The sequence below is a fragment of the Scyliorhinus torazame genome, chromosome 3, assembly GCF_047496885.1.
Source record: "Scyliorhinus torazame isolate Kashiwa2021f chromosome 3, sScyTor2.1, whole genome shotgun sequence".
In the NCBI taxonomy this organism is placed as follows: Eukaryota; Metazoa; Chordata; class Chondrichthyes; order Carcharhiniformes; family Scyliorhinidae; genus Scyliorhinus; species Scyliorhinus torazame.
Genome location: NC_092709.1, coordinates 14,091,417 through 14,235,595, shown reverse-complemented (window position 1 = coordinate 14,235,595; position 144,179 = coordinate 14,091,417).

Below are 144,179 nucleotides of genomic sequence, written 5' to 3'. Positions count from 1 at the left end.
GCTCTTCCGAATCCCCCACTCCTGACTCCAGCGCATCTCAAGGACAACGGGAAGAACAGGGTGGCATGGCGATGCCAGTGAAACCGATAAATTAGAGGACGTCTGCCCAGGGTATCAAAGGCCACAGGGCATGAAAAGCAGCAGGCTGCCTCCACCTCTGATGTACATCCTGGGGACACACCTAGACAGAGCAGTAGCCCACGTAAGGTCAAGAAGATTGAGGATCACTGAGTGAGCACTGGGGGGGGGGGGGGGGGGGGCGGGTCACAATCTGTAGCTGGGGGAAATGGAAATGTCCAAAGTTCACTATTAAAACATGTCACACCTGACACATGTGAAGCCTCTGTCACGTTAATCTTCACATCTGGCCTGCCTGCACCCCCGCCCCCTGTTGCCCTCCGCTCCCCCCACACCCCGCTTCCCGGGCACAGTGGTCCAGGATCAAACACCCCCGATGCAGACCCCCGTTCAGAGGATGGGTGTGAGCGCGCTGTCAGCAGACAGGAGTCAGACTTTGGCATAAACTGAGGAGCACCAGAGCTTTGCTCACAGTGAATGGTCATCACTCTCCTGCCTTGTATATTGCCCATTGACAGTGCCAACACAGTGATATTACACAGACCTGGGAGGGTGGAACAGGGTGATGGGGGGAGGATGGGGATGACTGCGGGCGGGGGGGGGGGGGGGGGGGGTGGAATGGGGAGAAACAAGTGGAATGGGGAGGAGGGGGGAGGTTGATGGGCAAAACCTCACCCAATGAGACGCAGACGAGGCTGAGGGCCTCCCTGGTCCTCCAGGCGTGCCGGGCCCTTGCCGCCTGTGGCTCCTCCCCAAGCTCGACTACTATCCCCTTCTGGTCCGGTGCCACCTTGTCCTCCTCCAGCATGTCGCCCTGCTGCGGTGCCAGGGTGTGGAGGGCACAGCAGACCACCACAAAGTGGGAGGCTTTCTGCGGGGGGGGGGGGAATGCAGGGCACCATCAGAGCGGTCCAGGCATCAGAACCGCATTTTGAGCAGTCCGTTGTAATGCTCAATGACAGCACGGGTGGCAGCATGAGCCTCGTTATATTGGGTATCTGCCTCGGTCTCCGGCCTCTGCACTGGCGTCATCAGCCAGGACCTCAGTCGGTACCCCTTAACCTCCAAGAGCCAACTCCAACTCCAAGAGTTGCTCTCACAACTAACAAGGCTAATTTCAATAGCCTTAAACTGTGAAGCTAGAGGCTGCTCACAGTCAAAGGGAGTTAAAGAGACCTTCAACATATAAGCAAGAACAGGGCTCTGTCTTGGAAACCTTTGGTAGGATAGACAGGCAGCAGCCATAGTTGCCCCTGTTCTGACTGTCCACAATATTTATTGATGGCTTGAAGGCCTCCCGGATGAAAAGCCCCTCACCCTTCCCCCACCCCCGCCCCCGCCCGGTCCCAGGGGCGACCTAGACCTGGAACGCTTCAGCTCCCCGATCAAGCCCAACCCCTCTGAGGGGTCTCGCCCCCTTCCCCCGAGTACTTGGGCAGCAGTTCTGGTGTCCGTGAGGCTGCATGCCGGAAAATGGAAATGGCTACTCTCCTCCTCAGCAGCCATTGCGTAAGCTCCACGTTATAAAAACGAGTACTGAACTATGCCCGTGTGATTTCTGGATGGGGAGCTGGTTAATTCCCGGGAGGCCGATACATTCGACTTCAATCTCCCTAATAAGATGGAAATTAATGCAAATTAAGGTTAATGACAAACTCATGCATATTTGAGCGTGATCCGGAACTCGCCATCGGAAGCGGGCCGGTGAGATAGCAAACTGATTTACGCCCGGCGCAAAGCTCAATTTTGGCCTTTCCCGCTATTTAATCAGCTCGCCCAGATCCGCGCGGGGTGCAATGCGGTGGTGAAATCACACCCTACGATTCTTAGATTTTTATTTGGTAAAGGTATCAAGTGACAAGGAACAAAGGCGAGTGAATGAACTTCAGGTACTGGAAACATTAGCTCCGTTCTCTCTCCACAGATGCTGCCAGACCTGCTGACACTGTCCAGCATTTTCTCTTGTTGTACAACTGTCTATTTTACCACGTACAAAAATAGTTCATTGGCTGGGAAGCACTTGGGGACATTCCGAGGATGTGAAAGACTTTGTATGAACGCAAGTCTTTCATGTTTTAGTGTTTTGAATGAACCAACAGCCGCTGAGTAAAATTAAGACTTTGGGTTAGTGTTGATGGCATAGAATGGGTTTCAAAGGAAAATACCTGGGCTGTAGCTTCAGTTGTATCTTCCTTTTGTCCCAAGATTGTGTTATTAAATGGATTCTCCTTCAATAATCTTTTACTTTTTTTCTGATTTTTGTTGGGGTCTATAAAAAATGTTAGCATTTATATGTTAGCATCTAGCCTTCCATGACCTCAAGCCATCATAAAGCACCCAAGCCAAATGTAGATGTTATAATGTGGGAGCCCTGGCAGCAAATTCATAGGCAGCAAGATACCACAAACAGCAATTAGATACTGCCAAGATAGAGGGTTTCAGTCGTATTGGTTGAGGGATAACTACTGGTCAAGACAGTTGGGACAATTTTACTCCTTTCTTTCTAAAGTCATGAACACAGCCCAGTCCATCACGCGAAACCGCCTCCCATCCATTGACTCTGTCTACACCTCCTGCTGCCTTGGGAAAGCGAGCGGCATAATCAAAGACCCCTCCCACCCTGGTTATTCACTCTTCCAACCTCTTCTATCGGGCAGAAGATACAAAAATCTGAGAATACGCACTAACAGATTCAAAAACAGCTTGTTCCCCGTTGTTACCAGACTCCTGAAGGACCCTCTTCTGGACTGAACTGATGTCTTCACACATCTTCTCTACTGAGTAGTACTACACTCTGTATGCTTCACCCGATGCCTGTGTCTATGTATTTATATTGTGTATTTATCGTATGTCCTACGTTTTATCATGAATGGAATGATCTGTCTGGATTGAACACAGAACAATACTTTTCACTGTGCCTCAGTACACAAGACAATAAATTAAATCCAAATCCAAATAAATAGTGCCATGGGATGCTTTACACCCACCTGAGAGGGCCGAAGGGTCCTCCGTTTAATGACACATTCCAAAAGGCAGCGTACCTCTGAAAGGGCAGCATGCCCTCTTATGTCCATTTAAGAAACACTAATCACCCTGTCAACCATATTTACCTTTACTTGACTGACAAAAATTACATTTCACTCAAAGGCAGGTTGGGGAAACAAATGTCTGCAAAAGAAAATGTAGAGGCACATGTGATGAATGTAAAAATTGTTATATATTGTATATCGCATTCGTTGCAGTAATATTATTAAAGAACCTTGGTTTAAAATACATACAGGCAGTATGTCTTCAAAAGCTGTAATTAAGGAGTCATAAAAGGTGAGGTTGTGACTGATTCCAACCACTTACATGGTTACAGATAAAGAGCTAATGGGATAGTGTTATGATTGCTGGAGATTCCCTGGAGAGTAAATAATTTATGAGGGGTTGTACTTTGTCCTAGCTAAGCAGGTCATTTGACATCTTCGTGGGGAGTGTAGATGTAATTAATGGGAAGAACCAGGTCTGTCTGTGGTTTTGCAGCCTGTTATAGGATTTTAAGTTGAACAGCAGTTTTGCCAAATGTTGCTAGGTTGAGCAGAGGTGTACTGAATCTGCTCTTGGAAGGGACTCTCTCCAAAGGGCTGGACCAGTGAGCAAGTAAATCTGTTTTGTTAACTTTATTTATAAGTGGCATTTGAACTGGTTGCTTAATTGGAGTTAATAGCAGATAGTAAGTTTCGGTTTTTTCCTTGTGTTTAAGAACTGCTTAACTGATCATTGTAAAGCTATTTTCTTTGTTGTTAATGTGGTTAATTCTGTAGTTAAATCAAAGTTTATTTTATCATAAAAGATACCTATTGGTTAGAATCATCACTCCTGGGGTGAAGTAACCGTTCCTCCCAGTTTTACACGGTAGCACAATGGCTAGCACTTTGCTTCACAGCGCCAGGGACCCAAGTTCGATTCTCGGCTTGGGTCACTGTCTGTGCGGAGTCTGCACGTTCTCCCCGTGGCTGCGTGGGTTTCCTCCGGGTGCTTCCGTTTCCTCCCTTAAGTCCCGAAAGACATGCTTGTTAGGTGAATTGGACATTCTAAATTCTCCATCATTGTACCCGAACAGAAGTGTGGTGACTAGGGGATTTTCACAGTAACTTCATTGCGGTGTTAATGTAAGCCTACTTGTGACACTAATGAAGATTATTATTATTATTACAAATTCAAAAATATTGTTTGGGGTTCTCGTCTGGTTGGGGTCTGGTATCCTAACACAGGAAATGGAGACATTGAGCAAGTGATGGCTGGTGCAACATCAACATTGCACATTGTGATTTAAAGAGAAATTTGAACTGCCAGCAGGAAATGGATTCACGGGCAGCACGGTGGCACAGTGGTTAGCATTGCTGCCTCACGTGACGAGGTCCCAGGTTCGATCCTGGCTCTGGGTCACTGTCTGTGTGGAGTTTGCACATTCTCCCATTGTCTGCATGGGTTTCACCCCCACAACCCAAAGATGTGCATGGTAGGTGGATTGGCCACGCTAAATTGCCCCTTAATTGGAGAAATGAATTGGGTAGTCTAAATTTTTGAAAAAAGGAAATGGATTCATATATCTGCAGGTAAGGGATGTTTTGCGAAGGCAGGTTTCAACCTTTCCGCTTCTACCGCCATGGGGGGATACAGGACAGCGTAGTTTCCAGGACGGGGGTGGGAGAGGGTAAGGTTGCAGATATTTATAAATAACTCATGGAGTTGGAGGGAACGCAGACAGAGGAGCTAAAGCGCAAATGGGAAGAGGAGCGAGCGGAGGGGAGATTGAGGCTGGGCTTTGGGCGAATGTGTTAAGCAGAGTCCTCATCATGTGCCAGGCTCAGCCTAATTCAGTTTAAGGTCGTTCACCGGGTGCACATGATGGTGGGCCGGATGAGCAAGTTTTTTGGGATAGAGGACACGTGTGCGAGATGTGCGGGTGGGCCAGCCAACCATGTTTAGGGCATGTCCGAAGCTTAGGGGATTTTGGCAGGGTTTCACAGAAGTCATGTCCACGGTGTTAAAAACAAGGATGGCACCGAGTCCTGAGGTGGCGATTTTCGGAGTGTCGGAAGATCCGAGAGCCCAGGGGTGAGAGAGGCTGACGTCTTGGTCTTTGCCTCCTTGGTAGCCCGGAGACGGATATTGCTAGCGTGGAGGGACTGGGAGCCCCCGAATTCAGAGATCTGGCTTAGTGACGTGGCTTGGTTTCTCAGACTTGAGAAAATAAAGTTCGCCCTAACGGGGTCAATAATGGGGTTCATCCGGAGGTGGCAGCCATTTGTCGATTTCTTTGGAGAAAACTAACTGTCAGTAAAGGTGTGGGGGGGGGGAGGGGGGAGTTAGGTTATTGTTTAGAGGAGGTGGGACTTGTGAGGGAGGGAGGCGGTCTTTGCACTATGTTTACATTTGTATTTGTACTGCTTACCGTTATTATTACAAAGTTATAAATACCTTAATAAAAATGTTTTTCAAAAAAAACATTGCAGATTGTGTCAACAGGGTGGCATGGTGGTTAACATTGCTGCCTCACAGCGACAGGAACCCGACTACAATTCCAGCTTTGGGTGACTGTCTATGTGGAGTTTGCATGTTCTCCCCGTATCGGCATGGGTTTCCTTTGGGTGCTCCGGTTTCCTCCCAGAGGAAACCCATGCAGATACGGGGAGAACATGCAGTCTGGGCAGATGTCAGTCTTCAACCAATTTGAATCACTCCATGTGATACCTGTCATGATGTGCAGACATGCACATAATGAGATACAGGACATAACCAATCAGCAGCCAGAACACTTGGGGGTGGTTTCCCACCATAAAAGGCACGAGGCACTCACACTCGGCCTCTTTCCACTAGGGACATCTACAGAGTGAGTCCAGAGTATATATCACGTAACGCATACAGCACCTGGCTAAGAGCTAGTCTGGTTCAGTCAGACAGGGAGATCGCACTTAGGTTAGCAGAGAGTCGAACTCACAGAAAACTGTGCTAACTGTGTGACAGGTTCAATCAATCAAATTGAACTAACTTCAAGGCCTGGAGTCTATTTCAGTCATAGCTGCATTCAGTTGCAGCCCGTGTTATTATCATAGAATTTACAGTGCAGAAGGAGGCCATTCGGCCCATCAAGTCTGCACCGGCTCTTGGAAAGAGCACCTTACCCAAGGTCAACATCTCCACCCCATCCCCATAAACCAGTAACCCTACCCAACACTAAGGGCAATTTTGGACACTAAGGGCAATTTAGCATGGCCAATCCACCTGACCTGCACACCTTTGGACTGTGGGAGGAAACCGGAGCACCCGGAGGAAACCCTCGCACACACGGGGAGGATGTGCAGACTCCGCACAGACAGTGACCCAAGCCGGAATCGAACCTGGGACCCTGGAGCTGTGAAGCAATTGTGCTATCCACAATGCTACCGTGCTGTTATCTCAGTGTGCTTAACACGACAATATCAAGCAAAGATTGAAGGATTGCAAGATGCAAAGGCTATGAGCCCTGACAACATTACGGTAATAGGACTAAAGACTTGTGTTTCAGAACTAGCCATGCCCCTAGCTAAGCTGTTCCAGTACAGCGCCAACACTGGCATCTACCTGTCAAGGTGGAACATTGCCCATGTATGTCCACAAAAAGCAGGACAAATCCAGCCCAGCCAATTACCACCCCTTCAGTCTGCTCCTGAGTATCAGCAAAGTGATGAGGAGTGTCATTGACAGTTCTGACAAGTGACACTTACCCAGCAATAACCTGCTCACTGATGTTCTGTTTGGATTCCGTCAGGGCCTCTCCGTTCCTGGCCCCATTACAGCCTTGGAGCAAACATGGACACAAGAGCTGAACTCAAGAGGTGAGGTGAGTGACATCAAGGCAGTATTTGACCGAGTGTCAATGGGCCCAAGCAAAACTGAAGTCAATTGGAATTAAGATGGGAACTCTCCATTGATGGGAGTCATACCAAGCACAATGGAAGATGGTTGGGGCTATTGGAGGTCAATCATCTCAGTCCTGGGATATCACTGCAGGAATTCCTCAGAGTAGTGTCCTAGGATCAACCATCTTCAGCTGTTTCCATCAACGACCTTCCCTCCATTGTAAGAAGTCTTACAACACCAGGTTAAAGTCCAACAGATTTGTTTTGAATCACTAGCTTCTGAGCGCGGCTCCTTCCTCAGGCGATCAATGACCCATCATCAATGACCTCCCTCAATCATCAATGACCTCCCTCCATCATCAATGATCTTCCCTCCATCATCAATGATCTTCCTTCCATCATAAGGTCAGAAGTGGGGATGTGCATTGACGATTGCACAATATTCAGCACCATTCACACCTCCTCAGATGCTGAAGCAGTGTATATGCAGCATGACCTGGACAATATCCAGACTTAGGTTGATAAGTGGCAAGTAACATTCGTGCCTCAGAAGTGCCAGGCAATGACCATCTCCAACAAAAGAGAACCTGACCATCTCTCCTTGACATTCAATCGCATTACCATCACTGAAGCAACCGCTATCCAACATTCTAGGAGTTAGCATTTATGCCAAATTGAGTGGGGAAGATTATCTTTAACGGTACGACAAGCCATCCTCCCTAGGGGGCAGCAGCACAACATACCTGGAAGAAATTGGGCACCCAGGACAAGCGGCAAGTATGAAATGAGTTGAGGCGGAGTCAGCCATTTTATTTCTGAGATTTTGTTTTTGTCTGCCTTCTAGTATGAGGTAGATTCAAGCTGCTAGGTTAGAAATAATGAAGCATTCATAGATATTGCACCTAGGCCTCTAGGCTTCTTTTTGGTAAAGTGCTTGGGGGATTACAGTTATGTACAGTATTATCAGACCTTGATAAAGGTTTAGTCAATTGAACCCTGCCTACTGTTCTTGGTAGACTGAACAACTCATTCGGCAGCTAATTACTCCGTCTCTTGATTAGCTTCATCATCTTTTTGTTAGCATTTCTTCTAACCGATCGTCCAATGTTTGGGCCTTTTTCACATGGCAAAATCAAGTTTCGGAGACTTTAATTTAGATAGCATTCCACCATAATCTGTCCAAACAACGAATGGGTATAAGATCCTGAAGGTGCATTCTACTATGATTCTGCTGAACAAGTAGAATACACTTTACCTTTCCTCAAGCTTTGTCTATTGATGACATAATAATAATAATCTTTATTAGTGATGCGACCATCAATTCACTCGAAGACACGTGGAGAAGTAAACCGTGGTTTTAATCAGCTTAGAACTGAGCCTGCCTGTGACTGGTACAACACTGAAGGCGGCCCCACAGGTCGGCGGCTCTTATACTTCCTGTAAAGGGGGTGGAGCCATGGGCGGAGCCCATACATGCCCCAACATATCCCCTGTGGGTGAAGCCACACAATGGCCCATAGATAGAGCCCACAAGGTCAATAACGTAACACAGTGCACTGGCGAATTATCAGTAATTATACATTCACCCCCTGTTTAAAAATGAAGTCCGGCGGGGGTGACGGGCTCATAGATTCAGTCGGTCCGGTGCCCGGATCGTAAGTTGCGACTGCCAAAGCACTGGTGTTGCAGCCGCTTCGGGTGGCTGTGGAAGTGGGTCCGGAGCAGGCACAGGCGTGGACTCCGGGAGCGGCTCTTCCGGAGCTTCATTCCTGTGGACCGGTGCGGTGAGTGGGAGGGAGCGCGGAGCCAATAATGGGTGGGGGCGCTGAACATGGGAGGTTGGACGGACATAGTGTGGGGGATGCAGTAGTGGGAGTGGTGTTGGAGCCTGTGGGCGCCAGATCCTGGAGGGAGACGGTATCTTGCCGGCCATCGGGGTGTTTGACGTACGCATAGTGTGGATTGGAGTGCAGGAGCTGGACCCTCTCTACCAGGGGGTCGGTCTTATGGCTCTGAACATGTTTTCGGAGGAGGACTGGACCTGGTGTCATCAGCCAGGGCGGAAGCGAGGCCCCTGAGGTAGCTCCCCTAGGGAAAACAAACAAACGGTCATGAGGAGTCTGGTTTGTGGCCGTGCAAAGGAGGGACCTAATAGAGTGGAGTGCATCGGGGAGGACCTCCTGTCAGTGAGAAACTGGGAGATTCCTGGACCGCAGGGTCAGTAGGACGGTCTTCCAGACCATTGTGTTCTCCCTCTCCACCTGCCCGTTTCCCCTGGGGCTATAACTGGTATTCCTGCTTGAGGCGATGCCCTTACTGAGCTGGTACTGACACAGTTCGTCGCTCAACAACGACGAGCCCCTGTCGCTATGGACATAACTGGGGAAACCAAACAGGGTGAAGACACTATGTAGGGCTTTAATGACAGTGGGGGTGGTCATATCAGAGCAGGGGATGGCAAACGGGAAGTGGGAGAACTCATCTATGATGTTAAGGAAGTACGTGTTGTGGTTATTGGAGGGGAGGGGCCCTTTGAAATCGATACTGAGGCGTTCAAAGGGCCGGGATGCCTTTACTTATCCGGTCGATAGAAGTGCAGTTTACACTCCGCACAGATTTGGCAGTCTCTGGTTATAGCTCTGACCTCCTCGGTGGAGTAGGGCAGGTTGCGGGCCTTGATGTAATGGGCGAGCCGGGTGACCCCTGGATGGCAGAGATCATCGTGGATAGCCTGTAGTCGGTCATCTTGTGCGCTGGCGCATGTGCCGCGGGACAGGGCATCTGGGGGCTTGTTGAGCTTCCCAGGACGATATACTATATCGCCTGACGAGGGTAAACCTCCTACCAGCGAGGTAGTGCCTCCAGTGCCGCACGGCTTCCACGATGGCTTGGACTTCTTTTTTGACCGAGGAGTGTCGAATTTCAGGGGTGGTGAGGGTGCGTGAAAAAAGCGCTACCAGTCTGCCTGCTTGGTTGAGGGTGGCAGCGAGAGCGACCTCTGAGGCGTCGCTCTCCACCTGGAAGGGGACGGACCCGTCCACCACACGCATCGCAGCTTTGGCGATGTCCGCCTTGATGTAGTTGAAGGCCTGGCGGGCCTCTGCTGCCAGTGGAAAGAGGATGGCCTTAAATAGTGGGTGGGCTTTGTCCGCATACTGGGGGACCCACTGGGCGTAGTAGGAGAAGAATCCAAGGCACCTCTTCAGGGCCTTGCGAAAGTGAGGGAGAGGGAGCTGTAGGAGGGGGCGCATACGGTCAGGGTCGGACCCTAGGACCCCGTTTTCCACGACGTAGCCGAGGATGGCTAGCCTGGTTGTGCGGAAAACGCATTTCTCCTTGCTGTAGGTGAGGTTGAGTTTTTGGGCGGTTTGGAGAAATCGGTGGAGGTTGGCGTCGTGGTCCTGCTGATCATGGCCGCAGATGGTGACATTGTCCAAGTACGGAAACGTGGCCCGCCGCCCGTACTGGTCCACCATTCGGTCCATCGCTCATTGGAACACCGAAACCCCGTTCGTGACGCCAAAGGGGACCTAGAGGAAATGGAAAAGGCGGCCGTCTGCCTCAAACGCCGTGTAGTGGCGGTCCTCTGCGTGGATTGGGAGCTGGTGGTATGCAGACTTCAGATCTACCGGAGAGAACATGCGGTAGTGCGCGATCTGATTTACCATGTCTGCAATCCGGGGAAGGGGGTACGCATCGAGTTGCGTAAACCGGTTAATGGTCTGGCTGTAATCAACCACCACCCGGAACTTTTCCCCGGTCTTGACGACCACCACCTGAGCTCTCCAGGGGCTATTGCTGGCCTCGATGACCCCCTCCCGCAAGAGACGCTGGACCTCGGACCAATGAACGTCCTGTCCTGCATGCTATACCGCCTGCTTCTGATGGCGACTGGCTTGCAATCGGCGGTGAGGTTTGCAAAGGGGGGGGGTGGATTTTTAAGGTTGCGAGGCTGCATATGGTGAGCGGGGGCAGGGGCCCCCCGAACTTGAGAGTTAGGCTCCTGAGGTTGCACTGGAAGTCGAGTCCCAAAGGGAGAGGAGCGCAGAGGTCTGGGAGCACATATAGTTGAAAATTAGCGTACTCAGCGCCCTGTATCGCTAGGGTTGCAGTAGTGCACCCTTGGATTTGCACGAGTGCGACCCAGAGGCGAGGGAGATGGTTTGTTGCATCGGGAATATTAGGAGCGAGCAGCGTCTGACCATGTCCGGGTGAATGAAGCTCTCTATGCTCCCGGAGTCGAAAAGGCAAGGTGTCTCGTACCCGTTAACCCGGACGGCCTTCATGGAGCTCCGGAGGTGCTTAGGTCGCGACTGGTCCAGGGTAACCGCGCTGAGGTGTAGGTAGCTGGCGGCGTGATCGGAGGTGCTGGGGCGGCCCCGCGATGGCTGCGTCGAGCGAGTAGCAGATGGCGGCCAAGATGGCGGCCCCCATTGGTCGAGCGTGGCGGGCGGTGAGGAAGATGGCATCCAAGATGGCGTCCCGCATGGATCGCATGTGGCCGGCCGCGTGGGGGAGGATGGCCAAGATGGCGGCCCCCATGAGTCGCACATGTTATGCGGAGGCGACAGACATGCTGCCACCTTGCGGGGTCTGCGGGCCTGTGAGTCTGTGGATCTAGTCTGTGAGTTCGAGCTCTTAGACCTGGCCAGGCAGACCTTGGCGAAGTGTCCTTTTCGCCCGCAGCTGCTGCAGTTCGCGTTGCGGGCTGGGCAGTGCTGCCGGGGGTGTTGGGGCTGGCCACAAAAGTAGCTGGGTAGCCCCCATGATGGGCGGGTGGCCACACGGCACAGGCCTGGGGTAGTCTCGGGTCAGGGGCCCACGAGGGGGTCGCGTGATCGGCCGGGAACGCAGTAAGGCTCTGAAAAGCGGCCTCCAGAGAGGTAGCCAGTTTTACCGTGTCGTCCACGTCCTGGGCCCCTTTTTCGAGCAGGCGCTGTCTCACATAGTTCGATCGGACCCCCGCCACGTAAACGTCTCGGACGGCGAGCTCCATGTGCTGAGTGGCTGTAACGGCCTGGTAGTTACCGTTGCGCGCAAGGGCTTTGAGGTCGTGTAGATAGTCATCTAGCGACTCCCCGGGGCGCTGGCGGCGAGTGGTGAAGACGTGTCGCGCGTAGACCTCGTTCACAGGCCGCACATAGAGGCGTTCGAGTAGTGCGAGGGCCTCTGTATAGGAAGCGGCTTCGTCGAGCTAGACAGAAATGCGATGGCTCACCCGTGCGTGGAGGAGGCTCAGCTCCTGTTCGTCAGAGACGGATGGCGTAGACGACGCGAGATAGGCCTTGAAGCATCGAAGCCAATGTGAAAAAATTTCTTGCGCCTCTGCAGCCTGTGGATCGAGTTCCAGTCTGTCAGGTTTGAGGGCTGATTCCATAGTAGTATTTTAAGCTGATTAAATTGATGCGACCATCAATTCACTCGAAGACACGTGGAGAAGTAAACCATGGTTTTAATCAGCTTAGAACTGAGCCTGCCTGTGACCGGTACAAGACTGAAGGCGGCCCCGCAGGTCGGCAGCTCTTATACTTCCTGTAAAGGGGGTGGAGCCATGGGTGGAGCCCGTACATGCCCCAACATATCCCCTGTGGGTGAAGCCACACAATGGCCCATAGATAGAGCCCACAGGGTTAATAACATAACACAGTGCACTGGTGAATTATCAGTAATTATACATTCACCACAATTAGTGTCATAAGTCGGCTTATATTACCATTGCAATGAAGTAAGAGGACAGATGTAGGGCATATACTTGATCAGCCAAATATCAGATAACACTGATTAGCTGTAGCAGGAGATGACAATCAGGAGTATGGCCAGGGTAAAGGGCATTGATACTCTCTGTGGTCAGAGACTGCACATGGCTCCATTGTTATTGAATGAAGCATTGTTGAAGATTGAAGAACATACGAGCTTAGGTGTGCAGTTAATGATGTTTTTTTCTTGTGGAAATGCTGATGCCCATTCCAAAATGGGCAGCACGGTAGCCTTGTGGATAGCACAATTGCTTCACAGCTCCAGGGTCCCAGGTTCGATTCCGGCTTGGGTCACTGTCTGTGCGGAGTCTGCACATCCTCCCCGTGTGTGCGTGGGTTTCCTCCGGGTGCCCCGGTTTCCTCCCACAGTCCAAAGATGTGCAGGTTAGGTGGATTGGCCATGATAAATTGCCCTTAGTTTCCAAAAAAATTGCCCTTAGTGTTGGGTGGGGTTATGGGGATAGGGTGGCGGTGTTGACCGTGGGTAGGGTGCTCTTTCCAAGAGCCGGTGCAGACTCGATGGGCCGAATGGCCTCCTTCTGCACTGTAAATTCTATGATAATCTATGATGAAAAACAGACAGTTAGCAACTGTGATGAATAACCAATATTTCCACTTAGATGGAAGGGGGATTTGATCTGGAGAGAGCCAATATCACCATTTCCAGGAGAGTGATTTTGCCCCTACCGTTTCACTATATGCCCAATGCAGTGGTGCCGAGTGTTAAATGAAACACCTTAAAGCACTAAGACCCCAGGGTCCAACAACAAGCAACACAGAATTGTTGCGGCCCATCGTGTCTGCATTGGCTCTCTGAATGAGCATAATAATAATAAAAATCTTTTTTAGTGTCACAAGTAGGCTTACATTAACGCTGCAATGAAGTTACTGTGAAAATCCCCTCGTCGCCACACTACTGTTCGGGTACACGGAGAGAGAATTTAAAACGTCCAATTCACCTAACAAGCACGTATTTCAGAACCTGTGGGAGGAAACCGGAGCACCCAGAGGAAACACATGCAGACACAGGGAGAAAGTGCAGACTCCGCACAGACAGTGACCCAAGCCAGGAATCCAAATGTCCACATTTGCTACCAAATGACTTAGCGCCCTTCTGAAATGAAATGAAAATGAAAATCACTTATTGTCACAAGTAGGCTTCAAATGAAGTTACTGTGAAAAGCCCCTAGTTGCCACATTCCGGCGCCTCTTCGGGGAGGCTGGTACAGGAATTGAACCGTGCTGCTGGCCTGCCTTGGTCTGCTTCGATCCTTTATGGGTCGGAACAGTTTCTCCCTGTCTACTCTGTCCAGCCCCCTCAGGATTTTGAACATCTCTATCAAATCTCCTCTGTGCCTTCTCCTCTCCAAGGAGAACAGTCCCAACATCACCAATCTATCCTTACACTTTCGTTCAACAATTAACAATTTGCGGTCAACCATTTGTGCTTTGTCAGATGGCTAAGCTATCGTCTGTGGGCTAACTGGTTTGTACGCCCTGGGAACTTAAGGAACAAAATGAATACATTTGGAGTTCTGACATCTTCGGGTTTTATTACCAGATTGTAAACAGTTGTGACAGGTGATTGCAGGATTTCTAGAACAAACCAAGCATTTTTCTACTGGTTAAGTCAGAGGAATCTTAACCATTCTCGAGGAGACTGTAAAAGTTCCAACTATGGATGGTTGGTAACCATGCTTCCTGGAAAGTTGGTTTCTCTTCACTTCTGAATCCAGAACTGGCCTTTGGAATCTCTTAACATTTCGGCTGGAAGTGGATCGTGATTTTACTGTTCCAGTTTTCTGTGCTCTGTGGACTTTGGCTCAGGACTTCTCACTGAAATTCTGGGTTCTCGAGGAGCTCCTGCAGCAGAGTGGACATTTAATTCAAGTTGCTTTGCTTAATTGTATAGGCAGACAAAAAGATACCGAACAGATTGATAACCTCCTCACTGTGTCTCTAAATTAATTTGTTTTCAACTCTGTCCAGTATTCCAATTTAACTTGGCATTAAGTGGGTTCAAAACATGAGCAGTGTGGAAGGCCACAGGCCCTCCTTATGATTTTTTAAATTCGGTCATGGGACATGAGTGTCGCAGGCTGTGCCAACATTTATTGTCCATCCCTAATTGCCCTTGAGGGACATAGATAGATTTACATAGAATTTACAGTGCAGAAGGAGGCCATTCAGCCCATCGGGTTTGCACCGGCCCTCGGAAAGAGCACTCTACTTAAACCCACACCTCCATCATTTTAGACATTAAGGCAATTTGGAATGGCTAATCCACCTAACCTGCACATCTTTGGACTGTGGGAGGAAAGCGGAGCACCCGGAGGAAAGCCACGCAGACATGGGGAGAACGTGCAGACTCTGCACAGATAGTGACCCAAGCCGGAAATCGAACCTGGGACCCTGGTGTGGTGAAGCAACAGTGCTAACCACTGTGCTGCCCACAGTTGAGAGTCAACCGCATTGCTGTGGGTCTGGAGTCACATATAGGGTGGCAGATTTCCTTCCCTAAAGGGACATTAGTGAGCGATTGTTTGCGACAACCTACAATGGTTTTAATTCCAGATTTTTATTCAATTCAAATTTGAACCTGGGACCCCAGAGCAGTACTCTGGGTCTCTGGATTACTAGTACCGTGACATACCGCTACGCCACCGCAATTTTGTAATTTCTATTTTGCTTTTCCGGAGACTAATTTTGGAAAAGATCTTCCAATTTATGCTTGTCTACTCATCTAGTTCCTTATCTTCTTTACAGATGTTAACTAGCTCAAGATAATCTACTGCCAACTCTATAGAAGTTGGTAAATAATGTCATCAAATAGGACAGGAACCATCACCAATGATGCTCAATGGCACCCTGCACAGTTTGTCCCAGGCCACATATAAGTCCTGTTCATTGACAGCCATGTGTATCCTGGTGAAACAAACATTTATGTAACTCCTCAGACATTTACAATGTTTTACTGGGAAAAGAAGAAATTGGGCCAAATCCAAGCTAAATTATTAAATGTTTACATTTGGCTCAGTTCAATCCAGATACAATTGCAACATTAACTAACGAGCCCAATAAGGCATGACAGCTGGGATACCCATAGAAACACAAGGAGACAATTTAGCCCCTCAAGCCTATTTCACCAATTATTGCAAACAAAGCAAATTTCATATGAAAAAAACTTTTTCACACAACGAGTGGTTCGGGTCAGGAATGCGCTGCCTGGAACTGTGGTGGAGGCAAGTTCAATCAAGGCATTCAAGGCGCATTATATAATTACTTGAGTAGAAACAATGTGCAGGATTACGGGGAAAAGGCAGGGGAATGTGCACTAAGTCACGATGTTCCTTTGGAGAGCTGGTGCAGACATGACGGGCTTCCTCTGTGCTGTAACAGTTCTCGATTCTGTAGAGCAATCCAGTCAATCCTATTTACCTGCTTTATCCCAAAGCCCTGAGAGTTTATTTCCCTCAAATGACCATCCAATTTCCTTTTGAAACTATTGATTGTCTGCTTCCACTACCAGTGTAGGCAGTGAACTCCAGGTTATTACCATTCGCTGTATCTCTTGCTCGAGGCAAGAGATTTAGCCCCCCTGCATCTCTTGCCTCAAGCCATAAATCTATGTCCGCTAGTCCTTGTACAGTCAGCTAATGTCCCATGATTAACACAAAGTCAGTTTCCCCTGCTCTACTAGATACTTTACTATACGTGCACAAGAGAGCATTTCAGTGTTCTGACATCCATCAAGCTACTCCCAAAAACTAACACCCATCAATGGCCCACTCCATCAAATACTGCTCTAATTCTTCTTTACGTTTTCCCATGTTATCTGCCTGCAACACCCTCAATATGTGCCAAGTTTCCCTAAGTATTAACAAGGTTGCATTGTTAAGCCTTTTAAACTTTATCTCAAAAACCATGGGAACATATTATGTCTGTGTATAAGAAATATAAACTAATAGGAGTTCAGATACCTCCCCAACATTGCCCTTTTGTTGTAATTCTAATACGTGCTGAAATTGTAACTCTGCACCAATAATTATGTAATTAATGTCAGGACAGACCAGGTAAACCTATGAAGCAATCGGCAGATCCTACTCATCAATGACTACAAGGTCACGTGCTGAGTTGTTTATGAATGCTTTATGCCTGATGCATTTGACAGCTCTGAAATACAATGCTGCGCAACTATGACGATTTTCTGGTTTTCAAAAGATCTTTTTCTTATCATTTTGAAGTTGAAAGTAACTGATTTGCTATTAGTTTGGTGTAATTACTGGCAGACATTTCTTTAAACAATCGCGTCTAAAGGGAATTTGTTTTTTAAATGTTTTATTGGCGTTTTCAATTTTACAGAGTGATATTTTTAACGGATGATGTGTTTGGTATTTACACGTTGTACAGTTTCTTATTTAGATACATATTTCCAAACATACATTCTCCCCGTCCCCCCCTTACCCCCTCTCTGCCCCTCATTGGTAGCCCCCTCTTCTGCCGAGTGTCCTAGTGCTGAGCTCCTCTCCTCTTTTCTGCGGCTTTTGTTGTTGACCTTGTAGGTTGGGGGTGGGGGGGTTCGGGGGTTGGGGGGGGGGGGGGGGCTAACTGCCCCCACCCCCCTTTTCCCTCATGTTTCTCTCTGTGGGTCCCTTGGGTTCCCTCCTCATCTCCTCCCCTTCCCCATTTGTACCTCCTTGTAGTGTGCATTCTTAATAATAATAATCACTTATTAATGAAGTTACTGTGAAAAGCCCCAAGTCGCCACATTCCAGCGGCTGTTCGGGGAGGCCGGTACAAGAATTGAACCCACGCTGCTAACCTTGTTCTGCATTAAAAGACAGTTGTTTTTGCCCACTGTGCTAAACCAGCCCCTTGTCTGCTCTCCTCCTCTTTCCCCAGTTGCTGTTGGCCTCGAACAGGTCTTGGAACAGGCCGGTGAATTTACCCCACGTTTGTGGAAGCCATTTTCCGACCCTCGGATGGTGGACTTAATTTTCTCCAGGTTGAGAAATCCCGCCAGGTCTGCCAGCCAGCCTGCAGCTGTGGGTGGTGCTGCTGATCGCCAGCCGAGCAGGATTCTCCGCAGTGCGATTAAGGAAGCAACATCAAAGGAGGCATCGGCCCCCTTCTCCATACGTAGCTCTGGCAGTTCCGATACCCCGAAGACTGCCACTCTCGGGCAAGGGTCCACGCTCACCCCCACAACCTTGGACATCACCTCAAAGAAGGCTGTCCCGAACTCTACAAGTCTGGGGCAAGCCCAGAACGCGTGGGAGCGGTTGGCCGGGCCCCTCTGGCACCGTTCACATTTATCCTCCACCTCCGGAAAGAACCTGTTCATTCGGGTTCTCTGTGCACCACTTTAAACCACATGAGGCTGAGTCTTGCGCAGGAGGAGGTGGAGTTGGCCCTGCTCAGTGCTTCGCTCCAGAATCCCCAACCCACTTCCGTCCCTAGTTCGTCCTCCCATTTTCGCCTGGCTTCGTCCAGTGGTAGTCTTGCTCGATCCAGTAACTGTCCATAGATGTTCCCACATATCCACCCCCCTTACTGTCCGCGTTTATCAGTTCCTCTCATAGTGTGTCTCTCAGGGCCTTGGGTATCTTGCCGTCTCCTTGCGGAGAAAGTGTTTGATTTGGAGGTGTCTGAGTTTCTGTCCTGTCGGTAATTCCAGACCTTCCGTCAGTTCGCCCCAGGTCGCTAGTCTATCCCCTATGTAGAAGTCCCTGACTGTTGGTGTCCCGCTGTCCTGTCTCCATTTTTAAATGTGGTGTCAAAAGCATGACTGGTGGGTATTTGTGGTTTTCGCAGATGGGGGATATCTCGATCAGACTGAAATGCTGTCTCATCTGGTTCCATGTCTTTAGTGTGGCTACCACCACTAGGCAGGATATGTATTTTGTCGGGGGGGACACAGGAAGACTTCTCCATTCTCACCCAATCCATATTCAGTTCACGTACCCATCCCCTCACTCTCTCTGCCGTAGTTGCCCAGTGACAGCATTGTAGATTCGGCAGAGCCAGACCGCCCATAACTTTCCTCCTTTGCAGTGTTGATTTAAGGATCCTGGGTTCTTACTCTCCCACACAAGCGCCATGATCATTTTGTCTATGTTATGGAAGAAGGCCTTGGGGATGAAGACCGGTATGGATCTGAACAGGAAGAGGAACCTCGGCAGTACGTTCATTTTGATCATCTGCCCTCTCCCAGGGAGAGCGGCAGCTTGTCCCATCTCTATAGGTCCTGTTATCTTCCTCCGTCAGACTGGTCAGATTCCACTTGTGTCCAGTCAGAGGCTATCTGGATCCCCAGGTAGCGGAATTTGTTTTGGGCTAGTTCGAATGGAAGTCCCTCCAGCTCTGTCCCTCCCCCATTCGGGTTCACTGGGAATGCCTTGGTCTTGCCCTGGTTGAATTTGTAGCCCGACAAGGCTCCAAACTCTTCCAGGAGCTGCATGATTGCTTTCAGGCCGTTCTGTGGGTCTGAGACGTAAGGGAGCAGGTCATCCGCATAGAGTGAGACCCTGTGCTCTCTGCCTCCTCTTTGGGTGCCCTTCCAGCTTTTTGTGTCTCGCAGAGCGATTGCCAGGGGTTCGATTGCCAGGGCGAACAGGAGCAGGGTCGTGGGCATCCCTGCCCTGTGTGTCTGCGCAGCTGGAAGTATTCAGAGCTGGTGGTATTGGTCCAAACGCTCGCCTTGGGGGCGTTGTACAGGAGATTCATCTACGAGATGAACTCCACCCCTAGCCCAAACCACTCCAGTACCTCAAAGAGGTACTTCCACTTGTCTCTGTCGAAGGCCTTTTCTGTATCCACGGAAATGATCAACTCTGTTGTTCATTCCCCGTGGTAGAGGAGGGGGGAGGGGAGTGGGGGGGTGGGTCATTATTACATTCAGCAGCCGCCTGATGTTCGCAGTTAGCTGCCTACCCTTGACAAAGCCTCTGCGACTACCTCTGATATGCAGTTCTCCAGTCTTTTGGCCAGGACTTTCGCGAGTATATTTGCATCTCCATTAAGCAGCGATATCGGTCTGCATGATTTGCATTCCATCGGGTCTTTGTCTTTGTTGGGTATCACCGGTATCGTGGCCTGTGTTAGCGCAGGAGGCAGGGTGCCCCTCGCTAGTGAGTCTGCAAACATATCCCTTAGGTGTGGGGCCAGGGCTGGCGCAAATTTTTGATAGACGTCCACCGGGAACCCGTTGGGTCCCGGCACCTTCCACGCCTGTATGGAGCTGTCTATGATCTCTCCCAGGCCTATTGGTGCTTCTAGTTCCCCCCCCCGTCTATCGTCCCCCACAACTGGCATGTCCAGCTCATCGAGGGACCATTTCTTCCCCGCACCTTTGTCGGGGACAATTGAAGGGCAGCACGGCAGCATGGTGGTTAGCACAATTGCTTCACAGCTCCAGGGTCCCAAATTCGATTCCCGGCTTGGGTCACTGTCTGTGCGGAGTCTGCACGTTCTCCCCGTGTGTGCGTGGGTTTCCTCCGGGTGCTCCGGTTTCCTCCCACAGTCCAAAGATGCGCAGGTTAGGTGGATCGGCTGTGCTAAATTGCCCTTAGTGTCTAAAATTGCCCTTAGTGTTGGGTGGGGTTACTGGGTTATGGGGATAGGGCGGAGGTGTGGGCTTGGGTAGGGTGCTCTTTCCAAGAGCTGGTGCAGACTTGATGGGCCGAATAGCCTCCTTCTGCATTGTAAATTCTATGATTCTATGACTCGGAGGTGTGAATGGAATTTTTGATGAGCTAGTGGAATGTCAGCTGAAATAATTGGGCCAAATCTTTTCCATGGCTAAAGCAATTGTGGTAAAATCATCACCATTTTGCTTTGTGACCATTTTTCACGTATTGAGGTCAGATTCAGTTCACATGGTAGCAATACTGAAATTGGACATCATGTGAATTTTTGATCTTGACCGAGTTCACTCTGCCCACCATCAATGCCCACCATAACTCTGGGTGGTGAAGTCGGCTGCTGTAGAAATCAAGAAACTTGGGACTGTTTTAACTCCTGGGATAACAATATACTTTTTCTGGCCTCCGTTAAAATAAGGTTTGTTTCTTAACATTCATGCAGAGGGAAGAAATCAACTCGTTTTTGCAAATGTCCTAACCACCTGCGCAGGAGAGGCAGCCAAAATCAAAGACAGGGGGAATCTGGATTTTCCAGGGTGGTAACTCGTGAATTTTAACAATCTGATTTGCACCACCCAGGTAGAGATAAAATCGGATGTCCCGAAGCGTGGTACATTGGCGAGACCATGCGACAACGGATGAATGGACATCGCGCGACAATCGCCAGGCAGGAATCTTCCCTTCCAGTCGGGGAACACTTCAGCAGTCAAGGGCATTCAGCCTCTGATCTCCGGGTAAGCGTTCTCCAAAGCGGCCTTCAGGACGTGCGGCAATGCAAAATTGGCGAGCAGAAACTTATAGCCAAGTTCCGCACACATGAGTACGGCCTCAACCGGGATCTGGGATTCATGTCGCATTACATTCATCCCCCACCATCTGGCCTGGGCTTGCGAAATCCTACCAACTGTCCTGGCTTGAGACAATTCACACCTCTTTAACCTGCTCCATCTGGACCTGTAACGGCTTAATTACCTGCAAAGACTCGTATTCAAAGTATCGTATTGCATCTTTGACTTTGTCTATATAAATGTTTCTAGAATCCACCTCTTCATTCAACCTGGAGAAAATTGTGTCGTTTGGCTGGGTTACGTCTGGGTGGGTGGGTGGGTGGGGGGGTGGGGGGGGGGGGGAGGGGGGCTAGTGGGGAGCGACTCGGTGATGGGCCATGGATTCAGAATCGGGGTGGCCAGTCAGGGACTGCCATTGCTGCAGTATGTGTTTTGAAAACAGCCATTGCGCCCTCTGCTGACTCCTCATTGTATCCTGTGACTGTTCAGGGAGCCGTCGGTCATTTGGGAGCCCACCCAGGCTTCCCCCCTCTGGAAACGCCAGACCCCAGCTGAACTATCGCCAGGATGGGTGTGGCCAAGCTCACCAGTGGCACACCAGCTGCTGCCACTCCTCAGTGCACATATCAGAAGCACAGCTCCACTGCAGGGGAAGCAGGGGAATAGCAGAGCGCAATTCGAACAAAGGGCATATGCACCATGGTCTTTGGCACCCTCCCTTGCACACTGCCCCTCTCAGGGCAGAAGCCTCACCAATCAGACTATCAGCAGGCCCACTCCGCAGGACGACCAGCTGTCTCCAAGCCCTGCCTGCCCACCGTGCCCCTGGACTGGTTGCCACAAACTGTGTGTCACACCCAGGACCCACATCACACTGCAACTATGCTCCCAACAGGTGCCCAGCCCCACCTCGTCCGAAGGCCGTGGTAGCACTCAAGCCACCAAACTTGGAGGCGGTCGGTGCCCCCACCCCACAACCTGGTGCCATCCTGCTGCGGAGTAACACATGGCGCACCCAAGGAGGACACCCACTGGCGCCCTGTCCTGCGTCTCAGTCACCACCCGCACAGAGTGCCCCAGGCCTTGGACATCCTGGCCCATGGCCGTGATCCTCGCACCAAGGCTTCCACCGCCGACGTCCCCCCGTTCTGTCTTAAACAGATTGTCGGCACCATCTCCTGCTCACCACCTCTGCCACCTCTGCTCAGGCCCAGTTAGCATCAGCAGGCCGGAGCCTCCTGCTCACCCCGGGGAAGAGGGTGTCACGCCTCCCCTCCACCACATCCAGCCTGGTCTCCAGCTCCGTGTTGGCTAGCCTCGGGGCAGCTCTGCGTGGAGCCAACTTCCTGGCTGGTGTGTGGGGAGTGCAGTGCTTATATGCAGCTCCAGTTTGTCAAGCTGTCCAGTGCCAATCCCAACAGCAGCGAATCCGACATCAGCGTCAGTCGGAATTGCACTAGTTTTACATGGGCAGAGTGCTGGTCCATTAGCATGTCCTGAATTGCTCCGGAACTGGCACCCCCAACAGGTCCGGGGAGCACACTACCAATTAAGTACCAGCCTCAACACTTTGGGCAGGATTCTCCCTTTCCCAAAGCCGATTTGGTAATCGGCAATCGGCCGGAGAATCCATTTTTACGACTGAATCGGGGCCGGCGTCTGTTTTACGCAGGTTGCGCATGCTCCGCCCCCTCCAAAACGGCATCATCGCCGCCCACACCACACGCCGTTGGGGCGGCCTCAGGACATCACCTGAAGGCCCTCCCCTGATGCTCTGCCCCCGATGGGCCAAGTTCCCGATTGTGCAGTTGGCGTGTGGTCTCAGCGGTCAGAAACCCAGCACCGTCACAGTTGGGTTTGGAGCCATGCTGTTGGCCGGGGGGTGCTTCGACAAGAGCTGGAGGGGGTGGTGGGGGTTTGCCAGGGAGAGTCCTTGGGGCATTATTTGGCTGATCGGGTCCGCACACAGACGGCGCCATGTTGTACGGCGCGACCGCTGCAGGTCATTGCCGTGTGCATGCGCTGCCATGGACCCGGCAATTCTCCGGTCGTTTATTTTGTGCTGGCCGGGTGTTTTAGGTGGCATGGCTGCTAGCCCCTCACCGGTCGGAGGATCGGTGCTGGGGCGGCGCCGCTTTTTCCCCACTTAAAACACCACGGATCCTCCGGACAAAGCCTCAAAATCGGAGAATCCAGCACTTAGTCTCTCAAAGAGAATTTCACCCATTGTGTTTAAATTTAAATGATCAGGTCATGGGATTTGAGTGGGATTAGGGTGATGTAATTAATGGGAGGAGCTTGGGGCTGAAGCAGTCAGGTTTTTAGTCAGTCAGTTTAGATTTGGCTGTGAATAGAACAGCAGCTTTTGGAAAAACCTGTCAAGTTAAACAGTAGTTTGACACGCACAAGAATCTACAGGCTGTTTCCCGAAGGATCTCTCTCTCTCAAGACACCTCTATACAACAAGTCTTTGTGTATTTAAATAAAAGCAAATTACTGCAGATGCTGGAATCCAAAACCAAAAGCTCTGACAAAGGGTCATCTGGACTCGAAACGTTAGCTTTTTTCTCTCCTTACAGATGCTGCCAGACCTGCTGAGAATTTCCAGCATTTTCTCTTTTGGTTTCTTGTATTTAAAAATAGGTTTATTCAATACATTAATTCCTTGTTGGATCACAAGACTACTTTTCTTTTCCATAACTCAGCACTCTATTTTTTCTTCATGGTAAAGAGCCTAAATTGCTTCATAATAATTGTTACGAGGCCATGCCCCTTTACGATTGGAAATATGACTTTACAACTTTCAGCTGACTGGAATTTTTGCAATTTGAACTGAGACACAGCAAACTGCTTAAAATGCAATGCTACACTCCAAAATGGAGATGAGAAACAAAAACTGGTAACTGTCTAAGGAAGAGACGTTAAAAATGCAATGTATTGGATATTGAAACAATGGCTGTCACAGAACAAACATATAAAACCTCTTGGAATTACACAATGGGTGAAGTATTTCAATGTAAGGCTGCCAGCCAATAGAGAGAGATTGCAAGTGGGACAGGTGATGTCCAGAAAGCCTTCCGCTACTCCCTCTCTCCCCCTCTATCTTCTGAAATGAGAGTGTCACCCGGTTCAGAAGCCAGTTCTACAAGGAACCTACCAATCAACTGAGATCGCATGATAATTGTAACATCTTCTAAATCCAAGAATCGGCTAAACTAAATTGGCTGCAATGTTTAAAATCTGTGCCTCAAGGGTAAACAAAGGGCACTTAACTGTATATTATTTTACCTCTTTTTTTTGGACTCTAACTCCCCTTATTTCTGAAAGCTGTGTGCTTGTGTGTGTGTGTGTGGGGCGGAGGCCTTAATCACTGTATGAGGGCCGAATGCTTGACATCGCACTTTATTATATTTTCCAGGTAATGGTGAATAAATTTCTAGAAAACCGTGTTTGATTGACCCCTTATTGCTCACAGCTGAAATAGTTTGACATATTCTGGTTTGGAAAAAGGCCCATCCTCGTAAAAAGAAACTTGAACCTTTGCTGTAACCAATCAAGGAGGTTGAATAGAGAGCAGCCAGTTCACCCTTCTCACCTGCTCAGAACAATAATAATAATTCTTGCACAGTTACTGCCTTTTTTACATCAAAACGATTCCGAACACTTTCCAAGAAGCTCAGTGATTAACTTAAGCAGCTACACTGCAGCTCACAGACAACCAGTTAAAATATTATTGGTACAAAAGCAAAAACTTTCAAATTAGAAAGTAATTGAGCTGAAATGGGCAGCACGATAGGACAGTGGTTAGCACTATGGCTTCACAGCGCCAGGGTCCCAGGTTCGATTCCCGGCTTGGGTCACTGTCGGTGTGGAGCCTGCAAGTTCTCCCCGTGTGTGCATGGGTTTCCTCCGGGTGCTCCGGTTTCCTCCCACAGTCCAAAGCTCTGCAAGTTAGGTAGATTGGCCATGCTAAATTGCCCTTAGGTTAGATGGGGTTGCAGGGTTGCGGGGATAGGGTGGAGGGTGGGGTTAAGTAGGGTGCTCTTCCCAAGAGCCGGTGCAGACTCAATGGGCCGAAGGGCCTCCTTCTGCACCGTAAATTCTATGAAATCTATGAAATGTTAATGCTATTTCTCTTTCCACATCGGCTGCCTGACCTGCAGCGTATTTTCAGCATCTGTTTTTGATACTGTTACCCAAGGAAGGAATTGATGTTGAAGATTAAGGAGAACATCCTAGTTGGCTTCAACTAATGCTCCTGACTCAGAAGAGTTTGTGTCACCCTGCATGAAGGCAGCTGTTTCAGCCAATGGCAACCATGGCGGAAGGTAGCTCCTTCTTTAACATGTGCAGTGGTATCAAGTTTTAAAACTTTTTCAGAAAACATTTCCAGATGTAGTACTATAATTGTGCTGCTGCTAATGAGTTTTATAAATCTTCTGTCGATTTATATCGGTTTATGTTTGAAAATAGGCAGCACGGTAGCACAGTGGTTAGCACAGTTGCTTCACAGCTCCAGGGTCCCAGGTTCGATTCCTGGCTTGGGTCATTGTCTGTGCGGAGTCTGCGCGTTCTCCCCGTGCCTGCGTGGGTTTCCTCCGGGTGCTCCGGTTTCCTCCCACAGTCCAAAGATGTGCAGGTTAGGTGGATTGGCCATGCTAAATTGCCCTTAGTGTCCAAAAAGGTTAAGTGGGGTTAGTGGGTTACAGGGATAGGGTGGAAGTGTGGGCTTGGGTACGGTGCCCTTTCCAAGGGCTGGTGCGGACTCGATGGGCCGAATGATCTCCTTCAGCACTGTAAATTCTATGATTCTATGAAAATAATAACAACCCATGACTTTTCTTCCAAATCGCTTTCAATCTCTTGATTTGTGAGATGGTGGTGTTGGCATATCTGAAATGCAAGCTTTTTTTTAGGGGGGGGGGCGGTGGGGAGAGTGTCTGCCTAGATTTCATGAGCCCTGTCGTGGGGCTCAAAACTATACTTTGTGACATACAGTTGAGAGAACTACTGCAGATTCGGACATGTGAACAAGGTTGCACGGTGGTTAGCACTGCTGCTTCACAACGCCGGGTTCAATTCTGGGTCTTGAGAGACTGTCTGTGTGGAGTTTGTACTTTCTCCTCGTGTCTGCGTGGGTTTCCTCCCAGTTCTCCGGTTTCCTCCCACAGTCCAAAGGTGTGCAGGTTAGATGGATTGGTCATGCTAAATTGCCCCTTAGTGTCCAAAGATGTGTAGGTTAGGTGGGGTTATGGAGATAGGGCGGGGAATGGGCCTAGGTAGTGTGCTCTTTCAGAGGGTCGGTGCAGACTCAATGGGCCGAATGGCCTCTTTCTGCCCTGTAGGGATTCTAATGTCAATGCCAGCAATGGTTTGCTCATTTATTCCCCTGAAGTGAAAACTGGGAGTAATCATTTCTATTACATTTAGTTATTTTCACAATTTTATTTTTCATGTACGACATTGGTCAATGTTTTCTGTGCAAGCAAAATACACTATTCAAATGGTGAAGCAAAGTCGTTAGAAATTCAGTAATTGACTGCAAGCAGTGTTGATGATTTAAAAAAGCCAAGATGCAAGCAGCACTGCTGGTATTGAATCTGAAGATATGGTTAGAATTATTTTACGAACTTGTCATTTATTGGGATTCGGAGTGTGTGTACGGTGGGGGGAGTGGGAGGGTGGGGGGGGGGGGGGGACACTAAACATGTTCAGGTGTCTGAGACCAAAGCTGAACATTAGAGTTTATCTATGTGACTTTATGTTAATTCTAGGGCAGGCCGATGGTTTTCATCTCTCGTTTCCTAGCTAATTACCTTATCAGTTCCAAGCCGATTGGGAGAATAAAAACAGAACTATTGCCAGAGTTCCAGGACATTCAGGTAGACATCTTGGAAACACAGATAGAACTGATAATGAGCCATTTCAGAGGCCACTAAAAGCTGGTTAAAGACTAACAAGGCCCATTAGAGCTTCTTTCATGCATATGATGTAAAATATACACTCTGAGATCTCCTGGATTGTCTTGCCCTGATAGCAGCAGGCATTGTGTCTAAAAGCCTTTTGGTTGGTTACTTCTCTTCAGTGTTTACGCTCTGCTGCCTAGTACAAGTCTCAAGTACGGTGGGTAGACAGAGGGAGCTTTGTGACAGGACCCATATGACCCATGGAAAGCACAATGTGTGACTCTTTGGTTTGACAAGAAAAGGGACAACAAGAGAAGAGCAGCCTACATCAGGCTCTGGTTTCAGGTTTAACATCAGCATCCTCTGTTAATGCTTTAGCTCTGATGGTGCTCATGTACAAAGTAACTCTGGCTCCTCAGCTGTAATGCATATGGGATGCCGTGCTCAATAGTTTCTAATTAATTGATTTAGGTGAATAACCACTCTTGTGTATTTGATTTTACGCTTGAGAATAATTGCGCAAAAAATCGAGAGTAAGAAAATGTCAAACCTTAAGAGATAGTTTGAAGCCTTCATTTGAACCTCTTGACAGATACTGTGGCATTAACAGGAAACATAAAAGACATGCATAATTTTCTCTTAAACCAAAGTACGTCACAAGTAAAACTTCTATGAGTAAGCTGTACGACAGTTACATAGGACACGGGTTCATAGCCAAACCAAGGTGCTCTGAGGGATTAATTCTGGGGGTCAGCTGATAAGGTTGGGTGGTCCAGCTAGCAGAGCAATGAATCACCCCAACCATTCTTGATGAATTCCTGTGGTTCCGATCGAAAGCAAACTGGACGACTAACCAACCTGTTCACCCAAACTTCCTGAGAATGACAGATCACCCAAGAAGATGAGAATATGTCATTTGAAGCACAAACAGACCGGCCATGATCGTGCTGAATGGTAGAGCAGGCCCCTGGGGTTGAAGGGCCTACTCCTGCTCCTATTTTGTGTGTTCATATGTAAAGCAAGGTGGGAAAAGGGGGGAATAAATTCAACTGGTCTCAGAAAAGCATTACAATTCCTAAAAAATAGCTTTGTTCATTTAATTGCGGTTCAAAATTTGGAAAATCGCAGACTAACTTTGCACAATTTCCAAATGTTGGAAATGGTAATTCAGCAAAACAAAAAGTGAATTTGCATTGTGATATAGTGGAGAAATATTTAATGGTTTACTTGGGGCGGCACAGTTGCTTCACAGCTCCAGGGTCCGAGGTTCGATTCCCGGCTTGGGTCACTGTCTGTGCGGAGTCTGCACGTTCTCCCTGTGTCTGCGTGGGTTTCCTCCGGGTGCTCCGGCTTCCTCCCATAAGTCCCGAAAGACGTGCTTGTTGTGTGAATTGCAATTCTGAATTCTTCTTCAGTGTACCCGAACACGTGCCAGAGTGTGGCGACTCGGTGCTTTTCACAGGAACTTCATTTCAGTGTTAATGTAAGCCTACTTGTGACACTAATAAAGATTATTATTATATTCTAGTCCACCAAAATAAATTCAATGTTAAGGTAGAAATAATAATAATTGCTTATTGTCACAAGTAGGCTTCAATGAAGTTACTGTGAAAAGCCCCTAGTTGCCACATTCCGGCACCTGTTTGGGGAGGCCAGTACGGGAATTGAACCCGCGCTGCTGGCCTTGTTCTGCATTACAAGCCAGCTGTACAAAGCCAGCCCATCACTGTTCTCTTAGTGTTAAAACTCTGCTGACTTGCTCCAACTAAACCTCTAGACTGACTAGAACACGAGTTTCCAGAGTGACGAGAACTTCCATCCATTAAAGATGTCGGTCTGCTGGATGGCAGGGGTAAGTCATGAGCTGCTCTCACTCAGGGTCTCTGCGGCTGACCTTGCCGGGTGCCCAGGGTGAGGTGAAGGTGGCCTGCTTGGCAGTGGCAAGCCCCCTTCCACTGAGAGCACATCTCAGAAATGTGCAGATGCCGGAAGGTCCAACTGGAGGAGCTGCCTGTTGGGAATGGAAGGTGTCGGTGTTGTGGGTCCCCTGAGCCACTGGCAACCAAGACTTTCAGCAAGGTAGTTCATTCATTCATTCAGCGGCTGCTTCAACACTTGTGCCCTGCCTGCGCTCCCAGGGATAACTCCCGCCCTTCCACCTCTTCTGTAGCTGCATCATCGTGTTCTCACCTCACCGCTCGGTCTACAGAAGGGGTGGTGGGTGGTGGGGGAGGAACTCTTCTCCCTCTACCCTTCAATCTGTGATTCAGCCTCAAGCTCAACATGGGCCATATTACGCCAATCAGTGGCCTGGTATGTGTGATTGCAGCTTCCTCTGCTGCCTGACCAGGGTTGAGTTATTCTAACATTTGGAATTTCTGCTCCTGGCCCCACGATAATGCCACTAATTTTAAGGGCACGCTTTTAAAAAGACAAATAGAAACCCTGATGAAGGTCAGCGTCTGGATACTCAAGAGTCTCAACCTTTTGGTAGGTTGCTTCTCTTCCGCAACACTTCACTGAAATTGCAAGGGGAAGGCTGTCGATTTTACCTCCTTTACTAAGCAGTTGCTTTTCCTTTATTGTTCAGTGGACTAACGAGGTAGTTGCTGACTACTTGTCTGCAGCCAGCAACTTTCCAAACACCTTTAACATCCCCTTGTGAGTGTACCACTAAACTGCTCTGAGTCTTCAATTTACCAGGAGAGCCTGCAAGGGACTGGAAACCTGATAAAGCAGCAGAGGACTAGTTAATGCATCACAGCCTCTGTCAAACTTAATCTAAAACTCAGCCATATTTTCCTTCACCAGGAGAGAAATTGCAGCAAAGCACCAAGCCGCAAGTTCAAAACACATTCCCGTATTAAAGGGAGCGACAGCATTCTTACCTCAAATATATTATACTGAGAAACTGACATCATTTACTAGAAATCAAAAGCTCTCCAGCAAGGAGTTCCATCCCTGAAGAGCAGCTCAGCATCTGTCTGGATTGCTTAAAGGGGCAATGCCGCAGACTGTGCCAATTATCCCTCTTGTTGTCCAGAATAATTTCTCTGCCTTTAATACCTGAATTAAACAATAGTGGAGCAAGACAAAAGTTTCTGGGGCATAAGCACCCAAGCAGCCTACTAAGGCAAAGGGACCACAATGGATTTATCCACGTGGAGAGAACCCCTGGCAGCATACATTCAGAACCACTCTCAGCTTGAAGGTTGAGCCTTGCTTCACTGCCAGCCTATCTACATTGGATGAAAGCAGATTATAGGCACCACAGAGCATTTGCTGTTTATTTATGGCTAGAATAGTAATGAATTGTGTCTTTGTGAATGTAAAGTATTTGCTTTGCAGTGGAGTGCAGTGCTGCCTTCATTTGTAACATGAATCTTCAGATGGAAATAGCAGGTTCATAGAAGTACAGAACAGCACAGGAGGCCACTTGGCCTATTGTACCTGTGCTAGCTCTTTCAGTGAGCCACCCAATTGAGTCCACACCCCTGCTTATTCGCCAGAGCCCTTCAAATTCTTCCTTCTCATGAGTATATCCAATTACACTTTTTGACCTTCATTGAATTGTTTTGTTTGCTTCTAGTTAGGCTGCAAACGTTTCAAATGTTTCAAATCCATGCATTGATTATTGCAAACTGTACGCTTTGTAATCTGAGGTTGTGTTTGCAGCCTTATGGTGGAATTCATTTTAAAAATGAATTTTGACATGGGCTTTCGTATTTACATCAAAATGGCTAAATCAATAATGGAGCACTGAAAGAAATGATATTAGGATTTAAACAAGGGTCGTTTGTTTTCTGATCCGAATTATTGGCTGTGAGATTGTCTGTTAAGACTTTGCAGTGTCCTTTCAAGCTGTTTATTTGACTTTCCAAAATACATCTTTCCTCAAGTAACTGACATATCTGTCATTTCCTTCACCAATGTAGCTCCATGGTTGCCAACACCTTCTTAGGGCTTGGTACCTGGAGGAGGAAGTCCCCTGATTACTCACTGTCTTGTAGGTGGAAGCAGTTTTTCCTTATTTACTTAGGGGCAGCACGGTAGCACAAGTGGATAGCACTGCGACTTCACAGCGCCAGGGTCCCAGGTTCGATTCCCCGCTGGGTCACTGTCTGTGCGGAGTCTGCACGTTCTCCCCGTGTGTGCGTGAGTTTCCTCCGGGTGCTCCGGTTTCCTCCCACAGTCCAAAGACATACAGGTTATGTGGATTGGCCGTGATAAATTGCCCTTAGTGACCAAAATGGTTAGGAGGGGTTATTGGGTTACAGGGATAGGGTGGATGTGAGGGCTTAAGTGGGTCGGTGCAGACTCGATGGGCCAAATGGCCTCCTTCTGCACTGTATGTTCATGTTCTATGTTTCTATGTACTCTATTAAAACCCCGCATGAACTTGAATGTCTGGTAAATGTGGATGGCAAGTTATTAGCCAAGATCCTGGCCTGGAGAATTGAGGATTGTATGCCAGGGGTGATAGGGGAGGACCAGACGGGGTTTGTGAAGGGGAGGCATCTGGCGGCTAATATTAAGAGGTTATTAAATGTGATAATGATGCCCCCCGAGGGAAGGGAGGTGGAGGTGATGGTCGCCGGGTCGCAGAAAAGGCCTTTGATCGGGTGGAGTGGGGGTATCTGTGGGGGGTTTTGGGATGGTTTGGGTTTGGGCAGGGTTTTGTGGATTGGGTTTGGTTGCTGTATCAGGCATCGGTGGCGAGTGTGCGGACAAACTGGGTGAGCTCAGATTATTTTAGGCTGTACCGGGGGAATGAGGAGGGACGTCCACTTTCTCCACTGCTCTTTGCCCTGGCTGGAGAGCTGCTGGAGATGGTGCTGAGAGTGTCGAGGGACTGGCAGGGGATAGTACGGGGCGGGGGGTTAGAACTCAGGGTCTCGTTTTACACGGACAACTTGTTGCTGTATATTTCGGACCCGTTGGAAGGTATTGGGGGGATTATGGGTACCTTCGAGGAATTTGGCCGATTTTCGGAGTATAAATTGAACATGTGTAAGAGTGAGGTCTCCCTGATCCAGGCGAGGGGCAGGAGAAGAGATTGGGGGAGATGCCATTCAAGGTGGTGGGGGGGGGAGGGAGTTTTCGGTATTTGGGCATTCAGGTGGCATGGGGTGGGAGCATGGGAGCAGCTGCATAAGTTAACTCTGGCTCGGTAGTGGAGCAGATGACGGGAGGTGGAATGCGATCCTGTTGTCATTGGCGGGGAGGGTTCAGACGGTAAAGATGACGGTCCTCCTGAGGTTCTTATTCATATTTCGGAGCCTCCCAATCTTCATTCCCAAGGCGTTTTTTAGGAAAGTGAACGCGGTGATTTCAGGATTTGTGTGGGCGGGTAAAGCCCCGCGGGTGAAGAATGTGCTGCTGGAGCGGGGTCTGTGGTGGGGGGGGGGGGGGCGCTGAGGAGGCAAGAAAGACCTGGAGCAAGGCCTGAGGCCTAGGGGCTCCTGATTGTGGGTGCCCTCCAACGGTGATAGGTGACGAGCAGGGACAAATATGGGAGAGAATGCTGCGGGAACCAGGGAAATCGGTGTGCACCGGGTGAAGCTGGGTGAGATGGGGGGGAAATGGCACAAGCTGGGGGAAGTTTTGCACTGAGTGCTGAATTTGGTGCATTTCAGTGCTATAGTGAGAGTTTGGTGACTGAAAGAGTATAAGGGTTCATTTTTATCTAAAGTCTAGTCTTTCTTTTATTTAGTTAATTAACTTAAAAGTTGCTGTTTGGTTTAGAAGAAGGTGAATTTTCAATCAGCTTTAAACAAAGGTTCTACTTGTAGGTACTTGCAGCTGGAGCTTGTTAATTAGTTAATTGGATTAGGCCAGTTTTCAGAGGCTAGATTCACAGTATAAAAGTGATCCACTACAGTGCAGACTTTGTTTGAACTGAGTGCTGAATTTGGTGCATTTGAGTGCTATAGTGAGAGTTTGGTGACTGAGGGAGTGCTGAATTTGGTGCATTTGAGTGCTATAGTGAGAGTTTGGTGACTGAGGGAGTTAGGTGAGGAGGGAGTAAGGTGCTCCTTTCATTTCGTTTCCTACATTTCTGCAAAGAGCGAGAAGGGAGCCAGGATTTACAGAGAGTGCAGCTGACTGGGAGCAGAGTCGGAGGGCGGAGGTCCAGTTGGACATCCAGTTATTGAAACATATAAAATTATGAAGGGAATAGATAGGATAGATGCGGGCAGGTTGTTTCCACTGGTCGGGGAAAGCAGAACTAGGGGGCATAGCCTCAAAATAAGGGGAAGTAGATTTAAGGCCGAGTTTAGGAGGAACTTCTTCACCCAAAGGGTTGTGAATCTCTGGAATTCCTTGCCCAGTGAAGCAGTTGAGGCGCCTTCTTTAAACGTTTTTAAGAAAAAGATAGATACCTTTCTAAAGAATAAAGGGATTCGGGGATATGATGTACGGGCCGGAGAGTGGAGCTGAGTCCACAAAGATCAGCCATGGCCTCATTAAATGGTGGAGCAGGCTCGAGGGGCCAGATGGCCTACTCCTGTTCCTAGTTCTTATGTTCTTATGGTCCACAGGGCAGTTATATTCTGTAAGGTAAGAGGGGATGGAGGCTAGGCCAGTTGCATGATGTGGGTGGTGAGGGATACCTCCGGTGGCCCCGCTGACTATACCTGCTCGAAGTGCACCCAACTCCAGCTCCTCAGAGACCGTGTTAGGGAACTGGAGCTGGAGCTGGATGAACTTTGGATCATCAGGGAAGCAGAGGGTGTGATAGAGAGGAGTTACAGGGAGGTAACCACACCCAAGGTATAGGACAAGAGTAGCTGGGTTACAGTCAGGGGAAAGAAAACAAACAGGCAGACAGTGCAGGGATCCCTCGTAGCCGTTCCCCTTCAAAACAAGTATACCCTTTTGGATGCTGTTGGGGGGGATGACCTACCGGGGGAAGGCCCTAGCAGCCAGGTCTCTGGCACTGAGTCTGGCTCTGGGGCTCAGAAGGGAAGGGGGGAGAATAGAAAAGCAATAGTAGTAGGAGATTCAATGGTTAGGGGAATGGATAGGAGATTCTGTGGTCCCGAGCGTGACTCCCGGAAGGTATGTTGCCTCCCGGGTGCCAGGGCCAGGTATGTCTCGGATCGTGTCTTCAGGATCCTTAAGGGGGAGGGGGAGCAACCAGAAGTCGTGGTGCACATTGGTATCAGCGACATAGGTAGGAAAAGGGGTGTGGAGGTCATAAACAAGTTTAGGGAGTTAGGCTGTGTAGCACCATCAATATGACGCGAGGCAGGTTGAGGTAATGTCAATTGAAGGCTTTATTAAGCAGAACTTTATCCCCAGCAGCGTGGTTACAGAATACAATTGCTGAGGGAAATGGAGGGAAAAACTGGGTTCTTATACCAGCATTTCTGGGTGGAGTCCAGTAGGTGGCAGATCCTATCAGGACCTGGCATCCCTCCACCAATAGCCTGTCGACACGTGGTGTACCGTATTACCCCTAATACATACCACTACAGGCTGGAAGTTAAAAGCCAGGACAGACAGAGTTGTCATCTCTGGTTTGTTGCCGGTGTCACGTGATAGCGAGGCTAGGAATAGGGAGAGAGTGCAGTTGAACACGTGGCTGCAGGAATGGTGTAGGAGGGAGCGCTTCAGGTATTTGGATAATTGGAGCGCATTCTGGGGAAGGTGGGACCTGTACAAGCAGGACGGGTTGCATCTGAACCAGAGGGGCACCAATATCCTGGGAGGGAGGCTTTCTAGTACTCTTCGGGAGGGTTTAAACTAATTTGGCAGGGGAGTGGGAACCGGATTTGTTATCCAGCAACTAAGGTAGCCGATATTCAGGACGCCAAAGCGTGTAATGAGGCAGTGGGGAAGGGAACACTGACAAAGGAGAGTACTTGCAGGCACGGAGATGGGTTGAAGTGTATATACTTCAGTGCAAGAAGCATCAGGAATAAGGTGGGTGATCTTAAGGCATGGATCGGTACTTGGGACTACGATGTGGTGGCCATCACGGAAACTTGGATAGAAGAGGGGCAGAAATGGTTGTTGGAGGTCCCTGGTTATAGATGTTTCAATAAGATTAGGGAGGGTGGTAAAAGAGGTGGGGGGGGGGTGGCATTGTTAATTAGAGATAGTATAACAGCTGCAGAAAGGCAGTTCGAGGAGTATCTGCCTACTGAGGTAATATGGGTTGAAATCAGAACTAGGAAAGGAGCAGTCACCTTGTTAGGAGTTTTCTATAGGCCCCCAATAGTAGCAGAGATGTGGAGGAACAGATTGGGAAACAGATTTTGGAAAGGTGCAGAAGTCACAGGGTAGTAGTCATGGGTGACTTCAACTTCCCAAACATTGAGTGGAAACTCTTTAGATCAAATAGTTTGGATGGGGTGGTGTTTGTGCAGTGTGTCCAGGAAGCTTTTCTAACACAGTATGTAGATTGTCCGACCAGAGGGGAGGCAATATTGGATTTGGTACTTGGTAATGAACCAGGGCAAGTGATAGATTTGTTAGTGGGGGAGCATTTTGGAGATAGTGACCACAATTCTGTGACTTTCACTTTAGTATTGGAGAGGGATAGGTGCGTGCAACAGGGCAAGGTTTACAATTGGGGGAAGGGTAAATACGATGTTGTCAGACAAGAATTGAAGAGCATAAGTTGGGAACATAGGCTGTCAGGGAAGGACACAAGTGAAATGTGGAACTTGTTCAAGGAACAGGTACTACGTGTCCTTGATATGTATGTCCCTGTCAGGCAGGGAAGAGCTGGTCGAGTGAGGGAACCATGGTTGACAAGACAGGTTGAATGTCTTGTTAAGAGGAAAAAGGAGACTTATGTAAGGCTGAGGAAACAAGGTTCAGACAGGGCGCTGGAGGGATACAAGATAGCCAGGAGGGAACTGAAGAAAGGGATTAGGAGAGCTAAGAGAGGGCATGAACAATCTTTGGCGGGTGGGATCAAGGAAAACACCAAGGCCTTTTACACATATGTGAGAAATATGAGAATGACTAGAGCGAGGGTAGGTCCGATCAAGGACAGTAGCGGGAGATTGTGTATTGAGTCTGAAGAGATAGGAGAGGTCTTGAACGAGTACTTTTCTTCTGTATTTTTACTGAGAGGGGCCATATTGTTGGAGAGGACAGTGTGAAACAGACTGGTAAGCCCGAGGAAATACTTGTTAGGAAGGAAGATGTGTTGGGCATTTTGAAAAACTTGAGGATAGACAAATCCCCCGGGCCTGACGGGATATATCCAAGGATTCTATGGGAAGCAAGAGGTGAAATTGCAGAGCCGTTGGCAATGATCTTTTCGTCCTCACTGTCAACAGGGGTGGTACCAGGGTATTGGAGAGTGGCGAATGTCGTGCCCCTGTTCAAAAAAGGGACTAGGGATAACCCTGGGAATTACAGGCCAGTTAGTCTTACTTCGGTGATAGGTAAAGTAATGGAAAGGGTACTGAGGGATAGGATTTCTGAGCATCTGGAAAGACACTGCTTGATTAGGAATAGTCAGCACAGATTTGTGAGGGGTAGGTCTTGCCTTACAAGTCTTATTGAATTCTTTGAGGAGGTGACCAAGCATGTGGATGAAGGCAAAGCAGTGGATGTAGTGTACATGGATTTTAGTAAGGCATTTGATAAGGTTCCCCATGGTAGGCTTATGCAGAAAGTAAGGAGGCATGGGAAAGTGGGAAATTTGGCCAGTTAGATAACAAACTGGCTAACCGATAGAAGTCAGAGAGTGCTGGTGGATGGCAAATATTCAGCCTGAATCCCAGTTACCAGTGGCGTACCACAGGGATCAGTTCTGGGTCCTCTGCTGTTTGTGATTTTCATTAATGACTTGGATGAGAGAGTTGAACGGTGGGTCAGTAAATTTGCAGACAATATGAAGATTGGTGGAGTTGTGGATAGTGAGGAGGGCTGTTGTCAGCTGCAAAGATACATAGATAGGATGCAGAGCTGGGCTGAGAAGTGGCAGATGGAGTTTAACCCTGAAAAGTGTGAGGTTGTCCATTTTGGAAGGACCAATATGAATGCGGAATACAGGGTTAACGGTAGAGTTCTTGCCAATGTGGAGGAGCAGAGAGATCTTGGGGCCTATGTTCATACATCTTTAAAAGTTGCCACTCAAGTGGATAGAGCTGTGAAGAAGGCCTATGGTGTGCTAGCGTTCATTAGCAGAGGGATTGAATTTAAGAGCCGTGAGGTGATGATGCAGCTGTACAAAACTTTGGTAAGGCCACATTTGGAGTACTGTGTATAGTTCTGGTCGCCTCATTTTAGGAAGGATGTGGAAGCTTTGGAAAGGTGCAAAGTAGATTTACCAGGATGTTGCCTGGAATGGAGAGTAGGTCTTACGAGGAAAGGTTGAGGGTGCTAGGCCTTTTCTCATTAGAACGGAGAAGGATGAGGGGTGACTTGATAGCGGTTTATAAGATGATCAGGGGAATAGATAGAGTCGACAGTCAGAGACTTTTTTCCCGGGTGGAACAAACCATTACAAGGGGACATAAATTTAAGGTGAATGGTGGAAGATTTTGGGGGGATGTCAGAGGTAGGGTCTTTACCCAGAGAGTAGTGGGGGCATGGAATGCACTGCCTGTGGAAGTAGTTGAGTCGGAAACATTAGGGACCTTCAAACAGCTATTGGATAGGTACATGGATTACGGTAGAATGATATAGTGTAGATTAATTTGTTCTTAAAGGCAGCACGGTAGCATTGTGGATAGCACAATTGCTTCACAGCTCCAGGGTCCTAGGTTCGATTCCGGCTTGGGTCACTGTCTGTGCGGAGTCTGCACGTCCTCCCCGTGTGTGCGTGAGTTTCCTCCGGTGTAGCGCACAAAGACTCCATGAGACGAATAGAGTGAAGTCGATGAGGCTTTATTAAGCGTGTCTGTTCCCCAGCAGCTCGACAGTAAACTGGCCTGCGGGGGAAGACACCGGCTTCTTATACTTCGCCTTCAGGGCGGAGCTTGAGGTCAACGGCCAACCAGGACCCGAGATCTGTCAGCCAATGACATTAGGGCTTCCAGTCCCACATGACCCCCAATACATCCTACCACATTCACCCCTTGTCAAAAATGAACCCGGCGGGGTGATGCTTCGTATGGTGGTAAGGGTTTACAGGGCTGGTCCTGGGAGGATAGAACATTCACATGGTAGTACAGTATTGGACAGTTTCGTCCTGTTGCAACTATTTACAGAGGGTATAGGAAAAAAACAAAATGTTCTTTGAACAGTCCATCTTTGTTTTACATCGACGCCACGAGTCGGTCGGGCGGTCTGGTCGTCCGTGTCGATCGCCTCGGCCCCGGCGGTGGTGGTGGTGCTTGTACCAGTGTTGTCGCCTCCAGGAGCCGTACGGTTTCAGCTGTCGGTGCAAAGGGGAGGGGGACTGATCCTCCTGGGAAGGGGGCGGTCGCGGGGTGCGGCGGTGGCAGGAAGGGGGGCGGTTGGGTTGATGGTGCCGGGGGGGTGTGCGTGGTGCCGGCGGGCGCCAGATCCCGCAGGGAGACCGTGTCCTGTCGGCCGTCGGGGTACTCCACGTAGGCGTACTGGGGGTTTGCGTGGAGGAGGTGAACCCTTTCGACCATCGGGTCCGCCTTATGTGCCCGCACATGCTTTCGGAGCAGGATGGGTCCTGGGGCCGCCAGCCAGGTCGGCAGCGACGTTCCAGAGGAGGACCTCCTAGGGAAGACAAGGAGACGCTCGTGGGGCGTTTGATTAGTGCTTGTACATAATAACGACCGGATGGAATTGAGAGCGTCCGGGAGGACCTCCTGCCACCGTGAAACTGGGAGATCCCTGGACCGTAGGGCCAGTAGGACGGCCTTCCAGACCGTGCCGTTTTCCCTTTCTACTTGCCCGTTCCCCCGGGGGTTGTAGCTGGTCGTCCTGCTTGAGGCTATGCCCTTGCTGAGCAGGAACTGGCGCAGCTCGTCACTCATGAAAGAGGACCCCCTGTCGCTGTGGACGTATGCGGGGTAACCGAACAGTGTGAAGATGCTGTTCAGGGCTTTAATGACTGTGGCCGCGGTCATGTCGGAGCAGGGAATGGCAAAAGGGAAGCGGGAGTATTCGTCCACTACATTAAGAAAATATGCGTTGCGGTCGGTGGAGGGGAGGGGCCCTTTGAAATCGAGACTGAGGCGTTCAAAGGGGCGGGAAGCCTTAATCAGGTGCGCTCCATCTGGCCTGAAAAAATGCGGCTTGCATTCCGCGCAGATGTGGCAGTCCCTTGTGACTGTACGGACCTCTTCTAAAGAGTATGGGAGATTGCGGGACTTGATGAAGTGGTAAAACCGAGTGACCCCCGGGTGGCAGAGGTCCTCGTGGAGGGTTTGGAGGCGGTCAATTTGTGCGTTGGCACATGTGCCGCGGGATAGGGCATCGGACGGCTCGTTCAGCTTTCCGGGCCGGTACAAGATCTCATAGTTGAAGGTGGAGAGCTCGATCCTCCACCTTAAGATCTTGTCATTTTTAATTTTGCCCCGCTGTGCATTATCGAACATGAAAGCTACCGACCGTTGGTCAGTGAGGAGAGTGAATCTCCTGCCGGCCAGGTAATGCCTCCAATGTCGCACAGCTTCCACTATGGCTTGGGCTTCCTTTTCCACTGAGGAGTGGCGGATTTCTGAGGCGTGGAGGGTTCGGGAGAAAAAGGCCACGGGTCTGCCCGCTTGGTTAAGGGTGGCCGCTAGAGCTACGTCGGAGGCGTCGCTCTCGACCTGGAAGGGGAGGGACTCGTCGATGGCGCGCATCGTGGCCTTTGCGATGTCCGCTTTGATGCGGCTGAAGGCCTGGCAAGCCTCTGTCGACAGAGGGAAGGTCGTGGTCTGTATTAGGGGGCGGGCCTTGTCTGCGTACTGGGGGACCCACTGGGCGTAGTACGAAAAGAACCCCAGGCAGCGTTTCAGGGCTTTTGGGCAGTGCGGGAGGGGAAATTCCACGAGTGCGCGCATACGTTCGGGGTCGGAGTCTATTATCCCATTGCGTACTATGTAGCCCAGAATGGCTAGCCGGTCGGTGCTAAAAACGCACTTGTCCTTGTTGTACGTGAGGTTCAAGGCTTTGGCGGTCTGGAGGAATTTTTGGAGGTTGGCGTCGTGGTCCTGCTGATCGTGGCCGCAGATGGTTACATTGTCGAGATACGGGAACGTGGCCCGTAACCCATGTTGATCAACCATCCGGTCCATCTCCCGTTGGAAGACCGAGACCCCGTTTGTGACGCCAAAAGGGACCCGTAGGAAATGGTATAATCGCCCGTCTGCCTCGAAGGCTGTGTACTTGCGGTCACTTGGGCGGATGGGGAGCTGATGGTAGGCGGACTTGAGGTCCACGGTGGAGAAGACTTTATACTGGGCAATCCGATTGACCATGTCGGATATGCGGGGGAGAGGGTACGCGTCTAGTTGTGTGTACCTGTTGATGGTCTGGCTATAGTCAATGACCATCCTTTGTTTCTCCCCTGTTTTCACTACTACCACCTGCGCTCTCCAGGGACTATTGCTGGCCTGGATTATGCCCTCCTTTAGTAGCCGCTGGACTTCGGAGCGAATGAAGGTCCGGTCCTGGGCGCTGTACCGTCTGCTCCTAGTGGCGACGGGTTTGCAATCCGGGGTGAGGTTCGCAAACAAGGACGGGGGTTGCACCTTGAGGGTAGCGAGGCCGCAGATAGTGAGTGGGGGTATGGAGCCGCCGAATTTAAACGTAAGGCTCTGTAGATTACATTGGAAATCTAATCCCAGCAAGGTGGGGGCACAGAGTTGGGGAAGGACGTTAAGTTTGTAGTTTTTGAATCCCCTTTCTGCACCGTTAGGGTAACTATGCAGAATCCCTGGATCTGTACGGAGTGGGATCCTGCAGCTAGGCAAATCTTTTGTGCGCTGGGATAGGTGGTCAAGGAACAGCGTCTTACCGTGTCTGGGTATATAAAGCTTTCCGTGCTCCCGGAGTCGACTAGGCATGGCGTCTCGTGGCCGTTAATTAGGACCGTTGTCGTCGTCGTCTGGAGTGTCCGGGGCCGAGCCTGATCGAGCGTAACCGAAGCGAGCCGTGGTTGTAGTAGTGGGGTGGGGTCCGTTGTTGCCGTCCAAGATGGCGTCGGGGATGGACAAAATGGCCGCCCCCATACATCGCACGTGGCTGGGGGGTCACAAGATGGCGGCGGGGGTGGACAAAATGAACGCCCCCATGCGTCGTACATGTCGGGGGCGGTCCAAGATGGCGGCGCCCCTCCTCCCCTCGTGGTGGTCGGGACCCAAAATGGCGGCGTCTGCGGGTCGCACAACGGCTCCCCTCGTGGTGGTCGGGACCCTAAATGGCGGTGTCTGCGGGTCGCACATGGTGTGCTGGGGGGTCTGGGGAGCGCTAGGACCGCGAGCGCTAGGACCGCGCGGAGCTCCCTCACCGCGAGCGCTAGGACCGCGCGGAGCTCCCTCACCGCGAGCGCTAGGACCGCGAGCACTAGGACCGCACGGAGCTCCCTCACCGGGGACAGCGGTGGTCGGGGTCCAAGTCGGCGGCGCCGGCGGGACAGGCGTGGGGCTGCGAGCGCAAGGAGCGCGAGGAGCTCCCTCACCGGGGACAGCGGTGGTCGGGGTCCAAGTAGGTGGCGCCGGCGGGTCAGGCATGGGGCGCGGGACGGGGGTGAGGGTGGCGTTAGGGACGCGAAAAACCCCCTCCTCTCCGTGGGGAGTGTTGGCCGGGACCCAAAGCGGTAGCGCCGGCGGCGGGTCGTACATGGGCTGCGGGGAGGGGGGTTGGGGAGCGTAGGCGGCGTGCAGGGCTCCCAGTTCTCCCGGGACCGCGGTGGTCGGGACCCAGAGCGGCTGCGCCTGCGGGTTGCACATGGCGGGCTGGGGGGGTTGGGACGCATAGACTGCTTGTAGGGCTCCCTGTGGCCCCGGGACGGTGGCGACCTCGCGGGATCGGCACACCACCGCATAATGGCCCTTTTTCCCGCAGCTTTTGCAGATGGCTGCGCGGGCCGGACAGCGTTGTCGGGGGTGCTTCGCCTGGCCGCAGAAATAACAGCGGGCGCCCCCGGTGCGACTCGGCGTTTGGACTGCGCAAGCCTGTGGGGTGTCCGGGGGGGGGGGGGGGTAGGGGGTTTGCTGCGACGGGTACGTACAGGGCCCAATGGCCTGCCGCGCGGTCGGGGCCGTAGGCGCGGGTATTACGCGCGGCCACGTCTAGGGAGGCTGCTAGGGCCCGTGCCTCTGAGAGTCCTAGCGACTCTTTTTCTAGAAGTCTTTGGCGGATTTGGGAGGATTGCATACCTGCCACAAAAGCGTCGCGCATTAACATGTCCGTGTGTTCGTTTGCATTCACCGACGGGCAGCTGCAGGCTCGTCCCAAAATCAGCAGCGCGGCGTAGAACTCGTCCATCGATTCTCCGGGAGCTTGCCATCTTGTCGCGAGCTGGTAGCGAGCGTAGATTTGGTTAACTGGGCGAACGTAGAGACTTCTCAGTGCTGTGAACGCCGTCTGGAAATCGTCGGTGTCTTCAATGAGGGTGAAAATCTCCATGCTCACCCTCGAGTGCAGGACCTGCATTTTTTGTTTGTCTGAGACTCGGCCTGTGGTCGTCCTGATGTAGGCCTCGAAGCAAGTCTGCCAGTGTTTGAAGGCTGCTGCCGCATTCACTGCGTGGGGGCTGATCCTCAGGCATTCTGGAATGATCCTGAGCTCCATAGTCCTTTTTAGGCACGCTTAATAAATTGTAGCGCACAAAGACTCCATGAGACGAATAGAGTGAAGTCGATGAGGCTTTATTAAGCGTGTCTGTTCCCCAGCAGCTCGACAGTAAACTGGCCTGCGGGGGAAGACACCGGCTTCTTATACTTCGCCTTCAGGGCGGAGCTTGAGGTCAACGGCCAACCAGGACCCGGGATCTGTCAGCCAATGACATTAGGGCTTCCAGTCCCACATGACCCCCAATACATACTACCACATCCGGGTGCTCTGGTTTCCTCCCACAGTCCAAAGCTGTGCAGGTTAGGTGGATTGGCCGTGATAAATTGCCCTTAGTGTCCAAAATTTCCCTTAGTGTTGGGTGGGGTTGCTGGGTTGTGGGGATAGAATGGAGGTGTTGACCTTGGGTAGGGTGCTCTTTCCAGGGGCTGGTGCAGACTCGATAGGCCGAATGGCCTCCTTCTGCACTGTAAATTCTATGATAATCTATGATTAATCTAGGACAAAGGTTCGGCGCAACATTGTGGGCCGAAGGGCCTGTTCTGTGCTGTATTTTTCTATGTTCTATGTTCTAAATGAGGGGCGAGCAGTAATGTGGGGAAGTAATGTGGCTGGAGTCCAGGGGTGAGAAAGGAGGGGAAATGGCAAGAACAGGAGGAAAATTATAAGAGACCTGGGAAAACATGGAGACAATGGCAGCACTTAGGTGGGAGCTGTGGGGAAACTGGAATACAGACAGGGGAAAGCAGGCAGGGAGAGCTGGGATGGAATGGCCAGGGGAAAGTGGGGAGAGTGCCAGGGTGGGTGGGGGGAGGGAGGGAGGGAGGGGGGCAGCAGCGTAGTCCCCCTCCCCCCAATCTCTCCAGCTACACATATTCACAGCTGCCGGTCTTCGCTGCTCCCGCGATCACAGCCTGTTTCGCTCCCATACCTGCTGCTGATAGGCCCACAGCAAGCAGCAAACATGGGAGAGAAACAGGCTGAGATTGGAGGCGCAGTCCCTTGCAGGAATCTTCACTTTCACTGACTGGTTTTACTGGCATTTTGATCAGCGGTTCCGGGGACCACATAGAGGGACTTTGCGGGGCCAATTTCTGCGGCTCACAGGCCGCCAGTTGGTTTAATCATCGGAAAGACGACAACTCTGACAATACGGCACTCCCTCAGTACTGCTCTGAAATGTCACCCATGATCATGTTAATGCATCACACCAAACATTTTGTCTGTCATGTGTCAATGAACCTCATTTCAAATGGATGCGGGATGTGGGGAACAGCACCCTGGATACATGTTTCAACACGTTCTAATTCAACATGCTTCAACACGTGGGGCGGCACGGTGGCGCAGTGATTAGCACTGCTGCCTCGCTGCACCAGTGACCCAGGTTCAATTCCGGCCTCAGGTGACCGTCTGTGTGGAATTTGCACTTTCTCCCCGTATCTGCGTGGATTTCCTCCGGGTGCTCCGGTTTCCTCCCACAGTCCAAAGGTTGCAGGTTAGGCAGATTGGCCGTGATAAATTACCCTTAGTGACCAAAAGGTTAGGTGGGCTTGCTGGGTTACGGGGATAGGGTGGAGGCGTGGACTTAAGTAGTGGGCTCTTTCCAGGGGCCGGGCCGGTGTAGACTCGAGGGGCCGAATGGCCTCCTTCTTCACCGTAAATTCTATGATCTATGATCTAATTCACAATCCTCTTGGTGAGTTTAAGTGTGTAAGCCAAATTTAACTTCATGACAACATCAAACCATAGAATTTAACCGTACAAAAGTAGGTAATTCAACTTATCATGTCCGTGCTGGCCTCTTTGACAGAGTTATCAATTAAGCTCACTCCCCTGCCCTTTCCCCATAGCCCTGCAAATTGTATCCTTTGAAGTAACATCCAAATCCCTCCTGAAAGACATTAGTGACTCTGTTTCCACCACGTTTTCAAGCAATGGTTTCTAACAACTCGCTCAGTAAAACAATATCTCCCCGTCTTCCCTCTGGCATTTTTTTGGTCAGTTTTCTTAAACCCGTGTTTCCTAGTTCCAAACGTGGGAACAATTCCTTATTCTATCAAAACCCTTCATGTTCTCGGACATTTCTCTTAAATCTCCCCCTAACTTGCTCTGCTCTAACGAGGACAATCCAAGCTTCTCACGTCTCACCACGTGACCAAAATCCCTCACCTGTGGTGACATTCGAGTAAATTTTCAAGGCTGTGACATCCTTTGTAAAGTAGGCTGCTCAAAGCTGGGCACAATATCCTAGTTGAGCTCTGTCCAGGAATTTACAAACTGGTAACTGCCCATCAAATTTACCTCCTTGACCAAATAGTCATAAATCCCAAATGTGCAAAAAAAGAAATCAGCAACATTTTCTCTGTTGTACCTGTCTAAAAAGAAAATCATTGGCGGAATTCTCCCCCCCCCGCCCCACGCCGGGTGGGAGAATCGCCGGGGTGCCGCGCGAGTCCCGCCACGCCGCCCTGACATCCGTACGCGATTCTCCCACCCCCCAAAACCAGCGCCGCGAGAATCACAGCTGGCCGCTCGGAGAATCGCCCCTCGCCGTTTGCAAAAGGCGAGCGGCGATTCTCAGGCCCACATGGGCCGAGCGGCCACCCCAGCACGACAGGTTCACGCTGGCACCAGCCACACCTGGTCGCTGCCGGCGGGAACTGCGCAGGAATGCTGGGGGGGCGGCCTGGGGGACGGGGGGGGGGGAAAGAGGGGTTCCTGCACCGGGGGGCGCCTCCGATGGGGTCTGGCCCGCGATCGGTACCCATCGATCGGCGGGCCGGCCTCTCTAAAGGTGGACCTCCTTTCCTCTGTCGCCACTTAAAATGGCCAACTCCCGATCAAAATGGCGAACGGCAAAGGCTGATGGGAAAGTCAGCCAACAAGACACAAACGAGCAGCTGCAGGTTGGCTGTGTATATACCTCTGGAAAGGCCAGACAAGATCGATACCAGCAACCATCAGCATGACAAAACACCAGCCATCTGCATACTAATGAGCAATCCCCGGGAACAATAAGCAACATTTAGACACACAAAGCAAAACCAGACTCTTCGGCGCCAGCAGAAGCCGACAAAAAGGGAGGTGAACGACCACCTCAAGACCGCCCATCGATCAGGGAACCGCTCCAGCATTGGAGAAAGTCGAACCAAGCGATTGGGACAAAGTCCAATCACTTGGGACCAGGTACAGGGTCCGCCCCGAAAGGCGGGAAGCCCCTGGGGACTATAAGAATTGAGCCCAAAGTTCAAGCCGCTCTCTTCCACCGCTCTTCTGCTCTTCTCCACCGCTTCTCCAGCTCTTCACTCTTCAGCAGCTGGTCAGAACTGTAAGTCTTACTTCAACGCTCGCTACGAGATAGGCGCTCCTCGCTACCAATCTGTACCAACTCCGAATCCCGCAGGCTCAGAACCCGAACAAAAGGCCATTTGTTTCCCTGACCTGGTGGGCCAGTTCCAAGTTAAGTACAGGCCTGTTAGTTGTAGAAGTAGCTTAGACGTAGAATTTGTGGATGAGTAGTGATTACTGTGTATAATAAATGTGCTTTGATTTAAATCTTACTATCGGTGTATTGGATTATTGATCATTACTCGGACTTGAACCACGTGGCGGTATCAGAAAGGTACCTGGCGACTCAAGAGCAAAGGTGATAAAACAGAGCAATTAAACTAAGGCAAAGTTAGCAACATTATTTGGCGACATCCTGACGGGACCCAATCTAGAAGTGGAAAACCACTCCGGGAGAACCCAGAATTTGAATTAGAGATCCAATTGGAAAAAGAAAACCACAAGTGTTCAAGCAGTTCTGATCAATACTCATAATTCGGAAGTGTGTGTATGCATACGTAACTAACAGGGCAATAAGGTAAAACTGGTAGATTTTTTGTTGCGACAAAACTGTCGGAAGTTTGCATATCGGAAAGTAGCGAAAGCTGTACCCGTATTTGCAGCACCGCCTTAATACCCCCGTCCCAAATTTGAAGAGCAGCATTTGGATTAATACCCCTGTCCCGAATTTGAAGAGCAGCATTCGGATAGGAAAGATGGCAATGCAGGTAATGCAGTGCCTAATGAACCCAGAGGAATTTGCGGTCGCAGCGACCAGCAGCAGTAGAGTGGGACAATGTCCCATTTGGGAGGAAGAGATCAGGAAATATCTCAAAGAGAAAGGATGGCCCCTTTGGAATGAATTCTGTGACAACGAGGAATCAGGTCCCGGGAGTATAGGACATACTTGGTGGGGGAACCTGAACGAGATCCACAAAAAGAGCTTCGGGAAAGCTCGCAAGCCGATGGCAATCGTGTCCTGCTTGGCACAATTGCGAGGCACAGAGGAGGTCGTTAGGACGCTCCGGAAAGAGGTTGAGGGCATACATCGAATGAGTACGGTCGATGTAAGCGAGGTAGAAAAGGAGAATTTGGGATTGAGAAGGAAGTTGGCAGCAAAAGATGTAGAGGTGGAGGATGCCAAAAGGGCTCACCAATAGTGCCTGGCGCACTTAAGCAGCTTCCAGTCTCAATATGAAAAGGCCTATCAGGACACGCAACGTGCAGTCCTGGTACGTGAAGAAACAGAAAAGCAGGTAGAAACATTACAGAGACAGTGTAGCGATCTAAAAGCAGCATTAAGAGCACTCCATGCTGCCACCACAGAACAAAGACAAAGCACGCTAGATCACGCAAAGTGCCGGAAGCAGATTGCAGAGCTGCAATCGCTGCTTTCTGTTCAGAAAGGTTTCCAGGAAACTTTTGGAGAAAAATTCGATCAGGAAGAAGGCCCTGATTGGGAAGAATTGAACGAAACAGCACTGAGATATGTTCAGGGAACATGTGCGCAGGGAAAGCCACAAAAGAGAAAAGCGCCCCAACCCCCCACACAGCAGATAGTTCAAGCTCCACCACCGCACAGCCACAACGGACTATGTGGAATTTCTATACTCCACCCCCTTAACAGTGACCCAATTACGAGACGCGTGCGATAAGATCACACCGCTCCTCCCCACTTCACACCCCCACCATTTCTTTGCCACAGTGAAGCATCAGGCGACCATGTACGGCCTGGATGAGTGAGAGCATGTAAAGCTCACAGTTTTAAGTTTAGACCCTTCAGTAGCAGCAGCCCTTCCCGACCCACAGAATGTAGGAGAAGGCACCCTTGCAGAAATGCATACCGTGATCCTGGGTGCGATCGGGTATAACCGGGGTGACCCCGTAGATGGCCTCAACAAATCCAAGCACCCCACAGCGTTTGCTGGACGCCTGTGGATCCACTTTGCAGCAGTCTTTGGAGACTTAGACCGTGCCCATTTGTCCCCAGACAACATGGCCAAATGGACCCGCACCCTTATCTCCCATGCCACAGAAACAGGACAGAAAGCCTGCGCGAGTTATGATCCCTCAGAGGAGGCACATAACGAGAAGTGGGTAGTGAAAAGATTGTCCCGCGCTTGGGAGCAATCTATACAAAGTAAACCCGCAGTTAAGAATACTGAGGAAAAGTAGGCCGGCGCAGATATGCAGGCAGTAAAGACAACACACCAGAACCCTGCATGGGTGAATGAGGGAAAGAACAGCCCCCCACCCAAGTCACAGGAGTGTTACAACTGCGGATAGTTGGGACACTTCGCAAGAGAGTGCAATGCCCCTAAAAAGCCACAGAGAGCCCAGCAGACGGGCACTCTGAGTAAGAAAAAGACAGAGCCCATTCATAGCGTTAGCGCCCGTTCAGATCAGACGGACTTGACCGGAATGGACTGATGGTGTACAGGCTCCCCGAGTTGGGTCTGCGACACCCTTTGGGATAGATCCGGACGACCGGTTGTTGCAGCAAAAATTCGGGGACAGCCCATCGAATTTCTCTGGGACACAGGAGGGTCCCGCACCACAATAAATTCCTCCACCATGTTTCAAAATGACACGTGGCCCACTACAGCCACTATCACCCTCAGCGGCTTTGCAGGCCACTCACAGCAGGGACACATCACAGCCCCTGTACCCATTCAAATCGGTACCATCACCACCAAGCACCCCGTAGTTTTAGTTGACCTGCCCACACAGCAGAACACATTCTGGGAATCGATTTCATGAATTCCCATAATCTTTCATTCGATCCAGTCAACCAGTGTGTCTGGAAGATGGCAAAATCCGCAAGAGCCCCCGCAACGCTCAACATAGGAGAGTAAGCGAACAAGATTAGCGCAGTAGGCGAATTTTGGTTCAACCCGACCACGCTTAGTACGGACAAGCAGGTTAGGGCAGTTCTGCATAAGAACAGGGCAGCATTCGCAACCCACAAGCACGACTGTGGACGGATGACTGGCTCCGTACAAATAACAGGACCTGACCCTCGACCCCAAAAACAGTACGGATTTCCCCAAGAGGCAGAGGGAGAAATCTCAACGGTAATAGAAAGCTTATTAGAGCAGGGCGTACTTAGATCAGTAGCCTCCACTAATAATGCCCCGATTTGGCCAGTGAGAAAGCCCGATGGATCATGGCGACTGACCATCGATTACCGGGAACTCAACAAAATCACCCCCGCAGCAGCCCCCACCGTAGCAACAAGTCCCGAGACCATGCTCAAGCAGGGACTCAATTCCCGATTCTTTACGGTTTTGGATGTCAGTAATGGATTCTGGTCCATTCCATTGGCAAAGGCGTGCCAGTACAAATTTGCCTTCACCTTTAAAGCACAGCAGTACACGTGGACATGCCTGTCACAAGGCTTCCACAACTCCCCCTCCATTTTCCACCGATAGCTGGCAAATGGTTTAGCCAAATTCTCTCGCCCCGAATGTCTGGTTCAGTACGTAGACGACCTACTATTGCAGACAGACACCAAGGAAGAGCACATTGAGCTTCTGTCCGAACTCCTGGAACTCTTACACTCAATCGGTTGTAAAGTCAACCCCAAAAAGGCCCAGATTTTGGAAGAAAAGGTGACATATTTGGGAACAATTATCACACATGGTAAACGCGAGATCGAGCATAAAAGGATTGACTCGATTGCTAAATTGCCCCTTCCCCAGAACGTTTTAGCCCTCTGGTCGTTTTTAGGACTGGTTGGCTACTGCCATAACCACATTGACGGTTTCGCCAGCAAGGCAGCACCCCTCTCAGACCTCCTAAAGAAAGGAGCCCCCTGGGAATGGCTTCCGCAGCATACGGATGCGGTGGACGCTTTAAAACAGGCACTCATAGCAGCCCCCGCACTACAAGTTCCAGACCCGCTTTCCCCTTACGCCATAGAGGTAGCGACCACAGACCGCACCCTCTCAGCCGTGCTCCTCCAGGAACGGCGCGACCAGTTAAGGCCCGTAGCTTACGCCTCCAGAATTTTAGATGCTGTGGAGCAGGGATTTTCAGCCTGTGCGAGTCACCTGCTCGCAGTATTTTGGGCAGCGCAGTATTTTTCATATAGTACCGGACTGAACCCCATCACAATACTCACCGAACACACACCCACCCAACTTTTACTGGACGGACGACTCAGGGACGGTACAGTAAGCCAGATTAGAGCAGTGAGATGGGCCCTTCTCTTGCAGGGACGGGACATCACTGTTAAAAGGACAAAGACGCACACCTATTTAGCCGACAACTTACAGTACCCCGGAACCCCCCATGAATGCGAAATTATTTCTCCACACCACAACACAGGCCCCTTTATCGCTAAAACAACCCCCAGACAGATAGGTAGTTCAACCCAGAGACCCCAACACACAGACACGTGTGAGCCCATAAAGATCTATGTGGATGGATCTTCCACAGTCTTGGATGGGAAGCGCATAACAGGTTGCGGTATATATGTCGAGGACGCGCAGGGACGCGCCCTTGAGGAAATATCGTTAAAACTTCCAGGCCACTTAGGCGCGCAAGCAGCAGAGCTCGCGGCGGTCGCATATATAGTGGACCACCCAGATTCCTTCCCCAGCCCAGCAGACATATACACGGACAGCCTCTATGTCTGCAACAGCCTCACGGAATTTCTGCCCCTGTGGAAAGCAAGAGGATTTGTTTCCGCAGATGGAAAACCCCTCCCCTCAGCCCCATTGCTCCGTCATATTTTACAGAGAGCCCAGAACAGGACTTTTGGGATAATCAAAGTCCGCAGTCACCATCGGTCCTCCCCCCCTGGAAATGTGAAAGCCGACGCACTGGCTAAAGCAGGTTCCAGGCATGGATACCTTTGGACACCCCCCGAAAGCGCACCAGTGAGTGCAGTTCAGGTCTCACAGACAAAGATCGAGGATCTAGTGGAGGCCCAGAAGCAGGACAGCAATCTCAGGGAGATTGTAAAAGGAAAATATCCAGCACCCTATGAGAGGTGCAAAAATGCTCTGACCACACATGACGGTGTGGTGTTAAAAGACACCCTTTATGTGGTTCCTGAACAGGACAGGAGTCAATTGATTTGCTTGTTCCATGACGGTCATGGACATCAGGGAATCGATCCCACTACAGCCCATCTCAAGCAGCTTTGTTGGTGGCCGAATTTAAAGGAAGATGTAAACTACTACATCGAGAATTGTCTTATCCGCACCCAGAATAATCCGGACAGATATGCCAAAAAGGCTCAACTCAGCCACACCCGACCCGTTAATGGCCCCTGGACTAACCTCCAGATTGGTTTTATAGGACCATTGCCCCCTTGCAGGAATGGCTATAAATATGTACTTGTTCTAATTGACACATTTACGAAATGGGTGGAAGCGTTCCCAGCCCGCACAAACACTGCAAAAACCACAGCCAAGATTTTGACCCACCACATGGGGACTCCCCCGCAGCATTGAATCAGACCAAGGTTCCCATTTTACGGGACGTGTCATGCAGAACATCCTCACGATATTTGGCATCACCCAAAAATTCCACATAGCATACCACCCACAGTCGAGTGGTATCGTGGAGCGCATGAATCGGACCCTAAAATCCACCCTCAGAAAGATGGTCCAGCAAAACAACACCACTTGGGACTCAGTCCTCCCTTTTGCGCTGATGTTTTTGCGTAACACAATTTCTACTTCCACAGGTTACACCCCACACACCCTCATGACAGGACGCTCCATGAAAGGCACAGAATATTTATTAGGCATAGACTTGACCAGCCCCGAAGTGACGGCCCTCACACACGAGAAAGCAGTGGAGCAATTAGTTGAAAATGTTAAAATGGCTCAGCTAGCAGCCGCAGTAAAATTGGGCTCCAGAAAGAAACAGAGCAAGGCTTGTTTCGACAAGACAGTGCATGCGACTGAGTACAGTATAGGACAGCAAGTTATGCTCTCTGTATATAACCCCAGCACATTCCTGTCACCAAAATACTCGGGACCGTACTCCATTACGGATAAAGTAAGCCCTTCCGTATATAAAATAAAGTACCCCAACGGTAAGACTGCGTGGTTCCATATAAACCAGCTGAAGGCATATGGAACACAGTTGAACCACGCACACCACGTTATGCTCAACGCAGCCCACCACACCCCTCCCACAGCCAACGTAGCCCTACCATCCCCCAACACGTCCAGCCCAGCCACGGACTCGACCTCGACTCCACCCCCAAAATGTACACTCCGCCCCGGAACGCCCACAGACTGCAGCAACAGAGACAGCAACTGTGATTCGGATGACAGCCACAGCACGCCTCCCTACTACCCCCATGCAACAGGACCCACACCCAGTGATTCCGACTACGATCCAAGTGATCCCTTCATGATCACTTTCCTGAACAAACCCCACCACCGACCACCGAACCACACTGATGACCCCGATTCTGTCCCCACACAACGAGACACCAACTATTGGCACCGAGATAACTCGTTCCGACTCGTCCACAACGACAAGAGCAACCCCACCTCACACCATGCAGCCCTTTCAGCCCTGATACACTCAAGAGTTTGGCACCCGGGAGAAGATGACGACCTTGGGTCTGACTCCCAAACCGAGAACCCCTGTTCGCAACCGAGAACTGAGGTGTCCAGATGATGTTTTAAAAGGAACCACTTGGGAGAAGTGGTGTCCTTTCTGATGGAACCTGCAGAATGTTTAATGTTGTTTGTAAGTTTGTTACATGTTGTTTGTCAGACAGGAAAAAATGTTCACGGCCCCACGCCTTTTCGGCCGAAACCTCTGAGGACTTGCCCTACAGAGACTCACTATTGCCAGACACTAGTTCAGCGAAACTAGCTTGTCTGCAGAGACTGGTTAAGGAACCAGACGCCCGTTCATAACTGCCCTTCTGGTTCGAAGGAAGAACCACTACGGCAGCCCCACCACGATGACTACATTTCTTGCCCGTTCTTGTCGGTTGCTCAGGCAGTGGAGAAACGGCTTGGGACCCGCCCTACCTGGGAACCCCCTCACCCCCTCTGGTCAACTACGCTCGGGTAGGGGAGACACGGCATTAGTAGCCGTCCTACCCGGGGACTCCATCCAACTCTTACCCGTCGCGGCCCATACGCACCTCATTTTGGCACTTTTCATTCAAAAAGTTTTGTTTTGTTTCAGGTAACCCTTAGGTTGCCAACCATATGCTATTTACATCCTGAAACATTTGGATGGTAAATTGCGCAGTCTGCGAGACGGCTCGCACCGTCATTATTGGGAAGTGTGTCCTGTCCTAAAAATCCGATTTTTGAAAAAAAGTGAGGGAGTCGCACGTAGTGACCAATTATAAAGGGAGTAATTGGCACTAAAGGACACACACTATCGTACGAGATATTAAACAAAGATAGTTACAGACACTATGCTTGTTTCCACAGAACTCCAGATGCTCCAGGACTGGAGAAGAGAAGAATAGAAAAGAAAAGAGAAGAGCCATGAGGACTTCCTTCACATGGATCAGCATCATCTTTATGGACATTTGGTTGCGCGTGACCGCGAACCCCATGACTTCAAGCCCCCCAGCCGTTAATGTTTCACTTCCCCGCAGTACCCAGAGCCCAGTCACCAGTGACACCACATCATCTTGGTGTGCCAGGCTCATAACCTGGTACTCCCTGTCCTATGTAATAGAAACCTGACTGGTATTGCCGATACTCTGCTGCATAGTGCAGACTATGCGTCTACGGAAATGGAGAAGGAGAGCCTACCGCGCTCGAACCCCATATATAGGATCAGATCCCCTATGTTCGGATACGACCAGACCCCCGACCCCCGCGATCTATAATAAAGAGCATTCACTTGCGTTTTATTGTAAATAAAGAAATGTAAAGAACTGTTCATGAGCAAATTGTAAGATCCCGAGCTTGACTGCCAAGCCAGAAAGACTGATGTATAAACTGCTATGATTTTGTTTGTATGTTTGAGGAAGTTAGAATAATGAAATGTTTAAGTGAGTGTAGTGTATTAAGAATAGTTAGAGGTTCCCAGTTTATTATTTTGTAATGTACGTCCCTGTTTGACATAGCGCCCTTAGAATTGTCAGCTAAAGTTTTTTTGCATAGCTATGGTCAGTGCAGAGGCCATGAAGGAAGTGCCCCCCCCCCCCCCGAGGTCAGGGAATGGAAAGCAACATAGTTATGTGATCCTTCACGCTTCGTGTTAGGATCACAAGGAGGGAATATAGCCACTTAAAATGGCAAACTCCCGATTCAAAATAGTGAACGGCAAAGGCTGATGGGAAAGTCAGCCAACAAGACACAAACAAGCAGCTGCAGGTTTGCTGTGTATTTACCTCTGGAAAGGCCAGACAATATCGATACCAGCAACCATTAGCATAACAAAACACCAGCCATCTGCATACTAATGAGCAATCCCCGGGAACAATAAGCAACATTTAGACACATAAATCAAAACCAGACTCTTTGGCGCCAGCAGAAGCTTACACAAAGGGAGGTGAACGACCACCTCAAGGCCGCCCATCGATCAGGGAACCGCTCCAGCATGGAAAAAATCGAACCAAGCGATTGGGACAAAGTCCAATCACTTGGGACCAGGTACAGGGTCCGCCCTGAAAGGCGGGAAGCCCCTGGGGGCTATAAGAATTGAGCCCCAAGTTCAAGTTGCTCTCTTCCACCGCTCTTCTGCTCTTCTCCACCGCTTCTCCAGCTCCTCACTCTTCAGCAGCTGGTCAGAACTGTAAGTCTTACTTCAACGCTCGCTACGAGACAGGCGTTCCTAGCTACCAATCTGTACCAACTCCGAATCCTGCAGGCTCAGAACCCGAATGAAAGGCCATTTGTTTCCCTGACCTGGTGGGCCAGTTCCAAGTTAAGTATAGGCCTGTTAATTGTAGAAGTAGCTTAGACGTAGAATTTATGCATGAGTAGTGATTACTGTGTATAATAAATGTGCTTTGATTTAAATCTTACTAATCGGTGTATTGGATTATTGATCATTACTCGGACTTGAACCACGTGGCGGTATCATAAAGGTACCTGGCGACTCAAGAGCAAAGGTGATAAAACAGAACAATTAAACTAAGGCAAAGTTAGCAACACCTCTGCCGCCAGCGCAAGATCTATCCGCCATCTTCTTACGGGGCGGCGTCGGGGAGGACGGCAACCGTGCATGCGTCGCCAAGGCCCAGCGCGCGTAAAATACGCGACGCCGGTCCTAGCCCCCTGGGGACGGGAGAATAGGGGGCTGGGAGCGGTCTCCGACGCCGGAGTGAAACACTCCGGTTTTCACTCCGCCGTCGGGACTTTGTCTCCATTTCGGAGAGTCGCGCCCCATGTTCATTAGGCATCATTTAAAATATACATTAAAAAGAATAAAGTTGAAAAACAGTTGCAACATAAAATCTTATCATGCCAGTTTCTTATTAAATGTCAGTGTCACCAACATGTTTAAATATTGAACCCAGAATGATTTTGAACATTACACATTTCTGTTAAATATGAACGTTTCAACGTTTTTGTTCAAACAAAAGATTGCAGCTCGCACTGTATGGGATCATCTGTATTTGCAAAACTTTTCTAAACAGCTCTTAGTTGTCATAATTTCCATTTCAATCATTACAGTCAGACCTCTTGAGGGGGAGAAGTAATTAATGTACCTTAACACTTACCAAAGGAATAACCGCTGCACAAAATGAATGAAAAAGGACGATTATTTGTTCAGCCTCTGTAAAATGAAGCACACTGTTGGATGTTTAAATATTCGGAAGCTCTGTATTGCCAATAGATTTTGTTATAAGCAGTATGGTATAGTGCACCCAATATCTGATTCATGCAAAACTTCACAGTTAACTGCTTATTTTGTAGAATATCCTCATAGATCTGACGTGATCTTTATCCACAAAATGTTCTTGCACTTTGGAGAATGCATTTTGCCATCCTGAAAAGCCTGAATATGTCTGGTAGCAAGAGAAAAAGTAGCTGTCACTTCTCTATAGTCATAATAACAGGAACCCTCCCTTTGTCAGACAAAGCACTTTGTATTTCTCTTTTCTAATATGTATGTGCATTTCCTAACAAAATGCAGATTTTTTTGTCTGTCTTTACCTGTCTGTTAGTCGAAGACTGTCTGTCTGACAACCAGAATAAATGGCGACTCTCCCACTCGCCTGCTGAGCAGAGAGCACTCCCCCAACCTGTCCCATGCTGCGAAGGTCCATGTCAGACAGCAGCCTCTGTCATGTACCTCTTTATTTTGCTGTTTGCATTTGAGAGCTGTCACCACCCCCTGGCAGGGCTGCTTCAGTGCAGACAAGGACCATACCAGCCCTGGCAGCAGGGGAGCCCGGAGGAATCCATTGACATTTTTGGATGCTTTTGACTCTGCACTAGGGGAGAACCAGCAGCGTCTGAATGGGCAGAGACACTGTAGACATGTTCTCAGGCAGAGAACGACTGGGTTATAAGTATTTAAAATCTATTAAGCAATGTTTCATGACTGAAAAAGCTTGCTTGTTCGTTACATTTAATAGAAATTGATTCCTAGAAATGGAATCTTCTTTGTGGATTTTTGGATGCCTTGTAAGATCTTTTAGAGTTATCGACTTTTACAGAATGAGAACAGGCCCTTCGGCCCAACTTGTCCATGCTGCCCAGTGTATAACCACTAAGCTAGTCCCAATTGCCCGCATTTGGCCCATATCCCTCTATACACATCTTTCCCATATAACTGTCTAAATGTTTTTTAAAAGACAAAATTGTACCCGCCTCTACTACTGCCTCTGGCAACTCATTCCAGACACTCACCAGCCTCTGTGTAAAAAAATTCATATTAATAATGTGGTTAGCACCAGGGTCCCAGGTTCGATTCCCGACTTGGGTCACTGTCTATACGGAGTCTGCACGTTCTCTCCGTCTCTGCGTGGGTTTTCTCCGGCTGCTCCGGTTTCCTCCCACAAGTCCCAAAAGATGTGCTGTTAGGTAATTTGGACATTCTGAATTCTCCCTCAGTGTACCCGAACAGGCGCCGGAATGTGGCGACTAGGGGTTTTTCACAGGAACTTCATTGCAATGTTAATGTAGGCCTACTTGTGACAGTAAAAGTAAGTTTGTAATCCTTTAGGATTTACAAGTTCTTTGTATGTTTTCTTGTGTTTGGAAAACAAATTGGTGAATCAGGGAAACTAGATTGACTTTGATGATATGTTTTTTTGAGTCATAGGTCCAGTACTGTGTGGCAGCATCACCTCAAGAAAAACAGAGAGAGAGAGAGTCAGCTTGTTAACACACACATACCCTTCTCTGAAACTTTAATAACACTATCAATGAGAAAAGGACAGCAAATCCATCCATGTGACATGTGTAGAACATGCGGAATGTCCAAACGATGGCCCGTTTTACATAATCAATGTCAACAAGCAAGCCCCTGACACCCCACCAGTGCCAGAGTGAGGTCGTCCATAGCAGCACATGAGCATTCCAGGAGGGCCTGATAACCTACAGAGAGCCTGATAACTTTTGACGCCTGATAGCTGCTGCTAAAGAAAGTGACAAACATGATTCGAAATGCAGACGTTGTGGTCCCAGGTTCGATTCCCGGCTTGGGTCACTGTCTGTGCGGAGTCTGCACCTTCTTCCCGTGTCTGCGTGGGTTTCCTCCGGGTGCTCCGGTTTCCTCCCACAAGTCCCGAAAGACATGCTTGTTAAGTGAATTGGACATTCTGAATTCTCCTTCAGTGTACCCGAACAGGCACTGGAGTGTGGTGACTAGGCGATTTTCACAGTAACGTTGTTGTAGTGTTAATGTACGCCTACTTGTGACACTAATAAAGATAATAATATATATATATATGGCAGGGCAGACCAGTTGACACATTACGCTAAGAGACGGTGCAGAGCAAAAGAGCTGAGCAATCACAGACAAAGGGCAGGATCAAATACTGTGGAGTACAGCATGCAGAGGAAAAGAAGGGTTGGTCCAGTGTGGAGAAAGCAGTGTTTTCACTGCAAGAAGCTGAATCCTTTTTACCCACAGGTGCTTGGCGAGAAAAATGCAAAAGAACGCCGATATATAAGGCCACTGGAGAGAGTTTAGCAGATGAATCTGTTGAAGAAACGTACACGATACAATAGGTTGGTTCCAGCAAGTCTATAGGCGACCAATGGTTTCTGACTCTTGTCATGATGTCCAGAAAGGGAGAGTATCAAGCGATCAATAAGTGTCAGATGGAAAGAGGTGCCTCATGTGGTGGTTCAATGTGGCAATCCAAAAATGAAGCCCTCAAAAGTAAGGTTGAGGCTATTTGATGGCACAATACTCAGACCGAGAGGAGAAATGGGTCTGGCAGCCCAATGTAATGGTAAAACAGAAGATCTTGAGTTCCAGGTCATGGATAGGACACAAGGGCCACTCGTTTCAGCTGAAGTAAGTCTAAAGCTTGGACTGATATCCCCAAACGTGCCAAGTGATTCTCAACATGTCACAGCACACAAAACCATTGACAGTAAAACAGATCCCAGAGGGGTGCAAAGATGGGATTACAGGGTTGGGATGGCTACTGGGAGAATATAATCTAGAACATTAGTTAGGCCTCAAACAGTGTTCAATTCTGGCCGCCGCACTACCAGAAGGATGTGGAGGTTTTGGAGAGGGTACAGAAAAGATTTATCAAGATGTTGTCTGGCATGGAGGGCATTAGCTATGAGGACAGGTTGGAGAAACTTGATCTGTTCTCATTGGATCGACGGAGGTTGAGGGGCGACCTGATAGAAGTCTACAAGATTATGAGGGGCATGGACAGAATGGATAGTCAGAATTTTTTTCCCAGGGTGGAAGAGGCAATTACAAGGGGGCATAGGTTTAGGTGTGAAGGGCAAGGTTTACGGAGATGTACGAGGCAAGTTTTCTTTTGACACAGAGGGTAGTGGGACCCTGGAACTCGCTGCCGGGGGAGAGAGTGGAAGCAGATACGACAGTGACTTTAAGGAGCGTCTTGACAAATACATGAATCGGATGGGAATAGAGGGATATGGTCCCCGGAAGGGTAGGGGTTTTTAGTTCAGGCAGCATGGTCGGTGCAGGCTTGGAGGGCTGAAGGGCCTGTTCCTGTGCTGTAATTTTCTTTCTTCTTTGTGAAGCAGAGGAGAGTGTAAGACCAATTCAGCCCCTGCCAAGACAAGGTCCAGCTGCCCTCAAGTCAAGACTAAAAGACAACATAGGAGAGCTGGAAAGAATGGAGCCATCAAAAAAGCGACAACACCAACAGGCTGAATTACCAGCAGGGTAGCAGTGAAACAACGTGGAAAGCTGCGAGTACGCTTAGACCCAAAGGGTCGAAATAAAGTGCTGAAGAGGTCTTACTACCGCGTGCCAACCATTGAAGAAGGGTTTCCACAACTTGCCAGGGTAAAGATATTCACTACCTAAGATGGGAAGGATGGTTACTGGCAAGTGAGGCTGGATGAACCCAGCACCTTGCTTTAAAAAAAATATTTTTTCACATTTTCTCCCAAATTTACACCCAACAATAAACAATCAGTAATGAATGTAATGTCAATATCAATAACAACGATCCCATCCTCCCACCAAACCCCCAAACATTAGTCCGCATGTTAGCATAAACAATTAACAAAAAAGAAACAGGAATCATCCATGTCACCATTAACACATACAGTCCCCCTCCCCCCAACCCTCCCAACCTCCCCCTCCCCCCAAATGTTCAATGTAACCCAATTCTCGAAAGTGCACAATGAATAGTGCCAATGAATTGTAGAACCCCTCCATCCTTCCCCTATTTCAAATTTGACCTTCTCAAGAGTCAAGAATTCCAGCAGGTCCCCCCGCCACGCCAGGGCACAGGGTCGAGAGGTTTATCTCCACCCCAACAGGAGCCACCTTCGGGCGATCAACGAGGCGAAGGCTACAACATCTGCCCCCGCACGCGTTTCTAGCCCCGGCTGGTCTGACACCCCGAATATGACCTCCCGAGGGCCCGGGTCCAGTTTCACGTGCACCACTTTAGAGATTACCCCAAAAACCTCCTTCCAGTAATCCTCCAGCTTTGGACAGGACCAAAACATATGAACGTGATTTGCGCCCCCCCTTCTAGCAACGTTCACACACATCCTCTACCCCTCAAAGAGCCGGCACATCCTCACCCTTGTTAGGTGTGCTCTATATACCACCTTCAGCTGTAACAGCCCCAACCTCACGCACGAGGTGGAGGTGTTCACCCTCCGCAGCATCTCACACCAGAACCCCGCCTCCATATCCTCTCCCAACTCTTCCTCCCACTTTGCCTTGATCCCTTCCAGCGGTGCCTAATTCCTTTCTCCTCCCACCTCCGAAAATTTCCATCCCACTTCCCTGGCTCAAATCTATGGGGCGCGATTCTCCGATGCCGCGCCGGTTGTGAGATTCGCCGATCGTGCCATTTTTCCCCGCAACGCCGGTCCGACGCCCTCCCGCGATTCACCCAAGCGACGAGATTGGCCCCGTCGAGTTCTGCGCGGCGCAGGCCGGAGAATTGCCCAAGACACCCAAAATGGTGATTCTCCGCTACCCCCGCTATTCTCCAGCCCGGATGGGCCGAAATCCCGACGGCGTGACCCCAGTTCACGCCGTTGCCCTTCACACCTGGTAAATAAAGTCGTCAGCCAGTCGTGCTGGCTGAGGCTGAGCAGTGAGGAGGTGAGCGGACTGTTCCGGAGCTCCTGCAGACCGGGTCGGCTTCCCCGAGAACGCTGCGGCCAACGGGGGGTGGGGGGGGGGTGGGGGGGGGGGGTGAGGGAGGGAGTGGAGGTGGGAGGGGGGTGAGGGAGGGAGTGGAGGTGGGAGGGGGGTGAGGGAGGGAGTGGAGGTGGGAGGGGGGTGAGGGAGGGAGTGGAGGTGGGAGGGGGGTGAGGGAGGGAGTGGAGGTGGGAGGGGGATGAGGGAGAGTGTGGAGGTGGGAGGGGGTGAGGGAGGGAATGAAGGTGGGAGGGGGGTGAGGGAGGGAGTGGAGGTGGGAGGGGGGTGAGGGAGGGAGTGGAGGTGGGAGGGGGATGAGGGAGAGTGTGGAGGTGGGAGGGGGTGAGGGAGGGAATGAAGGTGGGATGGGGGTGAGGGGGAATGTGGAGGTGGGAGGGGGGTGAGGGAGGGAGTGGAGGTGGGGGGGAGGGAGTGTGTGGAGGTGGGGGGAGGGAGAGTGTGGAGGTGGGAGGGGGGATGAGGGAGAGTGTGGAGGTGGGAGGGGGTGAGGGAGGGAGTGAAGGTGTGAGGGGGGAGGGAGTGTGTGGAGGTGGGGGGGAGGGAGAGAGTGGAGGTGGGAGGGGGGCGATTGAGGGAGTGGAGGTGGGAGGGGGTTGAGGGAGGGAGTGGAGGTGGGAGGGGGGTGAGGGAGAATTTGGAGGGTGTCGTCCATCCGCGGATGTGGGGGGGGAGTGAGGAAGGGAGTGGAGGTGGGAGGGGGTGAGGGAGAGCGTGGAGGTGGGAGGGGATGAGGGAGGGAGTGGAGGTGGGAGGGGGGTGAGGGAGAGTGTGGAGGTGGGAGGGGGTGAGGGAGGGAGTGAAGGTGGGATGGGGGTGAGGGGGAATGTGGAGGTGGGAGGGGGGTGAGGGAGGGAGTGGAGGTGGGGGGGAGGGAGTGTGTGGAGGTGGGGGGAGGGAGAGTGTGAAGGTGGGAGGGGGGATGAGGGAGAGTGTGGAGGTGGGAGGGGGTGAGGGAGGGAGTGAAGGTGTGAGGGGGGAGGGAGTGTGTGGAGGTGGGGGGGAGGGAGAGAGTGGAGGTGGGAGGGGGGGTGATTGAGGGAGTGTGTGGAGGTGGGGGGGAGGGAGAGAGTGGAGGTGGGGGGGGGGTGATTGAGGGAGTGGAGGTGGGAGGGGGTTGAGGGAGGGAGTGGAGGTGGGAGGGGGGTGAGGGAGAATTTGGAGGGTGTCGTCCATCCGCGGATGCCACATGTCAGCCTCCCTGATGTGGCTGGACGGTGACGAGGACACGGCCGCAGGTTGTCGTGTGGCTGATGGGCACAGGCGACTGGCACGCTGGTGAGGAGGACGGTGTGAACTGACCGTTGGAAGCAGACAGTGACCAGGTGTTAGGCTGGCTGCGTATCTGCAGCTCGACCAGGCCACCGGGGCACACAGGTATCCCATGCAGCCCGGCTGGCGAGGTGTGGAAGTACCTCCGTGTAACATGTCGTTTCTCTGCCCCCCACCACCCTCCTGCAGGTCACCATGTATGCCAACCAGACAGCGATGTTCACTGCCGTGGTTGGAGCCGCAGCTCTGGAGTTTGCCATCCGGCAGCGTAGAGTCGGACGGCCCACAGTGGCTGCAGATGCAGCGGTTGCTGCTGCAGCAGAGGGGATGGCCGCGGAGTGACCCGTCGTCGCTGCGCAGGCCGCAGGTGCTCAAGCCCGGAATGTCCAGGGGGATGCCGAGGGGAACATTGACCCCCGATCGCGAGGAATGCACAGGAGGCGGGCACTGATATTGAAGTGCTTGGGGGGGGAGGAGGAGGAGGAGGAGGAGCCACTGATGGTGGTGCCAGGGTGCCACAGGCGTCCAGCAAGGCCGAGGGTGTACCGTGACAGAATGTCGTTCGAGGCCCTAACGGACATCACATGCAGGAGGAGACTACGGTTCAGCAGGGAGATGGTTGCACATATATGCCACCTCGTGGCGCACCTCGCACCACTTGGAACGGGTGGAGGACACGCTATACCAGTCTCTGTCAAGGTGACGGTGGTCCTAAACATTTACGCTACCGGTTCATTCCAGGCGCCGAGCGGGGACCTATCCGGGATCTCACAGGCATCGGTCCACAGGTGCATCAGGGCCGTGACCGACGCCTTGTACGCCATCGCGGACAGGTACATTAAATTCCCCGAGGAAGGGAGTGAGGGAGGAATCACGGGCCGTGGATTCGCCAAGGTGGCCGGGATAACGATGGTCCAGGGTGTCCTCGATGGTGTGCACGTCCCCATGCGCCCACCTGCAGACAACATGGACGTGTTCATGAACAGAAAGTGCGCATACTCCATGAACATTCAGGTGGTGTGCGACCCCCACATGACGATCATGCATGTGTCTGCAAGGTATCCCGGGAGTGTGCATGATGCCTACATTCTGGCACAGTTGTTCATCCCCGCAATGTTCGATGGATGCCCCCCCCCGGCTGAGGGGCTGGTTGCTGGGCGACAGGGGCTATCCGTTGAGGTCATGGCTGATGACGCCAATACGGAGGCCCCACACCAACGCGGGGAGCCTATACAACGAGGCCCATGCAGCAACCAGGGGTGTGGTGGAGCGGTGCTTCGGGCTGCTGAAGATGCGCTTCAGATGCCTAGACCGCTCCGGAGGGGCCCTGGAGTACCGGCCCGACAGGGACAGTCGCATAGTTGTGGTCTGCTGTGGGCTGCACAACATTGCCATGCAGAGGGGAGATGCCCTGGTGGAGGAGTCGGAGGGAGGACCCGACGACACCGGAGCTAACGCAAACGAAGGGGAGAAGGAAGAGGAGGAGGAGGATGGCGTGCATCAGGGTGGGGGAGGAGCGCAGGACACAGACACTGCCCAGGTGCTGGTTACGTCCAGGAGGCTGCACGACGGCACCGCCGCGGACAGCGGGCACGCGACGCGTTGGTGGCCGCACGGTTGACGCACCGTGGGGGAGGGATTCGCTGAATACTGCCACTTGCACCGTCACTCCTGTACACGGGCACCACACAGCGCCCCCCCCCCCCGCACCCCCGCACCGCGTACAGGGCACCAATTCCACATCACCTTACCACTGCGGCACTACGGGATTGCACAACAGTGATGATTGTGTAAGTGGGTGTGATCAGTGCCGTGTTGAATGATGACAGCCCGCTCTGCGATGAGCTGTGAGCTCAGATTCGCCAGCCAAGGTCTGACTCATGGCTATAGCTGAACCATCCACTCCGGTGGTCACAGCGTTCGTCACGGACATTTCATCACGTGCCCGTGTGGGGTAGCTGGCGTCGGAGTGCCGAGGACTACGGTGTCCGATTTTGGGAGGCAGGGGGGAAAGGGACAGCACATCCGGCACCGACGTTGAACCGCTCGTAAACCCCAGCGCCACTCGGTCACCCTCACCAGCCCCCTGGCACCGGACAGAGCACAGAGTCTTACAAGTTAAGTGCAACAGTGAGTTTATTTGTGACATTCACATACAGATGCCCTACCCCCTACAACTAAACTGTGCCCTGCACCCGTGCCAACTTATTATGTGCCTAACTTCTTTGCCTTACGGGTCCCACCACTACGTCTAGGTGTCTCCCCAGATGGTACAGCAGGAGTGGGGGCGGACTGCTGAGAATCACGCCCTGCGACATGGCTCCCCGTCGGCACCCGTTTCCTGTGGCAGCCCGGCTTCGATGGGCCAGGCTGCTCGGCGGGTGTGCTGGATGGCGTGGTGCCACCCTGTCCTGCCCGCTGCCCACCAGATGCGCCAGGGACGGAACGGGGGGAGGCCGAGTGTACCGGGACGTCCCTTGCTGGAGGTACCGGGACGGGCCCCAGAACCTCCTCCTCCCTCGGGGAGCCCGGTGCCCCCCGGGCCTCACTGTGGGGCGGAGGTGCGATCAGAGACATGCCCCGTCGCACCACCGACACCTGGCGCTGCCAATCCTGGAGGCCTGCAGCGGTATTGACCACGGTCCGAATGTTCGCCGAGACGGAGGCCAGGGAGTGCGACATTCCTGCCAGGGACTGTGCTATCTCAACCTGTGAGTGCGCTACGCCATCCATCACGTGTGCCAGGCGGTCTATGCTCTCCCCGACTTACTGCTGGGACTGTGCCATCGCCTGCTGGGACCAGGCCATGGCATGGTGAGACTCGGCCAGGGCCCGGAGCGCGGCAGCAATGTCGTGTTGGCTCTGGCGCATGGCTGCCTGTGAGAGGGCAGCCCTCTCCTGGGCCATGGATGACGCGTGCATGTTAAGCCCAACGCCTTGCAGATCCTGACCAATGGCCAAAACCTCTTCACCCATTGCCTCCACCGCGGACGCCACACGTACGGTGTCGGCCTGGGTGGCTGCGATGAGCGGCACCACTCCCTGCTCCTGGACGCGAATGGACTCCTCCAACTGCATGTGCAGCTCCTGGAAGATGGCCCTCATCCCGTTATTCAGTCCCTCGGTGTCCACATGCATCGGTTGTCCGAGTGGGTCAAGTACATCCAGGAACCCGGGAACCATCTGGGCGGCAGCTGTTTGCTGGGCCTGGGCTGCCCTCCGACCGTCCAACCCCTCGGCTGCTCCAAACACCACCTGCTGTACCTGCTCGGCTGTGTGGTGCGCACCAGACCGTGACCCGGGAGCCTCATCACTTATCTGCCCAACCGAGGTGAGTGTCTCTGCGATGGTGGATGGTGTGGGAGACAGCAGTGCCGCTAGCTCGAGGTCATCGTCCGTTAGGAAGTCTGGTGTGTACTGGTCCCCCTCATGGCCCGGCGCAAGGTGCATGCGGCCCATGTCATGTTGCCCTCCACGTGATTCCGTGGACTGTGCGGCCGTTCTCTGTGCGTCATCGTCACTGTCCGTCCTGTGCCCCGCAGTATTGTTTCTGTCCGTAGTATGTGCGTCCCCGTCCAGCGTCCCAGACTGAGAGGATGGCCCTCCTGTCCGACCGACTGCCACCCTCTGGCGTGCGTCCCTGGGTGCACTTGAGTTTGGAGATGGTCGGCTGTGTCTTGGCCGAGACGACCCTGGACGTTCGGCGGCTGGCCCTGGGGAACACAACGATACGGGGTTCGTTAGACACGCTGGGCCGGGTGTATGGTGGTGGTGGGGGCAGTGTGTGAGGGGGGGAGGGGATTGAGGGTGCAGTGGCATGAGTGTGAGGGGGAAGGGACCGAGGGTGTAGTGGCCAGTGTTTGAGGGGGGAGGGGATTGAAGGTGCAGTGGCATGAGTGTGAGGGGGGAGGGGATCGAGAGTGCAGTGGCATGAGTGTGAGGGGGGCAATGACGGGTTGGGGGGGGGGTGAGGACTTGCAGGGTTGTCTCACTTGCTTCTGCGCCTCCGACCTGGCACGTCGCGACCTCCCGGGTGGCGGATCCCCCAGCGAGGTCCAGGGCCCTCTGCTCGTGAACATTTAGGGGGTGCAGCACAGGAGAACCCCCTCCGGTTCTCATACGCTCACGTTGGTTGTGAGCTGTCTTGTACTGGGGGGAGGCGGTTGGATAAAGCATCACAATTAGGCGGGTATCATCAGGGCGTGCAGATACTGGCTATATTAATGCTGGGTGGGGAGACAGTTGGAGCCACGCCATGGCATCTATCCAGGGGGGGTCCCGGTGCTCATGTGGATCGAGTACAATGTTGTGCACCCTGAACCCCCCCCCACCCACCCACCCCCCCACCCCACTTCCCCCTCCCTCGTGCCCGGGGGTGGGGTTGGTTGTGACCGGGGGCACCCTCATGGCACTTACCCTGGCAGCCCGAGTGAGGTCGTGCAGCTTCTTCCGACACTGCTCCCCGGACCGGGGGGGGGTGCCCCACAGCACCCACAGCGGTGCCAACTTCACGCCAACCGCGCCTCATCATGCTGGACGGCTGGCGCTGCCCACGTCTTGGGCAGAGGGTTGCCCTTCGGTTTTCAACCTCATCGTGGAGGGTGTCCAGGTCCGTGTCCCGGAACCTCGGTGCGGCTCATCGGGGCTCAGCCATCTCTCCTCCTTCTCCTCCCCCTGGGTCCTTCCGTGCACGGATCGCGCCATTTATGGCATCATCCGGGCGTCGCGCGCTTACGACGCTGCTTTCGCGCCACGCCCCCCCCCCCCCCCCCGAGTTCCTCGCAGCCCCGATCCTAGCCCATTTTCAGGCCCTGAATCGATCGCGATCGGGGCCGTTTCGCGCCGTCGTGAAACTCGACGGCGTTCATGACGGCGTGGGCACTTAGTCGCGGGAGCGGAGAATCCCGCCCCCGGTTCCCCCGAATCGGCATTTCCCTTGACCCTGTCCCCAACCCGAAGTCTTGACGAAACTGACTCCAAATTGTCAATGAAGCTATTACTACCAGACACCTCGAGTATTTCCCCAGGGCCGTCGGGAGCGGCGCTGTCGCAAGCACCTTCAATCCCGACCCTCTACACAAACTCTCCTCCATTCTGACCCACTGGGAGTCAACCCCTCTGACCCAGCTCCGCACCTTCTCCACATTCACCACCCAGTAATGATACATCAGGTTCGGAAGACCCAAACCCCTTGCCTGCCTTCCTCTCTGTAGTAGCACCTTTCTAACTCTGGCCACCTTCCCTCCCCATATGAACAAGGGAACCAGCACCTTTCTAATGATGTTCTGCATTCCATTTGGGAGATAGAGATGGCTGTGCATGCCATTTGGCATTTCCATGGCTCCAGAAGAGTATCAACACATAACACCGCCCTCTCCCCAACCATCCTGTTTCCCACCTCCCCCACCCCCTCTCTCCAAGGGTCTGTGTAACATAACTCTGGAGTGATGGGCCTGTGTTGGCACCGTTAACAGGCAGGAGAGTGATGATCACTCGCTGTGAGGAAAGCTCTGGCACTCCTTGGGATCTGATGAAGTCTGACTCCAGTCCTTCTGCTGACAGCACACTCACACCCATCCTCTGAACTGGGTCCGCACGGGGATCTTGGACCACTGTGTTCGGGGGGGCGAGGTGCGGGGGGGAGTGGAAAGGAACAGGGCGTGGGGGTGCAGGCATGCCCATTGTGAAGCTTGACGTGACAGAGGCTTGACATGTATCAAGTGGAACATGTTTTAACAGCAAATTTCCTTTCCCACGAGCTACACATCGTGACCTCACCAGTGCCACTCAGTGCTCCTCACTCTTGGTCTTTCATGGTCTACTGCTACGTCTGGATGTGTCCCCAGGATGCACATCTGAGGCAGAGGCAACCTACTGTTTTCCACGCTCTGTGGCCTTAGATGCCCTTGGCACAGGTCCTCTGGAAGGCCTGGAGCCGGAGGGCCCCGGCCAGATTACCGTGTCACAGGTGCCGCTATGTCACTCTGTTCTGCCCGCTACCCTTGAGATGCACATGTGTCAGGAGAGGCTTTGTGTGCCTCCTTCTACCCAATGGTGCCCATAGGGTCTTGGGAGACTCCATGGAATGGATGGGCAGCTGGGTGAGCTCCAGAGGTCTGGTACTGCGAGTCCAGGAGGCTCCCCATTGTCTGTACCATGGTGTCGATGCCCTCAGCGATGGTGCTCAGTGACTGCGCCACGCTCTGCAGTGCCTTGGCAATGTTCACCTGCATTTGGGACACGTCCCTCAGTGACTGGGACGTGATGTCGAGGCCCTCAGCCATGGTTGTGACAGACTGAGCAATGCCTTGGACACCACCAATCGAGACGCAGGCATCGTGCTCCAGCTATACCCCTGCGGTTGCCACAGTAACAGTGTTGGCCTCGGTGCCACACATTGCCGGCCTCATCTCCTTTGGGACTCCTTGGCACTGCCAGGGAGTGCCGGGGGCAGAGCTCCATTGGGGGGATTCCCCTAACCATGGCGGTGTTCCCCATGTCCATGGGGGATGAGGGCGGGGGGGGAATGTGGGGCCGATTGGGGGGAAGGGCTGCTGTGTGCATTGTGAGGGGGGGGGGGGGTCCTGTGTTTATTTTAAAATCGGTGCTGAATTATCTGGCGAGAAAAGCCAGCTGTGCAGCCAGTGAGCCGCACTCCAGTTTTTTCGCCTCAGCTAGCGCCCTGTGCAAAAATAAGAAAATTCCGCCCAATGTGTGCAATGCACGTGCAAAGACCGACTAGTAGACCAAACACTTGTTCATGCATGAGAACAGTGGGAAACAGGATCATGCATATAAAATGTGCCTTTTGTTCATTTCGAAAATGAGACCGTGTGTATCTTTAGTTCAATATGAAAGGGAGGAAGTTTGGGATTTGAAATGTAACCAGTCTGATCGACCTCAGGCATTGCACCGTCATGTGACCATGCCATGAGTTTGCCTCTGGAGGCAGCCATTTTAGGATCTGTCGAAAAAAGCCTCTCATAGGAACACACACTGAAGAAGATTGATACTTAAAACAATTATGTAGGTGTGCATTATTTGTATGCGTTGTATCAACTTATCAGAAATTGATAAAGCATGCTCGGCAGAAGATGTGATTCCTTAGCTTCTTCCTAATTTAAATCTGTCCAATCTCACACAGTTTTATGCTGTGATTTGTTAAGAACATGTGTAAGAAATAGTAAGAGTACAGCCTTAATTTAATAACAAATACGTCAAGGATGGCCACAGGCACATTGTGGATATAACATAGTGGCTTATTGCTCCCTTACCTCTCAGGTTGTGCCTTTGGGACGCATTAAAGGCACAAAAGAATGAAATCTTACGAGGTGCTATTGGATACCCTGTACTCGGGTCTGCACGGTGGCGCAGTGGTTAGCACTGCTGCCTACGGCACTGAGGACCCGGGTTCGATCCTGGCCCCAGGTCACCGTCCGTGTGGAGTTTGCACATTCTCCCCGTGTCTGCGTGGGTCTCACCCCCACAACCCAAAGATGTGCAGGGTAGGTGGATTGGCCACTACATTGCCCCTGTGGTAATGGGGTACTCTAAATTTATTTTTAAAAATAGATACCCTGTACCCGCTTCTTTTTGGAGCAGGAACCTCTATCTGCATTAAACCTCGAACAAAACTGAAGGAAGCACACTTCTGCCCGCAGATTTAGTGCTGCAAGCACCTGTGGGAAGCCTTTGAAATAGAGGGTATAGAAAATCAGCTCACATTGGCAAAGAATTTGGATATGGCCTTCACATCCTATTATCACAATTTGCACCATCCTTTGCGTCAATATTTACTCTTCCGAGTTTCAATGTCAACACTTTCAAAGAGTATAAGTACCCATCACATATAGTAGTGTTGGTGTGAGTACCAGTTCCTCATGTAATGATGCACTCTCACAGATGTCTTTAGAAACAATAAAGGTATTTATTAAGAATAAAAATTGTGCAGAAGCCGGCACCCCCCCCCCCCCCCCCCACCTCCCTGCCCTGAAGCAGCCCCCTGGCTGCCCCTGTCCCTACATATATTTTAGGTGTCTTTAAGCCCAAAAGAGGGCTCCAAAACCCCTCAGTCCCAATTGGTCCCCCAAGCCAGGTAACTCTCTTCAGCTTTGTTGCCTTTAAAGAGACAATCACTGGATCCTTCCCCCTTTAACTCCCTTATACAATCTTCAATAACTAAATTGCTCAGTCATAAATTCTAACTAAACATTATACAAATGAGTTGGACAATTACAAATCGAGTCTTTGAGAGGGTTTTCTGTTTCTTGTAGCGCGGTGTAATTCTGCAGTCTGAGGTGGCTCCACAGGATTGATATTAACAGGAACTCCAATAATGGATACCCCTTCTGGCACAATCTGTTCATTTCTATTTGCTTCCACGGAGGAATCAGTTATGTCTATAACAAGTCGATCAGGTACTTCGGTGCTTCCAGGTTCAAAAGTATTTCTTGATGGCAACACTGACTGCTGGAGGATCTCTCTGCTCCTCAACTGATCCACACGTTTACAAACCATCTGTCCCTCCATTCCCACTGGGTAAGTGAGGAGTCCGGTCTCAGAGACAATCATTCCAGGGATCTAACTTGATCTACTACCAAGGTTTCATATTATGACACCATGTCATATTATGTATTTAATATGTTTTTTTTTTATTGTTGCAGTGGCGATGGCTCATTGATGAGATCTTGAGGCTTGTGCAATAAACATCAACACTTTTACTGGTGGGCTTTAACTATTTACAGCTCCAAATATGGTGTTGCATCAAACTCCTCCATGCAGGCTCGCTGCTTACCGAGCTTGTCCTAGACGGTTCTCTAACCATGTGACTACACTCAGCCCTCTGTGGGCGATGCCATTCTCCAGTCCCACGCCAACTCTTGCTCTGCTGAAAGTCTTATGTTATTTATTTATTTTATTTATTTATTTTTTTCTTTAAATTTTTTAGAGTACCCGATTAATTTTTTCCAATTAAGGGGCAATTTAGCGTGGCCAATCCACCTATCCTGCACATCTTTGGGTTGTGGGGGTGAAACCCACGCAAACACGGGGAGAATGTGCAAACTCCACACAAACAGTGACCCAGAGCCGGGATTGAACCTGGGACCTCGACGCTGTGAGGCAGTAGTGCTATCCACCGTGTCACCGTGCTGCCCGGCACCTTATGTTATAATGCATGCAGACACATATCATCACAATACAACACAGGCTTATGGCATGACAGTTCTTTCACAGTCTGTCACGTGTGAAGAAATGGCCGTGGTACTCTGTTTGGGTCTGGTGTAGCACAGTGGGCTAAACAGCTGGCCTGTAATGCAGAACAAGGCCAGCAGCGCGGGTTCAATTCCCGTACCGGCCTCCCCGAACAGACGCCGGAATGTGAGTTGGGCATTCTGAATTCTCCCACTGTACTCGAACAGGCAATTAGGGGCTTTTCACAATAACTTCATTGCAGTGTTAATGTAAGCCTACTTGTGACAATAATAACGATTATTATTAATCTCAGTTTTTTTCTCTGTCTGAATTGCTAATTCTGCCAATAATTTCAATGTTTTTACCTCTTCAGTTAGTTTCTCATTGCCCTTCTTTAAGCTCTTATTCTCCTGATTTATTTCATCGCTGGACTTATTCTTATTTTCAGACTCGAAACATTAGCTCTGTGTTCTCTCCACAAATGCCGTCAGACTTGCTGAGATTGTCCAGTAGTATCTGCTTTTGCGTCAGATTCCAGCATCCACAGTAATTTGCCTTTATCTTGTTTAACTAGTTGCATTTTCTTGGAGTTCAGCTTATCCTTCATTTCCTCATTAATTTGTCCTTTTTCTTCGCCTCATTTTGAACATTTTTGCAACTTTTTTTTCACGATTGCTGTCAGACATTTAATCTTGTTTTAATGTCTTCTCTGGAGCTTTAATTATTTTTGCTCAATCCTCTTGATGTTCAATAGTCCCTAGTTTCTTATAAGTCTTTAATTTCTGCATTGCTTCTGAGGGGAATCCATCATGTTTTTATTGGACATAAACATTTCACAATTGGAACCTTCATTTCTACCTGCCTTAACTTCAGCCAAAACTTTTTGGCTTCACTTTTCGTCAGGTCTGTCTCCAAAGAAGTGTTGACTTGTTTTGATTATGCAATTCTCTTGTTGTCCTTCTCGTGGGGTCTTACGTTGCCCTCCTTCTGGGGTCTTTCATTGCACTCATTCTGGGGTATTTAATTGCCCTTATGGGTCTTACTGTGCTCTCCTCTGTGGGTCTTTCAGTGCCCTCCCTCTGGGATCCTTCTGCGCCTTTCTTCTGGGATCTTTCATTACCCTCTTTCTGGGGTCTTTCATTCCCCTCCTTCTGTGGTCTTCTTCCACCCACTTTTTGGGGTCTTCTGTTTCCTCCTCTGACGTCTTGTGTTGCCTCTTCCTTGAGGTCTTTGTTGCCTCCATTGAGGTTTTGCAATCACAAGAATATTATTGTCATGGGAAACAACAATTTCTACTGTATGAGAAAAGATGCTGATTGGTTCGCAAATGGACTCTGATTGGTAGAGGTGTTGCCATGGAGAATACATCATTTGATGGAGACTTAGTTAATTGCTGAGCATTGTTTTAAACTTAAACTAGGTAGGTTGACTCTGTTCATCGAGGAATTGTCCTGAGAAATTATCTAGCAAATGGCTGTCACTGGGGCTGGTTTAGCACAGTGGGCTAAGACAGCTGGCTTGTAATGCAGAACAAGACCAGCAGCGTGGGTTCAATTCCTGTTCCAGCCTCCCCGAACAGGCACCGGAATGTGGCGACTAGGGGCATTTCACAGTAACTTCATTGAAGCCTACTTGTGACAATAAGCGTTTATTATTATTATTACTTATTTTGTTTAGTTGAAACAGGTGCAATGTGTGTACATGTTCTTTCTGTCTGCAAAGAATAGATCCACTGCAGCGTAATGGGCTAAAAGTGTTCCTTTCCTATCACGTATGAGGGTTTGGATAGTCTCAACCCCATTCATCATGGGAATGAACAGTTTTTCACATCAGTCTCTGTTAGTCAACTGTTATTTACTATAAATACACGTAAGTGATCAGGACTTTGAAATTGAGTGAACAATATCAAAACATGCCAATCACACCAAATGGAGGTATGGTGAGTGATTGCATATTGTGACAAGAATTGTGCAAGACAGAAGGAGGATGTATGTACACTAGCAAGGTGGGCAGATGGATGGTAGATGATCTTTATAGAGAAATGTGAAGTGGGACATTTTGAATAGAGAAAGAAATCACATCTCAAATGGTAAGATTTTAAATTGAATAGAAGAGCAGAGAGATCTTGATGTACATTAAAGTTGGCAACACAAGCTGTAATGGTTAGAAAAGGGAAAATGAAATTCTTGGTTTTGCGTCTGGAAGTACAGAATACAACTGCAAAGAAATAATATTGAACGCAATTAAAGTCCTCAGTTAATCTGCAACTAGAACACAGTATGAGGTTTTCGACATAAAATATGGGAAGAATCGAAACTCATGGAAAGATGCAGTGTGGATTTATTAGGATGTCACCAGACCTGAGATTGAAGTTTATACAGAAAGTCTTGAAAGGTTAGGGCATTTAAAAATATAGAGTTCAGAACATAAAGGGTAACCTGAGGTCTTTGAAACAATGAAGAGTTATGAGAAGGTGAATAATCATAGATTATTTTTAATGGTCACTGAAATGTTCTAAATGAACTGAAAGGTCATTTAAATATTCAGAGTGTCTATATTTAACCATTAATTCCAAAAATATTACACAGGAGTACAGAGGATCAGAGGGAACGTAGTGTGTATGCCCATAGATCCCTGAACACAGCAGGACAGATAAGGTGGTTAAGAAGACATATAGGATACTTGCCTTTATTAGCAGAGGCATAGAATATAAGAGCAGGGAGGTTATGATAGAGCTGTATAAAAGCTGGTGTACTGTGTGCAGTTCTGGTCGCCACAATATAGGAAGGAAGTGATTACACTGGAGAGGATGCAGAAGAGATTCACCAGGATGTTGCCTGGGCTGGAGCGTTTCAGCTATCAAGAGAGACTGGGTGGGCTGGGGTTGTTTTCTTTGGAGCAGAGATGGCTGAGGAGGGACCTGATTGAGATGTATCAAATTATGAGGGGCATAGATCGAGTGGATAGCAAGGAACAATTTGCCATTAATAGAGGTGCCAATCACCAGGACGCATTGGTTTAAGGTAAGAGGCAGGAGGTTCAGAGGGGCTGCGAGGTAAAACGTTTTCACCCAGACGGTTGTTGGAATCTGGAACTCGCTGCCTGAAAGCTTGGGAGAGGCGGGAACCCTCACAACATTTAAGAAGTATTTAGGTGAGCGCTTGAAATGCCATAAGCATACAAGGCTTCAGGCCAAGTGCTGGGAAATGTGATTGGAATTAATAGTTAGTTGACTTCCAGCATAGACACAATGGACTGAAAGGACTCTTTCCGCACTCACGTGGGCAGCACAGTAGCACAAGTGGATAGCACTGTGGCTTCACAGCGCCAGGGTCCCAGGTTCGATTCCCCACTGGGTCACTGTCTGTGCGGAGTCTGCATGTTCTCCCCGTGTCGGCGTGGCTTTCCTCTGGGTGCTCCGGTTTCCTTCCACAGTCCAAAGACGTGCAGGTTAGGTGGATTGGCCATGATAAATTGCCCTTAGTGACCAAAAAGGTTAGGAGGGGTTATTGGGTTACGGGGATAGAGTGGAAGTGAGGGCTTAAGTGGGTCGGTGCAGACGCGATGGGCCGAATGGCCTCCTTCTGCACTGTATGTTCTATGTTCTAACTGCAATTTTTCTAAACATTCTATGACTCTTTAATACTACTAATTTACTGAGAATTAATTTCAATCCTGCCTGCTGCAATGATTCTCTGTAAGCATTATCAAAAGGTGTGAAGAATTGAAGCATAGATTGCTAATCTGAACGATTTCTGCACTGACAAACAGTTCTTGTTTTGTGACAGAGCTATCGTGCAATCCTGATTGTCATCCTGCCATGCCGAGCTTTTGAGAACACTCCTCTGATAAGTAATATACAATTCCTCATATGCTATATTAAATATATTGCAAAAGGCTGTCCTGCGGTTTTAAGAAGTGAGGACATTTCAGACACTTCAGCCTTGATTAACTTACTTGGAGTGCAGTAAAGTCAAACTGAATTTTCAAATAAATGAAACAAAAGCAATTAAGAGCACTGAGAAGTTCTCCACCTATACTGTCAGCTTTGATAAGATCTTTGAGTTACGCTGGAACAGAAACTGTCAACTGTACTTTATGTTCTTACACCAATAATTCTATTTTCTTGTTCACTGCCAGTCCAGACTTAAGGCTCCAAAACAAAATGAAAATAACACAACACTTAATTTCAGGTGAACAATAAATGCGCCCTCGCAGAATGAAAAAAGCCTAACGCACTTATGCCACATTGCATACAGTGATAACAAAATAAATGGGACAGGCGAATGCAATTCAGAGCTGCAGCAACCTGTGCTGCTGGAGTGCCTCTTTTATGTGGCATTTTTAATACTATTATCATTTCAGCTCCGAGAATTCCCACAATATATTAGGCCTGGTATGACAATAAGCATACACAGCGAGGAGCATGTCTCTTTTGACACACATTCCCTTCCCACACTCGTTTTGCCCCGGGAAACAACTGGACTGCAGTTTAATTAAACACTGCTGCCCTGAATTAGTCCAGGTCTGGGCCCACCAACCGTGAGTGGCTTCGAGGTGCCTCCAAGCCATCCTTCCCGATGACAACGGAGTCTGAAGGAAGCAAGGGAGTAAAAGATTTGCATCGCCAGTGAGTCAGCCACCGTCCTAGCCAAACTGTGCAGTAAAAGAAAAGTCTAAGTTAAGGACAACAATCCATGGAGCAAAATGCAGACCGATAGTCCTGCGGAACTATCACATTCTTTTGTGCCAATAACAAATTAATTGCAGAAGGGAGGTTTTGCACTGCAATAAAAATGTATTTTTTAAGTTGCAGTTATACAGAACATTTCCCAGGTGCAGGGAGGGGCTGGGGTTCATAGGGTATTTATTAATAGTAATGTAATGTTCATGTTTCTTTTTAAGCAATCCAAAAATAAAGCATACGCAAATATGTTGTGTTTATAATTATGAAGCCTTAAATTGATGACTGATATCTGTTGCTAATTATCACAAATTTAGGCAGACAAAAAGTAAGCCGAATGCTACACCGAACAGCATCATACCAATCACCATCACTTAATGTGCTCCGTTATGAACTGGGCATCAAACTTACCTGAGGTATGCTCGACAACCAAGAGTCATTTGATTTTTCAGACAGTGGCAGACGCCTCTCTCCTAACTGGCTGAGATGTGTATCAGTGAAAGCTTGACGAAACCCGCCAGTTAAAATCACTGGGGCAGTCAAGAAACTGTTGTGTTCTATGGCTCTCCTGATCAAGAAGACACGCATAGACCATGGGTGTTTGACTATAACAATTATTTATTCTTAACACGTGGGCAGCTGACCAACAAACCTATGTACAGGCAAATATGTAATAATAATAACCTTTATTGTCACAAGTAGGCTTACATTAACACTGCAATGAAGTTACTGTGAAAATTCCCTAGTCACCACATTCCGGCACCTATTCAGGTACACAGAGGGAAAATTCAGAATGTGTAATTCACCCAACAAGCACGTCTTTCAGGACTTGTGGGAGGAAACCGGAGCACCCGGAGGAAACCCATGCAGACACGGGGAGAACGTGCAGACTCCGCACAGACAGTGACCCAAGCCAAGAATCGAACCTGGGACCCTGGCGCTGTGAAGCAACAGTGCTAACCACTGTGCTACCGTGCCATCCGTATATCTAAGTTGCTGTAAAGCTACGGTGAGGTGCAACTGTCCTGTTGTCCGTCCTGCTACCAAGTGCCTGCGTCTCGTCCGTCATCCGGTATATATAACTGGCTCCATGTGTGTCTGGTTCCACCTCCTGGCAGGAGGTCATAACTGTCACTACATATATTGATGATCAGCTATATACATTGGTACTGTTACATACATTGGCACAATTATACAGTTATATACAGATATGCATATGTGATTATCACCACAGAAACTTATGTTTTCCAACCGCAAGTCAGCTAGCAGTTCAAATTCCCTCTCCCAACTTTGGTTTCCTCTATTACAACAATGACTGAACTTCATTGCTGCAAAGTGCTTTGGAATGTCCAGTGGTGCTGACCGGCTTTTGCGTTCCTCTTGGGCTGCAATCCCTGTGTCCTCCTGTGTAACTACAAAAACATAACAACTTTAATTTCATGAATTGGCACACAGTGTGAGGTACCAAAAGGATCATTATGACATTCGTGTGGCAATCTCCCTGACAACATTTGTGTATCCTTGGTGAATTGGAATGCCAATTAACTAATGATAGCAGTTAATTAAGATAATAATATCTTTGCCTGTGTCTGCTCAGCAGGATTTAAAAGATCACATGGCACTATTTGATAAAGGGTAGGAGAATTTTGATCTACTGGATTACATATATTTTCAACTATCATCATCAAAACTGATTACCCATTGATTTTATCTTACTGCTTGTGTGGAAATTGGCTGATGCATTTTGCCCCTGTTAATACAGTAGCCAAACGTCACTGGCTGTGACGTCCTTGGGGACATACTGAGGTGGAAAGTGCTATTTTATTTCAATGCTATTTTTTTTCATGGCTCATCGTAATCATTCGAACTCCACAGCCAACTGAGGAATAATGAGCCAACAAAAGAAAAAGAGCAACTGATATCTCAATGTCACAGTGGTTGGAGGGGGGGGTGGGAGATCTCCAAACATATTGTTGCCCATCACACCCTGCGCAATATGGCACCACTTCATGATGTTACTGTTGATCCATCTGATGGTGGATGTAGATGGGCAAGTCGAACACTCACATATTAAAGGAATGAGAATTAGGCAGATCTTTTTAAAAAAATTTAGAGTACCCAATTCATTTTTTTTCAATTAAGGGGCACTTCAGCATGGCCAATCCCCCTACCCTGCATATCTTTGGGTTGTGGGGGCGAAACCCACGTAAACACAGGGAAAATGTGCAAACTCCACACGGACAGTGACCCAGAGCCGGGATCGAACCTGCGACCTCGGCGCCACCGTGCTGCCCCTGAATTCGACAGATCCTGGCATGGATGCTAACCATAAAATTGCCTGCTGCAAGTTCTCTTTGTGGCAACACAAAGACAGCAACGTCATGACAACAAAAGTGAAAGTAGGCGTTGTTCCATGACAAGAGTAATGTGAGGCTGATTTCGATTTATATTTGATGTACCTCTATAACGAAAGAATCAAAAATTTAATTCTCCAATTCGTACAAATAAACTTACCAATTCCATGACCCCCAAAACATTGAGTGATTTCTGTAGTGATCTGTACATCTGTACATACATCTGCACATACACCAGGGACTACAGACAGATGTAACAGCCACAGCATCACTAGAGGGCAGCATCAGAGACGGGTATAAAGGGTCCAGCCCAAGGGAGGATCCGCCTCTTTCAGAAGCACAGGGCTAGTGAGCAGCAGCAGACAGAGACAGCTCAGCAAAGGCAGTTTACCTTAGCTTCACTGGTCATACCTCTTGACTGTATTATATCTAGTTAAGCTCTGGAAACAGAACCAACCACTGAATAAAGTAGTAGTGTTAACTGGAAGTCTACAATCTTTATTCAGACTTAGAGAATAACATATGATACCAGGAGTGATTTCAGAAAGCTAGCTAGACACCAGCAAGAGAAGAAAAACTTAAACCGGATATTTGACTGTGGGAGACTTTGCAGCAAATGGATCCTTGACGACTAACTGATTCGATGGAACTTGTTGGAACTCCATGGCAGCTGGAAACAACCGGTAATTTAAGTTATAACTGGAAAATGTTTGAACATCTGTTCCAAATATTTATCACAGCTAATGATTTAAGCACAGCCTCTGACGCAATGAAAATAGCCCTACTACTCTCAACAGGATGGCATGAAGCCAGAGAAATCTATAATTGCTTTAATTACTTAGAAGGTGAGGACAACACCAAAATAGACATTTACTCAAAAAATTTGCCGAACGCTGTAACAGTCAGTCCGGTGAGATGCTGGAAAGATTTAACTCTTGTCAGAGAAACGGAGGGCCCATCACTGATTTTATTACAAATCTCAAGTTAATACCACAAGGCTAATTAATTTCTGGACTATCGATAAAAATTTGAGGGAAGAACTTTCACAAAATAAGTATCTAACTCTAGAAATCGCTATACAAAAATGCCTTGCTTATGAACAAAAACAAAATCAGTACTTTGAGTCTCTACAAACACAGAATCATCATTTAGAAAACAAAATCGGTAAAAATGGCGCGAACACTCACCACGAGGCAGAGGTGGGTTGAATCGGAGAAAGACGGAGGTTCTGTGTGGCAGCCATCTTGGGAAAGGAGCCGCCCATGCTCAGTTGTGAAAAGAGAGCACAGTACAGGAAACTCAGTGTGCGCATGGGCAATCGAGTCCTACGCATGACGTCACGCGCGTCATGACGTCAGAGAACCAGGACCACACCCACTTAAAAGGGAAATGCACGAAAATGAACAAAAATAAATTTAAAGCTGCAAAACCCAATTTCCTTGCCTCAAAAGACAGAACAATGCCCGAACTTACACCAAGCAGTTGAAAATAACTTCCGCAACACCCTAGAACAAGCAGTTAGCACTGCCCTAGAAGATGATATGGTCCTTGTAGACTACGACTCAGACGAAGATTTCATCTTGGGAGATGGCTACCCCAGTACCAAATCCGAACCACAACTAGAGGTGTTGTACCGTGAAGACCCCGACAATGAGTTCTTCGAAATGGGGAATCTTCAGCCCAGCATATATGACATCCCGACTCGTGAGTGCAGGATTATGCTGCAGCCTGACGCCAAGAAACCGAGAGTGGTCCACGCACCACGAAGGGTCCCAGCCTCCACACAAGAAGATGATTTGTTCATTGAACATGAAGAGAACGATCATAACTCCGAAACAAAAAGCGATAATTTGTCTATCGAACAATACACACAATATTGCTCAGACGTGGCTGAGTTATTCGGTGAACAATACACACAATACTGCTCAGGCATGGCTGAGTTATTCGGAGATCCTGCTCTCAGCATCAGCAACGCGGCTGAAAAGCTCAATACGACTCTTCTCATGGTAGATGAATCCAATACCATGGTGCCATGGCAGATTGTCGGTACATTGGATGACAGCAATACCCAAGACGAAGATGACGCCACACAGAGAGCGCAGAATGACTCAGTTGAGAGAGCACAGATCGACTCTACAGCGAGAACACTGCACGACTCCACAGAGAGCGCGATGACAGACTCCACAGAGAGAGCGATGAAGGACTCCACAGAGAGAGCGATGAAGGACTTCTCAATGAGAGCGGCGCCAGCCCCCACAAAGAGAGTGACGCAAGCCTCCACAGACAGCTCGGTGACAGACTCAAAAATGGAAGCAAGCAAATACTCCATAGTGAACGCCATGCATGTACAAGACCATGAAGATCTATCAAGCTTATTTGAGCCATCAGGAGAAGACACTGAATGTCTACCCACTGTATGTGAGACAAGTGATGAAGAAATCACAATTCCCATACAGGATGTGCAGGATCACAGCAAGACTGACATATCTTATCTCGTCTGCACAGAAGCACACAATAATCAGAGGACGGCCACCCATGAGTCCAGAGAGACCACCTCAATAGAAATCTTGAAGATTTTGACTCCAGAAAAGGAGCACAAAGAGATCACAGATGATTCAAATGAACCTGAAATGACTCCAAAAGAGGAGCACCGAGAAATCAGTGATGATTCAAGTGAACCAGAAATGACTCTAGAAGAGGAGTACCAAGTAAGCAAAGAAGAGGAATCGAATCCAGCACAAATGACTGATGTCACCAACATTAATGCAACATCAGATCATTCTCACAATTTTCAAGAAGATACGCTCAATGTAGCAGAGACCACAAAGGACACTGACACCAATAACTGACAATGACTCAAATCATCCACATGGCACACTCATTGAGCGCAACAAGAACAACAAAAACCACAAGAAGCACAGCAGAAACAAGAACAACAACAGCAACAACAAAAACAACATGCAGCGCAACAAGAACAACAAAAGCAACAAGAAGCATCCCAGAAACAACAAGCACGACAAGAAAAAGAACACGAATAAAAGCGGAAACAACAAAAACAGAATCAACAAACGCGACAAAAAGAACAACAGGAACGACAACAAAAAGAACGCCAACGAAAACAACCAAGACAAAAACGACAGAAACAACAACAATGAAACAACGACCTGTACAACATGGTACAACTCTGCACGTGAAGGACAATGCCACCGCACACTGCAAAACAATGACAAGACTACAAACATGCCATGGCATGATAAAGAATCTCACAAATTCACATCTGCTCCAGAACAAACAAGCAAAACAGCTTTCACGAACGATGACATACAGAATCAATACCACAAACACAGGAAAAAGTCGAGGTCAGACAACGGTGCGACACAGAATCGCTACCCCCAATCAAACAGGGGACAAAGGTGTCCACATCATTAAACGATTCATCAGCAAAGCAGCAGAGTCACGTTCCAACATCAACCTAGCTCTGTTATCGTACCGAGCAACCCCACTGAACTCAGGACTGTCGCCAGCGCAAATGCTCTTTGGCAGAGACATCCGGACAACCCTACCGGCAAAGCAATTCCGAGACCCCGGCAACGCACCGGTTCTCGACGACATGCGGGCGCTATGCTCCAAACAAAAACTATACTACGATCAACATGCGATCCCACTCAAGCCACTGACAATAGGTGACACCATGAGAATCAGGGATCCAGAAGGCGGATGGTCTGAGACAGCCACAGTGATCAGGCAGGAGGCGTCGCGGTCCTACATTGTCAAATCGGCTGCGGGAATACATTTTCACCGTAACCTATTAGAGATATTAGGTCTATTAGAGATTCGACCTACAACGCCAGTATTTCCCACACTGGACTTTGTCATAATATACACCAGTATATCATGGTGCAGACACATACACTGATGGACACACAGCAAGATCAATCAACACACACAACACTGCAGCCAATCACCAGTTAGAGCACACTCACTATAAAGACAGGGGGCATCAGACTTCCCGCTCATTCGGGATGCAGCCTCCTAGAAGGACAGAGTTTACAGCTTACAGCACAGATCTTCACCATGCGCTGAGTGCATAGACTGGTTAGGACAGGCATAGGTCTTTAGTTTGATGTCACATCATGTTAACCCACAGTGAAAGTATGTTCAACAGTTTCTAACTTAATAAAATAGTGTTGCACTATTTTAAGTGTTGGTGGCCTGTATGTGTTCCACGGATCCAGAGCACCCAACACATCAGACTTGACCGAGTCCATTTGTCCACAGGACATTCCTCGCCACACAACACCAGTCAGTACTCTTGATGACATCAAACCATCATCCCTACTACCACCGTTAAGACGCTCCAGCAGAAGCCATAAGGCACCCGACCGATAGATTTGTAACAACACTTCAACACGCACAAGACGAATATGGACATTTCTCACGATGGACTCACAACACAGTTAATTGTTTCTGTATTACTTTTATCATTTTCTCAGTGTGCAGATTTGCATATTCTCACCACTTGTTCTGTCCAGTTTTCTTGAGGCCAGTCTAGAAAACATGTCCAATAAAAGGGGGGGGGGGGAATGTAGTGATCTGTACATCTGTACATATATCTGCACATACATCAGGGACTACAGACAGATGTAGCAGCCACAGCATCACTTGAGGGCAGAATCAGAGACGGGTATAAAGGGTCCGGCCCAAGGGAGGATCCGCTTCTTTCAGAAGCACAGGGCTAGTGAGCAGCAGCACACAGAGACAGCTCAGCATCGGCAGTTTACCTGAGCTTCCCTGGTCATACCTCTTGACTGTATTATATCTACTTAAGCTCTGGAAACAGAACAAACCCATTGAATAAAGTATTTGTGTTAACTGGAAGTCTACAATCTTTATTCAGACTTAGAGAATAACATAATTTCAAAGTTTCCTTGTCACTTATAGCTATATCCTATTTGATTCTGGTTCTAATAACTTCCATAATGCACAGAAGATGCCACTTCTTCACCTATGAAGGAATAGTAATCGTGGCAATAATTTATATAAACAAAAAAGGACTATGGTCATTTTAGGCATCCTCAGCTGTTGTAAAATTAGTTACAAATTGTGGTTATCATGGCATCAACTTCACCTTCTTTGCAACAGTTCCACTGAGTGAAATAAGCCAATGCAAGTCAAGGATTTGCAGGGGGGGGGTGGGGGGCACCTGGACCACTCCTGCTCCTATATGTTACAATACCCAAAATGTGCTTGACACTGCAATGCGTTTGTGGTGGTCAGCTTTGTACTAAGCATCACTTGGTGTAGCTGAGGAACTGCGTTTTGTGCAGAGGAAGGCAGTGGACTGAGCAAGTGTGTTTCCTGGCCTTTATTTTCTCTAGCCCCCTTTTCTGAGCCAGGTGAGGTTTTTGTTTCTGCTTGCCTCTTCCAATGCCCTTCCGGACAGTCAGCGTCCAGAGGTTAAAGCCATCAGCAATTGTCTGCCAGATGTCAGTGTTAATGTCTGCCATCTTCGTATTTGCTTGCAGGTGCCTCGTAGCGGAGGTATGGATGCTCTGGAGGTTATGAATCACTAATCTATTCATTGTTCTGAAGGTTTGGGGTATACAGCCATCATCCATCCAATGAACATGGCCGACCCACGCAGATGTCTTTGGCTTAGCAACCTTGTATGCTGATAGAGTTAGCATGCTCCAGGACCTCTGAGTCAGTGATCTTGCCCTGCCAGGAGATGCTGAGGATATGTCTAAGACAGCGAAGGTGGAAATGGTTCATCCTTTCCCACTGCCCAGCATATGTTGTGCAGGTCTCACCATTGTAGAAGAGTGCGCTGAGGATGCAGACTTGGTACACCCGCAGCTTGGTGTTATCAGTTCTCAGCTGTTGTTCCACACTTTCTTACTCAGCTTGGATATGGCAGCTGCAGCTTTTCCAACGCATGTGTTGATTTCAACATTAAATGACAGATTGCTGGTGATTGTGGAGCCTCGATATGTGAAACTATCGACAACCTCAGGCGCCACATTGTTAACGCTAATAGATGGCAGTTTGGCAAAATCCTAGACAAGCGTCCAAAACCTTTCCAGCCAGGGAAATATTTTGACCACTTAAGAGTACTGAGGGGACCCCTCATAAAAATTCTTATACCGTTGATAAGTTAAACTACTAAAAATTGATTGTTTTGTGCAAGCATACCAAAACAAACTGATAAAAGTATTTTCTTTTATGCATACATTTATCATAATTAAAAAGTTCTCTTATTCAACAAATACTTAAGTCTTATCTTTTTGGTATTTTTAATGGGAGCAGTGATGTTGTCTCTTTAGCTCACAAACTTGTTTAATATTAGGAGTACTGCTAGAGAACTGGATTCTCATGTCAAACATGCATCTACACACACAGGCTCACATCCAAATGAAGCACACAAACACTCACTCTCTTTCTCACACACACTTACACACTCGTATTCCCATTTTCTCTCTCATTTGCACTCTCTCACTCACTCAGACACCCACCTCTCTCACTCAGACACCCACCTCTCTCACTCAGACACCCACCTCTCTCTCTCTCTCTCACTCCGACACACACACCAGCTCTCGCTCTCTCTCTCCCTCTCTGACACACACACACCGGCTCTCTCTCTCTCTCTGTCACAAAGAACAAAAGAACAAAGACATGTACAGCACAGGAACAGGCCCTTCGGCCCTCCCAGCCTGCGCCGACCATGCTGCCCGTCTAAACTAAAATCCTCTACAGCTCCGGGGTCTGTATCCCTCTATTCCCATCCTATTCATGTATTTGTCAAGAAAAGAACATGACACGTACGCATACACATCAGCTTCTCTCTCTCACACACACATGCACCTGCCTCTCCCTCTTTCACACACACACACACCTGCCTCTCTCTCACACACAGGCTTCTCTCTCTCGCTCAGTCATATACCCACACTCCCATCTTGCCCTCACTCACCCAGCCACACCCACCTCTCTCTCTCTCCCATGCACACTCCCACCACCCTCTCGTCAACACTCTCACCTCCCTCTCTATCTCTCCCACCCAATCTTCTACCTTTCTCCCTTTCTCTCTCTCCCACTCACACTCCCATACTCTGTCTCTCGTTCCAGACTCCCTGTCCTACACCCTCTGGCCTCCACTCCCTGGTGCCCACTTCCCACTCCTTGGTCCAGCCTCCGAGTCGGCCTCGCCACCACCCTCACTCCACTGTCCGGTCACTTTCACTCTCGCCCAGACTTTGCCGCTGACTGACTTTGCCTCTATTTCCAGCTCGTCCAATCAGAGGCCTGCTTCTCAGTGCATCGGTTGCCGAAAGGCTTACTAGTAGCAAACGCAGAGTGAAAATCGGCTTCAATTGGCCAAGCTGGAAGGACAGCTTTCTCAAATTTAAAATGGCCGGACCCAGCACGGACCCCCCCAGATGAGTCCCTCAGAGTTCCAGGGTTCTGCAGAACCCAATTTGGAAAAACTGTTCTAGATTATGACATTCATCTTCTTGATGCTAATGGTCAAACAAAACTCTTTATAACCTGTTATAACCTACCTGCTTACCACTGGCTGTGGACTAATGGCAATCCCACAATCCTTTGGGAGTATGAGCTTCCCCAATGAGGGGGGCGGAGAAATCATTAGCAGATTCCCTGCATAAATAAAGCTGGCCAGTTTGGAAACGGCTAGAGGAGAGTGAGCAGCAAGGGAGTTGCAGCAGCAGCAGCAGCAGCAGCAGCAGCAGCAGCAGCAGCAGCAGCAGCAGCAGCAGCAGCAGCAGCAGCAGCAGCAGCAGCAGCAGCAGCAGCAGCAGCAGCAGCAGCAGCAGCAGCAGCAGCAGCAGCAGCATATATATGTTATTTTTTTCTGGGTGTTATTTCTTTCTATCCTTCAACTCGTGCTGGATTCTTCATGGCGACGAGGGTTAAAGTGAATAGCTGTCTACACTGCTGAAGCCACCTCCCTGGATTTTTGTTGGATACAGGTTGGAATTTGTTTTCTATTACACCATGTCTCTGTATGGACACTTGGATATTTTTGATGCTGTGCTGAGAAGCTGGAACCAGTACGCACAATGGATGCATTACTATTTCCGGGCAAACAACATCACCGAAAACAAGCGCCAGGTGATCATATTGCTCACCGCCTGCAGCCCGCAAACATTTGGGGTGATTAGGAGCCTTACGTACCCAGCAGTGCCGGGCACCAAAATGTTTGAACTTGTGAACTTAGTGGGTCAACATTTAACCCAACCCCCAACCCAACCCCATCCATGATAGTCCAGCGTTACCGGTTTAATACCACTGAGAGGACCCCAGGAGAATCCCTTGCTGAGTTTCTATCCAGGCTATGCAAGATTGCGGAGTACTGTGACTATGGTGAGACCTTGTCAGAAATGTTACGCGACCATTTGGTTTGCGGTATTAACAATGCGGCCACCCAGAAATAATTGTTAGCTGAGTCAACGTTGACTTTTCAACAGGCCATTCAAATAGTATTGTCCCGAGAGAGCGCAGAATGGGCAGTGCAGGAGCTACAAGGAATGGAGGTGCATGCCTTGGGGCACAACCCCTTCCATCCGAAAGCGTCCCCCCGCACTCCTGCGGTACCTTGGTCGAGGCGACGTCCGGATCAACGCCAGTGGCCGTCGGACATTCCTCCCGAAGGGAGCCTTCTCCAGAACCAACGGATGAGGAGCCATGTCCGTGTCAGACCTGTAGGCGCCGACCCTGTCGCGGGCGCCGGTCCTGGGGGCACCAGAGGCACCGTCGTTCTGACCGAAACTGGGGCCAGCCCAGGGGCCATACCTTCCATTTGGATGAACCTGCGGCGACTACTCCCGAGGACGTGGAGACAGAGGACGACTGCCTGCAGCTGCATTGTGTGGCAGTTCCCCGTGTGGCCCCCATTAAGGTGACAATACAGGTCAATGGTCACCCGCTTGAGATGGAGTTGGACACTGGCACAGCGGTCTCCGTGATCGCCCAGAGGACATTCGACCGCATCAAGCAGGGTATACAGACCCTTACATTAACCGACTCACAGGCCAGGTTGGCCACCTATACGGGGCAACCATTGGACATTGCAGGAACTACAATGACCTCTGTTCTTTATGGACGCCAGGAGGGGCGTTTCCCACTTATCGGCGTGCGCGGCCACAGGCCCAATCTGTTGAGACTTTGCACCCGCCTTAGCATGGTTTTCCCGGACATTGGCGCAAAAGTATGCCGCACACAAGAACGGCAGGGACATGGTTTATCTCGGCATCGGCCGATTCGGCACTTTGCGCCCGGTGACCCAGTGTTTGTTCGGAAATTTGCTGGTGGTTCCCAGTGGGTCCCTGGCGTAATCTTTTGCCAAACGGGCCTTATATCTTACCAGGTGCAAGCCCAGGGTCGTCTCCAGAGCAAGCATGTAGACCACATTCGGTCCAGAAGACTATCCCTTCCAAAGATTCCCTGCCCCCGGAGCCCATTTCTACAGCTACAGAGACCAGACACCGTGGGTGGAGAGTATTCCTCTCAATCTTCCTCTGGTGCCGCATTCAAAGCTGGCGCAGGTCGTTGCAGAACCGCGTGGAGATAGGGATGCCGAAATGACGGACACAGCGGACTCCGACTCCGAGGTGGAGACACAGGACGCCTCAGAGGGGAATCCTTGGGCCCACTGGCCATAGATGTACAACCGTTACGCCGTTCATCACGGAAGCACCATTCTCCGTCTCATTACACGCCGCCCGATTCAGCGCCTCGTGCAAATGGTGTCCGGCCTGCGGCAAAACGAGTCCTACGCCCTCCTTCGCCAGGGTCTTCGGTGGATTCCTTGGACTTTGCAGGGGAGGGATGTTATAACCTGCCTCCTTACCATTGGCTGGGGACTAATGGGAATCCCACAATCCTTTGGGAGTATGAGCTTCCCCAATGAGGGGGCGGAGAAACCATTAGCAGATTCCCCGCATAAATAAAGCTGGCCAGTTTGGAACCGGCTAGAGGAGAGTGAGCAGCAAGGGAGTTGCTGCTGTTGTGTGTGTATATATATTATTGCAAATAAATGTTATTTCTTTCTATCCTTCAACTCGTGCTGGATTCTTCGTGGCCCTCACAAAAAAACCTGAAAGTCTGTCCATTTTCTACTGCAGATGTTCCTCAGTATGGAATGTAAGTGGCTGGTTTAGCACCGGGCTAAAGAGCTGGCTTTGAAAGCAGACCAAGGCAGGCCAGCACCATGGTTCAATTCCCGTACCAGCCTCTCCGAACAGGCGGCGGAATGTGGCGACTAGGGGCTTTTCACAGTAACTTCATTGAAGCCTACTTGTGACAATAAGCGATTTTCTTTTTCATTTCATTCATTGTCAGTGTGGAGCAACTCTCTGAAGAGTACTTGGTGCACCTTTTGTTTTGAATTTCAGGCGGGCAAGGTTGAACAGCTTTCCATCAGCTCTGGTATCTCAGTAGACACCTTCTGTAGAAGGCCTGAAGGCAAATAACAGCAGTGAAGAGAATATCATGCCAAAGAGTGTTGGTGCCAGAACACAACCCTGTTTAGCCCCACTCTGCATCTGTTCTATCATAGCTAACCTCACCCATCAAGTTGTGGTGGAAAGAGATGACAGCGAGCAGCTTTTATAGGCAGTAAATGCTCACATATTCAAATGCCTTGATGAGATTGAAGAAGGCAATAGAACATAGAACAAACAGTGCAGAAGGAGGCCATTCGGCCCATCGAGTCTGCACCGACCCATTTAAGCCCTCACTTCCACCTTACCCCCATAACCCAATAACCCCTCCAAACCTTTCTGGTCACTAAGGACAATTTAGCATGGCCAATCCACCTAACCTGCACATCTTTGGACTGTGGGAGGAAACCGGAGCACCCGGAGGAAACCCGTGCAGGCACGGGGAGAACGTGTAGACTCCGCACAGACAGTGACCCAAGCTGGGAATTGAACTGGGACCCTGGAGCTGTGAACCCACAGTAACACTACCCAGTGGATATATAGTCATCTCCTTTGTTCAAGTCATTTCTCATGCAGCTGTTGGACTGAGAAGATCACGTCAATATAAATCTTCCTGATCTGAAGCTGCACTGGGTTTGGGATTGATGCTTCCAGCCTGGATCTGCAGTCTGACAAGGGCAACCCAGGAGATACTTTTCCTATGATGCTCAGCAGGGAGATGACTCAATAGTTGTTGCAATCACTGCAGTTGTCCTAGTTTTTGTATTGGGTCAGAACCATTGCATAGGCTGGGACTCTGCCCCCTCGCTCCAGCAGAGACAGAAAGGTTTGTGCGGACATTGCAAGAGTCGCTTCACGGGCATCAGCACCTGGAACTGTGCCCATGACAAGTGAGTCAATACCTTTGCTAATCTTCTCCACTGTGGGTTCGATATTTTTTTATTATAAATTTAGAGTGCGTAATTCATTTTTTTTTTCCAATTAAGGGGCAATTCAGTGTGGCCAACACTACCTGCACATCTTTGGGTTGTGGGGGCGAAACTCATGCAAACACGGGGAGAATGTGCAAACTCCACACGGACAGTGACCCAGAGCCGGGATCGAACCTGGGACCTCGGCGCCGTGAGGCAACAGGGCTAACCCACTGCGCCACCGTGCTGCCCGTGGGTTCGATCTTAAACTCTGGCATGACTGGCAGGCTTTTTATGGTGTCTACAGCTTCCTCCGTGACTCTGGTCTTCCGAGGGTACACCTCAAGGTGGTGGTTCACCCATCTCTCCATTTGTTCATTCCAGCCAGCGATGAGCTGTTCACTGGGGCTGTTTTCTTTGCTGAAGGCTGTGTTGCCTGTTTGGTCCTTTCATAAATGCCCCTGACATTCTCTGTTTCGAAGGACATCTGGATATTCCCACAGTTCTCACCCGTAGTCAGTGGTATGCAACCTAACAGTTTGTTGGACTTTTTTATCAGCAGCTCTGAGTGCATTCGTAGTCTTCTTGCTGAGGTCTCTCTTGCAGTGAGCGAGAGCAGACTGTTTGGCTTCAATGAAATGAAATGAAAATTGCTTATTGTCACAAGTAGGCTTCAAATGAAGTTACTGTGAAAAGCCCCTAGTCGTCACATTCCGGCGCCTGTTCGGGGAGGCTGTTACGGGAATTGAACTGTGCTGCTGGCCTGCCTTGGTCTGCTTTCCAAAGCCAGCGATTTAGCCCTGTGCTAAACAGCCCCATGAGAAGTTCCATCACAAAGATGTCACCTGCGTACCAGTCAGCACTTTTCCATTCTTGCTTCCCATATTTTGAGAGTGCATTGTTGAGATATCAGGCGCGATTTAACGGCCGAGTCACGCTTGAACGATAGCGCGACGCAGCCGTTAGATCACGGGAGAGGCCAAAATCGGGAACTGTGCCAGGCGCCGATCGGTTTGCAATATAAGCGACCCATCCCCGTTGGTGAGAACTGAATTCCACCCCCCGCCCCCCCCCCCCCCCCCCCCGACATGGCGAGAAACCAATAATCACCAATTAAAGCCAATCTTTTCATAGTACTTTCATAGCATTTGCAGTGCAGAAGGAGGCCATTCGGCCCATCGAGTCTGCACCGGCTCTTGGAAAGAGCACCCTACCCAAGGTCCACACCTCCACCCTATCCCCGTAACCCAGTAACCCCACCCAACACTCAGGGCAATTTTGGACACTAAGGGCAATTTATCATGGCCAGTCCACCTAACCTGCACATCTTTGGACTGTGGGAGGAAACCGGAGCACCCGGAGGAAACCCACGCATACACGGGGAGGATGTGCAGACTCTGCGCAGACAGTGACCCAAGCCGGGAATCGAACCTGGAGCTGTGAAGCAGTTGTGCTATCCACAATGCTACCGTTAATCTCCATACCATTAACGGGAACAGCCCCCTAGCTAATGGCCTCCCGTGTTCTAACCTCCTCCCCAGCAAGCGGACACGCGAGCGCCGAGAGTACGCGCTTTTAAAAATGTGAAGCTCGCGGAATGGCTGCTGTGTGCGTTCGGGGAGGTGAGTAGCCATCTTCGACCCTGGGCAGTGAGCCCAGGGGCACTGGGGTTGCTGCCCCAGTGCTCGGGGGGGGGGGGGGGCGATGACTGGGGCCTTGATCGGTGGGGGGGGTGGGGGTCAATTATGCCCATACCGGGGGCAACACCAGCCGCCTCCCATCTCTCCTATCGTCCACCACCCATTGACCATGGTTGTGCCTGAAAGCTATTGCTAATAGGGAATTGGCAATTATTGCCTAGCATCCCAATCAGACTAGGAGGGCAGGCGACTCCACCTGAACATTGGAGGCCTCAACAACACAGCCAATATCCGAACGCCCAGTTGCTGGGCCTCGGCAATGGGGACATTCCCGTGACCAGAGGGTGCACCGGTAGGGGAACCCACACCCGGTCCGGGTAACGTGACCAGCGGGTGTCTGGGGTACACCGGGTCCGGGGTCCAGTGCCCAGGGGCCCCCGCTGCAGTCAGGGGTGCATGGGCAGGGCGGGTTGGATGGCACTCTGAGGGATGACAAGGGATGTGTGCCGGGGGTGTGGGGGGGGGGGGGGGAAACCATGCGGGTCTGGAGGGTCCCGGAGTGGTTTCTCACCCTTTCCGATTCCTTCCAGGTATTACACAAGGTGGATGATATCTTGAACCCCGCGGAAGCTGCCTTTGCGGTGCTGCTGGCAGGCCAGGGAGCCAGACGCCGCAAAAGGCAACAGCAGCAACGTCGACAGAGGCTCGAGGCGGTGGTCCATGTGCAGAGCCGCGCCCCACCGGCTGGCCAGGGAAGGACCCAGATGGGGAGGCCGGCGACAGTCCAAGGTGTACAGGCATCACTGGTCTTTCGGACAGATGACGGACAGCGTGTGCTACAGGACGCTCTGCCTCAACAAGGGAACGGTATGGCACCTGTGCCATGTCCTTGCAGACTTGTCACCACGTGGAGGAGGAGCATACCCGCTCCCAGTGGACGTCACAGTCACCGCAGTCCTGAACATTTATGCCTCAGGATCATGCAGGCCTCGAGTGGGACTTGTGGGCATTTCACAAGCGACAGCCCACAAGTGTGTCCGTGAATTAGCAGATGCCCTGTTTTCCTGGACAGCTACCTGTCTAAACTTTACCTTGACCAGGCCCAACAAGCTGCCTGGGCAGCAGGATTCTCCGCCATTGCTGGGATTCCCCAGGTCCAGGGGTTAGCAGGTGACACACATGTCGCCTTGCGCGCACCACGCATCAGGGAGTGCCCTACATTAACAGGCAGGGCTTCCACTCCCTGAACATCCAGCTCGTATGAGACCACCCCGTCTGGATCATGCACCTTTGTGCACGCTTCCCAGGGAGTGTGCACGACAGCTTCATCCTGGGGAGGTCGGATATCCCTGGCCTCTTTGAGAACAGTCCCAGGATGAACAGTTGGCTCTTGGAGGGTTAAGGCACCCATTTAGGACCTGGCTAATGACGCCAGCACGGAACCCGTGGCCGAAGCGGGGACCCGATACAACAAGGCACATACGGCCCATGCTGTCATTGAGCAGTGCATCAGACTGTTCAAAATGCGGTTCCGATGCCTGAACCACTTAGGTGGAGTTGGGTAACAACCCCCAGAAAGTTGCCCGCTTTGTGTTGGTCTGCTGTGCCTTCCACAACCTGGCACAGCAACAGGGCGACGTGCTGGATGTGGAGGGGGAGAAATATGCGGCCACCTCCGAGAAGGAGGACGATTGGGGCCGGACCAGGAGGGGCTGGAGGACGAGCCCAGGGACGGCACATAGGACCAGCCAGAGGATGGAGGACAGGCGGCATTGGTGAGAGTCCAGCAGGCCAGGAGGGGGAGGGAGGCCCTCGTCCTTGCACGCTTTTCATAGGATGTGGCTTTGTCCGTCATCCCACCCACTGCCCCCCCCCCCCAACCCACAGTCCCACCACACCTGACCCGCCATCCCCTCTGACGTGCGTCAACACCCACGCCCCCCCCCCCCCAAACACACACATTCCTCCCCCAACCACCCTGATCCACAATCCCAACCACCCTGATCCATAGAACTGTGAGCTGTGCGCTGGCATTCCTCAATCTATGCCATAGTCTGACTCCTGCTGTCTGCTGAGGGCGTGTTCACACCCATCACCTGCGCATGGCATGCCTTGGGGCGGCGGGGGGGGTTTGCAATCCAGGACCACCATACCCGGGGCATTTGGGGCAGGGGCTTAGATGCCAGCCCGGAGTGCAGAATAATGTGCTAGAGGCATCCCCAAAAGGTCTGGCAGCATCTGTAAGGAGAGAAATGAGCCAACGTTTTGAGTCCAGATGTCTCCAGGAGTCACATGTCTCGGGTGCAAGTTTTTTAATGATGTACATTTGTGACCCTAACTGCCCCTAGCCCCCGATGGTGCCACCCCACCCCTTTCCCCCCCCCCCCTTGCCCCCATGCTCTCTCAGTGATCATCGACCTGCTTAGCCTTCTGTGCTCTACCACTGCGACTAGATGTGTCCCCCACGCTGGACATCAGAGTAGGAGGCAGACTCCTGCTTACCACGTCCACTTGTCTTTGATGCCCTTGGCAGGGGTACTCTGGGGGCCCTGAAGCCAGAGGGACTTGTCCCACATGACCTGCTGTGCCAGCATGATCGGAGGCTGACTCAGGGGAGCCGATGCTCGCCATCCCATAAGGAGGCTCTGGGTTGGCACCCAGCGCCCCCTCCTCCCACTCGGTGCCCTTAGACCCCAGGGGGCCACCTAGGGACAGAGGGGCAGCTGGATTGAGCTCCGGATGCTCCTGCGTCATCTGGCTTTGCCAGCACTGGCAAAGCTCCCTGATGTCTGCATGGTGGTGTCACTGCCCTCAGCGATGCCCCTCACTGATTAGGACATGTTCTGCAGTGCCCCGGCACGGTCCACCTGAGTCAAGTATATGCCCTCCAGCGATGGGCACATGCTCTCGAGTGTCTCAGCAATGGCCGCCTGAGACTGGGACACATCTCCCAGCGAGTTGGACTTGCTGCCGAGGCTCTCAGTCACTGACTGTGCCTCACCTTGGACACCTCCACTCCTGCTGCCACCCTAGCAGTATTGACCTTGGCGCCGTGCATTGCCAGTGCCATCCCCTGTGCCTGTTGCCTTTGGGACACCTCCAATCGGCTATGGTCCTGCTGGAGTGTCGCTGACATCCCCTCTGAATCTCACGGTCGTTCCCTACCGACTGCATCAGCTCCGTGTAAACCTGGTCCAGAGGCTCAGCATCTGACTGGAAAGCAGCTGGGTCCTGGGATGCAGCCGGTCTCTGACTGCTGTCTCCTTTGGACGTTCCTGCCTCCACCTGTGGTGTATCTGCAACTGTGTGCATCAGATTGTGCCCCAGAAGCCTGTCCACCACTTTTGCCCACCGAGGTATGTGTCTCTGCACTGGTGGAGGGTGGGGTTGACAACTGTAATGCATCTATGGTGGTGTCACTGCCCTCAGCTCCCCTCCGAGGTGTTCTCTAGGGAGGCAGGGAAGAGGGCCACCCCGGATGGGCCGGCACGTCGGATGGCGATCCTGCAGGGGAATGGATATGTTGTCAGAGGAAGGGAAGATTCATTCCACCTGTGAGTTGTTATCTGGATGGGGGCCAGTGGATCATCGCCTCTGCACCATACGTCAAACACTACGTTGCTGAGTGATCTATCCTCCCCCACGACCTCCTGGGCCCATTCCTCGTAGGGGAACTCTGTTGTCCGGCACCCCGCCACCTGTTTGGGCCCCTCCCATCTGTTGTGGGCCAACTTCTCCTACAGGGAAACAGAGGGCATCATGAGCCACACGCTTCATGCATCACGGGGAGGGGGGGGGGGGCATGTGGGGGATTTGGGGAATGGGAAGGTATGGGGAGGGCAGGCGTGGCAGCACTGCTTGGACATGTGTGGGGCGGTGCCAGGCACATGGTCGTCAGGCGGGGCCGGTGCCACTGGGCCTGTGCCAACTCACCCATGTGGCCCGGTGGCGGTCGTTGACCTTCTTACAGCATTGGGTGCCACTCCTCCTGGTGACGCTGACCGAGCTGACGGCCGCTACCACTTCCTCCCAGGTGGCACCTGCTGCCCTGTGGCTGACTGCCCGAGCCCTTCGGGGGAACAGGGCATCTCGCATGGAATTGACCACGTCCAACATTCTGGCCAAGTCGGCATCCCCGAACCGTGGGGCTGGTCTTCTTGGTGGCGTGGCTGCGAGCTGTGTGGGGTTTTGCTCTGCATGATCGGTTTAAGTGCTGCTCCTCTCTGTTAGTGGTGAGCTGGCGGGCTCAGTCCTGGCTAATCAGCCAGCGGGACAATTGTTTGCGGCATGGAGCCCGTGAGGTCTCGTTAAGTGGACCAATTAACGTTAGATACCAGTGAAGGCCTCGTCGGGTCGACTGACAGGAAGCTCGCAGCAGTTCCTGCTCGCTACCACACTTTGAAGATTTTCTGTTAAATCGCGCCCATGGTCTTGAAGAATGTTCCATTTTGCTTCTGCACTCTGTGTGGGAATGCTTGAGAGCACATGTTCAATCGAATCTAGAGGTCTACAGCACAGAAAAGGCCCTTCAGCCTATCACGTCTGCATTGTAGGTGGAGAGTTCAATCCTCCACCTCAAGGTTTTATCGTTTTTGATCTTACCCCGCTGGGTGTTGTTAAACATGAAGGCTATCGCCCGTTGGTCAGTGAGGAGAGTGAATCTCCTGCCGGCTGATAATGCCTCCAATGTCGCACAGCTTCAACGATCGCTTTCGCCTCCTTTTCGACGGAGGATTGCCGAATTTTGGAGGCATGGACGGTGCGGGAAAGGAATGTCACGGGCCTGCCTGCCTGGTTGAGGGTGGCGGCCAGAGCGACGTCTGATGCATCGCTCTCGACTTGGAAAGGGAGCGTCTCGTCGACCGCGTGCATCGCAGCCTTGGCGATGTCGGCCTTGATACAGTTGAAGGCCTGGTGAGCCTCGGCCGTCAGTGGGAAAGCGGTGGATTGAATGAGTGGGCGGGCCTTGTCCGCATAGTTTGGGACCCACTGGGCGTAATACGAAAAGAACCCCAGGCATTGTTTGAGGGCCTAGACCCGGTACTGTGCAATCTGATTGACCATATCAGATATGCGTGGGAGGGGATACGCGTCGAGCTGCGTGTACCGATTGATGGTCTGACTGTAGTCAACGACCAGCCTGTTTTTCTCCCCGGTTTTCACCACTACCACTTGGGCTCTCCATGGGCTATTGCTGGCCTCGATGATACCTTCCCGCAGCTGCCGCTGGCCCTCAGACCTGATGAAGGTCCTGTCCTGGGCACTGTACCGTCGGCTCCTGGTGGCGACAGGTTTGCAATCCTGGGTGAGGTCAACCTTAAGGGTCGCGAGGCCGCAAACAGTAAGGGGTGGTAGGGGCCCGCTGAATTTCAAGGTTAGGCTCTGGTGGTTGCACTGGAAGTCCAGGCCGAGTCGCAAGGCAGTGCAGAGGTTGGGGAGAACATAGAGCCGGAAGCCGCTGAACTCTACGCCCTGGACGGTGAGGGTGGCGATGCAGTACCCCCGGATCGTCACTGATTTGGATCCGGAGGCCAGGGAGATTCTTTGGTTAGCGGGGTGTACCGCGAGGGAGCAGCGCTTTACCGTATCGGGGTGGATGAAGCTCTCAGTGCTCCCAGAGTCCAGAAGGCAGGATATCTTGTGCCCGTCGACCTTCGCCTTTGTTGAAGCGGTCGCGAGGTTGTGCGGTCGAGACTGGTCGATCGTGACCGAGTCGAGACACGGCTGGTCGTCGGCGGTTGCTGGCAATGAGCGGCCCGATGAGGCGGGTAAGATGGCAGCACCCATGGGCCGCACGTGTCCTGGGGCAGGCAAGATGGCAGCGTCCTTGGGCCGCACGTGTCCTGGGGCAGGCAAGATGGCGGTGCCCATTGGTTCTGAGGCAAGCAAGATGGCGGGGCCCACGGGCCGCACGTGTTGTGAGTGAAGCAAGATGGCGGCACCCTTGGGCCGCACGTGGTCTGAAGAGTGGAAGATGGCGGCGCACACTGGCCGCACGCGGAGGGTGCAGGGACAATAGCGGCGATTGAGCGGGCCTGGCACACTGCAGCGAAATGTCCCTTCTTGCCACAGGCCTTGCAGAGCGCACTCCGTGCCGGGCAGCACTGTCGGGGGTGTTTTGTCTGTCCGCAGAAGTAGCACTTGGGTCCCCCGGGGTTGGTTGGCTGCCGCGCGGCGCAGGCGTGGGGTTGGCTGAGGGCGGTCGCTGATGGGGTCCACGATGGGGTGGCCGCTGGTGGGGTCCACGATGCACAGGGGGGGTGAGCCGTGCGGTCGGGGGGCATAAGCCTGTACGTTGCGTGAGGCGGCCGTGAGCGAGAGCGCTAGTTTCTTGGTCGCCACGAGGTCAAGCGTGGCCCCTTCTAAGAGGCACTGGCGGATGTAGTCAGACCCTATGCCCGTAACGAACGCGTCTCTCATTAGCAGGTTCGATTGTTCAGTGGCCGAAACGGCCTGGCAGTCACAGTCTCTCACCAGGGCGAGCAGGGCACGCCAGAACTCTTCCACAGACTCACCGGGAAGTTGGTGCCGCGTGGACAGGAGGTGCCTGGCGTAGATCTTGTTGGTCTGCTGAGCAGAATTCTCCTTCAGTAGCGCCAAGGCCTCTGCGTAGGTAGGCGCGGCCTGGATGAGGGGAAAAACGTTGGAGCTCAGCCGCGTGTACAGTATCTGGAGCTTCGGTGCTTCTGAGATTGGGTCTGGCGCAGACCCGATGTATGCTTCAAAGTAAGCTAGCCAATGTGCAAAGTCCTTTTTGGCTTTGTCTGCTTGAGGATGCAGCTGCAGGCAATCCGGCTTGATGCGGAGGTCCATCTCTGAAAGATCTCTGTGTAATAAATTGATGCACGATCAATTACGACGAGACGAGAGTAGAATGTAATCGAGGCTTTATTACACAGAGATGCGTGGCCTCCTACAGCAGCTTACGAAATGGCTGCTGTTCGGAGAGCACACACATTTATACTCCATCTCCTGGGTGGAGCCAGCAGGCAGGGATATACCCCCGTACCTGTAGTACAGGGACCTTACCGTAATACCATACATACAATATAATACAACAGTGGTGACTACCACAGGTTGTGGGGGTGAAACCCACGCAAATACGGGGTGAATGTGCAAACTCCACACGGACAATGACCCAGAGCCGGGATCGAACCTGGGACCTCGGTGCCATGAGGCAGAAGCGCTACCCACTGCACCACCGTGCTGCCCCCCTCCTCACTATATACTACCCAACTAATTTTCTGATAATCCATAAACCTACTGATCAACCCTGCTACATTCATATCTAAATCATTTATACAAGCCACAAACAGCAAGGGCCCCAAAACTGATCTCTGCCTGACCCCACTGGACACAGGCTTCCAGTCAGAAAAATACCCCTCAACCATCACCCTCTGCTTCCTGCCACTCAGCCCATTCTGGATCCAATTTGCTAAATTTCCTTGGATCCCAAGGGCTCTTACCTTCGGTATCAATCTCTCATGTGGGACCTTATCAAAAGCCTTGCTGAAGTCCAAGTACACTAGGCAAAATGCGTTCCCCTCATCTACCCGCTTGGTCACCACTTCAAAAAATTCAATCATGTTGGTCAGACATGACCTCCCCTTAACAAAACCATGCTGACTGTTCTGGATTAATCCCTGCCTCTCCAAATGCAGATTCATTCTGTCTCTCAGAATTTATCCCACCACTAAGGTTAGACTGACTGGCCTGTAGTTTCCTGATTTATCCCTTCCTCCTTTCTTGAATAACGGTACCACATTGGCTATCCTCCTGTCCTCCGGCGCCTTTCCTGTGGCCAGAGAGGAAAATTATTGTCAGCGCCCCTGCTAGTTGCCTCACTCAGCAACCTGGGATACATTTCATCTGGCCCTGGAGACCTGTTTACATTTAAGCCTGTCAGACCATTCAGAACCTCCACTCTGTCGATGTTAATCTCCTTAATTTTATCACAGTCCTTTTCCCCGATTTCTATACCCACACCGTCCCTCTCACAAGTGAACACTGACACAAAGTATTCATTTAGAACCCTACCTATGTTCTCCGCCTCTACACACAAATTTATCATTGTGGTCCTTAATGGACCCTTTTCTTTCCCTAGTTGTCCTTTAACCTGTAATGTAATTGTAAAACAGCTTCGGATTTTCCTTTATTTTACCTGCCACAAGGCAGGCCAGCAGCACGGTTCAATTCCTGTATCAGCCTGCCCGAACAGGCGCCGGAATGTGGCGACTAGGGGCTTTTCACAGTAACTTCATTTGAAACCTACTTGGAACAATAAGCGATTTTCATTTCATTTCATTTCAGTATCCTTTCATGCCCCCTTTTTGCTCTCCTAATTTACTTTTTAAGTTCCCTTTTCATTCTATACGCCTCTAGGGCTACTGCTGTTTTGAGCCCTCGATATCTGCCATAAGTCTCCCTTTTTTGCCTTATCCAATGCTGTATTTCCCTCGATATCCACGGTTGACTGGATTGTTGGTGTTATTTGGTGAGGCAGTGTGGCTGATGTTGATATGAGGATGGAATTTCCGCTTTGAATGATGAATTGCAAGGGTTGCGTCATCACCCTTGTCCATACCAGGGAATGATCTGTATCATAGAACATACAGTGCAGAAGGAGGCCATTCAGCCCATCGAGTCTGCACCGACCCACTTAAGCCCTCACTTCCACCCTATCCCCGTAACCCAATAACCCCTCCTAACCTTTTTGATCACTAAGGGCAATTTATCATGGCCAATCCATCAAACCTGTACATCTTTGGACTGTGGGAGGAAACCAGAGCACCCGGAGGAAACCCACGCACACACGGGGAGGACGTGCAGACTCCGCACAGGCAGTGACCCAGCAGGCAATTGAACCTCGGACCCTGGCGCTGTGAAGCCACAGTGCTAATCACTTGTGGTACCGTGCTGCCCGTATCACGGCCAGTGTGATAGCTACATGCATTAAGAATAATTTTCAGAGAGGCCCTGATCTTGGGTGCCTCCAGGTCTTCCTGTGGCATGGTTTGTTCAGAAAGAAGACGTTAATTACACAAAGCTTGTGATGGCGATGAAGTTCAGATAGTCTCTGTCTTTTCTCATTTACCTTTCCCAGACCATAATGTGGGAGTGGCACGGCGGCACAGTGGTTAGCCCTGCTGACTCACAGCTCCAAGGACCCGGATTGAATTCCGACCTTAGGTGACTGTCCATGTGGAGTTTGCATGGTCTCCCTGTCTTTGCGTGGGTTTCCTTTGGGTGCTCTGGTTTCCTCCCACAGTCCAAAGATGTGCAGATTAGGTGGATTAGCCATGATAAATTGTCCCTTAGTATCCAAAGTTTAGGTGAGGTTACTGGGTTGCAGGGATAGGGTGGGGGATTGGGCCTAGGTAGGGTGCTCTTTCAGAGGGTTGGTGCAGACCGATGGGCTGAATGGCCTCCTTCTGCACTGTAAGGATTCTATGAACTTCTATGTTTCAGGCAAGACCTGAAGTGTGACTTTCACTTTAGTAATGGAGAGGGATAGGTGCGTGCAACAGGGCAAGGTTTACAATTGGGGGAAGGGTATATACGATGTTGTCAGACAAGAATTGAAGTGCATAAGTTGGGAACATAGGCTGTCAGGGAAGGACACAAGTGAAATGTGGAACTTGTTGAAGGAACAGGTACTACGTGTCCTTGATATGTATGTCCCTGTCAGGCAGGGAAGAGATGGTCGAGTGAGGGAACCATGGTTGACAAGAGAGGCTTAATGTCTTGTTAAGAGGAAAAAGGAGACTTATGTAAGGCTGAGGAAACCAGATTCAGACAGGGCGCTGCAGGAATACAAGATAGCCAGGAGGGAACTGATGAAAGGGATTAGGAGAGCTAAGAGAGGGCATGAACAAGAGGAAAAAGGAGACTTATGTAAGGCTGAGGAAACAAGATTCAGACAGGGCGCTGCAGGAATACAAGATAGCCAGGAGGGAACTGAAGAAAGGGATTAGGAGAGCTAAGAGAGGGCATGAACAATCTTTGGCGGGTAGGATCAAGGAAAACCCCAAGGCCTTTTACACATATGTGAGAAATATGAGAATGACTAGAGCGAGGGTAGGTCCGATCAAGGACAGTAGCGGGAGATTGTGTATTGAGTCTGAAGAGATAGGAGAGGCCTTGAACGAGTACTTTTCTTCTGTATTTACAAATGAGAGGGGCCATATTGTTGGAGAGGACAGTGTGAAACAGATTGGTAAGCTCGAGGAAATACTTGTTAGGAAGGAAGATGTGTTGGGCATTTTGAAAAACTTGAGGATAGACAAATCCCCCGGGCCTGACAGGATATATCCAAGGATTCTATGGGAAGCAAGAGATGAAAATGCAGAGCCGTTGGCAATGATCTTTTCGTCCTCACTGTCAACAGGGGTGGTACCAGGGGATTGGAGAGTGGCGAATGTCGTGCCCCTGTTCAAAAAAGGGACTAGGGATAACCCTGGGAATTACAGGCCAGTTAGTCTTACTTCGGTGGTAGGCAAAGTAATGGAAAGGGTACTGAAGGATAGGATTTCTGAGCATTTGGAAAGACACTGCTTGATTAGGAATAGTCAGCACGGATTTGTGAGGGGTAGGTCTTGCCTTACAAGTCTTATTGAATTATTTGAGGAGGTGACCAAGCATGTGGATGAAGGTAAAGCAGTGGATGTAGTGTACATGGATTTTAGTAATGCATTTGATAAGGTTGCCCATGGTAGGCTTATGCAGAAAGTAGAGAGGCATGGGATAGTGGGAAATTTGGCCAGTTGGATAACGAACTGACTAACCGATAGAAGTCAGAGAGTGGTGGTGGATGGCAAATATTCAGCCTGGATCCCAGTTACCAGTGGCGTACCGCAGGGATCAGTTCTGGGTCCTCTGCTGTTTGTGATTTTCATTAATGACTTGGATGAGGGAGTTGAAGGGTGGGTCAGTAAATTTGCAGATGATACGAAGATTGGTGGAGTTGTGGATAGTGAGGAGGGCTGTTGTCGGCTGCAAAGAGACATAGATAGGATGCAGAGCTGGGCTGAGAAGTGGCAGATGGAGTTTAACCCTGAAAGTGTGAGGTTGTCCATTTTGGAAGGACAAATATGAATGTGGAATACAGGGTTAACGGTAGAGCTCTTGGCAATGTGGAGGAGCAGAGAGATCTTGGGGTCTATGTTCATACATCTTTGAAAGTTGCCACTCAAGTGGATAGAGCTGTGAAGAAGGCCTATGGTGTGCTAGCGTTCATTAACAGAGGGATTGAATTTAAGAGCCGTGAGGTGATGATGCAGCTGGACAAACCTTTGGTAAGGCCACATTTGGAGTACTGTGTACAGTTCTGGTCGCCTCATTTTAGGAAGGATGTGGAAGCTTTGGAAAAGGTGCAAAGGAGATTTACCAGGATGTTGCCTGGAATGGAGAGTAGGCCTTACGAGGAAAGGTTGAGGGTGCTAGGCCTTTTCTCATTAGAACGGAGAAGGATGGGGGGCGACTTGATAGAGATTTATAAGATGATCAGGGGAATAGATAGAGTAGACAGTCAGAGACTTTTTCCCCGGGTGGAACAAACCATTACAAGGGGACATAAATGTAAGGTGAATGGTGGAAGATATAGGGGGGATGTCAGAGGTAGGTTCTTTACCCAGAGAGTAGTGGGGGCATGGAATGCATTGCCTGTGGAAGTAGTTGAGTCGGAAACATTTGGGACCTTCAAACGGCTATTGGATAGGTACATGGATTACAGTAGAATGATATAGTGTAGATTAATTTGTTCTTAAGGGCAGCACGGTAGAATTGTGGATGGCACAATTGCTTCACAGCTCCAGGGTCCCAAGTTCGATTCCGGCTTGGGTCACTGTCTGTGCGGAGTCTGCACATCCTCCCTGTGTGTGCGTGGGTTTCCTCCGGGTGCTCCGGTTTCCTCCCACAGTCCAAAGCTGTGCAGGTTAGGTGGATTGGCCATGATAAATTGCCCTTAGTGTCCAAAATTGCCCTTAGTGTTGGGTGGAGGTGTTGACCTTGGGTAGGGTGCTCTTTCCAGGGGCTGGTGCAGACTCGATGGGCCGAATGGCCTCCTTCTGCACTGTAAATTCTATGATAATCTATGATTAATCTCGGACAAAGGTTCGGCACAACATCGTGGGCCGAAGGGCCTGTTCTGTGCTGTATTTCTCTATGTTCTATGTTCTATGCCACATGCTCCTTGCCCAATCTTGCATTGAAATTCCTTAGTCTGGTCTGTTGTAGGGAGGGTAAGTTGCTGTTGAGCCCATCAACGTCTACATCAGTCACAGTTGTCTTCATTGTGTTATTGAGCAGCAGCAAGCCATCTATTAATCCTGTGCACAGGGACCTGGGGCGGGATTCTCTGATCCTGAGGCTAAGTGTTGACACCGTCGTAAACGCTGTTGCGTTTTACAACGGCGCCAACAGGCCCCCAGGAGCAGCGATTCTGCGCCTCACAGGGGGCCAGCACGGCACTGGAGTGACACACGCAGCTCCAGCTGCTGATACAGGCGTCAAACTGGTGCCGTGGGTCTGCGCATGCGCGCTCCGGTCGTTGCGAATTCACACATGCGCGCTGCGACCAGTGTGAACTCGCGCATACGCGCTAGCTTCCTTCTCCGCGCCGATCCCGACGCAACATGGCGGAGAGCTACAGGGGCCGGCACGGAGTAAAAGAGGCCCCCACCAGGAGAGCCCGCCCACCGATCGGTAGACCCCGATCGCAGGCCAGGCCATGGTGGAGGCCCCCCACTGGGTCAGCTCCCCCCTCGCCCCCACCAGGCCGCCCCCCCCCCCCCCCCCTGCAGGATGGACGCCATGGTCCCGCTGGGTAAGATCACATGTGAATGGCACTGGCGGGACTCGGGCTATCTTGGCGACCACTCGGCCCATCCAGCGCAGAGAATCGGCGGGGGGGGGGTGGTGCGTAGAGCGGCCCCCAACTGGCGCCGCGCCAACCGCGCCGATTCTCCGGTGACTTGAGAATCGGCGGACTGGCGTTGGGGCGGCGTCGCGTGAATCCCGCCCAGCCCGCGATTCTCCGACCCGGCCGCGGGGTCAGAGAATCCCGCCCCTGATGTTCCAGCTTAAGAAATGAAGAATAGATACACATTTAGTGGAGTTCCACAACATGGTTTTGCTCTCACAGAATTGCGACCCATGACACAGACAGTAGTATCGGGTCATACCTTTTGAGTCAAAGGCCTTCCAATTGGATGGGCTCCGATAGCTATTTGAGTGCATTCATAATTGTACAGTATTTAGCTAGATATTCTTATTGCAGAATTATTAGCCAGGTTACATAAGTACTAATAAGCAATGAGCAAAATATCTCAACTTATCTCTGGATGTTGGCAGTGAAGGGTTTAGACAGTGTATAAAATTAGATTATAATTCGCACTGTCTTTTCAGCTTTAGACATAATCAGAATCCCTCAATCGTTAGCGGCCTGTATAGCATTGTTGTCTGCCTTTTATTCGCTATAAGTTTCTGCCACACTCATCTTGCTGCTGTGTGGGGTTTTTTCACATTTTTACGCAAGCCTGCAGTGGCTCCTTAATTCCTACAATTTTATCATTACCTCTTGGCAATGCTCGCGTTCCCATTAGCAAAACGTCTCCACGATAGCTTTAGTCGGTGACATCTTCATTAATTTTTTTTTTTCTAATTTAATCAATGCTTTGAACTGCATTTGCCCAAGAACCCCTTCACATTTTTCACCCTTGTCGGAGCCTGGTCCAAGAAAGCAGTGTGTGGCTAATGTATTTTCTATGTAAATTCCTTGCTGCCCAATTAAACCCCTGCTGTTGTAAAGTACTGGAGGAATCCCACTCAGCACAGCTGGACTGCAGCACAAGTTTTAATATGGCGCCACCCATGGGCCCATTTGGAAAAGACTCTATGGTCGTGACAGCCTGTTGCTGTTGTTGCACTCCTGATAATAATCTACTGATAATTTGACTCTGTGGGGGCCGCTGCAGCAAGTTTAAATGCCAGACCTGGTGCCTTAGTGATCAGCCCGTCATGCCGCCATGTTACCACAGGAGAGCTCTGCTGCAGGGTAACAGGAACATCAGGTTGCATGTAAAGCATGCGACCTTGGACTCCTCATGTATGACCTATGCACTGTAAGCGACCATTCATCGGTGTCTTGTGCAGACAGAAATCAGGTAGCACAGTCCTCTGCTGTCTCTTACCATAAAGATCCAAAGCTGCTTATTCATTAAACAGGAGGCCACAGAGGTACTATGGAAGCAAGTCAGGGAACATTTCTCATGTATTTTTAAATCCATAACAGTCAGTGGTGCAATGAAGCTCTGCCATATAACTAATCATTTCAAAAATAATACCAGTGAGAGAAAATCACAATAATCTGAAGAATAGAAATTTAACTGGGCATTTTGTTTTTTGAAAGTATCTGCCATCCTATGCAAGCATTTTGTACAGGAGGTGGGTTTAGCACAGTGGGCTAAACAGCTGGCTTGCAATGCAGAACAATGCCAGCAGTGCTGGTTCAATACCCGTACCGGCCTCCCTGACTAGGGGCTTTTCACAGTAACTTCATTGAAGCCTACTTGTGACAATAAGGGATTATTATTATTAGTTGTTGTCCAACGTAATTGCAAGGCCAGAAATTCTAGCTGGCAGCTTTTTCTGTGATGTCCAGATAAGACCACAGTGTCCAGTTTCATACATCCTGACTTTTTAAAAGTTAGAATTCTGAAAACACCTATTTTCCCAAAACAGAAGTATTTTGAGTCACAAATTGCTTTATTTTGCTTGCATATTGGTAAATGGCTGCGCATACATCTCAAAGTGAATACTATTACAAAAAAAACATGTTCTGGCCTTTACTTTTTTTTATATAAATTTAAAGTACCCAATTCATTTTTTCCAATTAAGGGGCAATTTAGCGAGACCAATCCACCTACCCTGTACATCTTTGGGTTGTGGGGGCAAGACCCACGCAAACACGGGGAGGATGTGCAAACTCCACATGAACAGTGACCCAGGGCCGGGATCGAACCTGGGATCTTGGCGCCGTGAGGCAGCAATGCTAACCACTGCGCCACCATGCCGCCCGTTCCGACCTTTACATGTTTACGTCTAGGTCAATGCATTGGAAATATCTTGTACTCCCTGTTCTGTTCTTGTTTACAATCTTACACTATCAGGTCAAACTTGCTACGTGTCAACTGTGGCTCAATGGGTAGCACTCTCGCCTCTGGGGTAGAAGGCGGTGGGTTCAAGTACTATTCCAAAGATTTGAGCGCATAACCCAGCTGACACTCTGGACTGAAGAAGTGCAGCACTGTTGATGGTGGTGTCTTGCACATTAAACTGAGGACTGTTCTACGTTCTATGTTCTATGATTCAACTGCCTCTTAGGTGAACCCAGTTGATATTATTTCAAAGAAGGGAAGGTATTTCTCCCTTTGCCCTGAACAATGTTTATCCCTCAACCAACAAAATTAATACAGATTATTGCATTGCTAGTTATGGCAAGTTGCTGTGCACAAATAAACATTTTTCCCCCTACATTACAACAGTGACTCTGGGCGAGATTTCTCTTGCCTTCCCGCAGGGTGATTCTCGGAGGCGGGAGGCAGCCAGCTGTTGGCTGATCCTGCCACTGTCAATGGGATTTCCACCCCATGCCGCTGGGAAACCCGAAGCAGAGGTGCCCTGTCGTAGGGACCAGAAGATCCTACCAGTGTGAACAGCAGAAGATCTCTCCCTACATTTCAAAAGTACTCCAATGGCTATAAGCTTCAAGTCCATTAAATATTCTATATAAACATAAGCTCTTTCCTTATAGAAGTGCTTACATTCTCTTAACATTGTTAACTTTGTTATTGCACTACTTTGAATTTAAATATTTATTTGCTTCACTATAGCCAGAATCTGCTGGTCGCTGTAAAATTAATTTGGATTGACAGCATATTTCAGAAGTTAGTGTTGCTGAACATATTTTCATCTCCACAGTTTAACCAGTGCACACACACACTGCAACTATCTACACGTTCAAGGTGGAAGGAGTCAGAATCGGGAATCAGCCTCTGCTGACCAGAGGCTGCTTTCCCCTTTGATGGGGGGGTAGCTGACTGGTGGTGGTTTAACCCGAGGATCACCACACCTCAGGCGAGGGACAAGGTTGAGAAGGCAGGGCCTTCGTGGATAACCTCAGCCGGTACGGGAATTGAACCCATGCTGTTGGCGTCACTCCGCATCACAAACCAGCTGTCTAGCCAACTGAGCGATCTGACCCTCTAGGCCCCCTATTGTATGCCTTGCCGCTGACAGCCAGCATTTCCGTAACAGTAATGCTGGGCGATGTGATGCAGGATATTACTTCATCTTTATTGCCTTTTCTGACTATATCCACTTATTTTTAGGGCAGTCGCCTCTGGCATCCAGAGGGAGTGACATTGTTTTGGTTTGATACAGGTCAGAAAATGGGTGATGAAAACTTGAGTAATTTCAGAGGGAAATCATTCTCATCTTGTCATCGCCATGAAAATGATTCACATCAGTTAAAAGACCATCACATACTTAACTGGTTGACAATAATCACCATGACAACAACCATTGCTTATTGATAATGCTTGTAAACCAAATCAAAATTCCCCTTGTGTCAACTTCTTTGTCCAATAAGAATTAACCAACCTGTACCATTACGCTTAAAAATACATTCAGCAGCACCATAACACTTTTCAAGAAACACTTTTAATGTTGATGTAATGTTAGTTTTGGACAAGGAAATTCACTATTTGGCACAATTCAAACATTTGCATTTAAGAGATTCTAACAATTGGAAAAACATAGGGGCAGCCACACCCAATATAACAATGCCAGTCGTGAGGTGCTACAGCTTTAAGCAGTTCCTTTTATCCTACTCAATGCACCCTTTGATAATGGAGAAGCATTTCCGCATATAACGTTCAAGCCACGGAAAAGCCAAACCCCGATGTCTGCAGCCCGCTGGTCTTGCCTTTATCTGCTTTCTCTTCTTGCCACTCCAGAAAAAAGTGAAACTTAAGAGATGGTTTTCTCAGAACCTTAGCAGAAAACTTGTTTCGACGCTGAAACCGGATCATAGTTCACCTTCTGCTGAAATTGAGAAGTGAGGCTTTTGGTAGGAAGAATGAAAGAGGCAACACTGCAGGAATGAAGTGGTACAATTTTGAAGTGGGTGCCTAAACATGAGGATTTACGCACACAAGATTGATGAGGCTGTTAAAAATGCAGGGGGGGAGCCTTGACTTTATAAACAGAGCTGTACAGTTCAAAAACAAAGAAATTATGTTCAATCTTTATAAATCATTAGCTGGACCTAAGCTGGAGTACTGTGTCCAGCTCTGGGCACCGTAACTTTCGGGAGAATGTCGAGGGACGTAGAAAGGGTGCAGAGGGGATTTGTCAGCTTGGTGCCTGAGAGGATAGACTTCAGTAACGTGCAGAGACTGGAGAAGCTGAGGTCCCTGTCCTTACAGCAGAACAGATTAAGAGGAGGTTTATTCGAGGGTATACAAATTGATAGGTTTTGATAAAGTAACGAGGGCTAAATATTTAACAATTAGTAGAAGGGTTGCTCACCAAAACTCACAAATTTAAAGCAATTGGCAAAAAAGAAAAAAGAGAGCAGATGTCTTGATCTGGAATGCACATCCTGAAAAGGGTGGTGTAAGCAAATTCAATAGTAACTTTCAAGGGGAAATTGGATAAACATTTGAAGTGGAAATATTTGTTGGGCTATGAAGAAAGGAAAGTGAAGCGGGACCTCCTGGATGGCTCGTTCAAAGAGGAACACGCATTGGGGAACGAATGACCTTCTGTGCCATATAAACTTAAACGCAGAGGAAACTTAGAGAATAACTATCAAGGATAAATATATTGATAACATGTCAGAAACAACTGAAGCATAAATGGGCCACCAGAGTGGAAAAAGCTTAATTTTTTCCCTTTCCCAATAATGCCGATCAATGGCGAAGACAAGGATGCATTAGGCAGGCAATGGATGGGTGGTACGGTGCCGCAGTGGTTAGCACTGCTGCCTCACGGCGCCGAGGACCCGGGTTCAATCCCGGCCCCGGTCACTGTCCGTGTGGAGTTTGCACCTTCTTCCCCCATTCACCTCCACAACCCAAAGATGTGCAGGTAGGTGGATTGCTAAATTGCCCCTTAATTGGAATTTTTTTTTAAAAGGCAAGCGATGGACACTGCTCATACAGCTAAAACTGAAATTCTGAGATCCTAAACAGTGTGCAGCTAGCTTCTCTGATGTGACTTCATCATAACTTTGCCTAGTGAATGACAGGTACGAGAATGAGGTTATTGCCTCTTCACTGCTGTCTGCAGAATCTGGTCAATATCTGCTCCCTGACCCCATTTGCAGAAAGTGACCGAGGTTGCATTTACCATTCTGGCTGCCCAGTAGGTATTGATGTTTCAGACTTATGAGAACTTTTGTTTTGAACCCCAGTTATGGGCAACACGGCAGCACAGCGGTTAGCACTGTTTCTTCACAGCGCCAGGGTCCCAGGTTCGACTCCCGGCTTGGGTCACTGTCTGTGCGGAGTCTGCACGTTCTCCCCGTGTCTGCGTGGGTTTCCTCCGGGTGCTCCGGTTTCCTCCCACAAGTCCCGAAAGACGTGCTTGTCAGGTGAATTGGCCATTCTGAATTCTTCCTCTGTCTACCCGAACAGGCGATGGAATGTGGCAACTAAGGGCTTTTCACAGTAACTTCATTGCAGTGCTAATGTAAGCCTACTTGTGACCATAATAAAGATTATTGTTATAAAAGTTATAGCTGGAGTACTTTTGATACCTGGAGTCGATGAATATCTTGAAATCCTAAGGAAACAGGTGAATTCAGGATACAAAGCTACACCAGTTTTTAAACAGGTTAACTCTCTGCAGTGGTGCATCTGAGGCGAATAATGCGAGATAGACGCACTGAAAGACACCTGAAAAATGGTAATAAGGAAGCATAACCATAGCCTTTTGTATTCTAGTCTAGGTTAGTGTTGGAACACGCTAAAGCTTTTAATCATAATTGATATTGCTCTTAGTCGACTATCAGTGGCGGCCATGGAGGAGTAGGTCGCACATTTGATAGCTCCCGCCTGTGACGGACGTTTCCCCCGTTTTTTCCCGGATTTTATGGGATAAATCGGTGAAGAGTGAGACAGTGAGGAGAAGTCCCCCTCCAGTGCATGGAGAATTGGACCACAAGTGGCCATGTGAGAAGACAAAGTTTTACAAGGAAGACGCGAGCGGAGCCGGCAACGTGGGCAGACATGGCAGAGAGGCAGAGCCGCGGGGGAGATGGCACAGTGGTCGACGGAGCAGCTGGTGAAGTTTTTTGAAGAATGCTTCGCCAAGCTTAAGAAGGACACGCTGGACCCGATCAAGGCTTCGATTTATCAGATGGTGCGGAATCAAGAAATCCACGGATGTACGATCCAGGAGGTGAAGAAAAAGGTGTCCGAGCACGAGGAATACATAACGGTGTTGGAGACCAAGGTGGAGATGATGAATGACCGCCAGAAAAGAATGCAGGAGAAGCTGGAGGACCTGGAGAACAGGTCCGGGAGGCAGAACCTGAGAATCGTCGGCCTCCCGGAGGGCAGTGAGGGATCGGATGCGAGGGCCTATGTGACGGGCATGTTGGAGAAGTTGATGGGGGCTGAGGCATTCCCTCGACCCCTGGAAGTGGACAGAACGCACAGAGCCCTCTTGAAGAAGCCCCGAGTGAACGAGCCACCGAGGGCAATGGTGGTATGCATACACCGGTTCCTGGACACGCAACACGTTCTGCGGTGGGCCAAGAAAGAGCGGAGCAGCAAATGGGAGAATTGCGAGCTGCGCATTTATCAAGACTATGGCGCTGAGTTGGCCAAGAGGTGAGCCGGGTTTAATCGGGGAAAATCGGCCCTCTTTTACGAAGGGGGTGAAGCTCGGGATGCTGTACCCAGCGCATCTGTGGGTCACATATGAGGACTTTAAATTCTACTTTGAAACACCGGACGATGCATTGACTTGCATCAGGGAAAAAAGACTGGATGTGAACTAAAGACACTGAATCCTTGGGGAGAGTATTGCAATGGCAATTTGTTGATCATCACGTTTGTGCTGGTTTTGAATAAGTAGTGTTAGGTGCAATATGGGGCTGTTTCGGGGTCTAAAATTAACTTTGTTTTACTGGGAGCTGGATGGAGGGGGGGTTTCTGTGGTTGTTTTTCCACTGTTCTTTCTACTGTTTGTTTACTGGGGAATATGATGCTTCGAATATGTATGTCCAAGTGGGGGGGGGGGGTGGAGGAGAGAGAACAATGGGGAGACAGCTCCCGCCCATGGCACCAAACTGACTATCAGGTCAGCTAGGTCAGCTGGCTCACGGAAGCACAGTGGGGGGGCGAGCAGGTGATGAGCTTGAGCTTGATATGGGAGGTTGGCTTTCTGGTGCTGCTACCAAGGGGGGAGCTGCTTTGCTGACAGGGGAGGAACTGCTACTAGGGGACAAGGACAAATGGGAGGTCGGGGACGGCAGATGCCCGAGGGCGGGCTCAAGGAGGCCGGGAACATGAGCTGGAGGCTTGCCTAAAAAGGGTGATGGCTAGTCGGTGGGGGGGGGGGGGGGGGGGGGGGGGGGGGGGGCGTCGAGTTCCCCGACCAGGCTTATTACATGGAATGTTAGAGGGCCGAATGGGCTGGTCAAGAGGGCTCGCGTGTTCGCGCATCTGAGGGGGCTGAAGGTGGACGTAGCAATGTTACAAAAGACACACCTCACACCTAAGGGTTACAGACCATACTAGATTGAGGAAGGAGTGGGTTGGCCAAGTATTCCACTCAGGACTGGACTCAAAGACCAGGGGGGTAGCGATTCTGATGAATAAACGGGTGGCATTTGAGGCAGGGAGAATCGTGTCAAACACGGGAGGGCAGGTACATAATGGTGAGTGGGAAGCTGGAGGGGGTGCGAGTGGTACTCGTGAACGTATATGCTCCGAACTGGGACGATGTGGAATTTATGAGGCGGGTGTTAGGTAAGATCCCAGACTTAGAGTCACACAACGTGATCATGGGGGGAGATTTTAACAGTCATTGATCCGGAATTGGACTGGTCAAAATTCAGGACAGGGTGTAAGCCCGCCGCAGCAAAGGAATTGAAGGGGTTTATGGAACAGATGGGGGGAGTAGACCCATGGAGGTTTGGACAGCCAAGAGCGAGGGAGTTTTCTTTTTTATCCCATGTCCACAAGGTATACTCTTGCATCGACTTTTTTGTTCTGATCCGGGCTCTACTACCATGGGAGGCGGATACTGAGTACTCGGCAATCGCAGTATCGGATCATGCCCCACATTGGTTAGTTTGGAGAGAGGACAGCGGCCGGTATGGAGGCTGGATGTGGGGTTGTTAGCGGACGAAGCGATCTGTGGGTGGATGAACAAGCCCATCCAGACCTACCTGGAAACAAATGATGCGGGGAGGTCTCCGCAGCAACGGTCTGGGAAGCTTTGAAGGCAGTTGTCAGAGGGGAATTAATCTTGATACAGGCCCACAGAGAAAAGGTGGAACGAGCTGAGAGGGATAGGCTAGTTGGGGAGATATTACATGTGGACAGGAGATACTCGTAAGCCCCGGACGCAGGGCTACTGAGGGAGCGGCGGTGAGTATGGGAAATAGGCAAGCAGAATGTTAGCACACCAGCTCAGAAAAAGGGAGGTGGCCATGGAGGTAGGGAGAGTAAAGAGTAGAGATGGGATCACGGTCCTGGACCCAGTGGGGTGAATGAGGTGTTTAAGGACTTTTGCAGTAAATTATACGAGTCGGAGCCCCCGGCTGGGGTGGAGGGGACGAGGCAGTTCTTGGGTCAGTTGAGGTTCCGAGGGTGGATGAGGATCTGGTGGAAGGGTTGGGAGCCCCAATTCAAATTGAAGAAATAATGGAAGGGTTGGAGAGCATGCAATCTGGCGAGGCCCCGGGGCCGGATGGCTACCCAGTGGAAATTTATAAGAAGTTTTTGGAGATATTGAGCCCATCGGTGGTGAGGGCATTTAATAAAGCAAGAGAGAAGGGAGTCCTCCCCCCAACAATGTTGCAGGCATCGATTTCATTGATCCTGAAACGGGAGATTGATCCGGAGCTATGAGGGTCATACAGGCCAATTTCTCTACTGAATATGGATGCCAAACTGCTGGCTAAGATGCTGGCCACAAGGATAGAGGATTGTGTCCCGGGGGTTATAGGAGAAGACCAGACGGGGTTTGTAAAGGGCAGGCAACTCACGGCCAATGTTCAAAGACTCCTAAATGTTATTATGATGCCCTCAGAAGGACGGGAGATGGAGGTGGTGGTCGCAATGGATGCAGAAAAGGCTTTTGATCGGGTGGAGTGGGATGACCTGTGGGAGGTGCTGGGAAGGTTTGGGTTTGGTGAGGGCTTCATGGACTGGGTGTGGTTGCTCTATCAGGCACCAGTAGCTAGTGTGTGTACGAACCGGTTGAGGTCGGGTTATTTTAAACTACACCGAGGAACGAGGCAAGGGTACCTCCTCTCCCCGCTACTGTTTGCTCTGGCCATAGAGCCACTGGCCATGGCGTTAAGAGCCTCTAGGTACTGGAAAGGGCTGGTTTGGGAGGGTTGGAGCACCGGGTCTCGCTTTATGCAGATGACCTGCTCTTGTATATTTCAGACCCGCTGGAGGGGATGGGGGAAGTTATGTGGATCCCAGGTGTTTAAGGACGGACGGGGAATTCCTAGGGGAATTTGGTTATTTTTTGGGGTATAAATTGAACATGGGGAAAAGTGAGATGTTTGTGATCCAGGCGAGAGGGCAGGAGAAGAGACTGGGAGAGCTGCCGCTTCGAATGGTAGGAAGGAGCTTTCGATATTTGGGAATCCAGGTGGCCCGGAAATGGGAGGTACTAGACAAGTTATCCCGGTTGGTAGAAGAAATGAAAGAGGACTTTAAGAGATGGGACATGCTCCTGCCACTGGCGGGGAGGGTACAGACCGTGAAGATGACGGTCCTCCCCAGGTTTCTGTTTGTCTTTCAGTGCCTCCCCATCTACATCCCGAGGGCCTTTTTTAAACGGGTGAATAAAGTTATTTTGGGCTTTGTGCGGGCGAGTAAAACCCCGCGAGTGAAGAAAGTGTTGCTGGAGCGCAGTTGGGGGGAGGGTGGGTTGGCACTGCTGAACCTTTGTAACTACTACTGGGAGGGGTCGGTGTGGGAGCGAATGGAGGTGGCATCATGTAAAGACACAAGTTTGGGAGCACTGATAACGGCACCTCTCCCGTTCTCGCCGGCCCGATACTCCACAAGTCCAGTGGCGGCTCTGAGTTACTGGGGGCAGTGGAGGAGATATAAGAGAGTGGAGGGAGCATTGGTTTGGAACCCGATTTATAATAACCATCTGTTTGTACCGGGTAGGCTGAATGGTGGGTTCCGGAGATGGCAGAGGGCAGGAATTCAGAGGATGGGGGATCTATTTATAGACGGTAGCTTCTCCAGCTTGAAAGCCTTGGAGGATAAATTTGAATTGCCAGCAGGGAATGGGTTTAGGTATCTGCAGGTACGAGACTTTTTGCAAAGGCAGGTTCTGGCCTTCCCGCTGCTGCCGCCATGGGGGATACACATGGGATACAGAACAGAGTAGTCTCCAGTACCTGGGTGGGAGAGGGGAAGGTATCAGATATCTACCAAGAACTTATGGAATTGGAGGAAACTCCAGTGGAGGAACTAAAGGGAAAGTGGGAAAACGAGTCGGGAGCAGTGATAGAGGCGAGTCTGTGGGCGGATGCCCTAAGCAGGATTAATACATCCTCATCATGTGCCAGGCTTAGCCTGATACAATTCAAGGTAGTCCACCGGGCACACATGACGGTGGCCCGGATGAGCACGTTTTTCGGGGTAGAGGACAGGAGTGCGAGGTGCGCGGGAAGTCCAGCAAATCGTGTCCACATGTTTTGGACATGCCCGGAGCTTAGAGGGTTTTGGCAGGGTTTCGCTAAGGTGGTGTCCACGGTACTCAAAACACGGGTGGTGCCGAGTCCGGAGGTGGCGATCTTGGGAGTGTCGGAAGAGCCGGGAGTTCAGGGGGTGAAACTGGCTGGTTTTGGCCTTTGCCTCCCTGGTAGCCCGGAGACTAATCTTATTAATGTGGAGGGACTCGAAGCCCCCGAGTGTAAAGACCTGGGTTAGTGACATGGCTGGGTTTATTAGTCTCAAGAAAATAAAGTTCTCCTTAAGAGGGCCAATGCTGGGGTTCACCCGGAGGGGGCAGCCGTTCATCCACTTTCTCGGGGAAAATTAAAATATCAGCAGAAGCAGAATTCCAAAATGAAATGAAATGAAAATCGCTTATTGTCACAAGTAGGCTTCAAATGAAGTTATTGTGAAAAGCCCCTAGTCGCCACATTCCGGCACCTGTTCGGGGAAGCTGGTACAGGAATTGAACCCGCGCTGCTGGCATGTTGGGTCTGCTATAAAAGCCAGCTATTTAGCCCTGTGCTAAATCAGCCCCTAAACCCACGCAGATATGGGGAGAATGTGCAAACTCCACACGGAGAGTGACCCAGGGCCAAGGAAGGGGGGGGGGGGGGTGCAGACTGTTGTTTTATTGTTGCGAGGTGTGAAGATTGTGGTGGGGGTGGAAATATTTATATTTATTGTGCCATGTTTATGTCACTGTTATTGTTATTATTATAAAAATTGCAAATACCCTAATAAAACATATTTTAGATGTTGCTCTTAGTCTTCTCACTGTGCAGGGACAGTTTTTCCGAGGGGTGTGGTGAGGTGGAAAGAAAGAACTTTGAAGAAACTGTTTGGGAAGATTACGGATGATTATTTCAACTGATCTTAGTCTTTCTGACAAAATATAGGCAGGCACTATGATAAATCGGGTGGAACTGACAATAATTCTGAGGCCCTTTCCTGCTCAATCCCCCCCCCCCCCCCACCTCCTGACCACCGCTAAGTCCCCATTTTATTGTTTCGCATTGACTGTACATTATCATGACATTCGCCCTGCACACAAACACTCGCATCGACACAAATAGTGCTCCCCTGTAGACCCTGAATATTTTAACCAGAGACACCAGCAGTCTGACCCAGCAGGAATGGCAAGAAGAAGAAACCTGGGAAACTTGAGCTTAAATTAAAATGTCACTGCCACTCATTTCTTGAGCTGAGGGAACTGAATGATGAAGAGGTAGCCATAGTTACCACAACCTGTCTGCACTCTGGGCCTTGCATTGTGACCCCAGCACTGGCGTCTGCGCAAAACGAACGGCAAGAAAGTAAATCTTTTTGAATGCTTTGGATTGAAATCACCAGCCGCCTGGAGGAGTTTTAAAAGATTTTGGATGGAATTCTAGATTTAGACTCTGGGTCCCATCCTTGCACAATCCACACATAAAGGGGACTCACTGTTAGCCTCAACCGTGCGAAACCTCTATCCTTACAGTTGCCTCTGCTATCATCTGCTGCTGTCATCTGCTGATGTGCCACCTAATCTACAGTGAGCATGACCTGACAACTCATGAATGACAAAGTCATGAATGGGTTATTGCTAGTCACATAAATATTAATACTGTTTAACAAGAATGGCATTCCACTTATCTGAGAAAGTGTACTTCAGGTTCAAAAATGAATTGACGTGATTTTGTCGACCTATTTGAGAATCAACATCTTCATGTCATTGACATAGCTGAATGCATTTGTTTTGCTTTCTCAGTGTTAGGGAGTCCAAAATACTGCGGAGTCAAAAATATGAGATAGCCACTCATGCTGTAAATTCAATAAGGCGCTTGGAAGAAACCTCTTCCCCCAGAGAGTGACAAGAATGTGCAACTTGCTCCACATGGATTTGTTGAAGCAAGTGAATGGAGGAGGGAAGGTAAATCCGTGGGGGAGAAAGGTATAGAATTCTGATATTGATTGGGTTAGGTTAAGTAGGGTGAGACGAGTATGGTGTGGTGCATAAACACCGGCACAGAGCAGTTTGGCAAAATTACCAGTTTCGGGGCTGTAAATTCCGTGGCCGGGGCTTTCCGGCTGTCCGCACGGGCAGGATCTTCCAGTTCGGCCGACGGCACCCCCCCCCCCCCCCCCCCCCCCCCTTCGGGGTGAGGGATGCATTCAACCTTAAACCCTGTTGACAACAGTGGGACCAGAAGATCCCACCTCCAGTCAATGGCCGGCCGCCTCTGCGAAACACGGGCAGGTAGTGCGGAAAACCCCACCCCAAGTTTCTATCCTCTTGAAGTTCCTTATTTATAAGGCTGCTGCGATACATCGATCTCTGAGATGAAAAGAACCCATCTTTTATAGAATCATTAAGCAGCCACCCTCTCAAACCCCACCCCCCAATTTTTAACTCATGGCAGGAATCAGAGGTGCTGAGGCATAACTGAAAAGCATTCGCCTCTCCAGCGCACCCCCCCCCCCCACACCCCATCTCTCCACCCCCCCCCGCAGGTGAAGTCTAGGAGAAACTATTCTACGATATTGTGTGAGCCCCAGCCTTCATTTGCATGTAGTCCCGCCCAAAGCTGGTGGGAATGAGGGCGCCAGCGGTATGGAGTCAAAATTCATGGGGAGGGGGGGAACATGCAGGGGCAGGCTGCCACCAGAGTACCATGGGAACGAGCCCTGTGAAGGTAAGTGAAAAACTGGGGGCGCAGTGGGGTTGGCAACCTGTATCTTCGAAGTGAGACGAGATTTGGGCAAGGGAAGCCTGGTTGATGGGGAAGGAAAGGCAATTGCAAAGTTAAAACTGCTTCACGGCATGGTTTTCTACAACTTGGAAGTTGACTGTGACCCAGACAATGGCTGTCTGAAGTGTTAATTCCAAAGAGCCATTATTTGTAATCATAAACATCTTTGCCACTGTCAGAGATTTCCTACATTCAATATTGATGAATGGCTGTTTCATCCAATGTATTTATGAAAGATACACAGTTATCTACAGCCTTTGTGTTGGGATGTCTGCGGAGGTCATCCCATGCCATCCGGGCTTGGATCAAAGAATAGAACCCAGCCTGATGTAGTGGTCTTGACTGACAGTTCTTTCTGAAACCTTTGAGGAGTGAACAGGGTCATTGATTGCAAAGAGTACTTGTTGATTGACATCTCAGGGTCAGAGTTCTCGTATTACAGAGTCATATTGGGAGCCAGTTAACAGCTCGGGAAAGTTGGTGTGTAAATCTTGTAGCTGCAAAGCTTTGAATTGTTAAATTAGTGCTGGGCCGAATCAGAGGCAGGCTAGATTGGGTTGACCATAAGAAGACTGTTTAAAGCCTGTGTTTCGGGAGAAAGCGATGATGTATTCATTTCTTTCTAGATTTGAGGAGAGAAATTTGTTTTCACTGTATTCTAATTTCTAATGTTCATTCATCTATAAATACATTTGTATGTTATTCCGAAGTCTGCATCTTAATTTAGTTTACTTTCAAAGACAGGGGAATCATGACCTGATGTGTGCGAGTAGCTGATGTGTAGGATAATGGTTCTCTTTTAGGATCTTGTTGTCATTTTATGAGGTATTAGCCAGAAAAGGGTGATCTCCAGATTACATGATCCATAAAGTTCACTGACAGGATTGATGAGTCATAGAATCTCCTACAGTGCAGAAGGAGGCCATTCGGTCCATCGAGTTTGCACCAACCCTCCGAAAAAGCACCCTATCTTGGCCCATGCCCTCACCCCATCCCACCGAACCTTTTTGGGCACTAAGGGCAATTTAACATGGCCGATCCACCTAACCTGTACATCTTTGGACTGTGGGAGGAAACCGGAGCACCCGGAGGAAACCCATGCAGATTCGGGGAGAACATGCAAACTCCACACAGTCACCTCAACCAAGGCCGGAATTGAACCTGGGACCCTAGAGCTGTGAGACAGCAGTGCTAACCACTGTGCCACCCTGCCGCCCTGAGTGAAGCTAAACCGACAAAAATATCTACCGTGAAAACACAAAAACGTGACACTGACCAGGAAACAAAATTCGCCATTACAGGCTGCCAATGATAATGGGCAGGTTTGACTTAATTATTGCCTATTGTAACATTATCAATACCGGATACAGTACGTTGCAAATGTTTCACCTTCTTAATCAGTTAAATAAGGACTTCCGGTGACGGCATGTAGCGAACACAAGGTGGTTCCCGCCAGGGCACTTTCTTTGTAACCCTTTTTGCCCAGTTTTTGGGAGGGATTTTGGCTAATACTTCACTATTTCGAGGGGATAAGGTTCCCACACAACAAAAATACCCCGAAAGTCGAGGACAAGGAAGCCTGCAAATAAAAACTCATCAAAGGTGTTGGAAGCCTTTCGAGGCTCATTGGGTTAGAAAATGCCAGAGGCCACTACTGTGACTCTGGCTGCCAGGATGGCTGCAGGCATCTTGGCAATGGAATTTCAGAAGCAGCGGCAGACTGTCTCCGAAGACAAGTCAATAGAAGAGGCCCTAGCTCCCATTCAGTTGGCATTGCAGAACACCGATGAGACAGGAAAGGCGCATGGCGCGGCGATACACGGTGTGGATGTGGCTCTCTCTCTCTCTCTCTCTCTCTCTCTCGGCAGAGCAATCAGAGTGTCTCCTTGGAAGCTGAGGTGGCATGATGGCCAGTGTTAATAAAGCACTGAGGGCCAAGGTGGATGATCGGGAGAATCAGGAGACAGAATCTTAGAATCGTGGGGTTGCCGGAGGGAATGGAAGACCTAAATCTGATGGACTATGGGCACGATCTAACAGAAAACTTTCGACGTGTGATTTGCGGCGAGTTTTGCTGGGAGTTTCCCCCGGCTCTGTTGGCGAGTTCCCCACCTCTATCTAACCACACTGAGTCACTTTTCTCGGGGCCCTGGGGAGTTTCTTACCGGGCTAACCCACACATAGAATTATTTTCATCACTGGGGAGCTGGCAGATGGAATACAATGTGGAAGTGTGCACTTTGCAAGGAGGAATGGAGGCATGTATTATTTTCCAAATGGGGAAATGCATAGAAAATCAGAAGGACTTGGGAGTCCTTGTTCAAAATTCTCTGAAGGTTAACGTGCAGGTTCAGTCGGCAGTTCGGAAGGCAAATGCAATGTTAGCATTCATGTTGAGAGGGCTAGAATACAAGACCAAGGATGTACTTCCGAGGCTGTATAAGGCTCTGGTCAGACCCCATTTGGAGTATTGTAAGCAGTTTTGGGCCCCGTATCTAAGGAAGGATGTGCTGGCCTTGGAAAGGGTCCGGAGGAGATTCACAAGAATGATCCCTGGAATGAAGAGCTTGTCGTATGAGGAACGGTTGGGGATTCCGGGTCTGTACTCGTTGGAGTTTAGAAGGATGAGGGGGGATTTTATTGAAACTTTCAGGATACTGCAAGTCCTGGATAGAGTGGATGTGGAGAGGATGTTTCCACTTGTAGGAAAAACTAGAACCAGAGGACGCAATCTCAGACTAAAGGGACAATCCTTTAAAACAGAGATGAGGAGGAATTTCTTCAGCCGGAGGGTGGTGAATCTGTGGAACTCTTTGCCACAGAAGGCTGTGGAGGCCAAATCACTGAGTGTCTTTAAGACAGAGATAGATAGATTCTTAATTAATAAGGGGATCAGGGGTTACGGGGAGAAGGCTGGAGAATGGGGATGAGAAAAATATCACCATGATTGAATGGCGGAGCAGACTCGATGGGCTGAGTGGCCTAATTCTGCTCCTATGTCTTATGGTCTTAACTCACAGGCCAGGCCAGCTCCTCCGAGATTGGGCCACCATTTTGAAAGGGTGCCCCGACCTCTAAGTGGGCTTGTGGGTCCCCACACCACACACCCATGGGCAATGTCACCTCCCACACTCATGGGCATTACCCCACGCATCCACAAGTAGTGACACCTCGCTATGGGGTCGCTGAGTCCCCCCTTGCTTTTCAGCCTTCCCACACACCCCTTTCGGGTCTCTCCCTTCCAGGACCCTCACCCTTCACCCCCTAACCTTTCAGTTGCATCTTCATACCCATCCTGCACCCCCCAACATTTGTACCACCCTCCACCCTCCTTTCATGGGCATGGTCCCCTCAGGTTCTGACCCTTGTGTTGCTAACTTTTGGTTGGCTCTTAATTCGTAATTTGCTCTGTTTGTTTAACCTTTGCTCTAGAGTCGCCAGGTATCTCTATTATACCGCCACGAGGTTCAAGTTCAAGTAATGATCAATAACTCAACACACCAATTAGTAAGATTCAAATCAAAACACATTTATTATACACAGTAAATCACTACTCATGCATAAACTCTACTTTCTAGACTATTCCTATCACTAAAAGGCCTATACTTAGCTTCGGAATTGGCCCACCAGGTCAGGGGAACAAATGGCCTTTCGTTCAGGTCCTGAGTCTGCAGGATTCAAAAGCTGGTATGGACTTGTAGCTAGGAGTGTCGATCTCGTAGCGAGCGTTGACTGGAGACTTACTTGGTTGATGCGGCAGCTTAGACAGGTCACTCTCACGGGTCGATTCAAGTTGCTGAGTGACCCTGCCAAAGAAGGACGATTTGAACTTGGGGGCTTTACTTTATAGTCCCCAGGGGCTTCCCGCCCTTCGGGGCGGACCCCGTACCTGGTTCCAAATTATTGGACTGCGTTCCGATCATTTGGATCGATTTCTCCAATACTGGAGTTGTTCCCTGATCGCTGGGCGGTCCTTAAATGTCCGTTGGCCTTCCTTTGTCTTGGCTCCTGCTGGCGAGTCTGGCTTGGCTTTATTCACCTTAAGTGTTGCGATTGTGCCTTGGAATCGCTCATTACTATGCAGATGGCTGCTGATTTCAGTGCTGTCTGGTTTTTGCAAGTTTCAATACACATGATTTCTGCACTTGCTCAATTTTGCCTGTGTTGGCTGAATTTCCCTTCAGCCTTTGCGGTTCTCCATTTTAAGTCAGGAAGTGGCCAACAAGAGCTGGTGGGTTCTATCCTTGAATTGGACCATCAGTATCACTTGTCCCAACACCGGAGTTGCTGGCAAGTAGGAAAAGGTTAAAGATGCAATTTGAGTTTCTTTCAATGAGTAAGGTGGTGAGCCAGTTGCGACGCTCGTGGGGGACATTCTATGAATGCAGAGAGAAAGCCCGTCGCCTTTTGGCGCACCAGCTCTGGCGGCAGGCTGCCTCCCATAATAATAATAATCTTTATTTGTGTCACAAGTAGGCTTCCATTAACACTGCAGTGAAGTTACTGTGAAAAGCCCCTAGTCGCCCACACTCCGGCACCTGTTCGGGTACACAGAGGGAGAATTTAGAATGTCCAATTCACATAACAAGCACGCCTTTCGGGACTTGTGGGAGGAAAGGGGAGCACCCGGAGGAATCCCACGCAGACACGGGGGAAACGTGCAGACTCCACACAGACAGTGACCCAAGCCAGGAATTGAACACGGGACCCTTGCGCTGTGAAGCAACAGTGCTAACCACTGTGCTACCGTGCCACCCGGGAGATTGTGCAGATAAGGGACTTGTGTTCAATTTGGTTGCTACCCCATTGAAGGTTAATGCTGCATTTGAAGACTTTTATCGAAGTCTGTATAGATCGGAGGACAGATGGCCCATGATGCAGTTTTTGGGTGGGTTATCCTTCCTGGAGGTAGAGGGGGAGAGAGGGGAAGAGTTGGAAACCCCATTGGGCCCTGAGGAGATTATGAAATGTATTGATTTAATGCAGTCGGGCGAAACTCCAGGCCATGATGGGTTCCCCATCGAGTTCTTTCAGAAATCTGCGGGGCAGTTGTGCCATTGATATGTTTAATGATTCCTTGTCCCGGGGTGGGGGATGAGTGGGGGCAGAGTGCGAGGCTGCAGACCTCTATTTCCCTGGTTCTGAAGAAGGACAAGGACCCTACTGTTGTGTTAGGTACACTGGTCTAACACTGGCTGCAAGTGGATGCAGCTTAGATCAAAAAGATACTCCAGACCTTGAAGTTAGTTCAATCAGGTTTATTGAACTAATAGCACAGTTGGCACAGTTCTCTGTGAGTTCGACTCTCTGCTAACTTAAGTGTGGTTACTCTGTCTGACTGAACCAAGCTAGCTCTTAGCCACGTGCTGGAGGTGTGAGAGTGTAACAACACCCTTGACTGACTCTCTAGATGTTCATCAGTGGAAAGAGGTGGAGTGTGAGTGCCTCGAGTCTTTTATAGTCAGATCCCACCCCTGAGTGTCCTGCCTGCTTATTGGTCATGTACTGTTCTCTGTGTCCATTAGCTGCTTGTCTGTATATCATTATGTGTCTGTCCGCATATCATGACACCTACAGGCCTCATGTAGGCCTGTCTTGTTGTTTCTTACAGTCATCAAATAAATATTGGTATTCGTCTGGGTATGTAAGAGGCCCAGAGTCAGCAGCCCTCTGCTTCAGAGAGACAGAGGCTTGGCCCTCCCCAATCTCGTGTTTTATTACTGGTCTGCCAACATGCAGAAAATCCTACAATGGCTGACTGATCCAAAATCAAACTGGAGTAGATTATGTCGTAATATCCACTCATGTATATAATGAAGTGCAGACAGGCAGTGATTGACACACAGGATGACTAGTAAGCACACAGCACAGTGCAGCCAATCACCAGACAGGACACTACCACTATAAAGCCAGAGGGCACTAGGTTTCCCGCTCTCTCGGGACCCAGCCACTGAGACAGTCGGAGTCCACGAGCTGGCACAGTGCAAATTAGTGGTAGCTAGTAAGTCTGGTCAGGCTAGTACAAGGTCTCCAGTCAGTTCAGTATAGTGTCGACCCACATTTAAATATGTATGTTAGTTCTATCATTCAACAAAACCGTGTTGGATCTTCTACAGTATTAGAGGTCTGTTTCTCGCATCGCTGCATCAAGTGAACCGAACCGACCTGCCTAACACATCATGGTACCACGGAGTGATACTGAAAATTGACAGACCTCCCTCGAGTGAATCAGCATTGACCAGCAAGCAGCCATCCAGTGACATGGATAACATCCAGCCTGCTCCGCAGCCCTGCATCTCCGGCAACCTCGGTGCAAATTGGAAGCTCTTCAAGCAAAAGCTCCTCTGATACATTGTGGCCTCCGACATCGAAGCAGCATCGGATGCCAGGAAGATCGTGCTATTTCTCTCCACCTCAGGGGACCACGCCATCCACATCTACAACTCCCTCGCGTTCGCTGACGGCGAAGACAAAACAAAATTCAAAACAGTCCTGCTGAAGTTTGACAGTCACTGCGACATTGAGGTGAATGAGAGCTTTGAACGGTATGTTTTCCAGCAGAGGCTTCAGGGTAAGGATGAACCTTTTCAGTCCTTCGTCACCCATCTCCGCATCCTAGCGCAGTCATGTAACTATGACTCGACGGCTGATTCCATGATCCGGGAACAGATCGTTTTGGGGGTCCACTCTGACTCCCTTTTGCGGCAGCTCCTGAAAGTCAAACAATTGACCGTCTCTGTCACTATCGAGACGTGCGTTGTCCATGAGCATGCTAAGAATCGTTACTCCCACATCAGGGCGGCAAAAACTGTGAAGCTGGCCTCCCATGAGGCTGAATGGGTGCAGGCCATTGCACAAATGCAGGGCCTGAGCATCGAGGAGAGTGGCCGTTTCGCATGCTTTTCCCGGGTCCCTGCGCATGCGCGCCACAAACGAGTGGACGGCAAGTCTGACAACCCGACTGCGCAGGTGCGTACGTCGACCGACCGCACTGCGCATGCGCGATGGCACATGGAACGCGCTGACGTCGGCGTCATGACGTGTCCAAATTGTGGCTCCGCCCATTTAAAGCGGCAATGTCCGGCAAAAGGACGCCGGTGTCTACAGTGTGGCAAGCTTGGCCACTACGCAGCCCTTTGCAGATCTGCTCCACCGCTCAGCAGCCAGCGGTCCCAGCTGCAGCGCAGAAGTGTCCGCTCAATAAACAAGGCATGCCAGATTACGATCCCAACAGCCCAACGGACCCTGATGCTGAGTGCCTCAAGTCCCCATACCGGGTGGGCATCATAACTACACATGCGCTGAAGGATCTTGCTAATGTGGAAGGAGGCGACGCCCCCCAGCCTGGAGGCCTGGATAAATGATATGGCTGGGTTCATAAAGTTGGAGAGGATTAAGTTCGCCTTGAGAGGGTCTGCGCAGGGGTTCTACAGGCGGTGGCAACCATTCCTAGACTATCTCGCGGAGCGTTAGAGGAAGGTCGGTCAGCAGCAGCAGCAACCTTGGGGGGAGGGGGGGGTGGAGGGGACGTCCTGGGGGGGTGGAAAGGGGGGACTGCCTGGGAAGGTGGATGAGCAAGAGATAACATGAAGGGTTGGGGAAACTGGCACGTACGGGTGAGGGCCAGTGTACAAAGCTGTGTAAATATATAATTTTGCCATGTATATATCTTGCTCTGCGCGATTTCTCGTTTTTTGTTACGGGGGGGGGGGGGGGGGGGGGGGAGGTGGTTATTGTTTGTAAGGGAGAAAAATTGTGTTAAAAAACTTTAATAAATATATATTTTTTAAAAAAATAACTACACATGCGCTGCCTTCCACCAGACCTACGCAACGCCTCTCGATCCTCAGTGTGGATCCCGACGACGAGTGGTCTGCTGTCCTCACAGTGAACAAGGCCCACATCCGATTGAGACTGGACACCGGCGAACCTCATCTCGAAATCTGACCTCGACACCATCCGCACCAAACCAAGCATTCTTCCATCGACCTATCAGCAATCCTGCTGGTCCACGCGCCCACCGCGATGCCAGCGATCCCGCCTCTCCAAGCGCAGGCGGCTCCTAATCCGCCTCTGAGGCAATCAACTAGAATTCGACGGCCACCACAAAGACTAAATCTATAGACTGAGCTTTTGTATAATTTTGTGACTTCACCACTTGCACCTCTGTAAATATCGTTTTGTTTGCCATGTATCTGCACTGTCGCAATCTTCCTATGTATATACGTTCGTTTAGACATCTTTCTGTATATAGTCAGACACATATATTTATAAGCATCCACACCTTAGTATTTATTTTCAAACAAAATAAAAAGGGGAAGATGTCATAATATCCACACATGTATATAATGAAGTGCAGACAGGCAATGATTGACACACCGGATGACCAGTAAGCACAGAGCACAGTGCAGCCAATCACCAGACAGGACACTACCACTATAAAGCCAGAGGGCACTAGGTTTCCTGCTCTCTCGGGACCCAGCCACTGAGACAGTCAGAGTCCACGAGTTAGCAACTGCAAACACCATGCGGTAGCTAGTAAGTCTGGTCAGGCTAGTACAAGGTCTCCAGTCAGTTCAGTATAGTGTCGATCCACAGTTAAATATGTATGTTTGTTCTGTTGATCAATAAAACCGTGTTGGATCTTCTACAGTGTTAGAGGTCTGTTTCTCGCATCGCTGCATCAAGTGCAGTCCACACCGAACCGACCTGCCTAACACATCAGGTTAGAGCCACGATCTTGTGCCACAGCCTCCTCCCGACCGCTGCCCTTCCCCCCTGTAGGTCTTTCCTCGAATCCTGTGGTGATTTCAGCCCTCAGGATTTGGAAGCAGTTTAGGCAGCACTTCAATCTTCTCCCGCTGTCCTCACTTGCCCCGATATGTGACAACCACCTCTACCTGCCTTCAGGTCCTGGAGAACGGGAAGTCTGGTGCACTTTGGGGATTTACTCCGATATGGAAGCTTGGCCAGCCTTGAAAGACACTCAGGCAGGTGAGGCATGTGGTGCAGTGGTTAGCACTGGGACTGCGGCGCTGAGGACCCGGGTTCGAATCCCGGCCCTGGGTCACTGTCCGTATGGAGTTTGCATATTCTCCCGTGTCTGCGTGGGTTTCACCCCCACAACCCACCGATGTGCAGCTTAGGTGGATTGGCCACACTATATTGCCCCTTAATTGGAGAGAAAATAATTGGGTACTTTAAATTTACAAGCAGATACAATCTGTCTGGGTCCCAGTCTTTTTTGTTTATCCCAAATTCAGGATTTCTCATGTAAGTTTTTTTCGTCCTTCCTCCTGGGTCTGCTCCCCCCACCCCCACCCACCCCTTTCCCTGCTGGAAAAGGCGCTGGCCTTGGCACAGCAGAGGAGAGGGCCAATTTCAAATCGGTACAGCTTCATTCTATCTTCGGATCCTGCCCCTTTGAATAGAGTGTATGAGAAATGAGTGGAGGAGCTAGGCTCTGTGCTTACTGAGGAGGTTTGCAGAGAAGCCCTCTACAAGGTGAATTCCACTTCATCCTGTGCCAGATTGAGTGCGGTTCCGTTCAAACTGCTGCATAGAACACATTGGATGAAGGCAAGGAGGAGTGGATTCTTTCAAGACGTGGAGAAGAAGTGTGACCGCTGTTCACTTCCACCGGCTAACCACACACATGCAGGGTAGGTGGATTGGCCACGCTAAATTGCCCCTTAATTGGAAAAAATGAATTGGGTACTGTAAATTTATTTTTTAAAAAGAAATACGCCGTCGGGACTTTGGCCGGTCGGGGGCACAGAATAGCGAGGTGGGCCTCTAGCAATGGCCGCAGCTGGTGGATACTCGGGGAGTACGCCGCTTTCCGGGGGCCGGAGAATCGAGGAACCGCCACCGGTCCCGATTCCATGCGTGAAACTGGATTCTCCGCTCTGCTCCGGCGCCACACACGAGTTCGGCATCGGGGTGCGGAGAATCCAGCCCATTGTATTGAAAATAAGTTACTGCACGTCTCTATGCAAGCTCTAAACTGTCCCCCATGTGGGGATTTAATAAACACATTTAATTGTTGAAGATTGCAGTTCTTATATCATGAAATGTAGTCTATGGTAGTTTTTCAGTCCCTTCAATTCCAATATACCTGGTGAACGGGGGCTACCCAATCACCATAAACTGCTTGGATTTTCAGAAGGCATTTGATGATGTTGCTTAAGACTTCTAAAGGAAGTTAAAACTTGATAAATGGAAAATTATTTCGGAGAGCCTTAAACTGGTTTGATAATTCATGGGTAACGTCACGGTTATATTATGAGGCTAATGAAATGGGGAAATTGAAATAGCTTTGATTTGATTTGATTGATTTATTCTCACATGAACCGAAGTGCAGTGCCTCAGGAAGGCAGACAGCATTATCAGAGACCCCTCCCACCCAGGCTTTGCCCTCTTCCAGACTCAGACAGAAGATACAGAAGTCTGAAGGCCCGTACGTCCAGACCTAGGAACAGCTTCCGCACAGCTACTAGACTCCTCAACGACTCTCCCTCAGACTGATCTGTTCCCTATAAGACACTATTCACAACACTCTATGCTGCTCTTGCTTACGTTGTATTTGCGTTGTTATTTCGACCTTGTTCCGCACTGTAACTAATTATTTATTTGCCGATGTACTGTGTACTTTTTTGCATTCACTGTAACTATCTACTCTTTTCTTTTTGTCTACTGTGAACGTACTATGTATGTTTCCTTGGCCACAAAAAAATACTTTTCAATGGGAGGGTGGCAAGCTTGTGTGATGCGTTGGGCTGAGTTCACCACACTCTGCAGTTTCTTGAGATTGGGGGCTGAGCAGTTGCCATACCAGGTTGTGATGCAGCTGTACAGGATGCTCTCTATGGCAGCTCTGTAGAAGTTAGTGAGAGTCGCTGCAGACATGCCAATTTTCTTTAGCTTCCTTAGGAAGTAGAGATGTTGTTGGGCTTTCTTAACTATTGCATCAATGTAAGTGGACCAGGACCGACTGTTGGTGATGCGTACCCCCAGGAACTTAAAGCCATCGACCATCTCCACTTCGGAGCCATTGATGTAGACAGGGGCATATGTCATGCTACACATCTTGAAGTCGCTGATCAGTTCCTTCGTTTTGCTGACAATGAGAGAGAGGTTGTTTTCGGTACTATATGAGGTGTGCCCTGTATACTACCTTCAGCTATATCAGTCCCAGACTCACGCACAAAGTGTTTACCCTCTGCCACACCTCACACCACAGACCCTCCTCCAGCACTAACCCCAACTCTTCCACTCACTTTACCTTAATCCCCTGAAGGATACCACATCCTCCTCCAAAATCCTCCCGTAAATCGCCGAGACGTCCTCCCTCTCCAAAACCCCTACCTACAGCACCAACAAGGAAGAGGCAGGCACTATTGGGAAGGTGGGAAAGACTTTACACTCAAAGTCCCGTACCTGCACATACCTGAAACTTTCAGCCCTTGCTGGCCCAACCTTCTCTCCCAAGCTGGTTTTCTAATAGCCTAGAAAACAAGACTTGCAATTTACAGTGCCCTTCATAACCAGCAGACATCTTGGCCACGTCACACAGGGCGGGAGAATGAATGGACCTGTTAGATAGCGGGAGAGGAGAGGCCGTAATCGGGAACCTCACCGGGGGCCGATCGGTTTCCGATCAAAACGGCCCACTCCCGTTGGCGAGATCAGGATCCCACCGCGTGACGAGAAACCAATATCCATTCCATTAACGGGAAGAACCCTCTATTGAACGGACTCCCATGATCTAACCACCTCTCCAGTGAGTGGTCACACGGGCGCCGTTTAGTGCACCTATTTAACAACGTGAAGCTGGTGGAGTAGCTGCTATGGGAATCTGAGGAGGTGAGTAGCCACCTTGGAAATCGGGCAATCAGCTGGGGGCATTTAAAAGAAGGGCTCAGAGAGCAGGCAAGTTACAAGTTCACCGCCCTTTCCTAATTTGCATTCAGGACCTGAATTTGCTGAAGTGTGACCATGAGACGTTAATGAAAAGATGTGGGCCGCTGCCCCAGTGCGCGATGGGGGGGGAGCCTCCTTGGGAGACGGGCTCGGCCGGGGGGTGGGGAACCGGCCACCATCGGTGGGTGGTTGCCCCTGGGCTGAGGGGCTTAGGGGGGGGCGTGGCCCAACACCTGTGGGCTTGGTATGTCACCCCCCCCCTCGCAGAATGTATATCTATAATGGGGGCAGCTTCAGCTGCTTTCTGTCCGTCCCACCGAACACACGCAGGATAGAGTCATGTCCGTAATAATATAGTGAAGGTCACTATGGTCATATAATCAGGGTCTAATTTTAAGGCCGATTAAATTGGATATCCTAAATCAAAGAATTGGGCACTTTAAATTAAAACCAAAGTCCGCTCCAGCAAGAAGCCTGGCAGCACGGTAGCACAGTGGTTAGCACAGTTGCTTCACAGCTCCAGGGTCCCAGGTTCGATTCCCAGCTTTGGTCACTGTCTGTGCAGAGTCTGCACCTTCTCCCCGTGTCTGCGTGTGTTTCCTCCGGGTGCTCCGGTTTCCTCCCACAGTCCAAAGATGTGCAGGTTAGGTGGATTGGCCACGCTAAATTGCCCTCAGTGTCCAAAAAAGAAAAAGGTTAGGTGACGTTACTGGGATAGGGTGAAGGTATGGGGCTTAAGTGGCATGCTCTTTCCAAGGGCCGGTGCAGACTCGATGGGCTGAATGGCCTCCTCCTGCACTGTAAATTCTATGAATATCCGACTTGAATTCGAATATCCAAATATACAGAACTCAGGCAGGCTGCCGGGGGCATGTCTGGAGCAGCCCCTGATAACCCATCAAGTAATTATCGCTCCTCCCAGGGCGGGCTCAGGGACTGTGCCAACAGGTTATCAAGCAGGCCATTGGGCACAGAGACCCTGCCTCCTGAGACTCCATTGGCAGAAGGCCAAGGGCAGGTGGAAAAGGAGATGGGTGGCGACAGAGGGATAAAAATAGCCATTCCGGACATCTAAGAAGGGAAGACTCGAAGCGGAGACTCGAGACGGCGGGCGACCGAGTGCAGACCAGGCCAGGAAGGAAGGAAGGAAGCAAGCAAGGAAGAAAGAGGCAGCGAGAATCACCTTCGCAAAGAGGAACCAGAGTGACTCAGGAATCGGACCTACAGCTTACCAAACCACCTTTACGGGTAGAATAGTCGAACCCTGTGTGTTTCTTATATATATAATAGAACATAGAACATTACAGCGCAGTACAGGCCCTTCGACCCTCGATGTTGCGCCGACCTGTGAAACCAATCTAAAGCCCATCTACACTATTCCCTTATCATCCATATGTTTATCCAATTACCATTTAAATGCCCTTAACGTTGGTGAGTCCACTACTGTTGCAGGCAGGGCATTCCACGCCCTTACTACTCTCTGAGTAAAGAACCTACCTCTGACATCTGTCCTATATCTATATCCCTTCAATTTAAAGCTATGTCCCCTCATGCTAGCCATCACCATCTGAGGAAAAAGGCTCTCACTGTCCACCCTATCTAATCCTGTGATCATCTTGTATGCCTCTATTAAGTCACCTCTTAACATTCTTCTCTCTAACGAAAACAGCCCCAAGTCCCTCAGCCTTGCCTCATAAGATCTTCCCTCCATTCCAGCCAACATTCTGGTAAATCTCCTCTGCACCCTTTCCAATGCTTCCACATCCTTCCCATAATGCGGCGACCAGAATTGCACGCAATATTCCAAATGTGGCCGGACCAGAGTTTTGTACAGCTGCAACATGACCTCATGGCTCCGAAACTCAATCCCTCTACCAATAAAAGCTCACACACCGTAAGCCTTCTTAACAACCCTATCAACCTGGGTGGCTACTTTCAGGGATCTATGTACATGGACACCGAGATCTCTCTGCTCATCCACACTACCACAAATCTTACCATTAGCCCAGTACTCTGTATTCCTGTTACTCAATCCAAAATGAATCACCTCACACTTTTCTGCATTAAAGTCCATTTGCCACTTCCCAGCCCAGCTCTGCAGCTTATCTATGTCCCTCTGTAACCTGCAACATCATTCCGCACTGTCCACAACTCCACCGACTTTAGTGTCATCTGCAAATTTACTCACCCATCCTTCTACGCCCTCCTCCAGGTCATTTATAAAAATGACAAACAGCAGTGGCCCCAAAACAGACCTTAAACTGGATCAGACTGAGCCTTGCGCATGTTGCGGTCGTGTTTACTCTGCTCAGAGCTTCTGCCCAAATACTGTCCTCCATCCCCCCCCCCCCACTGAGCTCCTCTTCCCACTTAAGCTTCAGGTCCTCAGTCTGTGTATCCTCTGCTCCCATTAGTTCTTTGTAAATATCTGAGACTCTACCCTCACCTACCTCTCGTCTCTCCCCTCGATACTACCCTGTCCTGCCTCCCCTTTGGCGGTATGCGTGGGAAGGACGGCACCAGCCTGTACATGAAATCCCACACCTGTAAATATCTAAAGTCATTCCCTCCCGCCAGCGCCAGCCCAAACTTCTCCTCCAACTCCCTCATGTCGGGAAGCTCCCTTCCAGGAACAGATCACCCACCCTCACAATCCCCGCCCTCCGCCACAGTCGATACCCACCGTCCATGTTCCCCGGGGCAAATCGGTGATTGCCGCAGATTGGGGTCCACACCGATGCACTCACTTCCCCTATATGCCTCCTCCACTGGCCTTAGATCCGAAGAGCCGCTACCACTATTGGGCTGGTGGAGTACCGCGCCGGCGGGAGCGGCAGAGGCGCCGTGACCAGGGCTGCTAAGCAAGTGCCCCTGCATGAAGCAGCCTCCATCCACTCCCAAACTGACCCCATACCCACCAGCCATTACCTTATCTTCGCTATGTTGGCCGCCCAGTAGTAGTTGCTGAAGTTCGGCAACGCCAGCCCCCCTTCCCCTTGTTCCTTTCGAGCATCACCTTCCTCACCCGCAGGAATTTCCCTGCCCAGACAAATCCCAGGATCATTTTATTCAGCCTCTTAAAGAAGGACCTCGGTATGAAAATGGGGAGACACTGAAATATGAACAAGAATCTCGGGAGAATCGTCATTTTAACAGTCTGCACCCTCCCCACTAGTGACAGCGGGAGCGCATCCCAACTCCGAACCTCCTCCCTCACACGCACGACCAGTCGGGGCAGGTTGAGCTTATGCCACCTGCATCCCCAAGTATCTGAAGCTTTCTCCTACCAGCCTGTTCGGCAACCCCTTCAGCCTACTCTCCTGCCTCCTCGCCTGAATTACGAACAACTCGCTCTTAGCTATGTTCAATTTATATCCTGAAAACTGGCCAAATTCCCTCAGGGTTTCCATGATACCGTCCATCCCCGCCATTGGGTCCGATACGTATAACATCAGGTCATCCGCGTATAACAGCAGGTCATCCGCGTATAACAAGAATTTATGTTCCACTCCCCCCCGGACCAGCCCTTTCCAGTCCCTTGAAGCTCTCAGAGTAATTGCCAGCGGCTCTATGGCCAGCTCAAACAGCAGTGGGGAGAGAGGGCAACCCTGTCTTGTCCCGCGGTGCAGTCTGAAGTAATCTGATGTCCTGTTCATCCTTGCACTAGCCTCTGGGGCCTGATATAACAGCCTAACCCAGTCAATGAACCCCTCCCCGAACCCAAACCCTCCCAGCACCTCCCACAGATAGTCCCACTTGATCCGGTCCAAAGCCTTTTCCGCATCCATAGCTACCACTATCTCTGCCTCCCTTCTCTCCGGGGGCATCATAATCACATTAAGCAGCCTTCTTAGATTGGCCACCAGTTGCCTACCCCTTACGAACCCGGTTTGGTCCTCCACAATCACGTCCGGTACACAGTCCTCAATTCTAGTCGCCAAGATCTTGGCCAGTAAATTAGCGTCTACGTTGATCAAAGATATCTGCCTGTAAGACCCACAAGCCTCCGGGTCTTTATCCCATTTCAGAATAAGCGAAATAGTGGCCTGAGACATCATCGGGGTTAGAACCTCTCTGTCTCTTGCCTCGTTAAAAACCCTGACCAGCACCGGCCCCACTATCTCGGCAAACTTTTTATAAAACTCCACCGGATACCCATCCGGCCCCGGGGCTTTACCCGACTGCATGACCTTCAGGCTCCCCAATACCTCTTCGATCCTGACCATGGCCCCCAGTCCGTCTACCAACCCCCTACCCACTCTTGGGAAGGTCAGTCTGTCCAGGAATCGCCTCATCCCCTCAGGTCCCCTGGGGGGTTCCGAAGTGTACAGCTTCCTATAAAAGTCCCTAAACACCTTGTTCAGCCCTGCCGGCTCCCCCACCAGATTTCCCTCCCCATCCGCTATCCTTCCTATCTCCCTAGCCGCTTCTCTCTTCCTTAGTTGTTGCGTGAGCATTCTGCTGGCCTTCTCTCCGTGCTCATTTATCATGCCTTTTGCCTTTCTAAGCTGCTCTACGGCCTTCCCTGTAGTCAGCACCCCAAACTCGGCCTGCAGCCTCTGACATTTCCTGAGTAACTCTGGCCTCAGGGACCCCGCGTAGCTCCTGTCTGTCCGTAAAATTTCCTTAACCAGTCGGTCCGTTTCTGTCCTGTTCTATGAGCCCGGATTGAAATCAGCTCCCCTCTCACCACTGCCTTCTGTGCCTCCCAGAGAACCGCTGCTGAGAAATTCTCCGGTATCATTTACCTGCAGGTAATTCTGCATGCATCTCCTGAGTCTCTCACACACCACTTCATCCGCGAGTAATCCAGCCTCCATTGTGGGCGCTGAAAGCTATCCTTACAAACCTGTAGATCTACTCAGTGCGGAGCATGGTCCGATATGGAAATTGCCGAATATTCTGCCCCCACCATCCCGGCCAGCAAGTCCCTACTCATGACAAAGAAATCAATTCGGGAATACACCTTGTGTATGTGGGAGTAGTACGAAAATTCCCTCGCCGACCGCCGGCTAAATCTCCACAGGTTAGCTCCCCCCATTTGCTCCATGAACCCTCTCAGTTCCTTTGGCATCGCTGGCAACCTGCCTGTTTTTGAACACAACCGATCCAGGCTCGGGTCCAGGACTGTGTTGAAGTCCCCACCCATGATCAGTTTGCGCGAGTCCAAGTCGGGGATCTTCCTTAGCAACCTCCTGATAAAATCCACATCGTCCCAATTAGGGGCATACACACTAACCAAGACTACTCTCACCCCTTCGAGCTTACCCCTAACAATAATAAATCTGCCACCGTCATCCGCAACTGTACCCTCTGCCTCAAATTGAACCCTTTTATTAATCAGGATCGCAACCCCCCTAGTCTTAGTGTCAAGCCCCGAATGAAAGACCTGACTAAACCAGCCTTTCCTTCACCTAACCTGGTCTGCCACTTTCAGGTGCATCTCCTGCAGCATGACTACGTCCACCTTCAGAACGCGCAAATGCGCGAACACACGCCCGTTTAGCCCTCTAACATTCCAGGTGATCATCCTGGTTGGGGGGCACTTCGCGCCCCCCCCTTTGCCGATCAGCCATCCCCTTTCCTTGGCTAGCCCCCCAGCCATGTGTCACACATCCTCAGGCCCAGCTCCTGGCCGGCTCCACCCATGACCTCCTCACTGTTGCCATGTCCAATTTCCATCCTCGTCAGCAGATCAACTCCCCCCCTCCCCCCCCTAGCAACCATCCTACCACCTAACCCCTGCTCTAACCTAACTATTTGAACACCCCCCATCTGGCTTCTGTTGACTGGCCCACCCAGCTAGCCTGGTGGCTCCCAGCTTCGGCGCCAGCACGTCTCTCACCCATTGTTCCCTGGTTCCCCTCCCCCCGGCCCATCCATACCACTTCCCCAAACCAGCCCTGCTTGAACAAAAACTCTATACAAGTCAGAAATATCCCCAACAATAGTGCAATTCAAATCAAACAGATAGAGATAAGAAGTACCAGGCACTCTCAGCCCTTGCCCTCCAAACACAGAAAAAGATTGCAAAAAATTCCCCCGAAACCCCTATCCTAACCGCACCTTTTTAACTATTTTCTTGTTTATATTTTCCCCCTACCAAAACTGCAACCAAACAAGAAACCCAAAAAAGAAATATCCAAGGAAACCACGAAAAAGAAGAAGAAAAACACATCGCAACCGAAATACATCAACCTAAAAAGGTCGAAAAAATGAAAAGAACGGACCCAAGCATGCAGGCATCTCTCACAGTGAGAGAGAAACAAAATAGACTCAAAAGATCTACCATGAGTCCAAGCGTCCTCAGCTCAGGGCCAGCCTTTTCTTCTTAACAAAGTCCATCGCCTCCTCGGGTTCCTCGAAATAGTGGTGCTGACTCTCATATGTAACCCACAGTCATGCCGGGAAAAGCAGCCCGACCTTCACCTTGTTTTTATACAAAATCTCCTTCACCTGCCTGTAGCCTCCCCTCCTCCTGGCCACCTCAGTACTCAGGTCTTGGTAAACACGCAGGGTGCTATTGTCCCAAGTACAGCTTCGTGTGCTCTTGGCCCATTGCAGAACCCGCTCCTTGTCCAGGTACCTGTGGAACCGGACCACCATCGTTCGTGCGGGGCCCCCTCGTCGAGGCTGCCTCACCTGCACTCTGTGTGCCTTGTCCATCACCGATGGACGAGGGAACACCTCGTTCCCCAGCAGCTTTTGAAACACATCCTCCACATACGCGGCAGCATCCAGCCCCTCAGCCCCCTCCGGGAGGCCAACAATTCTTACATTCTGCCGTCGAGATCTGTTGACCAGGTCCTCCAGCCTTTCCAGGAGCATTTTGTGCTGATCCCTCGACCCCCGAATCTCCACGTCTGCCTGCTCCTGCACCGTCTTCTCCAGCTTCTGGAGCTTCTCAGCCTGATCATCCAGCCTTTTTTCCAATTGGTCAATCGACTTCAGGAGCGGCTCCAAAACCTCGCGCTTCCTGCATGGCCTGTAGCAGCTGCTCCATTGTAGGCTGGGCTGTCAGCGCCTTGCTCTGGACATCGGCCATATTGGCCTCTCTCACAGCCTCCACTGTGCCCTTGCTTGACCACTTCTTCTGCTGTTTACGGTCCCTCCGGCTTCTTAAGTCCATACAACGCTGCATGGGTTCAGCGCCTAAGTACTATTGCTTTCCAGTTCCGCGCTCAAAAGCGCAAAAAGGTCGGGGGGAAAGGTCCAAAAGTCGAAACGGGAGCCACCAAATGTGCGACCTACTCCCTCATAGCCGTCACCGGAAGTACTTACTACCTCCAAATCTAACACCTGGCCTGGTTCATTACCCAGTACCAAATCCAATGTGGCCTCGCCTCTTGTTCGCCTATCTACATACTGTGTCAGGAAACCCTCCTGCACACATTGGACAAAAACTGACCCATCTAAAGTACTCGAACTATAGCGTTTCCAGTCAATATTTGGAAAGTTAAAGTCCCCCATAACAACTACCCTGTTACTTTCGCTCCTACCCAGAATCATCTTTGCAATCCTTTCATCTACATCTCTGGAACTTTTCGGAGACCTATAGAAAACTCGCAACAGGGTGACCTCTCCTTTCCTGTTTCGAACCTCAGCCCATACTACCTCAGCAGACGAGTCCTCATCAAATGTCCTTTCTGCCACCGTAATACTGTCCTTGACTAACAATGCCACACTCCCCCCGCCCCCCCCCCCCCCCCCCCCCCCCCCCCCCCGGCCTCTTTTACCACCTTCCCTGAGCTTACTGAAACATCTGAACCCTGGCACCTGCAACAACCATTCCTGTTCCTGCTCTATCCTATTACTTCTGTTGTGGGCAAAGTTTTGGAAAGATTTATAAGAGATAGGATGTATAATCATCTGGAAAGGAATAATTTGATTAGAGATAGTCAACACGGTTTTGTGAAGGGTAGGTTGTGCCTCACAAATCTTATTGAGTTCTTTCAGAAGGTGACCAAACAGGTGGATGAGGGTAAAGCAGTTGGTGTGGTGTGTATGGATTTCAGTAAAGCGTTTGATAAGGTTCTCCACGGTAGGCTACTGCAGAAAATACGGAGGCATGGGATTCAGGGTGATTTAGCAGTTTGGATCAGAAATTGTCTGGCTGGAAGAAGACAAAGGGTGGTTGATGGGAAACGTTCAGACTGGAGTCCAGTTACTGGTGTACCACTAAGATCTGCTGTTTTGGGGGCACTGCTGTTTGTCATTTTTATAAATGACCTGGAGGAGGGCGTAGAAGGATGGGTGAGTAAATTTGCAGATGACACTAAAGTCGGTGGAGTTGTGGACAGTGCGGAAGGATGTTACAAGTTACAGAGGGACATAGATAAGCTGCAGCGCTGGGCTGAGAGGTGGCAAATGGAGTTTAATGCAGAAAAGTGTGAGGTGATTCATTTTGGAAGGAATAACAGGAAGACAGAGTACTGGGCTAATGGTAAGATTCTTGGTAGTGTGGATGAGCAGAGAGAGCTCGGTGTCCATGTACATAGATCCCTGAACATTGCCACCCAGGCTGAGAGGGTTGTTAAGAAGGCGTACGGTGTGTTAGCTTTTATTGATAAAGAGATTGAGTTTCGGAGCCATGAGTTCATGTTGCAGCTGTACAAAACTCTGGTGCGGCCGCATTTGGAGTATTGCGTGCAATTCTGGTTGCCGCATTATAGGAAGGTTGTGGAAGCATTGGAAAGGGTGCAGAGGAGATTTACCAGAATGTTGCCTGGTATGGAGGGAAGATCTTATGAGGAAAGGCTGAGGGACTTGAGGCTGTTTTCGTTAGAGAGAAGAAGGTTAAGAGGTGACTTAATTGAGGCATACAAGATGATCAGAGGATTGGATAGGTTGGACAGTGAGAGCCTTTTTCCTCGGATGGTGATGTCTAGCACGAGGGGACATAGCTTTAAATTGAGGGGAGATAGATATAGGGCAGATGTCAGAGGTAGGTTCTTTGCTCAGAGAGTAGTAAGGGCGTGGAATGCCCTGCCTGCAACAGTAGTGGACTCGCCAACACTAAGGGCATTCAAATGGTCATTGGATAGACATATGGACAATAAGGGAATAGTGTAGATGGGCTTTAGATTGGTTTCACAGGTCGGCGCAACATCGAGGGCCGAAGGGCCTGTACTGCGCTGTAATGTTCTATGTTCTATCCATGTCTCTGAAATGGCCACAACATCGAAGTCGGGTAATTTACGGATTAACTATATTTAATAAAGTGTATTGCATTATATCTGTGTCCGTACTTTGTTCGACTCATAAATAAAGACACCTGGGTAAACATTGATTAAGGAGTTTGTTGAGGTATCTGAATTGGACAGACGTAACATCACTTTAACTCCCATTGCACAGCTGAAGGATTTTGCTAATGGGGAATTGGAAATTCTAGTAATGTGAACACTTTACAATTCCCAATTGGATTACTGTGGGGACATGTGCCATGTCACTGTTGGTTGGTGCTGCCTAACATCCCAATTAGACAGAGAGGCCTGAACACCTTGCCAGCAACACCACAGAGGCAGCAGCCAACATTCCAGCAGCCAGGAGCTGGTCCCCAGCACTGGGGACATCCCTGTGACCAGAGGGTGGGAGTGAGGACCAGGAAGGGAACCAGCAACCGGTCCAGGTAACGCTCCCTGCTGGGGTCTGTGGCCTGGGGTCCGGTGCCCAGGGGATCATGCTGCAGCCGGGGGGTTGGGGTTGGGGTTGGGGGGGGTGCAAGGGCCGGTTGGTTAGCACCCTGAGGGTTTTAAAAATAACAATCTTTATTAGTGTCACAAGGAGGCTTACATTAACACAGCAATGAAATTACTGTGAAAAGCCACTAGTCACCACATTCCGGCGCCTGTTCGGGTACACTGAGGGAGAATTCAGAATGTCCAAATTACCGAACAAGCACGTCTTTTGGGACTGGTGGGAGGAAACTGGAGCACCGGAGGAAACCCACGCAGACACAGGGAGAACATGCAGACTCCTCACAGACAGTGAACCAAGCGGGGAAGCGAACCTTGGACCCTGGCGCTGTGAAGCAACAGTGCTAACCACTGTGCTACCGTGCTGCCCACATTGGCAGAGGACATGAGTGTGCCTGGGGGACCCGAGGGTCCCAAGGTGGAAGCCATAGCTGATTGTCAGTCTCTCACCCTCTACAATTCCTTATGGATGTCACATTAATGATGATATTGTATACCCCGCGGAAGCTGCCATCGCAGTGCTGGTGACAGGCCAGGCGGCCAGATGCCAGAAAAGGCAGCAGGGTTATCAGAGACTTGAGACGGCAACCCACACCCTGAGGACCCTGCTGGGGAGGGACCCAGTGGGGGAAGCCGGCGATGGCACAAGGTGTACAGGCGTCGCTGGTCTTTTGAACATATAAAGGACGGGCAGCATGGTCAGCACAGGCTTGGAGGGCCGAAGGGCTTGTTCCTGTGCTGTACTTTTCTTTGTTCTTTGACAGTATGTGCCACAGGAGGCTCCATCTCTACAAGTAGACGGTGTGACACATAGAACATAGAACATAGAAAATACAGCACAGAACAGGCCCTTCGGCCCACGATGTTGTGCCGAACCTTTGTCCTAGATTAATCATTGATTATCATTGAATTTACAGTGCAGAAGGAGGCCATTCGGCCCTTTGAGTCTGCACCGGCTCCTGGAAAGAGCACCCTACCCAAACTCAACACCTCCACCCAACACCAAGGGCAATTTTGGACATTAAGGGCAATTTATCATTGGCCAATTCACCTAACCTGCACATCTTTGGACCGTGGGAGGAAACCGGAGCACCCGGAGGAAACCCACGCAGACACGGGGAGGACGTGCAGACTCCGCACAGACAGTGACCCAAGCCGGAATCGAACCTGGGACCCTGGAGCTGTGAAGCATTGTGCTATCCACAATGCTACCGTGCTGCCCTTAAGAACAAATAAATCCACACTATATCATTTTACCGTTATCCATGTACCTATCCAATAGCTGCTTGAAGGTCCCTAATGTTTCCGACTCAACTACTTCCACAGGCAGTGCATTCCATGCCCCCACTACTCTCTGGGTAAAGAACCTACCTCTGATATCCCTCCTATATCTTCCACCTTTCACCTTAAATTTATGTCCCCTTGTAATGGTTTGTTCCACCCGGGGAAAAAGTCTCTGACTGTCTACTCTATCTATTCCCCTGATCATCTTATAAACCTCTATCAAGTCGTCCCTCATCCTTCTCCGTTCTAATGAGAAAAGGCCTAGCACCCTCAACCTTTCCTCGTAAGACCTACTCTCCATTCCAGGCAACATCCTGGTCAATCTTCTTTGCACCTTTTCCAAAGCTTCCACATCCTTCCTAAATTGAGGCGACCAGAACTGTACACAGTACTCCAAATGTGGCCTTACCAAAGTTTTGTACAGCTGCATCATCACCTCACGGCTCTTAAATTCAATCCCTCTGTTAATGAACGCGAGCACACCATAGGCCTTCTTCACAGCTCTATCCACTTGAGTGGCAACTTTCAAAGATGTATGAACATAGACCCCAAGATCTCTCTGCTCCTCCACATTGCCAAGAACTCTACCGTTAACCCTGTATTCCGCATTCATATTTGTCCTTCCAAAATGGACAACCTCACACTTTTCAGGGTTAAACTCCATCTGCCACTTCTCAGCCCAGCTCTGCATCCTATCTATGTCTTTTTGCAGCCGACAACAGCCCTCCTCACTATCCACAACTCCACCAATCTTCGTATCGTCTGCAAATTTACTGACCCACCCTTCAACTCCCTCATCCAAGTCATTAATGAAAATCACAAACAGCAGAGGACCCAGAACTGATCCCTGCGGTACGCCACTGGTAACTGGGATCCAGGCTGAATATTTACCATCCACCACCACTCTCTGACTTCTATCGGTTAGCCAGTTCGTAATCCAACTGGCCAAATTTCCCACTATCCCATGCCTCCTTACTTTCTGCATAAGCCTACCATGGGGAACCTTATCAAATGCCTTACTAAAATCCATGTACACTACATCCACTGCTTTACCTTCATCCACATGCTTGGTCACCTCCTCAAATAATTCAATAAGACTTGTAAGGCAAGACCTACCCCTCACAAATCCGTGCTGACTATCCCTAATCAAGCAGTGTCTTTCCAGATGCTCAGAAATCCTATCCTTCAGTACCCTTTCCATTACTTTGCCTACCACCGAAGTAAGACTAACTGGCCTGTAATTCCCAGGGTTATCCCTAGTCCCTTTTTTGAACAGGGGCACGACATTCGCCACTCTCCAATCCCCTGGTACCACCCCTGTTGACAGTGAGGACGAAAAGATCATTGCCAACGGCTCTGCCATTTCATCTCTTGCTTCCCATAGAATCCTTGGATATATCCCGTCAGGCCCGGGGGACTTGTCTATCCTCAAGTTTTTCAAAATGCCCAGCACATCTTCCTTCCTAACAAGTATTTCCTCGAGCTTACCAATCTGTTTCACACTGTCCTCTCCAACAATATCGCCCCTCTCATTTGTAAATACAGAAGAAAGTACTCGATCAAGACCTCTCCTATCTCTTCAGACTCAATACACAATCTCCCGCCACTGTCCTTGATCGGACCTACCCTCGCTCTAGTCATTCTCATATTTCTCACATATGTGTAAAAGGCCTTGGGGTTTTCCTTGATCCCACCCGCCAAAGATTGTTCATGCCCTCTCTTAGCTCTCCTAATCCCTTTCTTCAGTTCCCTCCTGGCTATCTTGTATCCCTCCAATGCCCTGTCTGAACCTTGTTTCCTCAGCCTTACATAAGTCTCCTTTTTCCTCTTAACAAGACATTCAACCTCTCTTGTCAACCATGGTTCCCTCACTCGACCATCTCTTCCCTGCCTGACAGGGACATACATATCAAGGACACGTAGCACCTGTTCCTTGAACAAGTTCCACATTTCACTTGTGTCCTTCCCTGACACCCTATGTTCCCAACTTATGCACTTCAATTCTTGTCTGACAACATCGTATTTACCCTTCCCCCAATTGTAAACCTTGCCCTGTTGCACGTACCTATCCCTCTCCATTACTAAAGTGAAAGTCACAGAATTGTGGTCACTATCTCCAAAATGCTCCCCCACTAACAAATCTATCACTTGCCCTGGTTCATTACCCAGTACTAAATCCAATATTGCCCCTCCTCTGGTCGGACAATCTACATACTGTGTTAGAAAAGCTTCCTGGACACACAATGCACAATGTCCTTCTGGACCTGGCATCACGTGGAGGATGAGCATACCCACTCCCAGTGGCTATCAAGGTCACCGCAACCCTGAAATTTTACACCTCAGGCTCATCCTAGGGCTCGAGCGGGGACTTGTGTGGCATCTCCCAACCTGCAGCCCACAAGTGCATCTGCGAAGTCAGACTACTGGGCAGCTGACTACATAAACTTTGAACAGGACCAGGCTGAACACGATGCCCGGGCTGCAGGATTCGCTGCCGCTGTTGGGTGCCCCATGCCTGGGGATAATAGATAGCATGCAAGTCGCCTTGCATACACTGCGCGGGCTGGGAGTGCCCTTCATCAACAGGAAGGGTTTCACTTCCTGAACATCCAGCTTGTGTGAGACCACCACCTGAAGATCATGCATGTGTGTGCACGCTTCCCAGGGAGCGTGCACGACAGCTACAACCTGGGGCAGTTGGAGATTCATAGAACATACAATAGTACAGCACAGTACAGGCCCTTCAGCCCACGATGTTGTGCAGACCATTTATCCTAATCTAAGTTCAACCTAACCTGCACCCCTTCAATTTACTGCTGTCCATGTGCCTGTCTAAGAGTCGCTTAAATGTCCCTAATGACTCTGACTCCACCACCTCCGCTGGCAGTGCATTCCACACACCCAGCACTCTCTGTGTAAAAGCCTACCTCTGACATCTCCCCTATACTTTCCTCCAATCACCTTAAAATTATGTCCCCTCGTGACAGCCATTTCCACCCTGGGGAAAAGTCTCTGGCTATCCACTCTATCCATGCCTCTCATCACCTTGTACATCTCTATCAAGTCACCTCTCTGCCTTCTTCGCTCCAGTGAGAAAAGCCCTAACTCCCTCAACCTTTCTTCATAAGACATGCCCTCCAGTCCAGGCAGCATCCTGGTAAATCTCCTCTGTACCCTCTCCAAAGCATCCACATCCTTCCTATAATGAGGCAACCAGAACTGGACACAATAATCCAAGTGT